Source organism: Xenopus tropicalis, chromosome 7 (genome assembly GCF_000004195.4).
Source record: "Xenopus tropicalis strain Nigerian chromosome 7, UCB_Xtro_10.0, whole genome shotgun sequence".
NCBI lineage: Eukaryota > Metazoa > Chordata > Amphibia > Anura > Pipidae > Xenopus > Xenopus tropicalis.
This window is the reverse complement of record NC_030683.2, coordinates 123,267,901-123,399,945: the sequence shown is the minus strand read 5'-3', so window position 1 is coordinate 123,399,945 and position 132,045 is coordinate 123,267,901. Positions and strand designations below refer to the sequence as shown.

Sequence of the window (132,045 nt, the reverse complement as noted above, 5' to 3'; positions counted from 1 at the left end):
TAATCTCCCCGTGTGTCACAGCCCTAAAGAAAAATAAACAAATGTAACAGATATTCTTGTACAGTGCGGATGAAACGTACTCACAATAGCAACAGGGATTTTACATAGCCATTATACAGCAGGGGGAATACAGAGAGGTATAGGAATTAGTATATAACATATTATACTGTATCCTTATGATAAGGATAGTAGGGAGAGATGGTGCCTATAGTAGCAGTAGGGGGATAATAGCCTCTGGGAAGGGACTGGGGCTGTGGGATAGCAGGTATAGTAGGGAGAGATGGTGTCTATAGTAGCAGCAGGGGGGATAATAGCCTCTGGGAGGGGACTGGGGCTGTGAGATAGCAGGTATAGTAGGGAGAGATGGTGCCTATAGTAGCAGTGAGGGGATAATAGCCTCTGGAAAGGGACTATGGCTTTGGGATAGCAGGTATAGTAGGGAGAGATGGTGCCTATAGTAGCACTGGGGGGAAAATAGCCTCTGGGAAGGGACTGTGGCTGTGGGATAGCAGGTATAGTAGGGAGAGATGGTGCCTATAGTAGCAGTGGGGGGATAATAGCCTCTGGGAAGGGGCTGGGGCTGTGGGATAGCAGGTATAGTAGGGAGAGATTGTGCCTATAGTAGCAGTGGGGGGATAATAGCCTCTGGGAAGGGACTGGGGCTGTGGGATAGCAGGTATAGTAGGGAGAGATGGTGCCTATAGTAGCAGTGGGGGGATAATAGCCTCTGGGAAGGGACTGGGGCTGTGGGATAGCAGGTATAGTAGGGAGAGATTGTGCCTATAGTAGCAGTGGGGGGATAATAGCCTCTGGGAAGGGACTGGGGCTGTGGGATAGCAGGTATAGTAGGGAGAGATGGTGCCTATAGTAGCAGTGGGGGGATAATAGCCTCTGGGAAGGGACTGGGGCTGTGGGATAGCAGGTATAGTAGGGAGAGATTGTGCCTATAGTAGCAGTGGGGGGATAATAGCCTCTGGGAAGGGACTGGGGCTGTGGGATAGCAGGTATAGTAGGGAGAGATGGTGCCTATAGTAGCAGTGGGATAATAGCCTCTGGGAAGGGACTGGGGCTGTGGGATAGCAGGTATAGTAGGGAGAGATGGGGCCTATAGTAGCAGTGGGGGGATAATAGCCTCTGGGAAGGGACTGGGGCTGTGGGATAGCAGGTATAGTAGGGAGAGATGGTGCCTATAGTAGCAGTGGGGGGATAATAGCCTCTGGGAAGGGACTGGGGCTGTGGGATAGCAGGTATAGTAGGGAGAGATGGTGCCTATAGTAGCAGTGGGGGGATAATAGCCTCTGGGAAGGGACTGGGGCTGTGGGATAGCAGGTATAGTAGGGAGAGATGGGGCCTATAGTAGCAGTGGGGGGATAATAGCCTCTGGGAAGGGACTGGGGCTGTGTGATAGCAGGTATAGTAGGGAGAGATGGTGCCTATAGTAGCTGTGGGGGGATAATAGCCTCTGGGAGGGGACTGGGGCTGTGGGATAGCAGGTATAGTAGGGAGAGATGGTGCCTATAGTAGCAGTGGGGGGATAATAGCCTCTGGGAAGGGACTGTGGCTGTGGGATAGCAGGTATAGTAGGGAGAGATGGTGTCTATAGTAGCAGTGGGGGGATAATAGCCTCTGGGAAGGGACTGGGGCTGTGGGATAGCAGGTATAGTAGGGAGAGATGGTGCCTACAGTAGCAGTGGGGGGAGATAATAGCCTCTGGGAAGGGACTGTGGCTGTAGGATAGCAGGTATAGTAGTTACAAATGGTGCTTAGTGATGTCATTTCAGTCACATGAGTCACTGAAATGTGTGTATTATAATAAATAATGTACCCATTGTAAAATATGAGGATATAAAAAGTCACCTTGGAGCTCCATGACTTGTATAAAAGCACTCATGCTTTTATATGGTCATGGAACTTCTCAGTGACTTATAATATCCCCATATTGTATAACAGGGGGCTCATTAATTACAATATACAGTACATTTCATTGCCATGAGTATAATAAGACATATTTTTGGCCACAAGCATCTGGACATTTCATCTAAAATGTTATGTCCTCAGTTGGAACACTCACTTCACGAGTTCCATACTGTTTTTGATAGTAAATGTTGGAACAAGATTACTCTTTGGAAAAATGGGGTGTTGTGGCTGAACAGCTGAACAAAAGCCTGATATCACCATGCACGATTCCAGGTTGTAATGGTTTAAAAGTCAGGACCTTGTATAAGGTTCAACACATTGAATGGCACCCCTCCATCTGGTAATGTGACCGATAAGTCTGAGTTTGGCCAATGCCAGGAGAACACTAGCTGCTTAAATGGATAATGCTAACTGTACATTCAGGTACAGGAGAAACAAGGGATTGAGACTGTCAGTGTTTGAGCTAGGACCCTCCTGGGTCCACTGAAAGCAAACATTAACCCTACAGTATACAATGCCATTCTTGACAATAGCAAACTTTCTACTTTGTGGCAACAGATTATAGAAGGCCCTTTGCTGTTTAACCCCAACAATGCCCCAATGTACCACAAAAGGTCTGTTTATGGGGTGAAAGAATCTTAGTGGCCTGCACAGAACCCTGACCTTAATGCTAATAAACCCCTGTGGGATGAACTGGAAGCCAGTCCTGTCCTGTTCATCATTGGTGCCCAATCTCACTAATGCTTTTTGAGGCTCTATGGAAACAAATCCCACCAACAATATTTCAGTGGCTAGTGAAAAGACTTCCCAAGAGTCCAGAGGCTGTTATAGCAGAAAAGAGTAGACTAAGTCCATATTAATAGTGATGGGCGAAATATTTCGCCAGGCATGGATTCGCGGCGAATTTCCACGTTTCGCCATTGGCGGATTTTTTCGCAAAACGGATGGAAAAATTCGCCGCAGAAAAATTCGCCGCACGTCAAAAAATTGTCGCGGGTGTCAAAAAAGAATAGTCGCGGGCGTCAAAATAATAGCCGCAGGTGACGAAACAATAGCCGCGGGCGACAAAACAATAGCCGCGGGCGACAAAACAATAGCCACGGGCGACAAAACAATAGCCGCGTGACAAAACAATAGCCGCGGGCGACGAAACAATAGCCGCGCAACAAAATAATAGCCGCGGGCGACAAATTTTTTTTGTTGCACGACATTTTCGCCGTTTCGTGAATTTTTCGCCATTTCGCGGATCTTTTGAAAGATTCGCAAATTTTTCGGCAAAGCGAAATGGAACAGATTCTCTCATCACTACATATTAATCATCTTGGTTTGGAAATGAGATGTTAGAAAGGCAGTTGTCCCAATACTTTTGTCTATATAGTAGGATTTTGGTCTAGCTGTTGCTCGTAGTTACCCCCTGTGACTGGCACTATAATAGCCAAGGCCTTTTGGGCAGATGAAAAGGAATACATAGTTTGCTCTGTTGTAAAATATGCATCTGCAGCCCTTCAGCTGTTGTTAAACTGCAACACCCATTGTCATGAGACACCAAACACCTTCAATTGAATAACAATGGAGGTACAGATCGCTAATCACTTTCCTGTGTTGAGTGCACATGTATCATCATTCAGTTACTCCTTAAGGCTTCACCTATCCCCTTTACTAAGCAAAATTTCCGCAGGAACAGCCCTTATGTAAAGTGAGTGACTTAAAAGCATAACCAGCATAGGTTTAGTATAGTTAAACAGGAAAACAATAAGATTTGATGAGCTTTCATTCCACAATCTCTCATTTACACTAGAAAATACTAGCGCTCTACCTAAATACAAACCTGTATAGTGAGTTCTATTTCATGTATGAGGTAGTCTTAGCATAATTGCCACAGTACATACCAGTCTTTATCTCATGCCCAGCCTCAATCTATGACTTAGATAACAACTCGGAAGCCTTATATGACATAATGTTTACTTTAGGGAAGTGGCTCATTACATGCTACTTCTATCCCTCCTACATGGGTGGATGCGCTGTATTTTATAGACAGTAAGAACAATTAAAGGAACAGTAACAGTAAACTGTAAGTGTTTTAAAAGAATTGCAATATAATGTACTGTTGTCATTGAAGTAGAGGATACACAGTAGATAACAAATAAGCTATGCAGAATCCCAGAGTTTATCTGCTATGTAACTTGTGCTGTTTCTCCTTTTTCACCTTTGAATGGCTGCCCGCGGGGCTACATGGGGAAGTGGTTGACTTGCTATCCATGTTAGCCACAATGTGGGTTACTCTGATATCTGTTTCCCAATACCTGTATAGATTGCATGTATCAGTGTATGGCTTCCCATAGCTTTGTGTTTAAAAGGGCTGGCCAAGATCTGGTGTGTATTTCTGGATGAGAAGGTACACAAACATTTGGGGAAACAATTAAAAAAAATCATATTCTATCCACAAGCAAATCTCTACCTCAAACTACAAACTTCTTAAGCCCCCTGCTAGGGTGAACCTTTTGATCTTATACTGCTACTGCCTCTGCGATCTCCCAATATCTCTTGTCATCCACCCTCAAAACTCACTCTTTTGATAATTAGCAATGTGTTAATATCAAGGAGATTCCACAACACTTAGGGACTCATTTCCTAACCATCAAGTTTTTTTTTTCTCAAATTGGATTTTAAGTCGCCAAAAAAAGTTGTGATTTTTTTTTTTGTCCTATTCATTTCCTTTTTTATGTATAATAATAAAATAGTACCTTGTACTTCATTCATGTAGGGAATCTATTATCTGGAATGCTTGGGACCTGGGGTTCCGGGCTGGACTGGGCGACCCAGACCTGAGCCCTGTGGTACCCTCCCCTCTGTCTGATCTCTTACCCCTGATATGCCAAATATATGCACACTCATTGGAAGGACTGTGCAGTGGGGGCCCCTAGAGGGCTTATGCGGGCCATGGCAGAGGCCCCTTTGGGGGGTGTGGGGGCCCCTGGGGTGGTAGGCCCAGTGGGCCCTGCACAGGTCAGTCCGACCCTGCTGGGGTTTCCCAGGTAGTCGATAAAAAGCAGATGAGATGGCAAAAATACGGCAGCAGCACATCTTCCCATAGATCGTGTTTGAGAAGCAAAGGCAGTTGAAGTTGATCTGGACATGACTTCAGATATAATATACATATATAACATATATTAAATGTAATCAGTTAACATCTTATGGTTAACTGCTTGTAACTCTCTGGTGTAATCCCACCATTCAATCCTGGGATTTATTCTCTTTGCCCATCCTACCAAAATTGACCAATTCTTTGAGGGCCATGTTCCATCAGTTTAGCTCTGGTCTAAGTCCTCAGGCCTGAAAACCATTGTCTTACCCATGTCAGCAGCTACCCCCAAGGCACTTCCAATACCTGTCAGCCTCATCTAAGTGAAAGGTTTGGGGGAGTAGGTACTGCTTAGGTAAAATGGCTGCCTATTCCTGACCCCTGTGGTTAGTACCTGTCATCATTAGGCCAGAGCTGGAATTAGTGGGAAGCTGCAGATGCACCTGGCTAGGGTACAACTAGTTTTGGATGGGGGGGTGCAATGTTCAATGTTTCAGTGGCGCGAGTAATCAGGGCAAGCAGTGGAGATAAATCAAAATGGAGAATGGCTACAATGAAGATACTATATATAGCCTCTTCTTCCATACAGTGTATTTATTCATTGAGGCAGTGCCCTCTTCTTCATGCCCTCTCTCATGGAGACAGTTCTGGGGGTTCCATGGCCCTCTCATCCCTGCCCCCTAAACTGACCCTGCCAATTCTCCACATTAAAAGCCACATATCATAAAGCAAATCCAGACACTGCTTCTTCAGTATGGTACAGTGAATGAGAGAGTTTTTATGACATCAAATATTCATGTAAAACAAAAATACAAAAATGAAACCAACTGACCTAAAATAACCCTAGCTTCTCATTAGAAAATCCTAGAAACAGTTCATTCAATGTATTTCAGTGGGAAGACAGAAGAATGCGTTTCTTGTTTCTGCATTGACTGGACAGAAATAACTGACTATTTGCCTATTTACTAAATGAGAATGTACTTATTACTTATTACATTACATATGACAGTAACAAATTACAAATGTAAATACTTCAGAACCCCCAAAAATAAACAAAAGAAGTCTTACAATACTGCAGTGGAGAGTGCCTGTTTGTGCTCCAGAATGTGGCAGAACAACCTTCACTTTCTCCATGAATACAGTGCTGCCTGGGATTGGTACCACTGTATAAGTAAATCTGGAGCAACAGGACTTGTGAGTAATCATTGAAGATGTTTCACTACTCATTCATGAATGGATGTGTGAAGTGTTCTGAAACTGCCAGGGTACAGATGTTAGAACAGCATTGTATGTAGCAGACAGATGGTGTCGAAGGCCTCCGCCTCTGTGTTTTTGATATGTCATAGGAGCACATAAAGCTTGTGGCTACCCAGACTGGGCCTTTGTGAAAACAACAGCAACTAAGCCCAACAGGAACACTAAAAGAAACAACCATCCTGAGACACAGAGTACGCGCAATATAGTCATCCCATATGTAGCAGGAGTGTCACAGAAACTCAGGAGGATTTTCAACAAACACCACATCCCTATGTTTGTCAAACCTAGCAACACACTGAGACAAAAACTGGTAAACACGAAGGATCCAACACCAAAAGAAAAACAAAGCAATGTGGTATACAGTCCAGTATAGCGAGGAGTGCACAGACCTATAGATTTGAGGGAGAAGAAGCAACTACTCGTTAAGTGAATGGCTCAGCTGTATTTCTACACCTAAAAGACAAGGAACACTCCTTTGAGGATAGCAATGTCCAAATTTTGGATAAAAAACAAGGTGAAAAGAGCCTATTCATGTTAAGGTGGATAAACCATCCCTAAACCTAGACGGGGGCCTTCAACACCACCTATTTGATACACACAATGCTTTTCTAACATTCGTACCCTGGCAGTTTAAGAACTCTTCACACATCCATTCAAGCAACTCTTATAGCATTTACACCTCTGTGAGTTTGAGGTGTCACCTCTAGTTACAATATGCCATTGTGATTGGATTAGCGGAAGAGTTTATATGCTGATGGATTCCCATACCAGTCAGTTGAACTGAAGAAGCTGCTCAGATGAGTAGTGAAAGGTCTTCATAGATAACTCAGCAAGTCCAGTTGCTTTAGATGCACTTATACTAGACATACCATTTAGTAAATCTGCCTCCATGATAGACTGTTGGGATTGATTGCATAAATATTATTTATTTTTGGGATTTATTGTATAAATATGAATCTGTATCCATACTATCTAATAACAATAATAATTTCTTAAGTGAGAGTTACTGTCTCTAATGTTTTGATTTATGCAATGCTGGTTTGGCTTCTGCTATTTTTATTTTCCTGTTTTTTAGATCAGTTACCAGAGAAGTCTTAATATAACATCCAGTCAATTATATGTTCCTCTTTCTGCAGGACACACTCATATATATCGGCATGTCATAAGCTGCAATATATATATTGTGAAATGCTGACTGCCTGTACATGTAATTTTGGGGGGAATTAGCTATGGTAGGCTGGTATGCAGAGGATCAGAAGCATAGGAGACAGGGACACCACATGTGACATCATGTTTTTTTCTCAAAACATAAGTTCACTTGGGGTAAACTCCTCCCAACATAAACATAACAGTCAGTTCATGAATAGTTCATCAAACATGGTTATGATTTGTCCTTGCTTTGGGCTCTCACCTTCCAGGGTAAGTTCCCGAGGCTTCTCACCATCCCCAATGGCTTTCACACATCCATGGTGACTCTCAAACTCGTGAACACTCTGGGCTACTCACTCAGCTGTCTCTCCCCTCCTGGGATACCGGCTCACCAGCTTCTGGCATACATAGGGGCATATTTATTATGCTGTGTAAAAAATGGGGAGAAAATTTGCCACACATCACCAGGCTTCGCCGTGTAAAAACAGCATAGTTTTTTTATGCGTTTTTTCTTCCACCGGAACCTACGGAAAATAACAGCGTAATATCCGGCGTTCAGATGGCAATCTTTTCCATTTATTTTACACAGATTTTTACTCCGTTTTTTTTTTGCGAATTAGTTTTACACAGCATAATACTGTAAATATGCCCCTAAGGCTTCTCACCAAGCCTCAACATTCCGGCACTCCCTCTGCTCCTTGCAATGGCAGGCAGCACCCCCGGCCCCTCTGGGAGTTCCTCACACAGACAGGCAGCACCCCCAGCCCCTCTGGGAGTTCCTCACACAGACAGGCAGCACCCCCAGCCCCTCTGGGAGTTCCTCACACAGACAGGCAGCACCCCCAGCCCCTCTGGGAGTTCCTCACACAGACAGACAGCACCCCCAGCCCCTCTGGGAGTTCCTCACACAGACAGGCAGCCCCCCCAGCCCCTCTGGGAGTTCCTCACACAGACAGGCAGCCCCCCCAGCCCCTCTGGGAGTTCCTCACACAGACAGACAGCACCCCCAGCCCCTCTGGGAGTTCCTCACACAGACAGGCAGCACCCCCGGCCCCTCTGGGAGTTCCTCACACAGACAGACAGCACCCCCAGCCCCTCTGGGAGTTCCTCACACAGACAGGCAGCCCCCCCAGCCCCTCTGGGAGTTCCTCACACAGACAGGCAGCCCCCCCAGCCCCTCTGGGAGTTCCTCACACAGACAGGCAGCCCCCCCAGCCCCTCTGGGAGTTCCTCACACAGACAGGCAGCCTCCCCCGGCCCCTCTGGGAGTTCCTCACACAGACAGGCAGCCCCCCCAGCCCCTCTGGGAGTTCCTCACACAGACAGGCAGCCCCCCCAGCCCCTCTGGGAGTTCCTCACACAGACAGGCAGCACCCCCAGCCCCTCTGGGAGTTCCTCACACAGACAGGCAGCCCCCCCAGCCCCTCTGGGAGTTCCTCACACAGACAGGCAGCCCCCCAGCCCCTCTGGGAGTTCCTCACACAGACAGGCAGCCCCCCCAGCCCCTCTGGGAGTTCCTCACACAGACAGGCTGCACCCCCAGTCCCTCTGGGAGTTCCTCACACAGACAGGCAGCCCCCCCAGCCCCTCTGGGAGTTCCTCACACAGGCAGGCAGCCCCCCCAGCCCCTCTGGGAGTTCCTGACACAGGCAGGCAGCCCCCCCAGCCCCTCTGGGAGTTCCTGACACAGACAGGCAGCCCCCCAGCCCCTCTGGGAGTTCCTCACACAGGCAGGCAGCCCCCACAGCCCCTCTGGGAGTTCCTGACACAGACAGGCAGCCCCCCCAGCCCCTCTGGGAGTTCCTCACACAGACAGGAAGCACCCCCAGCCCCTCTGGGAGTTCCTCACACAGGCAGGCAGCCCCCCCAGCCCCTCTGGGAGTTCCTCACACAGACAGGCAGCCCCCCCAGCCCCTCTGGGAGTTCCTCACACAGACAGGAAGCACCCCCAGCCCCTCTGGGAGTTCCTCACACAGACAGGCAGCCCCCCAGCCCCTCTGGGAGTTCCTCACACAGACAGGCAGCCCCCCAGCCCCTCTGGGAGTTCCTCACACAGGCAGGCAGCCCCCCCAGCCCCTCTGGGAGTTCCTCACACAGACAGGCAGCCCCCCCAGCCCCTCTGGGAGTTCCTCACACAGACAGGCAGCCCCCCCAGCCCCTCTGGGAGTTCCTTACACAGTCAGGCAACCTTCCCTCCCTGTGCCCTGCTTTGAGAGTGGACCCCTCTTAGTCCCTGTGCTGCCCCAGCAGTTAATAATGTATATCATGTTTTAAAGTTAATGGGTTATATGTGTTTTCATTGTTATGCTGCCACCTAGTGACCAAGGTAGCATTACAACTTGTTTACTTCTAAGCCTGTATACCCTCCCATCCCCTTCCTTATGTGTGATGTCAGTTCCTCCCATCATGCCATTCATGTTCCTGCTTTCTATGTGTGAGGAGCTACTCCAGGGGTTGGGAAAGCATATTTCTTTTGACCTCCAGCATTTGTCCATCCACCCCCAACGTTTGTTAACCCACAACAAATAAACAACCTTTTGTGGATCCCAAGTGTCTGGTGAGTTCTGCTATCTGGCAAAGATTGCCTACAGTGACTGTGCCCAGCTCCATACAGGCCCAGGGAGAGGGGTCTCAGGAGAAACTCAGCCATTATCACAGCAATTGGAGTCAGAATAGTCCCCAATCTCAGTCACCAGTCACCTCCAACTCAATACCCTTTTATGTGCTGCTCACCTGCAGCCTAATCAGGCAGCTACTTACAGCTGAGCTAAATCAAAATGCTAAACTGGAGTATGGAATGGAGGACCTACCCTATTAACCCTCCGTTTACTACAGGGACTCACCTATTCGGCTTTTCCTGAGCTGCTTCCGTGGTTAACAGCTTTAGCTGCTGCACAACCAGGCATTTTACCTGGTGCTACATGTATCTTACCTTTAACACTGGTGGAAAAGACACCAAACAGTGTTCTTACTGCTTGTATCTCTCACAATATATAATACACAAATAACTTGTAAATTACATCTTTATGTGCTTAGTGATGTCATTTCTGCAAAACAAATACAGTAACAATTACAATTAAATACAATTACTGTAAATTTCAATTTTAGAGAAAATTCCTTTTTCTCTTAAAAAAAACCTTTGATGAAATTGACTTGCTACATTGCAGAACTTTCTGGACATCAGATTTCCGGGTAAGAGATCCCATATCTGCATATATAAAACATTCAGAACTTATTTGAAGGGGTTAGTATGTTTAGTATGTTACAGAATGTCCTATTCATAGCAATTTTTTAATTGGTCTTCCTTTTATTTTTAATTAATAGTTTTTTTTTTAATTATTTGCCTTCCTCCTCTGACTCTTTCCAGCTTTCAAATAGGGGGGTCACTACCTCATTGTATTGTTGTATTGTTATTGTTACCTTTTATTATTATCTTTCTATGTAGGCCATCCTCTATTCATATTCCAGTCTCTCATTCAAACCACTACCTGGTTGCTAGTTGAATTTGGACCCTATCAACCAGATAGCTGCTAAAATCTCAAACTGGTGAGCTGCCGAACAGAAAATGAAATAATTCAAAAACCACAAAGGAAAAACAAAGTATTGTGGTATATGCAGTCCAGTATAGTGAGGAGTGTACAGACCAATACATTGGGGAGATGAAGCAACTACTCACTAATGGAATGTATCAGTATAGGAGGGTGAGTGCTATAGGGCAAGACTATACTCCTAAAATACAAGAGACACTTCTTTGAAAATAGCAATGTCCAAATTTTGGACAAAGAAGACCGTTGGTTTGAACAAGGTATAAAGGAAGCTATTCATGTTAAGGTTGAGAAACCATCCCTAAACCTAGAGGCGGGGGCCTTCGACACCATCTGTCTGCTACATACAATGTTGGTCTAACATCTGTACCCCAGCAGTTTCAAACTCTTCACACATCCATTCATGCAGCTCTTACAAGTTACACTTGTCTCAATGAGTTGCATGATACCTATCATGGTAATCCTATAAAACTAACGCCACAGCATTCACATCTCTGTGAGTTTTAGGTGTCACCTCTAGTTACAAAGTGCCATTGTGATTGGATTAGTGGTAGAGTTTATATGGTGAGAATTTCCCATACCAGTCAGTTGAACTGAAGAAGCTGCTCGAATGAGTAGTGAATGGGCTTCATAGATTACTCTGCAAGTCCAGTTGCTTTAGATTTATTTATACTAGATATACCATGACCTGGATGAATGAAAATCTTCATAGTCATAGAGTTTATTCAAAGTTTCAAATAAAAGTGAGAAAAATTCAAATTTAGGTAAATCTGCCTCCACGAGAGACTGTTGGGGTTAATTGCATACATATTTTTTATTGTTGGGATTTATTGCATAAATATGAATCTGTATCCATACTATCTAATAATAATATTTCCTTAAGTGAGAGTTACTGTCTCTAATGTTTTGATTATGCAATGCTGGTTTGGCTTCTGCTATTTTTATTTTCCTGTTATTTAGAACAGTTGCCAGAGAAGTCTTAATATAACATCCAGTCAATTATATGTTCCTCTTTCTGCAGGACACACTCACATATATCTGCATGTCATAAGCTGCAATATACTGTGTATATATATACAGTGGTGTGAAAAACTATTTGCCCCCTTCCTGATTTCTTATTCTTTTGCATGTTTGTCACACTTAAATGTTTCTGCTCATCAAACACATTTAACTATTAGTCAAAGATAACACAAGTAAACACAAAATGCAGTTTTTAAATGAGGGTTTTTATTATTTAGGGAGAAAAAAAATCCAAACCTACATGGCCCTGTGTGAAAAAGTAATTGCCCCCTGAACCTAATAACTGGTTGGGCCACCCTTAGCAGCAATAACTGCAATCAAGCATTTGCGATAACTTGCAACGAGTCCTTTACAGCGCTCTGGAGGAATTTTGGCCCACTCATCTTTGCAGAATTGTTGTAATTCAGCTTTATTCGAGGGTTTTCTAGCATGAACCGCCTTTTTAAGGTCATGCCACAACATCTCAATAGGATTCAGGTCAGGACTTTGACTAGGCCACTCCAAAGTCTTCATTTTGTTTTTCTTCAGCCATTCAGAGGTGGATTTGCTGGTGTGTTTTGGGTCATTGTCCTGCTGCAGCACCCAAGATCGCTTCAGCTTGAGTTGACGAACAGATGGCCGGACATTCTCCTTCAGGATTTTTTGGTAGACAGTAGAATTCATGGTTCCATCTATCACAGCAAGCCTTCCAGGTCCTGAAGCAGCAAAACAACCCCAGACCATCACACTACCACCACCATATTTTACTGTTGGTATGATGTTCTTTTTCTGAAATGCTGTGTTACTTTTACGCCAGATGTAACAGGACACGCACCTTCCAAAAAGTTCAACTTTTGTCTCGTCGGTCCACAAGGTATTTTCTCAAAAGTCTTGGCAATCATTGAGATGTTTTTTAGCAAAATTGAGACGAGCCATAATGTTCTTTTTGCTTAAAAGTGGTTTGCGCCTTGGAAATCTGCCATGCAGGCCGTTTTTGCCCAGTCTCTTTCTTATGGTGGAGTCGTGAACACTGACCTTAATTGAGGCAAGTGAGGCCTGCAGTTCTTTAGATGTTGTCCTGGGGTCTTTTGTGGCCTCTCGGATGAGTTGTCTCTGCGCTCTTGGGGTAATTTTGGTCGGCCGGCCACTCCTGGGAAGGTTCACCACTGTTCCATGTTTTTGCCATTTGTGGATAATGGCTCTCACTGTGGTTCGCTGGAGTCCCAAAGCTTTAGAAATGGCTTTATAACCTTTACCAGACTGATAGATCTCAATTACTTTTGTTCTCATTTGTTCCTGAATTTCTTTGGATCTTGGCATGATGTCTAGCTTTTGAGGTGCTTTTGGGCTACTTCTCTGTGTCAGGTAGCTCCTATTTAAGTGATTTCTTGATTGAAAAATGTGTGGCAGTAATCAGGCCTGGGGGTGACTACACAAATTGATATTGAAATTGAAAATTGAAATTGATAAACCACAGTTAAGTTATTTTTTAGCAAGGGGGCAATAACTTTTTCACACAGGGCCATGTAGATTTGGAGTTTTTTTTCTCCCTTAATAACGTAAACCTTCATTTTAAAACTGCATTTTGTATTCAATTATGTTATCTTTGACTAATAGTTAACGGTTTTTGATGAGCAGAAACATTTAAGTGTGACAAACATGCAAAAGAATAAGAAATCAGGAAGGGGGCAAATAGTTTTTCACACCACTGTATATATATATATATATATATATATATATATATATATATGTAACACCTATTTGACCTATTTAAGGACAAATCCAGGCTAGTAGTATAATGGAGAGCATGGGTTACATGCAACACTTAATACAAAGGAGTGAGCCTCTGCTGAATGGGAGAATTAATATGGAGCGAGGGTGTAGTTGTACTACAACTAGCTGAGGTGTGTGGTGCAAATAGTAAAAGATGAAAGCCAGAGGATTCTTCTGATGCAATAATAACTGGTTTATTTAACAAAGCACAGCTTGAATTGTGCAGCAGGGTATATACTCAGTCACAGCAGTATAGGATTTGGTCACAATGGAAAGTAACAGATGTGACACTCAAGGAACAGTATAACCCACTTGAAGGAGGTGCAGGGTATTAGCTGGATACCTGAGATGAAGACCTTTCAGTAGGGAGTGTTCCAGCCGACTATGGTCCAGTGGCGAGCACCTAACCTGGATCCTGCGTCTAAACCGGTCCCTAAAGAACGACAACAGAGCCGGGGTAGGCTAAACCCTTTACAAACTCCTGGATGGGGCTATTAACTGCCCTTGCTAAATAAGCTGACTATGCTCACCACTCCTAGAGGGTGCTATTAATAAGACTGACTGTGCTGACTTATCCTCGTTCACGGGGCCCTGTCCCCGACTTATCACTAGGGTATGAGGTCAGAAATAGAAGTAGGACATCAAGCACTCCGGACTTCCAGGGTCTGTTAAAACTTGGTCTTTATTTCATCACATTAAAACAAACAAGTGCCTGACGCGTTTCGTGCGTTAGTGCACTTAATCATGGCCTATGATTAAGTGCACTAACGCACAAAATGCGTCGGGCGCTTGTTTGTTTTAATGTGATGAAATAAAGACCAAGTTTTAACAAACCCTGGAAGTCCGGAGTGCTTGATGTCCTACTTCTATTTCTGATGATATTCACCCTTCAGCTGCGGGTTTGGGGCCTTGAGCACCCGGACCACTTTACGATATCGGTGAGCATACTGTCTTCCTGCTTCCATTCAAACTAAGAGGGACATAGGAACTGTGAATTTTGAGCGGCAGGCTGGGGGTTTAGACACCCGAGCTTATCAAGCACATTGGGTATTTACCTTGGAGATTGATTTATTTATATTTACTTAATTTATTCCTGTTCGTTTGTTCACACGTTATTTTGGTTTTTTGGTTACCTATTCACGCAGGCCTGGTTCTAAGAGTATGAGGTCCCCTAGGGTACAAAATGGCTTCTGGGCCTAGGTCCAGGCTCAGTTGGGGCTCTGCCTAGGACACAGCATGCAGCCAAAAGAGGAAGACACTCCCTCCTGCCAGACACTATATCAGCCTGTAGGGGGAGTGGTCAACCTGGCTAAACCTATTAGGGATAGTGTTTCAACTGTAACCTGAGTGTAGAGGGTTCTGCCCAATAACAGCACAGATAAGGAAAGGTAGGGATATGAAGCTATAGGGCACTTAACCCTATGGGTCCCTACATATATATATATATAATACACAAGAGACACAAATAACTTGTAAATTACATCCTTATAATTGGTGCTTAGTGATTTCTGTCACTTGACTCAATGAAACATGTGAATTATCATAAGGACTGTTCTCCCCTTGTTGCACTCATTTGGATTCTGCTGATACATTTAGGGCTGCAAAACAAAATAAATACAGTAACAATTACAACTAGAAAGGGAAGTTTGAGAACAAACTTCATGTTGGGTTGAAAGTCACTGAATGGGCTCTGCCCACTTTCTCTGACCATGGACCACAGTTATATAGTAAAAACCACTGTGGAAAGTTTAGGGACCTTGGTTTTAATAGTGTCTGAATGGCAGCAACTTAAATTTCCCCACCGAAAGTCAACGAGTGACAACAGTGATTGGCGGTTGGTGGCTCCAACCCCCTTTTCTAACCTGGAACTGCAGTTACCCAGTGACTAACTCTGCAAAGTTTAGGGGCCCTAGGATTAATAGTTAAAGAACGGCAGCAGTTTACATTTAAACCAATAAAAGTCAATAGGTGAATTGTGATTGGTGGTTGTGGGTGTGTCCACTTTTTCTAACCTTGAGTTGAAGTCGCCCAGTAACAAACAGTGGGCACCCTGGCATAAATAGTGTGAGAACGGCAGCATTTTACATTTAAACCAATAAAATTCAATGGATGAAATCTGATTGGCTGTTAGTGGCCCAACCCACTTTTCCTATTTTTGAACTGCAGTACCCCAGTGACCAACTTTGCAACATTTGGGGACTCAGGCAAAAAAAATTGTGAGGCTGACAGCATTTTACACTTCCCCATTGTACCATTACCATAGTGAATAGGTGAAATGTTATTGGCTGTTTATTGGCTCCGCCCACTTTTTTTCTAACTTGAAACGGCAAATACCCAGTGATTAACTATGGAAACTTTAACAACCCTGGAATTAATATTTAAATAATGGCAACAGTTTAAATATAAACCAATGAAATCTAATGGGTGGAAATGGATTTGCTGTTGGTGGCTCCTCCCACTTGTTCTAACCCTGAATATGTAGTCATCCAGTCACTGACTGTGCAAAGTTTGGGAACCCTGACATAAATAGTGTGATAAAAGCAGAATTTTAAATTTAAACAAAAAAAAATTCAATAGGTGAAGTCTGATTGGCTGTTGGTGGCTCCACCCACTTTTTAAAACCTAAAAATACAGTCCCCTAGTGACCCTGGTGTTAATACTGTGAGAATGCCAGCAGGTTGAATTTCCCCATGTAAAGTCAATAGGTAAAATCTGATTGGCTGTTGGTGGCTCCACCCACTTACAAAAATACAAAAAACCTTGCGTAGTCACCCAGTGACTGACTATGCAAAGTTTGGAAACCCTGGCAACAAACCAATAAAAATCAATAGGTGAAATCTGATTGGCTGTTGGTGGCTCCACCCATGTTTTCTTACCTTGAACCACAGTTACCTGGTGCCTAACTCTGCAAAGTTTGGGGGCCCCGGTGTTATTACTGTGAGAATGGCAGCAGGTTGGATTTCCACCAAGTCAATAGGTAAAATCTGATTTCTCCTCCCACTTTTGGGCATCCAACAATCATCATATTTTCATTCAGGCTGATCCCATGACTATGTGATTCAAGTTTGGGGAGTGTAGCCTCAAAGCTGTAAGTTTGGCAGCAGTTTCAATTTTCCCATAAAAGTCAAGGGGTGAAATTTGATTGGCTGTTGGTGACTCCGCCCACTTTTCAAATCTATAACTGCAGTGCCCTAGTGACCAAATGTAAAAAGTTTGGGGACCCCGGTGTTATTACTGTGAGAATGGCAGCAGGTTGAATTTCCGCCAAATCAATAGGTAAAATCTGATTGGCTGTTCACAGCTCCGCCCACTTTTGGGCATCCAGCAATCATCATATTATCATTCAGGCTGATCCCATGACTGTGTGATTCAAGTTTGGGGAGTGTAGCCTCAAAGCTGTAAGATTGGCAGCAGTTTCAATTTCCCCATTAAAGTCAACAGGTGAAATTTGATTGGCTGTTGTTGGCCCCTCCCACTTTGGGTCATCCAACAAATGTCGCTGTTTCATTCGAGGTGACCCCATTATTATGTTATTCAAGTTTGGGGGGTTCAGCTTCAAAGCTGTAATTGCGGCAGCAGTTTGAAAATCTTCCCTGTCAAAGTCAATGGGAAAATTGGGGGGTTCGGAGCGGCGCCACAAAAAGACCGGGGGCGGGATCGCTTAGAAAAGCACAAGCAGCCTGCTCTGCTATAGGGCGAAGAAGTGTGGGGAGTTTGGGTGTTGTACCCCTAAACCTGTAGGAGGAGTAGCGTTTAGAAAATGGGGGGCGCTAAGAAGAAGAAGAATAAGCCAAAGTCGAAGAACAGTCTGTGGGGTTTTCAACCCAACATAATAATTAAACCCAATAGGGCTGTTCTGCCCCCAATAAGGGGTAATTATATCTTAGTTGGGATCAAGTACAGGTACTGTTTTATTATTACAGAGAAAAGGGAATCATTTAACCATGAAATAAACCCAATAGGGCTGTTCTGCCCCAATAAGGGGTAATTATATCTTAGTTGGGATCAAGTACAGGTACTGTTTTATTATTACAGAGAAAAGGGAATCATTTAACCATTAAATAAACCCAATAGGGCTGTTCTGCCCCAATAAGGGGTAATTATATCTTAGTTGGGATCAAGTACAGGTACTGTTTTATTATTACAGAGAAAATGGAATCATTTAACCATGAAATAAACCCAATAGGGCTGTTCTGCCCCCAATAAGGGGTAATTATATCTTAGTTGGGATCAAGTACAGGTACTGTTTTATTATTACAGAGAAAAGGGAATCATTTAACCATTAAATAAACCCAATAGGGCTGTTCTGCCCCCAATAAGGGGTAATTAGATCTTAGTTGGGATCAAGTACAGGTACTGTTTTATTATTACAGAGAAAAGGGAATCATTTAACCATGAAATAAACCCAATAGAACTGTTCTGCCCCCAGTCCTATTATTATTACAGAAAAAAGCGAAATAATTTTTAAAAATAGTAACTTTTGATAGAGCTTTCTGGATAAAGGGTTTCTAGATAAGGGATCCCATACCTGTACACACTAGTTATGCCAGTGAGTGTGAGCAACTAGTCTGAGCTCTAAACTCCCTAAGGCCATAGCAGGCAGCAGATGTGCTGTTCCTCTGCTCATTACTTGAATAAAGCTATTGATGGAGGGTGAAGGTTTTATTATGCAGAAATATTTGCAAATGTGTTTTTAGCCTAATAATCAGCAGGAAGCTAATGGGTTGGTAGCTCAGAGCTTTGTGTTTTCCATGCGCTCAGCTCAATGGTCGGCCTCCCCTTGTTGCGCTCATTTGGATCTGTTCTGCTGATGGATTTGTGGCTGAAAAACAAAAGAAATACAGTAATGTACAAAACTAAATGTACAAACACTGAGGTGCAAAATTCTGTGTAACTGAAAGAGTAATACTAATACAAGTATGGGATCTATTATCCATAATGCTTTTAAAATGTTTTACATGATTCTATTCTCATCTCATGATTCTTACGCTGTCCCACTGCGCCCCCTAGTTTTGCTATAGAAGTTGTCGAATAACATAATTATGTTATTTTTCCCTTCATTATATGGCACAGGAATCAGACATGGGGATAAAGGGACAGACTTGTTCAGTGCTGGGAAACTGTGCTTATTGCTCCAAGGTCGTGCAATTCCTTTGTCACTTACCCTTTATATTTTACAACAGGGGGGGACAGATTTCCATTTATAATGAAAGTAAAGGACAAGTTATATCTCAATCAGTATACCTGCCCCTTTAGCCCATTATCAAACAGAATTGTACAGTTTGTGTTGGATACTTTTTTTCCTATATATATTTGATTATCAATAACCGTATCCTTCTCACCATGCAGTCAGGTGACCAACCAGGAAAACCAGTTAAAAGGCACCTTGGTCAGTCCCAGTGCTTCCCATACAATTCCTATTCATAGGATAGAAAAATATAAAATATGCCCAAGGTGTTTCACCTTCCTTTCTTTGAACACATGTGTGTCTCTTGTCTGTAGGTTAATGTAGGGACTCTCAGAGGCCTGGGGATTCTGCAGAAACATATTGACTACATTATAGGTGTTTTTTCACAAAATTGTTGGCACAACATTATTTATATATATAATTATTCGTGTTCACACTTACAAAAGCCCAAATAATATCTAAGAAGGTTGTTCACATGAATTCATTACTGACTTAATGTTGATCCCTAATAATTTAGAAGTTAACAGTTAAACAATACAGATCAGATTCAGGATATTCCTAATACATAACACCCTCTATCCTGTAGCCCATTAGTTCCACACATAAAGGCCAGGTCTCCCAGCTACAGGCAAATACATGATAAAGAGGCTACACTAGATGGTGTGGCTAAAATAATAACTTAGTAACCCATAAAATTCCAAAACAATAAAAGGAGAAGGAACCAGTAAAGACAAAAATGCGACAGACCCTAACTGTCCCACTGCCAACCCAGTGGATTTATATACCCACGTCTGATCTGCCCATCTTACCAATGGGGCAGGCATGAGAAGGCAGAAGTGGGCCATAATGGCACCATGGGTGGGGTGAGGGCACCCAGCCTGCAGGGGATGTGTTTTTCTGGCCCAGACCCACCTGCCCCTTATCATCAGGGAGATCTGGATTCCACTCATCTAATGTATGTTTTGTATATTTACTGTATGTGTCAGTAACTGTCTATAAGCATTTCTTCTCTTTAACATCCCTTTTATAATTCTATATAGGTGACCCATCAGTGAAATCAGCTGAAAGACCCATATTCATACTTGGGATAAAATAATATCATATCTCCCCAGTTTACTTTACCTTGATTATATAATACACGGCCGTGTCTCTTGTCTGTAGGGCAGTGTAGGGACTCTCAGTGGGCTGGGAATTCTGTAGAAATATATCAACAAAATACAGGTATAAGGAACATTATCCAGAATGCTCACAGACCTGGGGTTTTCCTGATAAGGGTTCTTTCCATAATTTGGATCTCCATACTACTAAGACATCATTTTTTACCTCCAATAAGGAGTAATTATAGAGAGAAAAGGGAATCATTTAACCATAAAATAAACCCAATAGGGCTGTTCTGCCCCCAATAAGGGGTAATTATATCTTAGTTGGGATCAAGTACAGGTACTGTTTTATTATTACAGAGAAAAGGGAATCATTTAACCATTAAATAAACCCAATAGGGCTGTTCTGCCCCAATAAGGGGTAATTATATCTTAGTTGGGATCAAGTACAGGTACTGTTTTATTATTACAGAGAAAAGGGAATCATTTAACCATTAAATAAACCCAATAGGGCTGTTCTGTCCCAATAAGGGGTAATTATATCTTAGTTGGGATCAAGTACAGGTACTGTTTTATTATTACAGAGAAAAGGGAATCATTTAACCATAAAATAAACCCAATAGGACTGTTCTGCCTCCAATAAGGATTCATTATATCTTAGTTGGGATCAAGTACAGGTACTGTTTTATTATTACAGAGAAAAGGGAATCATTTAACCATTAATTAAACCCAATAGGGCTGTTCTACCCCCAATAAGGGGTAATTATATCTTAGTTGGGATCAAGTACAGGTAATGTTTTATTATCACAGAGAAAAGGGAATCATTTAAAAATGAAATAAACCCAACAGGATTGTTCTGCCCCCAATAAGGGGTAATTATACTGTATCTTAGTTGGGATCAACAGAGGAAAAGGAAATTTATTTTAAAAACTATTTGATTAAAATGGAGTCTATGGAAGATGGCCTTCCCATAATTTAGATTCTGGATTACAGATCCCATATCTGCAATTGAATTATAATATTTTTTATTTTATTCACAAAACTGTTGTCAAACCTTGTACAGGTATATATTTTATTCATATTAACACTTACTGTAGATGTAATAAGTCTGTACAAAATATATAAGGCATCATTTTGTATATGAAAGGATTCAGAAAACTTTTATTGTGCAATATTGCTTTTAGAATACAACCCTGATGTTGCTGGACTACAGCTCCCAGCATGCCTCACCCTACATTGTTCTGGGATTTGTAATCCAGCAACAGCTGAGTAAAGTTTGGTTGAGCAGCGCTGTGCAGCTAAAGTCTACTTCAAAGCTCAAAGTGTCCCATTTTTAATAAGCAGCCAGACAGGACTGTGATTGGTTGGCCTGTATGCATGTTTAATAGTGACCAGGCAGTGACTAGAGCAAGCTGGCAGTGGAAAGAAGAATTGAGTCGATCCCTAAGCTCAGGTCACTGACATCAGCCAAGAGCAGACTGAGCATGTGCAGTAGTTGGGCAAGGCAAAAGATGGAGAGCTACTGTGGGCATCTTCAGGGGCATGGGGCTTTATTTCTATAGCGTGTTGGTGGCTTTGGGCTGGTACAGGGGCTCAAAACTCATAGCTAAACATTTCTAGCCATATTCTTTTTTAGGGTTTACTGTCCCTTTAATCAGACACATGTAACTGTTATGGTCTCACCTGAACATTGGCCTCCGCTCCCCGGCCTCCTGACTCTCCCCCTTTCTGATACTTTCTGTGTCTGTTTGGGGAGAAAAGTCGTCTATTAATTCTATAATTAGGCTGAAAATAAGACAGAGCACTGGTCAGTTTAATAAGAATCACAGTACAATAAATGTATTTTTTAACAAATTCACAAAAGAACAATACACTTTGCTGCTGGTTGGTTTCTGTTTTGTCCCAGGCCCATGTTATCCATATCCATGGCTTTCTGTATAATCCCTTACAAAGATAGTCGAATCACATACCTTAGGAATAAATATAGACTCAGAGCCAATAGTATGACCAATACAGCACCAGCTCCGCCCCCGAGTATAATCCTCATGGGCAGTCCCTCTCCTGTCTGTGCAGCTGCAAGAAAAGAAACAAAGGTTTTATTGAAGGTAACACTGTTATTCCATTATTCCTTCACAGCAGAAATGAACCTGCGCACATGTTCTGTCCTGATATCCATGGAACTTTATCAAAAATTAATTTACTGTGGGGATCTTTATTAAACAGGATGTAAACCCTGCTACACAGTGCTGCTCAACCAAACTTTACTCAGCTGTTACTGGACTACAAATCCCAAAATAATGTAACATATAATGAAGGGTGAGGCATGCTGGGAGCTGTAGTCCAGCAACATCAGGGTTGTATTCTTAAAGCAATATTGCACATAAAACTTTCCCCCAAATCCCCATTAAAATGCAAGAAATCCCCCAATGAGAATCCCAGCTGATGTGAGTAAATCCGGCTCCCTGTTCTCTGTTCCTGCAATTGGAGTTGGGAGCAATAAGCACAGTTTCCCAGCACTGAACAAGTCTGTCCCTTTATCCCCATGTCTGATTCCTGTGCCATATAATGAGGGGAAAAATGCCATCATTATCTCTATATGTAAGGTACCAGCAAGGGGCCTGACACAGTGCTGGGAATCAGCATTCTTATTGGTCACTTCTCCTGCACTTATAATGAGAGTTTTGGTCAGTAAAATGCTCAGTGGGGAATTTTTGTATCATCTATAATTGCTGTTTTTGACAACTTCAATAGCAAAATGATGGTACAAAGTGGGACAGGATTATGGTTGGGTTTACAACCCCTTTCAAACCCAACTGCTGTTAAACAGGGCCATATTTCCAAGGCCACCCTTTTCGCTTCCAACCCCAATTGCAGGAACAGAGAACAGGGAGCCAGATTTACTCACATCAGCTGGGATTCTCATTGGGGGATTTCTTGCATTTTAATGCAGCCACTGGCCCTGGGGGAAAGTTTTGTAAAAGTTTTAATGTGCAATATTGCTTTAAGAATTCAACCCTGATGTTGCTGGACTACAGCTCCCAGAATGACTCATCCTTCATTATATGTTACATTGTAGTCCAGCAACAACTGAATAAAGTTTGGTTGCACAGTGCAGTACAGCAGGGTTTAGTTCCCCTTTAATGTTCACACAGACTGTAATACTTACACATGACTGTAACAGCAAAGCCTGGGGAATAGGAAGGTCCCGCTCTGTTCTGCACATTTGAGCTGTAGTTGCCAGAATGGGACTCTGTAATGTTATTTATCTGTAATCATACCCCCCAACTGTCCCGCTTTTTATATCGCATCCCGCTGTCCCGGATAGTTCCCTGAATGTCCCGCATTTCCGTAACAGATTACGGAAATGCGGGACATTCATAGAACGATCCACAATAGCAGGATGAGAGGGCTTTAGCTGAGCGCTCCGACTCCTTGCGCTGCTTCTCTCCTTATGTGGCTCCTTCTCCGGCGGTCCCAGGCCCTTTTATAAGGTTGCGCCCGTGCGTAATGACATCACACGTACACACGGGGTGCAACATTATAAAAGGGTCTGGGACAGCCGGAGAAGGAGCCACATAAGGAGAGAAGCAGCGCAAGGAGTCGGAGCGTGTATGGGGGGTTCTGTGTATAAAGGGTACTGTGTATGGGGGGCTCTGTGTATAAAGGGTTCTGTGTATGGGGGGCTCTGTGTATGAAGGGTACTGTGTATGGGGGGTTCTGTGTATAAAGGGTACTGTGTATGGGGGGCTCTGTGTATGGGGGCTCTGTGTATAAAGGGTACTGTGTATGGGGGGGCTCTGTGTATAAAGGGTACTGTGTATGGGGGGGCTCTGTGTATGGGGGGCTCTGTGTATAAAGGGTACTGTGTATGGGGGGCTCTGTGTATGAAGGGCACTGTGTATGGGGGGCTCTGTGTATGAAGGGTACTGTGTATGGGGGCTCTGTGTATGAAGGGCACTGTGTATGGGGGGCTATTTGTATGAAGGGTACTGTGTATGGGGGGGCTCTGTGTATGAAGGGTACTGTGCATGGGGGGCTCTGTGTATGAAGGGTACTGTGTATGGGGGGCTCTGTGTATGAAGGGTACTGTGTATGGGGGCATTGTGTTTGAAGGGTACTGTGTATGGGGGGCATTGTGTATGAAGGGTACTGTGTATGGGGGGCTCTGTGTATGAAGGGTACTGTGTATGGGGGTTCTGTGTATGAAGGGTACTGTGTATGGGGGCTCTGTGTATGAAGGGTACTGTGTATGGGGGGCTCTGTGTATGAAGGGTACTGTGTATGGGGGGCTCTGTGTATGAAGGGTACTGTGTATGGGGGGGCTCTGTGTATGAAGGGTACTGTGTATGGGGGGCTCTGTGTATGAAGAGTACTGTGTATGGGGGGCTCTGTGTATGAAGGGTACTGTGTATGGGGGGCTCTGTGTATGGGGGGCTCTGTGTATGAAGGGTACTGTGTATGGGGGGCTCTGTGTATGAAGGGTACTGTGTATGGGGGGCTCTGTGTATGAAGGGCACTGTGTATGGGGAGCACTGTGTATAAAGGGTACTGTGTATAGGGTCACTGTGTATGGGGGGCTCTGTGTATGGGGGGTACTGTGAATGGGGTCACTGTATGGGGGGCTCTGTGTATGGGGAGCACTGTGTATAAAGGGTACTGTGTATGGGGTCACTGTGTATGGGGGCTCTGTGTATGAAGGGCACTGTGTATGAAGGGCACTGTGTATGGGGGGTATTTTTAGAAAAAAATGGGGTGTGTTAATTGGGGCGTGGCCACAAAAGTGTGCGTGGTCAAAAAAATTGTCTTTTTGTCCCTCTTTTCATTTTTCAAATGTTGGGAGGTATCTGTAATATTCTGCCAGTCTCCTCATTCACAGGATTCCCATTTAGATACCAGCTGTAGCTGTACTGAGTTGTTGGTGGGTTATAGTCTGAGAAATGGCATTCAAGCTCCAGGGCTGCTCCTTCCTTCACTTCATCTTTTCCTTTAATTTTGACGTCTTTGGCTTTATCTGAAGAAACGTTAATGAATTCAATCACGTCAACTTTCTGGTATTGGTACGGTCCGACTTCTCATAATGCACAGATGTATAAATCACATTTTGATTTAGAATTCTGCTGTTGGGAGCCTTATATTGATTTTTATGGGGCCATATTTATATGTAGCAGAAACAATATCTCTCCCATAAACCTGTATAATACTTACATAAAACCTGCAGCTCAGAGAGAGTGGAATTCCCAGTTCCCAGTGGGTTCCTTGCAGTGCAGGAGAATGTCTCTCTGCCCCGCCCCACAGTCACAGTTATGCTCCGCCCCTGCTCCTCCCTCAGCTCTACAGTTCCATCTCTCTTATTGTTGTACCAGGTAAAGGCATTGGCAGCAGGGTTGGCATCACTGGCACAGGTTAAACTCACTGCATCGCCTTCTTTCCTTTCCTTCTTCCCATCAGATATAACAACTGTTACATTTTTGGGAGAATCTGGTAAAAGAGAAATGAAGTTTAGCAGAGGGGGCGCCATTGGGGTGGGGGCAGTTGTACAATTACTGGATCCTGTTATCTCTCTGTTTAGCACCTCTCACATTCAGCTTTCATCCTGGCAATTACATCACAGGTAGAGAGACATTTAATTAGAGTTGTTTTAATTAACCTGCCTCCATATTAGAGTGTTTACTAACAGATTTTGTCTGTAGCTGGACACCATTAACCCCAGCCAGAACGGGATAATAATTATTATTATTGATACTGCAGCTTTAATTAAATACAGTATGAAAAAGCAACATTTTATTCTGTCAGTACTTACATGTTATGTTTAAAGTGACCCGGCGTTGGGATCTGAGCCCATTTGGATACGTAGCTTCACATTCAAGTTCAGCCCCATGATCCCGGTAGGAGGGGAGATATCCCATTACAGTCTCAGCTTTCCATACTCCATCCTTAAGGCTCTGCTGCCTGTCAGTGAGTTTATACCCAGCTCTGTTCCACTGTAGAGTAGGGGGGCTGGGGGGGCACGTGTGTTCTACAGAGCAGGAGATGGGGGCACGTTCCCCCTCAGTTAGATCTGTGGGTATCTGTATTGCTGGCTCATTGGGAACATCTAAAAGAAATCATCCAATTAGTTACTCCTGACAGAGTTAATATGGGCTCCTTTACCTGACTATGGCATTGCCAGCCTTCCCTCATATCTTCTACTTCACCGCTTTGCCTTTTTGCCCCCCCAGCATTACAGTCCCCACACCTGATGCCCTGGTCCCCTTTGGCAGGAAACAGGGGGCAACCCTACCCTCACCCCTGGAACATTGGTTTAACAAGTGGCACAATGCAATTTTTAACATAAAAAAACCCACACACATGTTCAACTTAAGGGCTTTGACAGACGGGGGAGTTTAGTTGCGGGCAACCAATATCCCTGAAATGCCATCCCACCGGCTAGAATGTAAATCGCTGGTGGGATGGCATACGCAGTGCCGCAATTTGCCCAAGTTGTGGAAGTTTTCTCTCAAGGCAACTTCTGTGGCTTCGACAAATCGCGGCACTGCGTATGCCATCCCAGTGATTTACATTCTAGCCGGTGGGATGGCATTTCAGGGATATTGGTCGCCCGCAACTAAACTCCCCCGTCTGTCAAAGCCCTTAGCCAACAAATGTGTAACAAGATGAATGTTGTGCATGTTATTTGGTCTAAATACAATAGATAAACAATGCAGAGCGTTTCCGTTACATTTCACACCATTTCCTTGGTTCTACAGAGCTATTGAGGCAGGAAGAGAAGATATTTATTGAGACTGAGCCGGGCAATATGATAATTCCCTGGGAAGGGGCACAATACAAAGCCAAAGCAGTACTGATATATAATCACTGTATCATGGTGTGTGTGATACTGTATAAGGCTAATGCAGGCATTGTGAGCTTCCCTGGTTAACCAGTGCCCCCAGTGGCAGAAATTGTGATTGCATGCAATTTGTCTTCAAAGACCAGGTCCCATTCCTAGCAACTTTAATATTGGTTTTAATTTTTTTTTTATAGTTTTTAAATTATTTGCCTTTATCTTCTATTTCCAGCTTTCAAATGGGGGTCAGTGACCCCCAGACGCCAAACATCAGTTGCTCTGTGAGCTTATTAATATTGTTACTTTTTATTTCTTATCTTTGTATTCAGGCCCTCTCCTATTTATATTCCAGCCTCTCATTCCAACCAATGCCTGGTTGCAAGGTTAAATTGGACCCTAGCAACCAGTTTATTGCTGAAATTCTAAACTGAAGAGCAGCTGAACAAAGCACTAAATAACTGATAAAATACAACAAATAAAAAATGAAAACCAATTGCAAATAATCTCATAATATCATTCTCTATGACATACTAAAAGTTAATTCAGAGGGGAACAAACCTTTTAACAAATGCCTGGTGTAGCGCTACATTCTGCGTCACGGCTCAGGCACTGGGGTTTTAGTTTTTTTAAGAGGAATCAGATCCTATAAGCCAGGGATCCCCAACCTTTTATACCTGTGAGCCACATTCAAATGGAAAAAGTGTTGGGGAGCAACACAAGCATGGAATTCAAAAATAAGCACCTACTTTAAAGGAACAGTAACACCAAAAAATGAAAGAGCTTTAAAGTAATAAAAATATAATGCACTGTTGTTGTTGGTGTGTTTGCTACAGTAACACTACTATAATTTATATAATAAGCTGCTGTGTAGCCCCGGGGGAAGCCATTCAAGCTGGAAAAAAGGAGAAAAGGCACAGGTTACATAGCAGATAACGGATAAGCTCTGTAGAATACAATAGTGTTTTATCTGTTATCTGCTATGTGCCTGTGCCTTTTCTCCTTTGAATGGCTGCCTCCATGGCTACATAGCAGCTTATTTATATAAATTATAGTAGACTTTCTGAAGTAAACACACAACTTTTACCAGTGCAGGGCAGCAGCACATTATATTTTAGTTAGTTTTATACTGTTCCTTTAAGGCCACTGAGAGCAACATCCAAGGTTGGGGAGCAACATGTTACCCCCGAGCCACTGGTTGAGGATCACTGCTGTAAGCTGTTTTAGAAATGCTTACCAGAGACTGTAAGCTGCACTGTCTGACACTGGTCATTATTAGCGATAGAGACATGACAGTTCCCATTTATATAGGGATAATAAGTCTCACTCTCTCGCACATCATTAATCCTCAGGGAGCAGCTGTTTGGCTCATTGCCGACCAGGGAAGTGCGGCGTCTGTAATCCTTATTCACATCAGAGGGATTCTGTTGGCTGAATATTATATTGTTAAGAAGAAGATTGTTTTTCTTGTACCAAACCAGACTGAAGTCCTTGTTGCCCCTGGGGAGGGTGAATGTGCAGGGAATCTCCACACAGGATCCTCTCAATGCTCTGATGGATTCAGGGAGGGTAATGGCCCAATCCTGACTGTACGAACCTGGGAACCCCCCTGAGAAACAGACACATTAGTGCAACACAAACAGCACATAGAGACTGTAGCACAAGCCTGTGGCCAGCTCTACAGTGTGGGCAATTAAAGTAATAATTAAAGTAATAAACTGCGAAACGCATATTTTTTTTTTTTACACATTTATGGACATTTTTTCCCTTTATGTTTCTGGGGCCATATTGTGGCAGCTAAAATGTAATATGCCAGTATGTAAATGCCCCACTCCAAGGTGGGACAACAAAATTATGTTTTGTAACATTGGATTATGTGTAGGTTATGGGGAGGGTTGGATTTACCTTGCAGAACAACCATGAGAATGATCCTGTGTAAGTGCCTGTAGCGCTCCATCATGTCTCCCCCACAACTCTCCTTCTTCCTGCATTAAACAGCACACAGAAATAATTGCTTCAATAAATACACACAAAAAGCAGCTACGGGAATGTGAATGCTGATCAGTGATGTTCTTGCACAATGCACCCCTGCCCGCACATATGATATGTAGGGACCCATAGGGTTAATACTCTGATGGAGCATTTACTCTCTCTGCTGTTTTGCTTCTGTCTAATCCTGACATTACCCTTCTGTCAAGTCTCCCTATTGGTACAGCTAAAGGAGGAGCTGTAACACCCAGTGTCATGAGACCCATCAAACCCTCACAGTTAAAATCTGTAATTGGATAAAAATGGAGGCTGTAGACTGCCCAACATTGTTCTCTATTGATTGCAAATGGGTTACCATTCATTTAGTCATTTACTAAGCAGGAACAGTCCCTGGGGAATATGCAGGGAGTGACTAAAAAGCAGGAAAACATATAAAGAGCTTTCAAATAAAATGATGTTAATTCTCACTTGAAAATGCTGGAGCTCCGCTTAGACACAAAGTAAGTCCTAAAGTTTTTCTATTTTATGTTTCATATCCTCTCATTTTAATATAATAACCACAGTACATACCAGTGTTCATCCTATGCTCAGCCTCGACCTGTGGGAAAGGATACACCAGTGTGGGTGCCTGGGTACTGTATGTAGCACATAGTGTTCATTATAGGGAAGTAGCTGATCATGTGACTTCTTCTTAACGCCATTGGTTGTCGTGATGCCCAGTATTCTCACCAATTTGGAAATAAAAACTGAGCTTATAGATAGGAAGAAGAAGAAGTAAGGATTGCTCATAGAAAGCAGTTTTCCTGTTTGGAATTTATTTTTGTCACAGTAATTGACTTACTAACCATATTAGCGTTGTTCTTTCTATTCCTGTAGTATCTGGTGTACGTGTGTGTGGGCTGCTCATACTTTGGTTTCTGTTTGGTTTCTGTTTGAGTGGGGGCACAGGCTATCTATCCACAAGCAGACCTCCCACCTCTACAGGCACAGTGAGATTTAAGGCGGCCATACACAGGCCGATTCTAGCTGCCGATATGGGTCCCTTAGACTGGCAGCTTATCGGCCCGTGAATGGGCACTAACGACGGGCCTGCCCGACCGATATCTGGCCTGAAATCAGACATATCTCGAGCGGCCAGGTTTGAAAATCAGTCAGATCTGACGGGCGCCTATACCCGTTGTTCTAATTTAATCTGAATTAGCCCAATATCACCCACCCGTAGGTGGGGATATCAGAAAAAGGTCCGCTCACTTGGCGACCTCATGTTTGGATGTAAAGCAGTGCTGTGTATAGGCAGGGGGTATAAACGGAATACATTCTCTGCTAAGGGACATGTTTAGTGGTCAGTGCACCAGAGGCCCCCCTTTAGATCTTGGCAGTGAGGTTGGGGAATGCCCTGCAGGGGGATGTGGGGTAGGGGGTTCCTCACGGTGAGGGCAGTGAGGTTGGGGAATGCCCTGCAGGGGGATGTTGGGTAGGGGGTTCCTCACGGTGAGGGCAGTGAGGGGGTTAGGGAATGCCCTGCCGGGGGATGTTGGGTAGGGGGTTCCTCACGGTGAGGGCAGTGAGGTTGGGGAATGCCCTGCCGGGGGATGTTGGGTAGGGGGTTCCTCACGGTGAGGGCAGTGAGGTTGGGGAATGCCCTGCCAGGGGATGTTGGGTAGGGGGTTCCTCACGGTGAGGGCAGTGAGGTTGGGGAATGCCCTGCCGGGGGATGTTGGGTAGGGGGTTTCTCATGGTGAGGGCAGTGAGGTTGGGGAATGCCCTGCAGGGGGATGTTGGGTAGGGGGTTCCTCACGGTGAGGGCAGTGAGGGGGTTGGGGAATGCCCTGCCGGGGGATGTTGGGTAGGGGGTTCCTCATGGTGAGGGCAGTGAGGGGGTTGGGGAATGCCCTGCCGGGGGATGTTGGGTAGGGGGTTCCTCACGGTGAGGGCAGTGAGGTTGGGGAATGCCCTGCCGGGGGATGTTGGGTAGGGGGTTCCTCACGGTGAGGGCAGTGAGGGGGTTGGGGAATGCCCTGCAGGGGGATGTTGGGTAGGGGGTTCCTCATGGTGAGGGCAGTGAGGTTGGGGAATGCCCTGCCGGGGGATGTTGGTTAGGGGGTTCCTCAAGGTGAGGGCGGTGAGGGGGTTGGGGAATGCCCTGCCGGGGGATGTTGGGTAGGGGGTTCCTTACGGTGAGGGCAGTGAGGTTGGGGAATGCCCTCTCGGGTTGGGCCATTGTGCCCACAACATCTTCTGGTCATGGTAGGTTGGGGCCGAGCCTTTCCTGCTGTTCTCCCCACCCATGACCTTACTGTGCCCCGCTTCCACATCCAGCAGCGTCTATTTATTTACAGGCACCTGCCCCGCCCCCTCTGTGATACAGCCAGAGACAATGACAATGACATTGAGAGAAGCCAGAAGGATGTTCTAAACAGGGAAATCTACTTTCACAAAATGCATTGTTTTTAGATAGTATCCCTCAATTACTTCACTCACTTCTATTTTTACTTTTTTTATATAATCATTCGAATAATGATAATAGCACTTACCAGAAGTCCTATTATAACATACAGCCAATGATATCACAAGCTGCTGCATTCCCTTACCATGGAACGGACCTGACTGGCTCTAAAGCGGAACAAAACCCCCATCTACTACTTTACACTGAAAACTGTACAAGTTTATTAACCAACTAAACTCACTGTGTCAAAAGAGGGTCGGTGCCAGGGATCCAGTTCCAATTTTTATAATATAAAATTTTTTAAATTTTAAATGTTCTTCTGGGCAGCCTTTCTGGTTTTAAATATATAGAAAGGGACATGATGGAGCAGTATAGGGGTTCATGAAATAAAGTGGGGTGGGGGTCGATATAATGAAACTGGGAGCAGATGGGAGTACAGAAAGGGAAAGTAGAAATATGAATTAAAGGGGAACTAAACCCTGCTGCACAGCGCAGCTCAACCAAACCTTACTCAGCTGTTACTGGACTACAAATCCCAGAACAATGTAACATATAATGAAGGATGAGGCATGCTGGGAGCTGTAGTCCAGCAACATTAGGGTTGTATTCTTAAAGCAATATTGCCCAATAAAACTTTCCCCCAAATCCCCATTAAAATGCAAGAAATCCCCCAATGAGAATCCCAGCTGATGTGAGTAAATCCGGCTCCCTGTTCTCTGTTCCTGCAATTGGAGTTGGGAGCAATAAGCACAGTTTCCCAGCACTGAACAAGTCTGTCCCTTTATCCCCATGTCTGATTCCTGTGCCATATAATGACGGGAAAAATGCCATCATTATCTCTATATGTAAGGTACCAGCAAGGGGCCTGACACAGTGCTGGGAATTAGCACTGCCCTTAGTGAATTGCCTGCCTGTCTGTCAGCTGCCTTATGGGTACAGAATTCCAGGGGGTGCAATTGCATTCCCTTGCCCCTATTTGCGGATGTCCATGCCTCCGGGGGTTGGTGTGAATATATCTGACACATATTTGGATACACAAACTGTCATTCTGGCAGCTAGCAATAGAAGCACTATTTAATAAAATGTAAAAAAAATATCCGATATTTGTATAACATAAAGCACCTGCATTTTTATTACTGTACCTTGTAATATTTTGCTATTTTTGTGCCATGTGGGTTGCAGAGTATACAAAACAACATTTTGTGTGTAATGTATATTTTTCACCAATAGTTGGCAGTAGGGAGTTGAGATGTTAATATTAAAGGGTGTAAGTGCAAATCACCAAAAAGGAACCTCCCTGTGAAGATTCTCAAAAAGTGGCACAAAAGTGTTAGAAAGGAAGGAAGGGATGGGCGTGGTCCTCTTAGGCCAATGGAAACATCTAAAACAATAAAAAAAATGTATAATATAACATACAGCCAATTATCTCTTCTTCCTACTGCGGCACTCACACATATCTGAGTCTCACCAGACTTGCCTACAGGACTCCTGTGAGCTCAGATTTGGGCAGTTTTCTAATATTCATGCAACTTTATGGGGGGAAAGAACCAGCCATTTTTCATTTGTTCCCCTTAATGATCATTTGCCTTTCAGAGAGAACTGAATCAGGTGTTTTTCAGAATAAGATCAGGGAAAGGGACCCTGTTGGGATATGATTATACGGCACAGCTAAGCCTCCTGTTACATAGAGAAGACTGACGCTTGCCATATACATATTGACCTGCACGTGGCCCAAACGTTGGCCTCACTGACTTGTTAGGGGTTCTATGTTCATCATTCAACCCATAGCAACCAATAAGATGTTTGCTTTAAAACAGGTTATAAGTAAATTCTTCATGCTGATTGGTTGCTATGGGTTACTGCTCCTGGGCAAACTTAGTGCCTTTTACTACATAACCCCTTAAATGCTTTAATCCAGCAGCACCAGAACATAACATTACTTTATAGCAGGTAAATTGATCCAGAACTGTGAGATGACTTGGGATTTCCATTGAAGTCAGAGATCTCATCATCTCTCAGGTACCTGCCCTGCACTCTAGTGTCATGTGTGGCCCTTCCCTGTCTTCAACTAAGACATTAATAAAATGTTTTTAAAGTCTGTTATGCAGGTTTAAGTAGGAGACCCATGGTTGCCACGTTGCTATGAATTTTTGTGGTGTTGAGGTTAAGGAAGATGTAATCTCTTCCATAAAATAGATTTCATTCACGCTTGCTATCCATTCCTCTATTGTGGGGGGATTGATATCCCTCCATTTTCAGCAATGGTTGTATGAGGAGGCATCTTTTAAATGTTTTTTCAGATTTATCTGTATGGTACTTTAGGGACCCATAGGGTTAAGCTCCCTATGGCTTTATCCCCTATCTCTTCACATCTTTATTATTATTGGGCAGAAGCCCTTGTACTCAGTTACAGTGTAAAGCTATCCCTTATAGGTTTAGCCTGGTTGTACACGCCCCCTGCAGACTGATATAGTGTCTAGCCGGAAGGAGTGGCTTCCTCTTTGGCTGCCGGTCTGCTACCTGATGCACCTCTCCATTGAGCCTGGGTGCAGAACCGGCCCAGTAGCCATATTCATCCAAATTAAAGTCGGGGATAGGGCCCGTGAATGAGGAAAAGACAGCATAGCAACATTTGTAATAGCACCCTCTAGGAGGTGTGAGATCAGTCAGACTTATTTAGTAAGGGCAGCCTTCGCCCCATCCAGAATACTAGGAAAGGAGTAGTCTTCCTACTAGGCCTTTATTGCCTTATTGTAGGGACACAGAAGTGCTAGGGAATCAGGTTAGCAAATATGCCTTGCCCTACCTCTTGAAGAGAAGGGACTACGCCGGTGAGCTGCCTCTACCTATCACTCTGTTGGTGCTTTACCTACCCAACCTCTTGATGAGAAGGGATCACTAGGGAAGTATCATATTCCACCTGTTGATCATTTGCAATACCTATTGTACTTCTGTATGCTGGTCTACTTAACATCTGAGTGAGTATATTGTGTAACCCTGAAGCTACAACTTGTCTTGGACAATAAAGCATTATCTAGTTAACCTGCAAGAGCTCCTGGCGTCCATTATCTATTCTATATTCAGCAATTACACCTATTACACTACACAGTGGCAGTGGGAGGTAGAGTTCAACAACATCCTCCATTACAAGCTCCCACTTAGCGGAGGCCCATCCTGATGTATGAGAGTCCAATGTGCCCCATGCTCTAACCATAGCCTGGGCTTAAAATTGCTTTTTAGCCAAAAAGGGGTTACAGTACAATAGAATTAGTTGTGGATTAAGTTCTACTTGGCATCCAAGCATCTCCTTACTTATCTTTTCTGCTTGTTCCCAAAACAGTTTTAGGCTAGTGCAAGAGTACCAAATATGTGACATCGCCATTACATCTCCAGCATTTATCAGTGGGTATAAAATGCATTCTGTATAACGGTGTTGGTGTTCTATACCAATATGATAGGATTTTATAAGAGTTCTCCTGAAATCTGTTACTTATAGAGCATTTTGCCATGAGTCTGAAAGATTTTTCCCAATCTTCTTCCTCTTGGTTGATCTGCAGTTCCTGAGACCAAGTTCGCACAAAATAAGGTACCGTATATACTCGAGTATAAGCTGATCCGAATATAAGCCGAGGTGCCTAATTTTACCTCAGAAAACTTATTGACTCGAGTATAAGCCTAGGGTGGGAAATGCAGCAGCTACTGCTAAGTTTTAATAATCAAAATAAATACCAATAAAATTACATTAATTGAGGCATCAGTGGGGTATATATTTTTCAATATTTATTTCAAAGAAAAACAGTAAACTAGCTCTGTAAGTGGAGAAGAGGGTCAACAAAAACAATATGAGTACTACCCCACGCTCATTGCAGATTGGCAAACTGGCAGCAGACCCAGTCCCGGAGGAGATGTAAGGGGGAATAAGTATTGCTAGTGGGAGCCTAGGCCAGGGCACTGGAGGGTCCGGTTGTGGGGGGGCCTAATTTGCACACAAAGGAGAGAGGGTGCTAGTCTAGAGGGACCCATGGCACCCGACTCGAGTATAAGCCGAGGGTGACTTTTTCAGCACAGTTTGGGTGCTGAAAAACTAGGCTTATACTTGAGTATATGCAGTAAGTCAACATATTTTTTGTGAATGATAATTTTGTATACCAAGGATACTAGATGCTTTGGTATGTTTTCCATATCACATAATAATTCAAGGTCTGTAAGTGGCTGAGGAGGTTGTCGTAGGGTAGGTATGTTTTTGAGAAATTCCTGTAATTGTAGGTATCTCCATGAGTCACTATTATACCAGTTATTTTTGTTGGTAGTGATTGCTGATTGCATTGAGGTTGTTATTAGGGTGTGTTTTAATTGTAGATTTTGTAATCCAAAGGCATTGGTCATTCCTTTATCTAGTACTCCAGGGATAAAGTCCAGGTTGTCGCCTAGTGGTAGCAGTGGTGATGAAAAGGGTGAGAGGTTGTATTTGTTGTTAAGAGATGACCATGTGTCTATCATTGCTGGTATTTGAGAATTATATCCTATAAATAGTTCTTTCCTTTTTGCCTTGTTCCAAACTATATTCACCAGTGAGTAGCCTTACCATTGATCTTCCAGTACTATCCATTGCTTTTTGTATGCAAGCTTGATAGTATGAGAATAGATCTGGGAGGCCTAGACCCCCTTTCTCTTTAGGCTTGTACAATATAGATTTTCTTAATTGAGATTTTTTCCGGGCCCAGATAAATTTGGTTACGGTCTGTTCTAGTGTCAGGAAAAAGGATTTGGGCAGGGTAATGGGTTAAGTTTGGAAGAAATATAATACTGTACTTTAGAGAGTATCACCATTTTGATGATGTTAATCCTCCCCATCCAAGTAAAATGCTTGAGATCCCAGTTCTGTAGTTGGTTAGATATAGTGGAGAGTAGTGGTTTATAGTTGTATTCATATGTATTATTTAGGTCTGTAGGGATGTATACCCCCAAATATTGGATTTTTTTCTTTTTGCCACTGGAATTTAAAGTTGGCTTTTAATTGGTTTATCATTTTCTCCATCATGAACACTGGAAGGGTTTCTGATTTTGTCATGTTGATTTTATAGTTCAATAATTCTCCATATTCCTTACATTCTTTCAGCACAATTGGTAGGGAGGTATACGATTTTGTCAGGAATAATAGTAAATCATAGGCAAATGCCGCCGTTTTATATTCCGTCTTTTTAATAGTTATCCCCGCTACACCTGGGTTTTGCCTTAGTGCAATTAGCAAGTGTTCCATGCACAGTACATATAGAAGTGGTGAAAGAGGGCAACCTTGTCTGGTACCATTTCTGATCTTAAATACATCTGAGACTATACCATTCACTTTTATTTTAGCCATAGGTATAGTATATAGAGTCATTATTTTATTTACAAAAATCGGTCCCATCCCTGACCTTTCTAACACTTACTTAAGGAAAGTCCAGTGGACTCTGTCAAACGCCTTCTCTGCGTCCATGGAAAGGAGAAGGGAAGGCGTTCTGTGATATTTAGCCCAGGTCATCATATTTAAAATTTTCTTTGTATTTTCTTTACCTTCTCTTCCCTTTACAAATCCTGTTTGGTCTCTGTGGATCCAACCTGGTAGGATAGGGTTTAATCTAGTGGTCAAAATTTTTGTATACAGTTTAAGGTCTATATTAAGCAAATAAATGGGCCTGTAGCTGCCACAATTAGCTAGGTCTTTCCCTGGTACGGGAATGACTGAAATATGTGCTAGTAAAAATTCTTCATTCAGAGGATTGGATGGGCTGATCTCGTTAAAGCAGTTTACTAATTGGGGTGCTAAGTATATTGAAAGGGACTTATAGAAGCAGTGAGGTTGGGGAATGCCCTGCCGGGGGATGTTGGGTAGAGGGTTCCTCACGGTGAGGTTAGTGAGGGGGTTGGGGAATGCCCTGCCGGGGGATTTTGGGTAGGGGGGTTCCTCACGGTGAGGGCAGTGAGGGGGTTGGGGATTGCCCTGCCGGGGGATGTTGGTTAGGGGGTTCCTCACGGTGAGGGCAGTGAGGGGGTTGGGGAATGCCCTGCCAGGGGATGTTGGGTAGGGGGTTCCTCACGGTGAGGGGAGTGAGGGGGGGTTGGGGAATACCCTGCCGGGGGATGTTGGGTAGGGGGTTCCTCACGGTGAGGGCAGTGAGGTTGGAGAATGCCCTGCCGGGGGATGTTGGGTAGGGGGTTCCTCACGGTGAGAGCAGTGAGGTTGGGGAATGCCCTGCCGGGGGATGTTGGGTAGGGAGTTCCTCACGGGGAGGGCAGTGGGGTTGGGGAATGACCTGCCGGGGGATGTTGGGTAGGGGGTTCCTCACGGTGAGGGCAGTGAGGGGGTTGGGGAATTCCCTGCCGGGGGATGTTGGGTAGGGGGTTCCTCATGGTCAGGGCAGTGAGGTTGGGGAATGCCCTGCCGGGGGATGTTGGGTAGGGAGTTCCTCACGGGGAGGGCAGTGAGGGGGTTGGGGAATGCCCTGCCGGGGGATGTTGGGTAGGGGGTTCCTCACGGTGAGGGCAGTGAGGGGGTTGGGGAAAGCCCTGCCGGGGGATGTTGGGTAGGGGGTTCCTCACAGTGAGAGCAGTGAGGTTGGGGAATGCCCTGCCGGGGGATGTTGGGTAGGGGGTTCCTCACTGTGAGGGCAGTGAGGGGGTTGGGGAATGCCCTGCCGGGGGATGTTGGGTAGGGGGTTCCTCATGGTGAGGGCAGTGAGGGGGTTGGGGAATGCCCTGCTGGGGGATGTTGGGTAGGGGGTTCCTCACGGTGGGGGCAGTGAGGGGGTTGGGGAATGCCCTGCCGGGGGATGTTGGGTAGGGGGTTCCTCACGGTGGGGGCAGTGAGGTTGGGGAATGCCCTGCCGGGGGATGTTGGGTAGGGGGTTCCTCACGGTGAGGGCAGTGAGGTTGGGGAATGCCCTGCCGGGGGATGTTGGGTAGGGGGTTCCTCACGGTGAGGGGAGTGAGGTTGGGGAATGCCCTGCCGGGGGATATCCAAGGCTATTGTGATACTAATATCTACAGTTAGTATTAGTGGTTGTATATATAGTTTATGTGTGTGTTGGTATAGATTGGTAGGTGTGGGTTGTGTGTGCTGGGTTTACTTGGAAGGGTTGAACTTGATGGACTCTGGTCTTTTTTCAACCCTATGTAACTATGTAACTATGTAATGTAGGTGGTATTGCGGGATAAAAATATAATCAATCCGGGAGTAACTAGTTTGTGGGACCGAATATGTGTGTATTGTTTTGAGATAGGGTTGCGAAATCTCCAAGTATCTATTAACCTTAGTGATTGTAGAGCTTTTGTGGCGAGTCCTAGCTTGGGAGGAGAGAGAGTAGTATGGCCTTTAGAAGTGTCTTTTTGGGGGTCTAGAGGGAAGTTTAAGTCTATAATAAGGAAACCTTTGGTAAATTCAGTTATTTTACTTGCCAGTTTACTTAGGAAAAGGGTTTGATTTGTATTGGGCAGGTATATACTTCCTATAGTGCAGGGTGTATGATATAGAAGCCCTTTAATAAATAAGTACCTTCCATTTGGGTCACACAGGGTACTTTCCAATTTAAAGTCTAGGTTTTTGCATAGTGCTGTTACTACACCTTTAGTTTTTTGGTCTGGGTTATTGCTAAAATACCATTGGGAGTAAGTGCCTAGATTATGCATTGGTTGTGGATTGCCCTTAAAGTCAGTTTCTTGCAATAAGATTGGTCGGCCTCCCCTTGTTGCGCTCATTTGGATCTGTTCTGCTGATGGATTTGTGGCTGAAAAACAAAAGAAATACAGTAATGTACAAACCTAAATGTACAAACACTGAGGTGCAACATTCTGTATAACTGAGTAATGCTAATACAGGTATGGGATCTATTATCCACAATGCTTTTAGACTGTCCCACTGCGCCCCCTAGTTTTGCTATAGAAGTTGTCGAAAAACATTGTGTCATTTTTCCCGTCATTATATGGCACAGGAATCAGACATGGGGATAAAGGGACAGACTTGTTCAGTGCTGGGAAACTGTGCTTATTGCTCCCAACTCCAATTGCAGGAACAGAGAACAGGGAGCCGGATTTACTCACATCAGCTGGGATTCTCATTGGAGGATTTCTTGACCAACCAGGAAAACCAGTTAAAAGGCTCCTTGGTCAGTCCCAGTGCTCCCCATACAATTCCTATTCATAGGATAGAAAAATATAAAATATGCCCAATGTTTTTTACCTTCATTTCTTCATACACGGCTGTGCCACTTCTCTGTAGGTTAGTGTGGGGACTGTCAGTGGCCTGGGGATTCTGCAGAAACATATTCACTGCATTATAGCTTTTTTTTGTTACAAAATTGTTGGCATAACATTATTTTATATATATATATATATATATATAAAACAACCACCCAAATGTGGGGGCATCAGGAGAGGATCAACTCGCTTGGCGACCTCGCCAAGCGAGCAGATCTTAACGTGGATGGCCACTTTAAGTGTCCCACTGCCAACCAGAAGTGGGCCATAATGACACCATCGGTGGTATGTGTTTTTCTGGCCCGGACCCACCTGCCCCTTATCATCAGGGAGATCTGGATTCCACCCATCTAATGTATGTTCTGTATATTTACTGTATGTGTCAGTAACTGTCTATAAGCATTTCTTCTCTTTAACATCCCTGTTATATTTCCAGTCAGGTGACCCATCAGGGAAATCAGCTGAAAGACCCATATTCATACTTGGGATGAAATAATATCATATCTCCCCAGTTTACTTTACCTTGATTACATTATGCACATCTCTCTTCTGTAGGGCAGTGTAGGGACTCTCAGTGGGCTGGAAGTTCTGTAAAAATACATCAACAAAATACAGGTATAAGGAACATTATCCAGAATGCTCACAGACCTGGGGTTTCCCTGGTAAGAGATCTTTCCAAAATTTGGATCTTCATACTACTAAGAAATCATTTAAACTTCAATTAACCCATTTGGATTGTTCTGCCCTTAATAAGGGGTGATTATATCTTAGTTGGGATCAAGTACAGGTACTGTTTTATTATTACAGAGAAACGGGAATCATTTAGCCATTAAATAAACCCAATAGGGCTGTTCTGCCCCCAATAAGAGGTAATTATATCTTAGTTGGGATCAAGTACAGGTACTGTTTTATTATTACAGAGAAAAGGGAATCATTTAACCATGAAATAAACCCTATAGGGCTGTTCTGCCCCCAATAAGGGGTAATTATATCTTAGTTGGGATCAAGTACAGGTACTGTTTTATTATTACAGAGAAAAGGGAATCATTTAACCATGAAATAAACCCAATAGGGCTGTTCTGCCCCAATAAGGGGTAATTATATCTTAGTTGGGATCAAGTACAGGTACTGTTTTATTATTACAGAGAAAAGGGAATCATTTAACCATTAAATAAACCCAATAGGACTGTTCTGCCCCCAATAAGGGGTAATTATATCTTAGTTGGTATCAAGTACAGGTACTGTTTTATTATTACAGAGAAAAGGGAATCATTTAACCATTAAATAAACCCAATAGGGCTGTTCTGCCCCCAATAAGGGGTAATTATATCTTAGTTGGGATCAAGTACACGTACTGTTTTATTATTACAGAGAAAAGGGAATCATTTAACCATTAAATTAACCCAATAGGACTGTTCTGCCCCCAATAAGGGGTAATTATATCTTCGTTGGGATCAAGTACAGGTACTGTTTTATTATTACAGAGAAAAGGGAATCATTTAACCATTAAATAAACCCAATAGGGCTGTTCTGCCCCAATAAGGGGTAATTATATCTTAGTTGGGATCAAGTACAGGTACTGTTTTATTATTACAGAGAAAAGGGAATCATTTAACCATGAAATAAACCCAATAGGGCTGTTCTGCCCCCAATAAGGGGTAATTATATCTTAGTTGGGATTCCCTTTTCTCTGTAATAATAAAACAGTACCTTTACTTGATCCCAACTAAGATATAATTACCCCTTATTGGGGGCAGAACAGCCCTATTGGGTTTATTTAATGGTTAAATGATTCCCTTTTCTCTGTAATAATAAAACAGTACCTGTACTTGATCCCAACTAAGATATAATTACCCCTTATTGGGGGCAGAACAGCCCTATTGGGTTTATTTCATGGTTAAATGATTCCCTTTTCTCTGTAATAATAAAACAGTACCTGTACTTGATCCCAACTAAGATATAATTTCTCCTTATTGGGGGCAAAACAATCCTTTTGGGTTTATTTAATATTTAAACGATTTTTAGCAGACTTCAGTTGTGAGGATCCAAATTATGGACAAACCCCTTATCTGGATAAACCCAGGTCCCGAGCATTCTGAATGATATGTCCCATACCTGTATATATTTTATTCATATGAACAATTACTGTAGATGTAATAGGTCTGTACATAATATATAAGTCATTATTTTATATATTAAAAGGAATTTGGAAAGTTTTATTGGGCAATATTGCTCTAAGAATACAGCCCTGATGTTGCTGGACTACAGCTCCCAGCATGCCTCACCCTTCATTATATGTTACAGTATTCTGGGATTTGAAGTCCAGTAACAGCTGAGTAACGTTTGGTTGAGCCGCGCTGTGCAGCAGGGTTTACATTTATTTCCAAGGTCGTGCAATTCCTTTGTCACTTACCCTTTATATTTTAAAACAGGGGGGTACAGATTTCCATTTATAATGTAAGTAAAGGACAAGTTATATCTCAATCATTATACCTGCACCTTTAACCCATTATGAAACAGAATTGTACAGTTTGTGTTGAATGCTTTTTTCCCTATATATATTTGATTATCAATAACCGTATCCTTCTCACCATGCAGTCAGGTGACCAACCAGGAAAACCAGTTAAAAGGCTCCTTGGTCAGTCCCAGCGCTTCCCATACAATTCCTATTCATAGGATAGAAAAATATAAAATATGCCCAATATGTTTTACCTTCATTTCTTCATACACGGCTGTGTCTCTTTTCTGTAAGTTAGTGTGGGGACTCTCAGTGGCCTGGGGATTCTGCAGAAAAAGTTTGGTTGAGCAGTGCGGTGCAGCAGGGTTTACATCCCCTTTAAGCATTCAGCTAAAGTCTAGTTCTAAGCTCAAAGTGCCCGGTTTTTAATGAGCAGCCAGACAGGACTGTGATTGGTTGGCTTGTATGCATGTATGAACAGGCAGTGACTTGAGCAATCAGTGGAAAGAAAAAAATAGTTGATCCCTAAGCTCAGGTCACTGACATCAGCCAAGAGCAGACTGAGCATGTGCAGTAGTTGGGCAGGGCAAAAGATGGAAAGCTACTGTGGGCATCTTCAGGGGCATGGGGCTTTATTTCTATAGAGCGTTGGTGGCTTTGGGCTGGTACAAGAAACACATAGCTAAACATTTCTAGCCATATTCTTTTTCAAGCTTTACTGTCCCTTTAATCAGACACATGTAACTGTTATGGTCTCACCTGAACATTGGCCCCCGCTCCCCGGCCTCCTGACTCTCCCCCTTTCTGTGACTTTCTGTGTCTGTTTGGGGAGAAAAGTCGTCTATTAATTCTATAATTAGGCTGAAAATAAGACAGAGCACTGGTCAGTTTAATAAGAATCACAGTACGATAAATGTATTTTTTAACAAATTCACAAAAGAACAATACACTTTGCTGCTGACTGGTTTCTGTTTTGTCCCAGGCCCATGTTATCCATATCCATGGCTTTCTGTATAATCCCTTATAAAGAATCACATACCTAAGGAATAAATAAAGACCCAGAGCCAATAGTATGACCAATACAGCACCAGCTCCGCCCCCGAGTATAATCCTCATGGGCAGTCCCTCTCTAGTCTGTGCAGCTGCAAGAAAAGAAACAAAAGTTTTATTGACAGTAACACTGTTATTCCATTATTCCTTCATAGCAGAAATGAACCTGCGCACAAAACTATGTTTTGTCCTTATATCCATGGAACTTTATCTAAAATTAATTTACTGTGGGGATCTTTATTAAAGAGGATGTAAACCCTGCTGTACTGCGCTGCTCAACCAAACGTTACTCAGCTGTTACTGGACTACAAATCCCAGAATAATGTAACATATAATGAAGGTTGAGGTATGCTGGGAGCTGTAGTCCAGCAACATCAGGGCTGTATTCTTAAAGCAATATTGCACAATAAAACTTTCTCCCAAATCCCCATTAAAATGCAAGAAATCCCCCAATGAGAATCCCAGCTGATGTGAGTAAATCCGGCTCCCTGTTCTCTGTTGGACTTGGAAGTGAAAAGGGCGGCCTTGGGGCACCCTATTCTGAAATATGGCCCTGTTTAACTGTAGTTGGGTTTATAGGGGATGTAAACCTTACCATAAGACTATCCCACTTTGCCCCCTCGTTTTGCTATAGATGTTGTAAAAAAATGGATTTATAAAATATTAAATCCCCCACTGAGAATTCTACTGAGCAAACATCTGATTATAAGTGTAAGTGAAGTGACCAATGAGAATGCTGATTCCCAGCACTGTGTCAGGCCCCTTGCTGGTACCTTACATATAGAGATAATGATGGCATTTTTCCCGTCATTATATGGCACAGGAATCAGACATGGGCAGGGTTGGACTGGGGGGTGCAGGGCCCACCGGGGCTCCCGCCCCAGGGGCCCTGCAAGTGCCCCAGCTGCGTCCCCTAACCCCCCCGGGGCCCCCCTAACCCCCCCGCAGTGCCCTCGCCTGACGTCCTCCCCAAGCGCGTATAAATTGAACGCGTCGGGGAGGAACAGTCAGTAGGGGGGAGCACCGGCAAGGGTCGGACTGGGCCGCTGGGGCCCACCGGGATTTTTCCCGGTGTCCCGGCGGCCCAGTCCGACCCTGGACATGGGGATAAAGGGACAGACTTGTTCAGTGCTGGGAAACTGTGCTTATTGCTCCCAACTCCAATTGCAGGAACAGAGAACAGGGAGCCGGATTTACTCACATCAGCTGGGATTCTCATTGGGGGATTTCTTGCATTTTAATGGGGATTTGGGGGAAAGTTTTATTGGGCAATATTGCTTTAAGAATACAACCCTGATGTTGCTGGACTACAGCTCCCAGCATGCCTCACCCTTCATTATATGTTACATTATAGTCCAGCAACAACTGATTAAAGTTGCTGTGCAGCAGGGTTTAGTTCCCCTTTAATGTAACACACACACTGTAATACTTACACATCAGTGTAACAGCAAAGCCTGGGGAATAGGAAGGTCCCGCTCCGTTCTGCACATTGCAGCTGTAGTTGCCAGAATGGGACTCTGTAATGTTATTTATCTGTAATATTCTGCCAGTCTCCCCATTCACAGGATTCCCATTTAGATACCAGCTGTAGCTGTACTGAGTTGTTGGTGGGTTATAGTCTGAGAAATGGCATTCAAGCTCCAGGGCTGCTCCTTCCTTCACCTCATCTTTTCCTTTTATTGTGACATCTTTGGCTTTATCTGAAGAAACAGGGATAAATACAGTTACATCAACTTTCTGGTATTGGTTCGGTCCAACTTCTCATAATGCACCGATGTATGAATCACATACAATTGATTTAGAATTCTGCTGTTGGGAGCCTTATATTGATTTTATGGGGCCATATTTACAAAAATGTATTATATATATGTAGGGATCCCAAGATTTGGGCTCCTTAGGTTTGGTTCCCCTTTAGACAGGCACCAGAGGGTGGCTTTGTGGGGTATGGACACCTAAAGGTGGTCCTAGCTGTTTGTGTGTTGAAAGGGAGTTTCCCTGTAGTTCTAATAGCAACCACAAGGTGGTGGTGTGCTGCAGTATAAAAAGGGATGACACACACACACTATAAGGTCTTTTGTCCTGGGACCCCAGGACCCCAGAGGTTAGCTACAGGATCCAGTTAGAGAGTTCAGATAGATTTTTTATAGTCACTCTAGGAGTGAAAGAACAGGCAGAGTATCTAGAAATGGCAGTCTGAAGCCCCAGCAGGAGATTAATAAGGTTAAGACCTCCCGGCATTACTGGCCGGAGTTCAGGTACACTAAGTAGCCAGCTCAGGTGGTAGCTAGGGACCACAGAGAGGAGATTGCTTAAGCAAAGGGTATTCTTGGCCTGAGTACCGGGGACAGTCCTGAGTGTGTGTCTCTTGGTGGGAGTAGTGGGAGAACTCTAAGAAAGGATCTCTTGGCGGAAGTACCAGGGAGAACTCTAAGAAAGGATCTCTTGGCGGGAGTACCAGGGAAAACTCTAAGAAAGGATCTCTTGGCGGGAGTACCAGGGAAAACTCTAAGAAAGGATCTCTTGGCGGGAGTACCAGGGAGAACTCTAAGAAAGGATCTCTTGGCGGGAGTACCAGGGAGAACTCTAAGAAAGGATCTCTTGGCGGGAGTACCAGGGAGAACTCTAAGAAAGGATCTCTTGGCGGGAGTACCAGGGAGAACTCTAAGAAAGGATCTCTTGGCGGGAGTACCAGGGAGAACTCTAAGAAAGGATCTCTTGGTGGGAGTACCAGGGAGAACTCTAAGAAAGGATCTCTTGGCCGGAGTACCAGGGAGAACTCTAAGAAAGGATCTCTTGGCGGGAGTACCGGGGAATAGGCCTAAGTGAGGGGGTCTCCTAAGGGAAGTAAGGAGCAAAGTACCTGAACCTGCATGTCATGATACTGGATACTGGGTGGACACAATAAAGAAGTTACTTGGCTAATCAGCACTTCCAGTGTCCTGGTCAATTCCTCAAAGAGTGGATCCTCAACTGCCTGGTAAGCCCCCACCGCAAGGGAGGGGCAATGTACCGGGAGTTGCAGGGAGTCCCTACGTAAGGAGGACATTACAGAGTTTCCCAGGGAGGGGTGTTACAGTTCAACCTGTCCCACCCCTGGGTGGAGGCATGCCAGCATATAGTGTACCTGCTCCCCCAATAGTAAGCGGGGGCACAGGGCTCCTGTTAGCGCCACACGCATACATTTGCGTGTCAGAAGTACAGACTCAGCCAAAAGTGGGCTACATAGAAATAAATATAATTCAATAAAACATTTCCGCTACGTTTCACAGCCAACACTCCATTACAGTGCAATGGAATCCATGGAGTTAGTAAGCACCATTCTCATTGGTGAATTCTCTTGCATCTGTAATTTAGGCTTTTGGTTGGTTCAGATCATACCATCTGTAGCAGAAACAATAATTCTCCCATAAACTTGTATAATACTTACATAAAACCTGCAGCTCAGAGAGAGTGGAATTCCCAGTTCCCAGTGGGTTCCTTGCAGTGCAGGAGAATGTCTCTCTGCCCCACCCCACAGTCACAGTTATGCTCCGCCCCTGCTCCTCCCTCAGCTCTACAGTTCCATCTCTCTTATTGTTGTACCAGGTAAAGGCATTGGCAGCAGGGTTGGCATCACTGGCGCAGGTTAAACTCACGGCATCACCTTCTTTCCTTTCCTTCTTCCCATCAGATATAACAACTGTTACATTTTTTGGAGAATCTGGTAAAAGAGAAATGAAGTTTAGCAGAGGGGGCGCCATTGGGGTGGGGGCAGTTGTACAATTACTGGATCCTGTTATCTCTCTGTTTAGCGCCTCTCACATTCAGCTTTCATCCTGGCAATTACATCACAGGTAGAGAGGCATTTAATTAAGAGTTGTTTTAATTAACCTGCCTCCATATTAGAGTGTTTATAATAGATTGTTTCCACTCTGTAGCTGGACACCATTAACCCCAGCCAGAACGTTATTATAATTATTATTATTGATACTGCAGCTTTAAATAAATACAGTATGAAAAAGCAACATTTTATTCAGTCAGTACTTACATGTTATGTTTAAAGTGACCGAGTGACTTTTGGATCTGAGCCCATTTGGATACGTAGCTTTACATTCAAGTTCAGCCCCATGATCCCGGTAGGAGGGGAGATATTCCATTACAGTCTCAGCTTTCCATACTCCATCCTTAAGGCTCTGCTGCCTGTCAGTGAGTTTATACCCAGCTCTGTTCCACTGTAGAGTAGGGGGGCTGGGGGGGCACGTGTGTTCTACAGAGCAGGAGATGTTGGCACGTACCCCCTCAGTTAGATCTGTGGGTATCTGTATTGCTGGCTTATTGGGAACATCTAAAAGAAATTATCCAAGTAGTTATTCCTGACAGAGTTAATATGGGCTCCTGTACCTACTATGGCATTGCCAGCCTTCCCTCATATCTTCTACTTCACCACGTTGCCTTTTTGCCCCCCCAGCATTACAGCCCCCACACGTGATGTCCTGATCCCCTTTGGCAGGAAACAGGGGGCAACCCTACCCTCCCCCCTGGAACATTGGTTTAACAAGTGGCACAATAAACATAACAACATAAATAACCCACACACATGTTCAACTTGAGCCAATTAATGTGTAACAAGATGAATGTTTGTTCCGCATGTTATTTGGTCTAAATACAATAGATAAACAATGCAGAGCGTTTCCGTTACATTTCACACCATTTCCTTGGTTCTACAGAGCTATTGAGGCAGGAAGAGAAGATATTTATTGAGACTGAGCCGGGCAATATGATAATTCCCTGGGAAGGGGCACAATACAAAGCCAAAGTAGTACTGATATATAATCACTGTATCATGGTGTGTGTGATACTGTATAAGGCTAATGCAGGCATTGTGAGCTTCCCTGGTTAACCAGTGCCCCCAGTGGCAGAAATTGTGATTGCATGCAATTTGTCTTCAAAGACCGTGTCCCATTCCTAGCAACTTTGAAATTGGCTTTAATTTTTTATTTTAGTTTTTAAATTATTTGTCTTCATCTTCTGACTCTTTGCAGCTTTCAAATGGGGGTCAGTGACCCCAGGCGCCAAACCTCTGTTGCTCTGGGAGCTTACAAGGTTATTATTATTGTTACTTTTTATTTCTTATCTTTGTATTCAGGCCCTCTTCTATTTATATTCCAGCCTCTCATTCCAAACCAATGCCTGGTTGCAAGGTTGAATTGGACCCTAGCAACCAGTTTTCAGTTTTAAACTGAAGAGCAGCTGAACAAAGAGCTAAATAACTCATAAAACACAACAAATAAAAAATGAAAACCAATTGCAAATTGTCTCAGAATATCACTGTCTAATTCAGAGGGGAACATGCCCTGTGCCTTGCGTAGCGCTACATTCTGCGTCACGGCTCAGGCACTGGGGTTTTAGTTTTGTTAAGAGGAATCAGATCCTATAAGCTGTTGAGTTTTCCTCGGCCTGTCTGTGTATCATTTGGCAAATATGCACCAATATCATATTATTTCACTAGCCAAAAAGCTAAGCGCCAGAGGATTTTTGCATCTTTTCGCCAGTCGAATTTTCGCCCAGAATGATTATAAATAAATAATATTCTCTTAACCTGTTAGGGTGAAGACACACAGAGCTACTAGTAGCAGCTACTTTATTATGACTACTAAACCCCAGAAAATCCCCTGCCATAGACAATACTGAGAATTGCCTCTGCTAAAACACATGTAGAGACAATTATCAGTAAATGATCAGCATTGTCTGTTTTAGTAGCCACAACAAGTAGCTGCTACTAGTAGCTCCGTGTGTCTTCACCCTTAATTGTTGCGGTTTGTGGTTCATTAAAGTCATTGGCAGATCTATACTGTTTGTCCAGGTATTAATGCACTCCAAAATTTCAACCCCTGCGTTGCAATCATTAGAAATAGCTTGTTAATGTTGTTGTTGTTGTTGAACTGTAACAATAATATTTTATTTTTTTCTGTGTCTGACTTTCTTCTCACTGTAGCTGACAAGAGAGTGAGTCTTCCATTTGGTTCCAAGTTCAGCAACATCATTAATAAATACACACATCTGTCCTGTATATAGCCACTAATTTCAATTAATACCAGCTCATATACGCTAGCGCTCTCTTGCTGCAACGAAAAATTGCATTTTAGTGAATAAGCGCATTCCGCACGAGTTACGGCCTGACGTAGTTGCTCGCAGTGTGCCGAAGCTTCCCGGGGTGAAACTTCCCTTGTTAGTATATGTGTCCCTCTGTGTGAGGTGCTTAATGTGAGTGTGTGGGTGCCGTTATATTTCCCATACAAATACTTACCTGAGACTGTAACCTGCACTTTCTGACACTCACTGATGACATGACAGTTCCCATGTATATAGGGATAATAAGTCTCACTCTCTCGCACATCATTAATCCTCAGGGAGCAGCTGTTTGGCTCATTGCCGACCAGGGAAGTGCGGCCTCTGTAACCCTCACTCACATCAGAGGGATTCTGTTGGCTGAATATTATTTTGTCAAGACCATAATCGATTTGCTTGTACCAAACCAGATTGAAGTCCTTGTTGCCCCTGGGGAGGGTGAATGTGCAGGGAATCACCACACAGGATCCTCTCAATGCTCTGATGGATTCAGGGAGGGTAATGGCCCGATCCTGACTGTACGAACCTGGGAACCCCCCTGAGAAACAGACACATTAGTGCAACACAAACGGCACATAGAGCCCCAAAGGGTCATTTCCGACCACAATTGCAGTGTGCAAAGTGCCATTTTACATGAAATAAGCCATTTAGTTTTTAGCCAAAATGCAGCATTGCCCCCACTAATTGTAGACACGGGGAGGAATTTGCTTCCAACCCAATTGCATCCAATAATGGTGAGACAAACGCTGTTGAATTCTGGTGTGATTTTGATGTAGTTGCACGGAAAGAAATCTAATTTCAGATTCTGTCATTTCTGTCGATCTGTATCCATATGATGCCTGTGTCTCATTCCCGCACAAATGCGCCGTGTGTATCGCTCACAAATAGTGACGGGCAAAATGTTTCGCCAGGCATTGATTCGCCATAGACAAATTGGGCACCAAAATGTTTGAGTTCATCCATGGCAAAGTTTTTCACAAATTTGCTGTGAATATTTGCAAAAAGTATTTGCCTAGAGATCACATCAGGATCACAATTCCAGTTTGCGCTGCCTGTCATTTCTGCCTACAAAGCCTATTTGTCCTGAGATTCGCTCATAGCAACCTGTTAGCTATTAATGTACAGTGTAATGTGAATAATGGAAATAAAATCTTTTTTGTTTTTGTAAAATTGGGGTAAACATTTCCCATTTTAATACCTGCCTGTGCTTTTATTTACCATAAGCATTTCATGTTCAACTTTATTGTCTGGGTCAGGGTGTTTCTGGGTGGCTGAGCCATCGTATTAGTCACAGAGGTACTGTGGGCGGGGCATGCTTGCTGGGGTGGGATGGGCCTATTATTCCACAGCTCAGCAGACTGCAGCTTGGTATCTGCATGGGTACTGACCCAATTATACTGTGGTTCTGAGTGAGGCTTTCTCCCCCTACTGGGATCGTTCCCTTGCCCATGTGGGTGCAGCTTGGCGGCTGTGGGGGTTTCAACAAGCGTTACAGTGGTGCTACAGTATTGCTGATTACTACTCACGTATCACATTATTTTAACCCTGTATTTTAGTTTTATTCTCAACGTCAATAAAGCTGAAGCTTTTCACAGCCATCCTGGGCAGCAGATGTATTTCCTTCTTGGGTATGTGCCTGGGGTGAAGGTGTATGGTAGCCTGGGGGTGCCAAAGCCATTGCCATTTAGTATTACATTCATTCAAAGATACCAATATGCCTCTCTTGTATTTTATAACAATCAATGATACCAGCAGCACAAGGTGAAAAGTCAAAAATGTGTCACTATCTGTCATTTTATTGGTAGGGGAAATGAAAAGATTAACTCTTTTTTAAAATCAATGATATAGTTTTATCACGTACAGTTATGAAGCTATAACCCTTTACTCACTGTTGGATATGTTTGTTTCAGGGGCCAATCAGGGCCAGCTGTAATATTCCAAGGAAGAAGTCTCTCTGTATTCTAACCCTGGATAATGTGTAGGTTATGGGGAGGGTTGGATTTACCTTGAAGAACAACCATGAGAATGATCCTGTGTAAGTGCCTGTAGCGCTCCATCATGTCTCCCCCACAATTCTCCTTCTTCCTGCATTAAACAGCACACAGAAATAATTGCTTTAACAAACAAAAAAAGCAGCTACGGGAATGTGAATGCTGATCAGTGATGTTCTTGCACAATGCACCCCTGCCCCCACTTAAGATATTTTTAAAAAGCAGATGCAATGTGCTCACAGTAGCAACATAGTGGTCAGAGGCAGGCCAAGCAAGTCAGGCGCCCTAGGCATCCCGGTCAGCCCCCACACCCCCCCCCCTCCCACGTGTTTGGTAATGAGTGTGCCCATGTCCGGTGTTGTTGCTTGGAAGTGTGATGCGACAAACGGCTGCGGGGGCAAGACAGCCTGGACTAGGGTTAGACAGAGGAGGTATCTGCCTAGCACCCCCCACACTACTAGGCAGCTGCTTCCTCTGCCTACCCCTAGGTCCATCCCTGAAAGTGATACTACATGGGTTGGGTGTGCGTGCAGAAGTAGCATATAGAGCTGAAAGACACGGGTATGGGTTGGGTGTGTGTAGAAGTAGCATATAGAGCTGAAAGACATGGGTATGGGTTGGGTGTGTGTGTAGAAGTAGCATATAGAGCTGAAAGACATGGGTATGGGTTGGGTGTGTGTGTAGAAGTAGCATATAGAGCTGAAAGACATGGGTATGGGTTGGGTGTGTGTGTAGAAGTAGCACATAGAGCTGAAAGACACGGGTATGGGTTGGGTGTGTGTGTAGAAGTAGCACATAGAGCTGAAAGACACGGGTATGGGTTGGGTGTGTGCATAAGTAGCATATAGAGCTGAAAGACACGGGTATGGGTTGGGTGTGTGTAGAAGTAGCATATAGAGCTGAAAGACACGGGTATGGGTTGGGTGTGTGTAGAAGTAGCATATAGAGCTGAAAGACATGGGTATGGGTTGGGTGTGTGTAGAAGTAGCATATAGAGCTGAAAGACCTTGGTATGGGTTGGGTGTGTGCAGAAGTAGCATATAGAGCTGAAAGACATGGGTATGGGTTGGGTGTGTGCAGAAGTAGCATATAGAGCTGAAAGACACGGGTATGGGTTGGGTGTGTGTAGAAGTAGCATATAGAGCTGAAAGACACGGGTATGGGTTGGGTGTGTGTAGAAGTAGCATATAGAGCTGAAAGACACGGGTATGGGTTGGGTGTGTGTAGAAGTAGCATATAGAGCTGAAAGACACGGGTATGGGTTGGGTGTGTGTAGAAGTAGCATATAGAGCTGAAAGACATGGGTATGGGTTGGGTGTGTGTAGAAGTAGCATATAGAGCTGAAAGACATGGGTATGGGTTGGGTGTGTGTAGAAGTAGCATATAGAGCTGAAAGACCTTGGTATGGGTTGGGTGTGTGCAGAAGTAGCATATAGAGCTGAAAGACACGGGTATGGGTTGGGTGTGTGTGTAGAAGTAGCACATAGAGCTGAAAGACACGGGTATGGGTTGGGTGTGTGCATAAGTAGCATATAGAGCTGAAAGACACGGGTATGGGTTGGGTGTGTGCAGAAGTAGCATATAGAGCTGAAAGACACGGGTATGGGTTGGGTGTGCGTGCAGAAGTAGCATATAGAGCTGAAAGACACGGGTATGGGTTGGGTGTGTGCAGAAGTAGCATATAGAGCTGAAAGACACGGGTATGGGTTGGGTGTGTGTAGAAGTAGCATATAGAGCTGAAAGACACGGGTATGGGTTGGGTGTGTGTAGAAGTAGCATATAGAGCTGAAAGACATGGGTATGGGTTGGGTGTGTGTAGAAGTAGCATATAGAGCTGAAAGACACAGGTATGGGTTGGGTGTGTGTAGAAGTAGCATATAGAGCTGAAAGACACGGGTATGGGTTGGGTGTGTGTAGAAGTAGCATATAGAGCTGAAAGACACGGGTATGGGTTGGGTGTGTGTAGAAGTAGCATATAGAGCTGAAAGACACGGGTATGGGTTGGGTGTGTGTAGAAGTAGCATATAGAGCTGAAAGACACGGGTATGGGTTGGGTGTGTGTAGAAGTAGCATATAGAGCTGAAAGACCTTGGTATGGGTTGGGTGTGTGTAGAAGTAGCATATAGAGCTGAAAGACCTTGGTATGGGTTGGGTGTGTGCAGAAGTAGCATATAGAGCTGAAAGACACGGGTATGGGTTGGGTGTGTGCAGAAGTAGCATATAGAGCTGAAAGACACGGGTATGGGTTGGGTGTGTGTAGAAGTAGCATATAGAGCTGAAAGACACGGGTATGGGTTGGGTGTGTGTGCAGAAGTAGCATATAGAGCTGAAAGACATGGGTATGGGTTGGGTGTGTGTAGAAGTAGCATATAGAGCTGAAAGACACGGGTATGGGTTGGGTGTGTGTAGAAGTAGCATATAGAGCTGAAAGACACGGGTATGGGTTGGGTGTGTGTAGAAGTAGCATATAGAGCTGAAAGACACGGGTATGGGTTGGGTGTGTGTAGAAGTAGCATATAGAGCTGAAAGACACGGGTATGGGTTGGGTGTGTGTAGAAGTAGCATATAGAGCTGAAAGACACGGGTATGGGTTGGGTGTGTGTGCAGAAGTAGCATATAGAGCTGAAAGACACGGGTATGGGTTGGGTGTGTGTAGAAGTAGCATATAGAGCTGAAAGACACGGGTATGGGTTGGGTGTGTGTAGAAGTAGCATATAGAGCTGAAAGACATGGGTATGGGTTGGGTGTGTGTGCAGAAGTAGCATATAGAGCTGAAAGACACGGGTATGGGTTGGGTGTGTGTAGAAGTAGCATATAGAGCTGAAAGACACGGGTATGGGTTGGGTGTGTGTAGAAGTAGCATATAGAGCTGAAAGACACGGGTATGGGTTGGGTGTGTGTAGAAGTAGCATATAGAGCTGAAAGACATGGGTATGGGTTGGGTGTGTGTAGAAGTAGCATATAGAGCTGAAAGACATGGGTATGGGTTGGGTGTGGGTCCTACAATGGTAACACTTTGTGGGTTAGAGTCAGGTGGGGGTTAAGGCTTTGGGGGTTAGGGCTGGGTGCCAGTTGAGTTTTTCCTGACCCGCACACCCCTACTGCACAGGCTTGGCAAGGCAAAGATAACCCAGTAATATGAATTGAGGGATCTATAAAGAATCAGGTGTAACCCTTTCCTGGCACACTCACTTCTGTTGGGCTGTATATTTGCTTAAACAGGAGATCTGGTCCGGTTTTGTAGATAAAAGGTACTGGGAACTGGAATTTTAGCGCAGTGCCGCCACCTAGTGGACACTGAGGAGCACACCTCAAGGGGATTTCCACTAGGAAATAATCACACATGGTTTGCAGCAAATATCAACTTTATATAACTGGGTGTAAAGGTAAAATAGTTATAACATGTAAACATTAATATCTCTGCTTTGGGAACCTGTGGGGTTTAGTCACTACTGGCTCAGTCTCTCTGGGGATACAGTCCCACACTCCCCTCCTGGAGGAAATACCCTTCCCCAGTTCAGTCCTGGCAAAGTCCCTTCCCCAGAGCTCTTTCCCCAGGTAGCACTACCTGCCCCAAAGTCCCTTCCCCAGAGCTCTTTCCCCAGGTAGCACTACCTGCCCCAAAGTCCCTTCCCCAGAGCTCTTTCCCCAGGTAGCGCTACCTGCCCCAAATTCCCTTCCCCAGAGCTCTTTCCCCAGGTAGCGCTACCTGCCCCAAAGTCCCTTCCCCAGAGCTCTTTCCCCAGGTAGCGCTACCTGCCCCAAAGTCCCTTCCCCAGAGCTCTTTCCCCAGGTAGCGCTACCTGCCCCAAAGTCCCTTCCCCAGAGCTCTTTCCCCAGGTAGCGCTACCTGCCCCAAATTCCCTTCCCCAGAGCTCTTTCCCCAGGTAGCGCTACCTGCCCCAAAGTCCCTTCCCCAGAGCTCTTTCCCCAGGTAGCGCTACCTGCCCCAAAGTCCCTTCCCCAGAGCTCTTTCCCCAGGTAGCGCTACCTGCCCCAAAGTCCCTTCCCCAGAGCTCTTTCCCCAGGTAGCACTACCTGCCCCAAAGTCCCTTCCCCAGAGCTCTTTCCCCAGGTAGCGCTACCTGCCCCAAAGTCCCTTCCCCAGAGCTCTTTCCCCAGGTAGCGCTACCTGCCCCAAAGTCCCTCCCCCAGAGCTCTTTCAGTTCCCCCAGGTAGTGCTACCTGCCCCAAAGTCCCTTCCCCAGAGCTCTTTCCCCAGGTAGCACTACCTGCCCCAAAGTCCCTTCCCCAGAGCTCTTTCCCCAGGTAGCGCTACCTGCCCCAAAGTCCCTTCCCCAGAGCTCTTTCCCCAGGTAGCGCTACCTGCCCCAAAGTCCCTTCCCCAGAGCTCTTTCCCCAGGTAGCGCTACCTGCCCCAAAGTCCCTTCCCCAGAGCTCTTTCCCCAGGTAGCGCTACCTGCCCCAAAGTCCCTCCCCCAGAGCTCTTTCAGTTCCCCCAGGTAGTGCTACCTGCCCCAAAGTACCGCTCCCTTTGGAATAGGCAGTTACTCCCACATAGCCCCGAGAAACTATGACACATAGGGATTCTCCTGTACTAAGCACAATTCAGCAGGAACAGCCCCCTAAGTTTGCCCATAGCCTGTACAGAGAGATACCATAAAACTATGGCACATAGGGATTCCCCTGTACGAAGCACAATTCAGCAGGAACAGCCCCCTAAGTTTGCTCATAGCCTGTACAAAGAGATACCATAAAACTATGGCACATAGGGATTCCCCTGTTCTAAGCACAATTCAGCAGGAACAGCCCCCTAAGTTTGCTCATAGCCTGTACAGAGAGATACCATAAAACTATGGCACATAGGGATTCCCCTGTACTAAGCACAATTCAGCAGGAACAGCCCCCTAAGTTTGCTCATAGCCTGTACAGAGAGATACCATAAAACTATGGCACATAGGGATTCCCCTGTACTAAGCACAATTCAGCAGGAACAGCCCCCTAAGTTTGCTCATAGCCTGTACAGAGAGATACCATAAAACTATGGCACATAGGGATTCCCCTGTACTAAGCACAATTCAGCAGGAACAGCCCCCTAAGTTTGCTCATAGCCTGTACAGAGAGATACCATAAAACTATGGCACATAGGGATTCCCCTGTACTAAGCACAATTCAGCAGGAACAGCCCCCTAAGTTTGCTCATAGCCTGTACAGAGAGATACCATAAAACTATGGCACATAGGGATTCCCCTGTACTAAGCACAATTCAGCAGGAACAGCCCCCTAAGTTTGCTCATAGCCTATACAGAGAGATACCATAACACTATGGCAGCATAGGGAAAGAAAAACCATAAAACTATGGCAGCATAGAAATATATAAAGATATAATGAGTTTCAAGGAAAAGCTCATTTTTAATTTCACAATTAAAATTGTAATGCAAGCCCCATTTTCATTACACTCGTTGTGCCGGTCAATTGTTTTTTTCTAATTTCACAATCTCTCATTCACACTAGAGAATACCAGAGCTTATATATAAACCTGCATAACAAGTTCTAAATTAATTTTTCATTTTACTTGTTTCTGTGTGTAATTATTCTATATGAGTGTAACAGCCACAGTACATACCAGTGTTCATCTCATGCCCAGCCTGGGTGTGTGGGAAAGGATATAACAGCGCGGGGGCCTGGGTACTGTATGTAGCACATACTGTGTATTTTATCACTTGCTACTTCCCTTCCAGGCACAGGCGGCTGCAGAATATTTCACGCGGGGGGGGGGCAAATTCATTAATCAAAAATAACCTTGTTCTCATAGACCAGTGCTGTCCAACTGGCAGCCCAACTGACCCCCTCTGCTTTGATGGCTTACCTCTGTGTAAGATTTAAATGGTATCAGTACTGAGATTAACTGCCCCCCTGCATGGTTCTCACCTCAGATTCAGGCTGTAATCCCCCTGTATTGTTTAAACATGTAATCCCATGTGTTGTTCACACCTCTTAATCTCTGCATTGTTCACACCCTGAATTGTTCACACCTCAGGCTATAATCACCCACATTGTTCACCTGCTCACACCTCAGACATTGTATGTACTGCCTGGCCTATGCTGCCTGTGTGTAGGCAGGAAGGGTATGGCGCACACACAGGCAGGGTAGGGCAGGCAGAGTATGGCACACACAGGCAGGGTAGGGCAGGAAGGGTATTGCACACCCAGGCAGGGTAGGGCAAGAAGGGTATGGCACACACAGGCAGGGTAGGGCAGGCAGAGTATGGCACACACAGGCAGGGTAGGGCAGGAAGGGTATGGCACACCCAGGCAGGGTAGGGCAGGAAGGGTATGGCACACACAGGCAGGGTAGGGCAGGCAGAGTATGGCACACACAGGCAGGGTAGGGCAGGAAGGGTATGGCACACACAGGCAGGGTAGGGCAGGCAGAGTATGACACACACAGGCAGCATAGGGCAGGCAGTGTATGGCACACACAGGCAGCATAGGGCAGGCAGAGTATGGCACACACAGGCAGCATAGGGCAGGCAGGGTATGGCGCACACAGGCAGCATAGGGCAGGCAGAGTATGACGCACACAGGCAGCATAGGGCAGGCAGAGTATGGCACACACAGGCAGGGTAGGGCATGCAGAGTATGGCACACAAAGGCAGCATAGGGCAGGCAGAGTATGGCACACAAGGCAGCATAGGGCAGGCAGAGTATGGCACACACAGGCAGCATAGGGCAGGCAGAGTATGGCACACACAAGCAGCATAGGGCAGGCAGAGTATGGCACACACAGGAAGCATAGGGCAGGCAGAGTGCTGCCTGTGTGTGCCATACTCTGCCTACCCTATGCTGCCTGTGTGTGCCATACTCCGCTTGCGCTATGCTGCCTGTGTGTGCAATACTCTGCCTTCCCTATGCTGCCTGTGTGTGCCATACTCTGCCTATCCTATGCTGCCTGTGTGTGCCATACTCTGCCTGTCCTATGCTGCCACTGTGTGCCATACTCTGCCTGCCCTTTGCTGCCTGTGGGAGGTGAACCTGGCAGGGGTTTGTTCTGGGAGTTTGTTAGCAGTTGGAAATAGCAATTGAATGGTCCCTAAAGTGTGTAATTATGTGCTGGGGGTTGCTGTGCTATCCAAAGGGGAGGAGGAGGCATATGGATTTAAGGGTGTGTCTTAATATGAAATAATATAATTCTTTCATATATGAATAATGGTTGATATCCCCGCAGTGAGGACCAAGCATTTGGGTTTTTGCTGCACTACCACCATTGTGATAAAATGGGTGTGGTTTGAAGTAGGTGTGGTTTAAAGGGGGAGTGTTCAAAACTGGCTTCCATTAGCGGCCCTACACCATGTATGCTAGAGAATTTCCGGCCCTCGGCACCGCAGAAGTTGGACAGCACTGCCCTAGACTAAACCTGTGTACAATAACTAGGTGCCCAGATTGTAGGAAATCAATTGATTGGCAAAGCCCATAGAGCTGCTCACAGCTTCCATAACTGTATTACTATGGGGGCTGCACTGCATATAGCACAATAATAGGTACAAATCTATTTAAAAAACATTTGACCTGAAGAAGTTTAGCATTCCCAAGTAGCAAAAAAACAAAAAGCATATTTATTAGGAGGCACAATAGCAATAAATATCACCTGAGCAGTAAGTTGTAGTTCCACCACACCGAGCAATATAATGTACATGTCCCAGTGAGTGCAGAATTAGGCAGCCATACCGATCCAATGTACAATACCAATATAGAGGTTGTTCACCTTTGAGTTAACTTTTAAAATGATGTAGCGAGTGATATTATGAGACAATTTGCAATTGGTCTTAATTTTTTTTTTGTAGTTTTTTTTAATTATTTCAATAATTGTTCAGCAGCTGGTTACTAGGGTTGAAAATTACCTTAGCAACCAGGGATTGATTTTGATGAGAGACCATTATATAAATAGAAGAGGGACCGAATAGAAATAAAAGTTATAGAAAGTAACAATAACAATAAAACTGGAGCCTCACAGAGCAACAGAGTTGGAAAAAGAAGACAAATAATTCAAAAACTATAACATAAATAATGAAGACCAATTGAAAAGTATAGAATTGGCCACTCTATAACATACTAAAAGATAAATTAAATGTGAACTTCCCCTTTAAGACTCGCAGTTTTTTCTCTGTGTCTATAAAATTTAATAGCCTAGAAAAAGATTTATTTTGTTTCCCCTTTAAACAATTAAGCAGAATGGGTGCAGGGGAGGCACAGACAAGATCCCTGTTAGCTGCAGTCAGACCGTGACAGATACACTGTCCACCATTAGTGAAAAAGCCAGATACCCCACCCCGTGTCCAGAGTCTAAACACAAAGCGTTGCAGGCTGCAGCAGTCACAGCAATGCAACTCTCTCTCCCTGCAAACACAGGGGCCTATTCTAACGTTTCCTATAGGTCAGACTCAGAGTAAGTGAGTCATAACTGGCCCCTCATCCCACCTATAGGAAGAGTTATTGGCTGCTTTAATTACTGGCTATAGTGGCTCCTATTTAATGATCCCAATCAGGGGCCCAGAGATCTGCCCTTAGTGAATTGCCTGCCTATCTGTCAGCTGCCTTATGGGTACAGGATTCCAGGGGGGGCAATTGCATTCCCTTGCCCCTATTCGCGGGTGTCCATGCCTCCAGGGGTTGTCATTCTACCTAGCAGGCAGCTAGCAATAGAACCCAAACGGCTTATGAATAAAATGTAAAAAAAAATCCCATATTTGTATAACATAAAGCACCTGCATTTTTCTTACTGTACCTTGTAATATTTTGCTATTTTTGTACCGTGCAGGTTGCCAGAGTACACAAATAGCCAGGATGGTGACAAAAAATTTGTGTGTAATGTATATTTTTTACCAATAGTTGGCAGCAGAGAGTTGAGATGTTAATATTAACCAGTGTAAGTATTATGTCACCAAAAAGGAACCTCTCTGTTAAGATGGAGTGGGCCAAAAGTGTATAAAAGCAAGGCAGGGATGGGCGTGGTGTTCTTTGGCCAAAGGAAACATCTAAGGTAGCACTTGGGAGCCCGAGGTGCCAATACACAGCCACCCTGGGGTCCCCTGCCCCCCCCCCCCCCCGACTGCAGGGTCTGCTTCTTCTATAGTTACTCCCCTGTATTATTGGGACAAAACTGAAAGAAGGTTGGCAAGTTGGGATTTATAGCTATTGATATGAAGCTGTATCCATACTATCCAACCAGTGGAACTATTACAGTCTCTCATGTCTGGGTGTAATCTCCGTGAGAGAAACCAGTCAGACGTTCTAAATGGGGAATTTACAAATAGTCACTCCCCTCACATTTTATTTCACTTGATTTCATATTTTTACTGTGGTTTTTTTTTAAGTATATTAAAAAAAAATGAGTTTCCCTCTTTGCCTGTGTTGGTTTGTTCCTTCCCATTTCCCTGTTATTTGGAACAGTTACCAGAGAAGTCTGTACAACTTTATGGAGCGACAGTAGCGGCCATTTTCCATTTGTTCCCCTTAATGATCATTTGCCTTTCAGAGAGAACTGAATCAGGTGTTTCTCAGAATCAGATCAGGGAAAGGGACCCTGTTGGGATATGATAATACGGCACAGCTAAGCCTTGTGTTCAGTGTCGGACTGGCCCATAGGGATACCAGGAAAACTCCCGGTGGGCCCAGGCGTCAGTGGGCCCTCCTGCTCCTGCTTCTAGCCATTTGGTCTAATTTATAGTCATTCCCTATTTCTCTATGGGAACAAAATAACTTAATATACAGAAGAATAGATTATAGTATATAAAGATAAAAAAATAGGAAAATATAAAGACTGAGTAAGAAGTCGATGAAAAATAGTTTGGAGAGTGGGCCCATGGTCTAAGGTTTTCTGGTGGGCCCCTGGGGTCCTAGTCCGACACTGCTTGTGTTACATAGAGAAGACCAACGCTTGCCATATACATATTGGCCTGCACGTGGCCCAAACGTTGGCCTCACTGACTATGTTCATCATTCAACCCATAGCAACCAATAAGATGTTTGCTTTAAAACAGGAAAAGGTGATGTACCGTGGTAGCCAGTCAAAAATGTTTACATGGTAACCCTTTTGAAATAAAAAATAACAAAAGTGGTATAAAGGTGATACCTTATTGGCTAACTAAGATAATCATAGCAAGCTTTCAGAACATTTTAGTTCCTTTTTCAAGCTGATTACAATGAAGCTGTGGTGCTCTCTGATATATATATTCAGCTCATAGATCAAATAACCAGAAAAAAAGAATATCTGTGTGGAAGGTGTTAACAAAGTCATAAAAACAGGGGGGGCTGCAAGGGACAAACAGATACAAACAGATAAGTTACAGAATAATGTGGATCAAAGTGACTTGATATAAATTAGGGTAAGTTACTGAAGTGTGAAGTGAATGGAATTCCATGTGATTAACTGGCCCGGTGCAAAAAACAATGCATAACCTGCCCACACGTCTGTAATTCAGACAAAATACAGATTCCGGACACATTAGAGGGATACAGCATCCATGGCCAGTATAACTGTTCTGCCCCAATAAGGGGTAATTATATCTTAGTTGGGATCAAGTACAGGTACTGTTTTATTATTACAGAGAAAAGGGAATCATTTAACCATTAAATAAACCCAATAGGGCTGTTCTGCCCCCAATAAGGGGTAATTATATCTTAGTTGGGATCAAGTACAGGTACTGTTTTATTATTACAGAGAAAAGGGAATCATTTAACCATTAAATAAACCCAATAGGGCTGTTCTGCCCCAATAAGGGGTAATTATATCTTAGTTGGGATCAAGTACAGGTACTGTTTTATTATTACAGAGAAAAGGGAATCATTTAACCATTAAATAAACCCAATAGGGCTGTTCTGCCCCCAATAAGGGGTAATTATATCTTAGTTGGGATCAAGTACAGGTACTGTTTTATTATTACAGAGAAAAGGGAATCATTTAACCATTAAATAAACCCAATAGGGCTGTTCTGCCCCAATAAGGGGTAATTATATCTTAGTTGGGATCAAGTACAGGTACTGTTTTATTATTACAGAGAAAAGGGAATCATTTAACCATTAAATAAACCCAATAGGACTGTTCTGCCCCCAATAAGGGGTAATTATATCTTAGTTGGGATCAAGTACAGGTACTGTTTTATTATTACAGAGAAAAAGGGATTCATTTTTAAAAATAGAATTATTTTTGCATATAAGGTTTCTAGATAAGGGATCCCCTACCTGTGCCAGTTCCAAAAACTAATAGTATAATGGATTAGAGAAGTGAGATAAAACCTGAATAAAGAAGGGCAGGGTGCTCAGGTGGCGTAACTATAAAACATACTCTGCGATTAAGGGGGGCCCGGGGCGGTGGGGCTGCTTCCTCTCTCTATAGTTGTAAATCTTTCCTCTCTGCTCGACAGTAGTAGGGCGGCTGGGGAGGGAAGACTCGGGCAGGCAGAAGATGCTGATGTGGGGGCTGGGTATGGAACTCCGGGCCCCTCTGAAGATTTTTTTGTGGGGGGGGCCCAGTGCACACTAGTTATGCCAGTGAGTGTGAGCAACTAGTCTGAGCTCTAAACTCCCTAAGGCCATAGCAGGCAGCAGATGTGCTGTTCCTCTGCTCATTACTTGAATAAAGCTATTGATGGAGGGTGAAGGTTTTATTATGCAGAAATATTACCAAATGTGTTTTTAGCCTAATAATCAGCAGGAGGCTAATGGGTTGGTAGCTCAGAGCTTTGTGTTTTCCATGCGCTCAGCTCAATGGTCGGCCTCCCCTTGTTGCGCTCATTTGGATCTGTTCTGCTGATGGATTTGTGGCTGAAAAACAAAAGAAATACAGTAATGTACAAACCTAAATGTACAAACACTGAGGTGCAACATTCTGTATAACTGAGTAATGCTAATACAGGTATGGGATCTATTATCCATAATGCTTTTAGACTGTTTTAGATGATTTTATTCTCCCACTGTCTAATGCTGTCCCACAGCGCCCCCTAGTTTTGCTATAGAAGTTGTCAAAAAACGTCATTATAGATGCAAGGAAATTCCCCAATGAGAATTCTACTGAGCAACAATCTGACTGTAAGTGCAAGAGAAGTGACCAATGAGAATGCTGATTCCCAGCACTGTGTCAGGCCCCTTGCTGGTACCTTACATATAGAGATAATTATGGCATTTTCCCGTCATTATATGGCACAGGAATCAGACATGGGGATAAAGGGACAGACTTGTTCAGTGCTGGGAAACTGTGCTTATTGCTCCCAACTCCAATTGCAGGAACAGAGAACAGGGAGCCGGATTTACTCACATCAGCTGGGATTCTCATTGGGGGCTTTCTTGCATTTTAATGGGGATTTGGGGGAAAGTTTTATTGAGCAATATTGCTTTAAGAATACAACCCTGATGTTGCTGGACTACAGCTCCCAGCATGCCTCACCCTTCATTATATGTTACATAGTTCTGGGATTTGTAGTCCAGTAACAGCTGAGTAAGGTTTGGTTGAGCCGCGCTGTGCAGCAGGGTTTACATCCCCTTTAAGTCTTGACATGCCGAGAAATTTATTTCCAAGGTCGTGCAATTCCTTTGTCACTTACCCTTTATATTTTACAACAGGGGGGTACAGATTTCCATTTATAATGTAAGTAAAGGACAAGTTAAATTTCAATCAGTATACCTGCCCCTTTAACCCATTATCAACAGTTTGTGTTGGATGCTTTTTTCCTATATATATTTGATTATCAATAACCGTATCCTTCTCACCATGCAGTCAGGTGACCAACCAGGAAAACCAGTTAAAAGGCTCCTCGGTCAGTCCCAGTGCTCCCCATACAATTCCTATTCATAGGATAGAAAAATATAAAATATGCCCAATGTGTTTTACCTTCATATCTTCATACATGGTTGTATCTCTTGTCTGTAGGTTAGTGTGGGGACTCTCAGTGGTCTGAAAGATATTCACTACATTATAGGTGGGGTTTTTTTTGGTTTTTATAAATGCTGGCACAACATTATCTTATCATATATATATAACAAAAAGGTCTAAAAAAACATGAAAAATGGTATGTACCCATGTGGTAGATGCAATCTTAGGTTTGATTACCTTATACTGTGAATGGATTAATACTCACTTTTATGACTAATAATTGAAGGGGAACCCTGGTTTATGCATATTCTATAAGGCAAACTTTGTAATGTTCCTTTTTGCATCCAGTACTTAGTTGGGGGAGTGGCTTATGGGCTTGCGCCTATTTATACCTTGTGTGCTTTATGTTCATTATCTTATCACTTGACAAAGTGAAATGTTGTAACTTTTCTGCATGGCGCAGTAAAGAATTTTCTTTTTTTCATTATTTTATGTGTCTGGACCTTTTTGTTTTTGCTATATGTATTGTCCGTTACGTCAGACTAGGGGGCTGATTTACTAAGACACGATTTCGAATCCGAATTGGAAAAATTCCGATTGGAAACGAACATTTTGCAACTTTTTCGTATTTTTTGCGATTTTTTCGGCGTCTTTACGATTTTTGCGTAAAAACGCGAGTTTTTTCGGCGTCTTTACGATTTTTGCGTAAAAACGCGAGTTTTTCGTAGCCATTACGAAAGTTGCGCAAAGTCGCGATTTTTTCGTAGCGTTAAAACTTGCGCAAAACGTCGTGCCTTTTAAGTTTTAACGCTACGAAAAAGGCGCGACTTTGCGCGCAAGTGTTAACGCTACGAAAAAATCGCGACTTTGCACAACTTTCGTAATAGCTACGAAAAACTCGCGTTTTTACGCAAAAATCGTAAAGACGCCGAAAAACTCGCGTTTTTACGTAAAAATCGTAAAGACGCCGAAAAACTTGCGTTTTTACGCAAAAATCGTAAAGACGCCGAAAAAATCGCAAAATTACCGATCATTACGAAAAAAAACGCAATCGGACGCATTCGGCCCGTTCGTGGGTTAGTAAATGTGCCCCTAGGTCTTAAGACTAGTAAGCTGCTCCATTCTGGTTTGTACAATTATATATATATATAAAATTATTCATGTTCACACTTACAATAGCCCAAATAATATATAAGAAGGTTGTTCACATAAATTCATTACTGAATTAACGTTGTTGCCTAATAAGTCAACAGTTAAACAATACAGATCAGATTCAGGATATTCCTAATACATAACTATCGTCTATCCTGTAGCCCATTAGCCCCACACATAAAGGCCTGGTCTCCCAGCTACAGGCAAATGCATTATAAAGAGGCTACATTAGATGGTGTGGCTAAAATAATAACTCGGTAACCAAAAAATGTCAAGACAATAAAATGATAAGGAACCAGTAATGACAAAAAAGCGACCCACGAAGGGCCCTAACTGTCCCACTGCCAACCCAGTGTATTTATATACCCACGTCTGATCTGCCCATCTCACCAATGGGGCAGGCATAAGAAGGCAGAAGTGGGCCATAATGGCACCATGGGTGGGGTGAGGGCACCCAACCTGCAGAGGATGTGTTCTTCTGGCCCAGACCCACCTGCCCCTTATCATCAGGGAGATCTGGATTCCACCCATCTAATGTATGTTCTGTATATTTACTGTATGTGTCAGTAACTGTCTATAAGCATTTCTTCTCTTAAACATCCCTATTTCCACATAGGTGACCCATCAGGGAAATCAGCTGAAAGACCCATATTCATACTTGGGATAAAATAATATCATATCTCCCCAGTTGACTTTACCTTGATTCCATAATACACGGCCGTGTCTCTTGTCTGTAGGGCAGTGTAGGGACTCTCAGCAGGCTGAAAAAAATACATCAACAAAATACAGGTATAATGCATGTTATCCAGAATGCTCAGAGACCTGGAGTTTTCCTGGTAAGAGATCTTTCAAAAAATTTGATCTCCATACTAAACTTGAATTAACCCAATAGGATTATTCTGCCCCCAATAAGGGGTAATTATATTTTAGTTGGGATCAAGTACAGGTACTGTTTTATTATTACAGAGAAAAGGGAATCATTTAACCATTAAATAAACCCAATAGGGCTGTTCTGCCCCAATAAGGGGTAATTATATCTTAGTTGGGATCAAGTACAGGTACTGTTTTATTATTACAGAGAAAAGGGAATCATTTAACCATTAAATAAACCCAATAGGGCTGTTCTGCCCCAATAAGGGGTAATTATATCTTAGTTGGGACTGACGCTTGCCATATACATATTGGCCTGTACGTGGCCCAAACGTTGGCCTCACTGACAGGGTTCTATGTTCATCATTCAACCCATAGCAACTAATAAGATGTTTGCTTTAAAACAGGTGACCAGTAAATTCTACCAGCTGATTGGTTGCTATGTACTGCTCCTGGGCAAACTTTTACTACAGAACCCCTTAAATGCTTTAATCCAGCAGCACCAGAACATAACATTACTTTATAGCAGGTAAATTGATCCAGAACTGGGAAATGACTTGGGATTTCCATTGAAGTCAGAGATCTCATCATCTCTCAGGTACCTGCCCTGCGCTCTAGTGTCATGTGTGGCCCTTCCCTGTCTTCCATAGGGAACCGGGATCTCTAGTGACCAGCAAGCAGCAGCTTTATTAGTTATATTCAGCATATTATTATTATTATTATTATTAATAACAGGTGTGTAATATAAAGCACTGTATTCAGCTGCACTGTATGGGCAATGTATGAGGCAAACCTACTGACTGTATACTAATACTGACCTATGAAAGGGGTAAAGAGGCCCTGCTCATTACAAAAGGGAATAATTTAACCATTAAATAAACCCAATAGGGCTGTTCTGCCCCAATAAGGGGTAATTATATCTTAGTTGGGATCAAGTACAGGTACTGTTTTATTATTACAGAGAAAAGGGAATCATTTAACCATTAAATAAACCCAATAGGGCTGTTCTGCCCCCAATAAGGGGTAATTATATCTTAGTTGGGATCAAGTACAGGTACTGTTTTATTATTATGGAGAAAAAGGAAATCATTTTTAAAAAAGTGAATTATTTGATTAAAATGGAGTCTAGGGGAGATCGCCTTTCCATAATTTGGAACTTTCTGGATAATGGGTATCCGGATAAGGGGTCCGATACCTGTATAGGACAAGTTATATCTCAATCTGTATACCTGCCCCTTAGCCCATTATCAAACAGAATTGTACAGTTTGTGTTGGATGCTTTTTTCCTATATATATATTTGATTATCAATAACCGTATCCATCTCACGATGCAGTCAGGTGACCAACCAGGAAAACCAGTTAAAAGGCTCCTTGGTCACTCCCAGTGCTTCCCATACAATTCATAGGATAGAAAAATATGAAATATTTCCAATGGGTTTTACCTTCATATCTTCATACATGGCTGTGTCTTTTATCTGTACATTAATGTAGGGACTCTCCGTGGCCTGGGGATTCTGCAGAAAAAGTTTGGTTGAGCAGTGCGGTGCAGCAGGGTTTATATCCCCTTTTAAGCATTCAGCTAAAGTCTAGTTCTAAGCTCAAAGTGCCCGGTTTTTAATGAGCAGCCAGACAGGACTGTGATTGGTTGGCTTGTATGCATGTTAAATAGTGACCAGGCAGAGACTAGAGCAAGCCGGCATAGGAAAGAAGAATATTGTGAGTCGATCCCTAAGCTCAGGTCACTGACATCAGCCAAGAGCAGACTGAGCATGTGCAGTAGTTGGGCAAAAGATGGAGAGCTACTGTGGGCATCTTCAGGGGCATGGGGCTTTATTTCTATAGAGCGTTGGTGGCTTTGGGCTGGTACAGGGGCTCAAAACACATAGCTAAACATTTCTAGCCATATTCTTTTTTTTTTTTAAGCTTTACTGTCCCTTTAATCAGACACCTGTAACTGTTATGGTCTCACCTGAACATTGGCCTCCGCTCCCCGGCCTCCTGACTCTCCCCCTTTCTGTGACTTTCTGTGTCTGTTTGGGGAGAAAAGTTGTCTATTAATTCTATAATTAGGCTGAAAATAAGACAGAGCACTGGTCAGTTTAATAAGAATCACAGTACAATAAATGTATTTTTTAACAAATTCACAAAAGAACAATACACTTTGCTGCTGGTTGGTTTCTGTTTTGTCCCAGGCCCATGTTATCCATATCCATGGCTTTCTGTATAATCCCTTACAAAGATAGTCAAATCACATACCTTAGGAATAAATAAAGAGCCAGAGCCAATAGTATGACCAATACAGCAACAGCTCCGCCCCCGCGTAAAGTCCTCGTGGGCAGTCCCTCTCCTGTCGGTGCAGCTGCAAGAAAAGAAACAAAGGTTTTAATGACGGTAACACTGTTATTTTATTATTCCTTCACAGCAGAAATGAACCTGCGCACAATACTATGTTCTGTCCTTATATCCATGGAACTTTATCTAAAATTAATTTATTGTGGGGATCTTTATTAAAGGGGAACTAAACCCTGCTGCACAGCGCTGCTCAACCAAACCTTACTCAGCTGTTACTGGACTACAGATCCCAGAATAATGTAACATATAATGACAGGTGAGGCATGCTGGGAGCTGTAGTCCAGCAACATCAGGGTTGTATTCTGAAAGGAACAGTAACACACAAAAAATAACAAGAGTATAAATGTAATGAATATATTATGTTCTATTGCCCTGTGCTGGTAAAAGTTGTGTGTTTGCTTCAAATCCTAACTATAGTTTATATAAATAAGCTGTAGCCACAGGGCGGCCATTCCTTCTAAAAAAAAAAAAAGGAGAAAAGGCACAGTGTATGTAGCAGATAACAGATCAGCTCTATAGATTTTTTATAAAACATTTCCGCTTCTTTTCACATTCAACAACCCATTACAGTGCAATGGAATCCATGGAGTTAGTAAGCACCATTCTCATTGGTGAATTCTCATGTATCTGTAATTAGGCTTTTTGTTAGTTCAGATCACATAATTCTCCCATAAACCTGTATAATACTTACACAAAACCTGCAGCTCAGAGAGAGTGGAATTCCCAGTTCCCAGTGGGTTCCTTGCAGTGCAGGAGAATGTCTCTCTGCCCCGCCCCACAGTCACAGTTATGCTCCGCCCCTGCTCCTCCCTCAGCTCTACAGTTCCATCTCTCTTATTGTTGTACCAGGTAAAGGCATTGGCAGCAGGGTTGGCATCACTGGCACAGGTTAAACTCACTGCATCACCTTCTTTCCTTTCCTTCTTCCCATCAGATATAACAACTGCTACATTTTTGGGAGAATCCGGTAACAGAGAAATGAAGTTTAGCAGAGGGGGCGCCATTGGGGTGGGGGCAGTTGTACAATTACTGGATCCTGTTATCTCTCTGTTTAGCGCCTCTCACATTCAGCTTTCATCCTGGCAATTACATCACAGGTAGAGAGGCATTTCATTAGAGTTGTTTTAATTAACCTGCCTCCATATTAGAGTGTTTTAGAGCTGTTTTCCACTCTGTAGCTGGATACCATTAACCCCAGCCAGAACGTGATTATAATTATTATTGATACTGCAGCTTTAATTAAATGCATTATGAAAAAGAAACTTTTTATTCCGACAGTACTTACATCTTATGTTTAAAGTGACCCAGCGTTGGGATCTGAGCCCATTTGGATACGTAGCTTCACATATAAGTTCAGCCCCATGATCCCGGTAGGAGGGGAGATATTCCATTACAGTCTCAGCTTTCCATACTCCATCCTTAAGTCTTTTCTGATTGTATGTAGTATTATACCCAGCTCTGTTCCACTGTAGAGTAGGGGGCCTGGGGGGGCACGTGTGTTCTACAGAGCAGGAGATGGGGGTACGTTCCCCCTCAGTTAGATCTGTGGGTATCTGTATTGCTGGCTCATTGGGAACATCTAAAGAAATCATCCAATTAGTTACTCCTGACAGAGTTAATATGGGCTTCAGCCTTCCCTCATATCTTCTACTTCACCACATTGCCTTTATGCCCCCCCCCCCCAGCATTACAGCCCCCACACCTGATGTCCTGGTCCCCTTTGGCAGGAAACAGGGGGCAACCCTACCCTCCCCCCTGGAACATTGGTTTAACAAGTGGCACAATAAACATAACAACATAAATAACCCACACACATGTTGAACTTGAGCCAATTAATGTGTAGCAAGATGAATGTTTGTTCCGCATGTTATTGGGTCTAAATACAATAGATAAACAATGCAGAGCGTTTCCGTTACATTTCACACCATTTCCTTGGTTCTACAGAGCTATTGAGGCAGGAAGAGAAGATATTTATTGAGACTGAGCCGGGCAATATGATAATTCCCTGGGAAGGGGCACAATACAAAGCCAAAGCAGTACTGATATATAATCACTGTATCATGGTGTGTGTGATACTGTATAAGGCTAATGCAGGCATTGTGAGCTTCCCTGGTTAACCAGTGCCCCCAGTGGCAGAAATTGTGATTGCATGCAATTTGTCTTCAAATACCAGGTCCCATTCCTAGCAATTTTGAAATTGGTTTTAATTTTTTTTTTATTTTTTATTTTAGTTTTAAATTATTTGCCTTCTTCTTCTGACTCTTTGCAGCTTTCAAATGGGGGTCAGTGACCCCGGCAGCCAAATATCTGTTGCTCTGGGAGCTTACAACTTTATTAATATTGTTACTTTTTATTTCTTATCTTTGTATTCAGGCCCTCTCCTATTTATATTACAGCCTCTCATTCCAACCAATGCCTGGTTGCTAAGGTAAACAAGACCACTGCAACCAGATAGATGCTGAAATTCCAGACTGGAGAGTTGCTAAACAAAAAGCTAAATAACTGAAAACCCACAACAAATAAAAAATGAAAACCAAATGCAAATTTTCTCAGAATATCACTGTCTATGACATATTAAAAGTTTTGTTAAGGGGAATCAGATCCTATAAGCTGTTGAGTGTTCCTCGGCCTGTCTGTGTATCATTTGGCAAATATGCACCAATGGGAGAGCACATAGGAGGCAGTGGGAGGATTTATTTAGTAAAAACACTGATCCTTCTTGTCACAGGCGCTTTGTTGGGTTTGGGCTGATACCTGCCCCCTTGCAGACTCACTGTGAGGTGCTTAATGTGAGTGTGTGGGTGCCGTTATATTTCCCATATAAATACTTACCTGAGACTGTAACCTGCACTGTCTGACATGGAGGATTAGTAGTGAGAGAGAAATAACAGTTCCCATGTATATAGGGAAAATAAATCCTACTTTCTTGCACACCAATAATCCTCAGGGAGCAGTTGTTTGGCTCATTGCCGACCAGGGAAGTGCGGCCTCTGTAACCCTCACTCACATCAGAGGGATCCCATTGGCTGAATATTATATTGTCAAAGAGAAGTTTTTCCTTGTACCAAACCAGACGGAAGTCCTTGTTGCCCCTGGGGCGGGTGAATGTGCAGGGAATCTCCACACAGGATCCTCTCAATGCTCTGATGGATTCAGGGAGGGTAATGGCCCAATCCTGACTGTACGAACCTGGGAACCCCCCTGAGAAACAGACACATTAGTGCAACACAAACAGCACATAGAGCCCCAAAGGGTCATTTACATCCACAAGTGCAAAGTGCCATTTTGGAGGCAATTAGCTATTTTGTTTAAAGCCAAAATGCAGCATTTCCCCCACTAATTGTAGACACGGGGGGAGTTGTTATCAACACAATTGCGTCTGATATGTTGAAATGTGTGAGTTGGATGTAGCTGTACAGAAAAAAATCTAATTTCAGTTTCAGTTTTCATGGATTTTATAATCCATGTCAGACTTAACAGAAGGCCAGGGAGGACAGGGTTTAGCCAGGAAGGTAAATAGGGGTTCTGTTCCATTCCATCCCACCCTCCTGCCCTGTTATTTAGTAATAGAGTTTGGGTCAGGGTGTTTCTGGGTGGTTGAGCCATAGTAATAGTCACAGAGGTACTGTGGGCGGGGCATGCTTTCTGGTTGGGATGGGCCTATTATTCCCCGGCTCAGCAGACTGCAGTTTGGTATCTGCATGGGTACTGATCCCAGTAGTGATGAGTGAATTTTTTTGCCAGGCATGGATTCGCAGCAAATTTCTGCATTTCGCCATTGGCTAATTGTTTCGTGAAACGTCCGTGAAAATTCACAGCAAAATAATTTGTCGCACGGAATTCTTTTTGACGCACGTCAAATTGGGTGCGGTCGCGGCAAAATGGGCACGGTCACGTACAAAAACCTGCGGGCGACAAAAAAATAGCCGCAGACACAAAAAATAGATGTGGGCGACAAAAAAATTGCACAACAAATGCGTTTCGCAAATTTTATGGCGAAGTGAAATGGGACAGATTCGCTCATCACTAGATCCCAGTATACTGTGGCTTTCTCCCCCTACTGGGATCTTTCCCTTACCCATCTGGGTGCACCATGGGGGCTGTGGGGGCTTTACAGTATTTCTGATTACTAGTCATGTGTCACATTATGTTAAGCCTGTATTTTAGTTTTATTCTCGATGTTAACTAGAAAGGGAAGTTTGAGAACAAAATTAAGCGGTGTGAGATTTTCACCCACATCTGTTACACAACTTCCAGGCCTGACTTTCGAAATGATAATTAATGGGGCTCTAAACCCAACCATAACGCTCTCCCATTGCGCTCCCTAGTTTTCTATAGGAGCTGCTGATAAAGTAAAAATAGATGTAAGAACATTCTCCAATACCAAAACCTTCATTATAAATGCAAAAGAATTAACCAATGAGAATGCTGATTAAAAAGCACCTTGCTTATTTCTTATATATAGAGATAATGATGGCATTTTTCCCTTCATTATATGGCACAGGAATCAGACATGGGGATAAAGGGACAGACTTGTTCAGTGCTGGGAAACTGTGCTTATTGCTCCCAACTCCAATTGCAGGAACAGAGAACAGGGAGCCGGATTTACTCACATCAGCTGGGATTCTCATTGGGGGATTTCTTGCATTTTAATGGGGATTTGGGGGAAAGTTTTATTGTGCAATATTGCTTTAAGAATACAACCCTGATGTTGCTGGACTACTACCTTTACTCACTGTTGGATATGTTTGTTTCAGGGGCCAATCAGTGCCAGCTGTAATATTCCAAGAAAGAAAATCAGCCAAAAGCTGTCCATATACACAGCGATAATATCGTACGAAACCTCGTTTCGTACGATATTTGGTGCGTGTATGGCAAGTTGGCGAGTCGACCGATATCGCAGGAAGCTGCTGATATCGGTCGACTCGCCGATCGGCCAGGTTAAAAGATTTTGATCGGGCGCCATAGAAGGCGCCTGACCAAAATCTGCCTTCAGCGCTGAATCAGCAGAAGGAGGTAGAAATCCTATTGTTTCTACCTCCTTATCTGCAGTTTCAGCCCTGAAGGTTAGTGGCGGATCTGACGATCTTTCGTACGACCATCGGTCGCACGAAAGATCGTCAGATCGCCACGTGTGTGGACACCTTAAGTCTCTCTGTATTCTAACCCTGGATTATGTGTAGGTTATGGGGAGGGTTGGATTTACCTTGCAGAACAACCATGAGAATGATCCTGTGTAAGTGCCTGTAGCGCTCCATCATGTCTCCCCCACAACTCTCCTTCTTCCTGCATTAAACAGCACACAGAAATAATTGCTTTAACAAACATAGAAAGCAGCTACGGGAATGTTAATGCTGATCAGTGATGTTCTTGCACAATGCACCCCTGCCCCCACTTAAGATATTTTTCAAAAGCAGATGCAATGTGCTCACAGTGGCAACAGGCTACTAGGCATTCTGGTTGGCTCCCTTGCCCCCCCCTCCCCCCGTATGTTTGGTAACTAGTGTGCCCATATCCGGTGTTGTTGCTTGGAAGCGCGTGTCGACAAGCGGCTGCGGGGGCAAGAGAGTCTAGACTAGGGTTAGACAGAAGTGGTATCTGCCAAGCAACCCCCCACCCCCACATTACTAGGCAGCTGCTTCCTCTGCCTACCCCTAGTTCCATCCCTGAAAGTGATACTACATAGACATTACACAGCAGGGAAGATACAGAGAGGGAGAAGATGTAGCACAGAAGCAGTATAGGAATTACTGTATAACATGCATTGTACTGCATCTGGCCAGTAATGATTTGCAGCCACAACCCACGGGACTTGCGGGTTTATGCTTTGGTTTGGTAGGTTAGGGTTGAACCATAGCAACCATTGCAGTTCAGGTTGGGTGTGGGTAGGACTGGGAGAGTAAGCTCTTCCTCCCCTCCTGAAGTTCCCTGTCTTGGAATGTAAGTGGTGCGCAGAAGTAGCATATAGAGCTGAAAGATACGGGTATGGGATGGGTGTGTGTAGAAGTAGCATATAGAGCTGAAAGACACGGGTATGGGTTGGGTGTGTGTAGAAGTAGCATATAGAGCTGAAAGACATGGGTATGGGTTGGGTGTGTGTAGAAGTAGCATATAGAGCTGAAAGACACGGGTATGGGTTGGGTGTGTGTAGAAGTAGCATATAGAGCTGAAAGACATGGGTATGGGTTGGGTGTGTGTAGAAGTAGCATATAGAGCTGAAAGACATGGGTATGGGTTGGGTGTGTGTAGAAGTAGCATATAGAGCTGAAAGACATGGGTATGGGTTGGGTGTGTGTAGAAGTAGCATATAGAGCTGAAAGACATGGGTATGGGTTGGGTGTGTGTAGAAGTAGCATATAGAGCTGAAAGACACGGGTATGTGTTGGGTGTGTGTAGAAGTAGCATATAGAGCTGAAAGACACGGGTATGGGTTGGGGGTGTGTAGAAGTAGCATATAGAGCTGAAAGACACGGGTATGGGTTGGGTGTGTGTAGAAGTAGCATATAGAGCTGAAAGACATGGGTATGGGTTGGGTGTGTGTAGAAGTAGCATATAGAGCTGAAAGACACGGGTATGGGTTGGGTGTGTGTAGAAGTAGCATATAGAGCTGAAAGACATGGGTGTGGGTTGGGTGTGTGCAGAAGTAGCATATAGAGCTGAAAGACACGGGTATGGGTTGGGTGTGTGTGTAGAAGTAGCATATAGAGCTGAAAGACACGGGTATGGGTTGGGTGTGTGTAGAAGTAGCATATAGAGCTGAAAGACACGGGTATGGGTTGGGTGTGTGTAGAAGTAACATATAGAGCTGAAAGACACGGGTATGGGTTGGGTGTGTGCAGAAGTAGCATATAGAGCTGAAAAACACGGGTATGGGTTGGGTGTGTGCAGAAGTAGCATATAGAGCTGAAAGACACGGGTATGGGTTGGGTGTGTGTAGAAGTAACATATAGAGCTGAAAGACACGGGTATGGGTTGGGTGTGTGCAGAAGTAGCATATAGAGCTGAAAAACACGGGTATGGGTTGGGTGTGTGCAGAAGTAGCATATAGAGCTGAAAGACACAGGTATGGGTTGGGTGTGTGTAGAAGTAGCATATAGAGCTGAAAGACATGGGTATGGGTTGGGTGTGTGTAAAAGTAGCATATAGAGCTGAAAGACACGGGTATGGGTTGGGTGTGTGTGTAGAAGTAGCATATAGAGCTGAAAGACACGGGTATGGGTTGGGTGTGTGTGTAGAAGTCGAATATAGAGCTGAAAGACACGGGTATGGGTTGGGTGTGTGTAGAAGTAGCAGAACTGAAAGACACGGGTATGGGTTGGGTGTGTGCAGAAGTAGCATATAGAGCTGAAAGACACAGGTATGGGTTGGGTGTTTGTGTAGAAGTAGCATATAGAGCTGAAAGACATGGGTATGGGTTGGGTGTGTGTAGAAGTAGTATATAGAGCTGAAAGACACGGGTATGGGTTGGGTGTGTGTAGAAGTAGCATATAGAGCTGAAAGACACGGGTATGGGTTGGGTGTGTGTGTGTGTAGAAGTAGCATATAGAGCTGAAAGACACGGGTATGGGTTGGGTGTGTGTGTAGAAGTAGCATATAGAGCTGAAAGACACGGGTATGGGTTGGGTGTGGGTGTAGAAGTAGCATATAGAGCTGAAAGACACGGGTATGGGTTGGGTGTGTGTGTAGAAGTAGCATATAGAGCTGAAAGACACGGGTATGGGTTGGGTGTGTGTAGAAGTAGCATATAGAGCTGAAAGACACGGGTATGGGTTGGGTGTGTGTAGAAGTAGCATATAGAGCTGAAAGACACGGGTATGGGTTGGGTGTGTGTAGAAGTAGCATATAGAGCTGAAAGACATGGTTATGGGTTGGGTGTGTGTGTAGAAGTAGCATATAGAGCTGAAAGACACGGGTATGGGTTGGGGGTGTGTGTAGAAGTAGCATATAGAGCTGAAAGACATGGTTATGGGTTGGGTGTGTGTAGAAGTAGCATATAGAGCTGAAAGACACAGGTATGGGTTGGGTGTGTGTGTAGAAGTAGCATATAAAGCTGAAAGACATGGGTATGGGTTGGGTGTGTGTAGAAGTAGTATATAGAGCTGAAAGACACGGGTATGGGTTGGGTGTGTGTGTAGAAGTAGCATTTAGAGCTGAAAGACACGGGTATGGGTTGGGTGTGTGTAGAAGTAGCATATAGAGCTGAAAGACATGGTTATGGGTTGGGTGTGTGTGTAGAAGTAGCATTTAGAGCTGAAAGACACGGGTATGGGTTGGGTGTGTGTAGAAGTAGCATATAGAGCTGAAAGACATGGTTATGGGTTGGGTGTGTGTGTAGAAGTAGCATATAGAGCTGAAAGACACGGGTATGGGTTGAGTGTGTGTGTAGAAGTAGCATATAGAGCTGAAAGACACGGGTATGGGTATGGGTTGGGTGTAGAAGTAGCATATAGAGCTGAAAGACACGGGTATGGGTATGGGTTGGGTGTAGAAGTAGCATATAGAGCTGAAAGACACGGGTATGGGATGGGGGTGTGTGTAGAAGTAGCATATAGAGCTGAAAGACACGGGTATGGGTTGGGTGTGTGTGTAGAAGTAGCATATAGAGCTGAAAGACACGGGTATGGGTTGGGTGTGTGTAGAAGTAGCATATAGAGCTGAAAGACATGGTTATGGGTTGGGTGTGTGTAGAAGTAGCATATAGAGCTGAAAGACATGGTTATGGGTTGGGTGTGTGTAGAAGTAGCATATAGAGCTGAAAGACATGGTTATGGGTTGGGTGTGTGTAGAAGTAGCATATAGAGCTGAAAGACATGGGTATGGGTTGGGTGTGTGCAGATGTAGCATATAGAGCTGAAAGACACGGGTATGGGTTGGGTGTGTGTAGAAGTAGCATATAGAGCTTAAAGACTCGGGTATGGGTTGGGTGTGTGTGTAGAAGTAGCAAATAGAGCTGAAAGACATGGGTATGGGTTGGGTGTGTGTAGAAGTAGAATATAGAGCTGAAAGACATGGTTATGGGTTGGGTGTGTGTAGAAGTAGCATATAGAGCTGAAAGACACGGGTATGGGTTGGGTGTGTGTAGAAGTAGCATATAGAGCTGAAAGACACGGGTATGGGTTGGGTGTGTGTAGAAGTAGCATATAGAGCTGAAAGACATGGTTATGGGTTGGGTGTATGTGTAGAAGTAGCATATAGAGCTGAAAGACACGGGTATGGGTTGGGGGTGTGTGTAGAAGTAGCATATAGAGCTGAAAGACATGGTTATGGGTTGGGTGTGTGTAGAAGTAGCATATAGAGCTGAAAGACACAGGTATGGGTTGGGTGTGTGTGTAGAAGTAGCATATAAAGCTGAAAGACATGGGTATGGGTTGGGTGTGTGTAGAAGTAGTATATAGAGCTGAAAGACACGGGTATGGGTTGGGTGTGTGTGTAGAAGTAGCATTTAGAGCTGAAAGACACGGGTATGGGTTGGGTGTGTGTAGAAGTAGCATATAGAGCTGAAAGACATGGTTATGGGTTGGGTGTGTGTGTAGAAGTAGCATTTAGAGCTGAAAGACACGGGTATGGGTTGGGTGTGTGTAGAAGTAGCATATAGAGCTGAAAGACATGGTTATGGGTTGGGTGTGTGTGTAGAAGTAGCATATAGAGCTGAAAGACACGGGTATGGGTTGAGTGTGTGTGTAGAAGTAGCATATAGAGCTGAAAGACACGGGTATGGGTATGGGTTGGGTGTAGAAGTAGCATATAGAGCTGAAAGACACGGGTATGGGTATGGGTTGGGTGTAGAAGTAGCATATAGAGCTGAAAGACACGGGTATGGGATGGGGGTGTGTGTAGAAGTAGCATATAGAGCTGAAAGACACGGGTATGGGTTGGGTGTGTGTGTAGAAGTAGCATATAGAGCTGAAAGACACGGGTATGGGTTGGGTGTGTGTAGAAGTAGCATATAGAGCTGAAAGACATGGTTATGGGTTGGGTGTGTGTAGAAGTAGCATATAGAGCTGAAAGACATGGTTATGGGTTGGGTGTGTGTAGAAGTAGCATATAGAGCTGAAAGACATGGTTATGGGTTGGGTGTGTGTAGAAGTAGCATATAGAGCTGAAAGACATGGGTATGGGTTGGGTGTGTGCAGATGTAGCATATAGAGCTGAAAGACACGGGTATGGGTTGGGTGTGTGTAGAAGTAGCATATAGAGCTTAAAGACTCGGGTATGGGTTGGGTGTGTGTGTAGAAGTAGCAAATAGAGCTGAAAGACATGGGTATGGGTTGGGTGTGTGTAGAAGTAGAATATAGAGCTGAAAGACATGGTTATGGGTTGGGTGTGTGTAGAAGTAGCATATAGAGCTGAAAGACACGGGTATGGGTTGGGTGTGTGTGCAGAAGTAGCACATAGAGCTGAAAGACATGGGTATGGGTTGGGTGTGTGTAGAAGTAGCATATAGAGCTGAAAGACATGGGTATGGGTTGGGTGTGTGTAGAAGTAGCATATAGAGCTGAAAGACACGGGTATGGGTTGGGTGTGTGTAGAAGTAGCATATAGAGCTGAAAGACACGGGTATGGGTTGGGTGTGTGTGCAGAAGTAGCATATAGAGCTGAAAGACACGGGTATGGGTTGGGTGTGTGTGCAGAAGTAGCATATAGAGCTGAAAGACATGGGTATGGGTTGGGTGTGTGTAGAAGTAGCATATAGAGCTGAAAGACACGGGTATGGGTTGGGTGTGTGTAGAAGTAGCATATAGAGCTGAAAGACATGGGTATGGGTTGGGTGTGTGTAGAAGTAGCATATAGAGCTGAAAGACACGGGTATGGGTTGGGTGTGTGTAGAAGTAGCATATAGAGCTGAAAGACACGGGTATGGGTTGGGTGTGTGTAGAAGTAGCATATAGAGCTGAAAGACACGGGTATGGGTTGGGTGTGTGTAGAAGTAGCATATAGAGCTGAAAGACACGGGTATGGGTTGGGTGTGTGTAGAAGTAGCATATAGAGCTGAAAGACACGGGTATGGGTTGGGTGTGTGTAGAAGTAGCATATAGAGCTGAAAGACATGGTTATGGGTTGGGTGTGTGTAGAAGTAGCATATAGAGCTGAAAGACATGGTTATGGGTTGGGTGTGTGTAGAAGTAGCATATAGAGCTGAAAGACATGGTTATGGGTTGGGTGTGTGTAGAAGTAGCATATAGAGCTGAAAGACATGGGTATGGGTTGGGTGTGTGCAGATGTAGCATATAGAGCTGAAAGACACGGGTATGGGTTGGGTGTGTGTAGAAGTAGCATATAGAGCTTAAAGACTCGGGTATGGGTTGGGTGTGTGTGTAGAAGTAGCAAATAGAGCTGAAAGACATGGGTATGGGTTGGGTGTGTGTAGAAGTAGAATATAGAGCTGAAAGACATGGTTATGGGTTGGGTGTGTGTAGAAGTAGCATATAGAGCTGAAAGACACGGGTATGGGTTGGGTGTGTGTAGAAGTAGCATATAGAGCTGAAAGACACGGGTATGGGTTGGGTGTGTGTAGAAGTAGCATATAGAGCTGAAAGACATGGTTATGGGTTGGGTGTGTGTGTAGAAGTAGCATATAGAGCTGAAAGACACGGGTATGGGTTGGGGGTGTGTGTAGAAGTAGCATATAGAGCTGAAAGACATGGTTATGGGTTGGGTGTGTGTAGAAGTAGCATATAGAGCTGAAAGACACAGGTATGGGTTGGGTGTGTGTGTAGAAGTAGCATATAAAGCTGAAAGACATGGGTATGGGTTGGGTGTGTGTAGAAGTAGTATATAGAGCTGAAAGACACGGGTATGGGTTGGGTGTGTGTGTAGAAGTAGCATTTAGAGCTGAAAGACACGGGTATGGGTTGGGTGTGTGTAGAAGTAGCATATAGAGCTGAAAGACATGGTTATGGGTTGGGTGTGTGTGTAGAAGTAGCATTTAGAGCTGAAAGACACGGGTATGGGTTGGGTGTGTGTAGAAGTAGCATATAGAGCTGAAAGACATGGTTATGGGTTGGGTGTGTGTGTAGAAGTAGCATATAGAGCTGAAAGACACGGGTATGGGTTGAGTGTGTGTGTAGAAGTAGCATATAGAGCTGAAAGACACGGGTATGGGTATGGGTTGGGTGTAGAAGTAGCATATAGAGCTGAAAGACACGGGTATGGGTATGGGTTGGGTGTAGAAGTAGCATATAGAGCTGAAAGACACGGGTATGGGATGGGGGTGTGTGTAGAAGTAGCATATAGAGCTGAAAGACACGGGTATGGGTTGGGTGTGTGTGTAGAAGTAGCATATAGAGCTGAAAGACACGGGTATGGGTTGGGTGTGTGTAGAAGTAGCATATAGAGCTGAAAGACATGGTTATGGGTTGGGTGTGTGTAGAAGTAGCATATAGAGCTGAAAGACATGGTTATGGGTTGGGTGTGTGTAGAAGTAGCATATAGAGCTGAAAGACATGGTTATGGGTTGGGTGTGTGTAGAAGTAGCATATAGAGCTGAAAGACATGGGTATGGGTTGGGTGTGTGCAGATGTAGCATATAGAGCTGAAAGACACGGGTATGGGTTGGGTGTGTGTAGAAGTAGCATATAGAGCTTAAAGACTCGGGTATGGGTTGGGTGTGTGTGTAGAAGTAGCAAATAGAGCTGAAAGACATGGGTATGGGTTGGGTGTGTGTAGAAGTAGAATATAGAGCTGAAAGACATGGTTATGGGTTGGGTGTGTGTAGAAGTAGCATATAGAGCTGAAAGACACGGGTATGGGTTGGGTGTGTGTGCAGAAGTAGCACATAGAGCTGAAAGACATGGGTATGGGTTGGGTGTGTGTAGAAGTAGCATATAGAGCTGAAAGACATGGGTATGGGTTGGGTGTGTGTAGAAGTAGCATATAGAGCTGAAAGACACGGGTATGGGTTGGGTGTGTGTAGAAGTAGCATATAGAGCTGAAAGACACGGGTATGGGTTGGGTGTGTGTGCAGAAGTAGCATATAGAGCTGAAAGACACGGGTATGGGTTGGGTGTGTGTGCAGAAGTAGCATATAGAGCTGAAAGACATGGGTATGGGTTGGGTGTGTGTAGAAGTAGCATATAGAGCTGAAAGACACGGGTATGGGTTGGGTGTGTGTAGAAGTAGCATATAGAGCTGAAAGACATGGGTATGGGTTGGGTGTGTGTAGAAGTAGCATATAGAGCTGAAAGACACGGGTATGGGTTGGGTGTGTGTAGAAGTAGCATATAGAGCTGAAAGACACGGGTATGGGTTGGGTGTGTGTAGAAGTAGCATATAGAGCTGAAAGACACGGGTATGGGTTGGGTGTGTGTAGAAGTAGCATATAGAGCTGAAAGACACGGGTATGGGTTGGGTGTGTGTAGAAGTAGCATATAGAGCTGAAAGACACGGGTATGGGTTGGGTGTGTGTGCAGAAGTAGCATATAGAGCTGAAAGACACGGGTATGGGTTGGGTGTGTGTGCAGAAGTAGCATATAGAGCTGAAAGACACGGGTATGGGTTGGGTGTGGGTCCTACAATGGCAACACTTTGTGGATTAGAGTCAGGTGGGGGTTAAGGCTTTGGGGGTTAGGGCTGGGTGCCAGTTGAGTTTTTCCTGACCCGCACACCCCTACTGCACAGGCAAGACAATGATAACCCAATAATATGATCAGCCAAGGACGGCAGTCACTATAAGATGAGAGAAACGATCTAAGAACACCAAGCAGCACCTACACAGGGATCAGACAGTGTACAACATAGAGCGAAAGGTTTATACTTTGTATGAGTGAGAATCCTATAAAGAATCAGGTAAAATAAATTCATTTTTATCACTTCCCCATAAACACAGGGGCTCATACATCACTGCAGTGCATTTATTGCCGAGATGCTCTGAATACAGTAACACAATACTGTCTGTGCATGCCAATAATGAATGGGTTCTATCCCCATAGCCTAACTAGGGCTGTATTTAGGTGCCACCCTAGGCACTGGGCCCAATTGTTGGAGAGTTTTGGTGCCCATAGATGTTGCAGGGGTGCCTGGTGGAGCATTAACTCTCTGCTGTTTCACTTCTGTCTATTCTTTTTAGGTGCAGCCGTCTCATCTGTCTCATAAGACACCCATCAAACTGTTACAGTTAACATTTGTAATTGAATATCAATGGAGGCTGTAGACTGCCCATCATTTTTCTCTATTATTATTATTTATATAGCGCCATCAATTTACACAGCACTTAACAGAATAGAGGTAGTGATGGGCGAAATGTTTCACCAGGCATGGATTTGCAGCAAATTTCCGCGCTTCACCATTGGCTGATTGTTTCGCGAAACGGATGAAAAAATTCACCGTGCGTCCAAAAATTGTTGACTGCGACAAAAGAATAGCCGTGGGCGACAAAAGGATAGCCGTGGGCAACAAAAGGATAGCCGTGGGCGACAAAAGGATAGCCGTGGGCGACAAAAGGATAGCCGTGGGCGACAAAAGAATAGCTGTGGGCGACAAAAGGATAGCCGTGGGCGACAAAAGGATAGCCGTGGGCGACAAAAGAATAGCTGCAGGCGACAAAAGGATAGCCGCGGGCGACAAAAGAATAGCCGCGGGCGACAAAAGGATAGCCGTGGGCGACAAAAGAATAGTCGCAGGTGAAAAAAGAATAACAGCGCGGCAAAATAATAGCTGTGGGTGACAAAATAATAACCATGCGACAAAATAATAGCCGCGGGCGACAATTTTGTTTTTAACGCGCAAAATTTTGAAAGATTCACAAATTTTTCGGCAAAGTGAAATGGGACAGATTTGCTCATCACTAAATTGAAGGGTACAAAAGACAGAACAGTTAACATGTATATTATAAACAATACACAAAAATGGTTTGCAGTTACACTGGATGAGGATCGGAGGCACTAGGGGGAGGGCCCTGCTCGCAAGAGCTTGCATTCTATTGATTGCACATGGATTCATTTAGTCATTTACTAAGCAGGAACAGCCCCTGGGGAACATACAGTGACTAAACAGTTATCCCCTTAGTGCAATCCAGCAGGAAAACATATAAAGAGCTTTCAAATTAAACAATGTTAATTCTCACTTGAAAATGCTGGAGCTCTGCTTAAATATAAGGCAAGTCCTTCAGTTTATTCTCTTTTATGTTTCATATCCTCTCATTTTAGTATAATAACCCCAGTACGTACCAGTGTTCATCTCATGTCCTCAGTCTGTAACAAGGAATACAGCAGTGTGGGTGCCCGGGACTGTATGTGGCACCTAGTGTTCCCTGTAGGGAAGTAGCTGATCATGTGACTTCTGTCTCCCCTCCATTGGTTGGTGTGATGCGCTGTATTCTCTCCAGTTTGGAAATACAAACTGAGCTTATAGATAAGAAGAAGTGAGAATTGCTCATAGAAAGCAGTTTTCCTTTTTGAAACGTGCCCATTTTTGGGTTGAAAAACCCACAGAGAGTTCTTCGACTTCAGCTGATTCTTCCGCTTCTTCTTCCGCTTCTTCTCCTTCTTATTCTTAGCGCCCCCCATTTTCTAAACGCTACTCCTCCTACAGTTTTAGGGGTACAACACCCAAACTCCCCACACTTCTTCGCCCTATAGCGGAGCAGGTTGCTTGTGCTTTTCTAAGCGATCCCGCCCCTCGTCTTTTTGTGGCGCCGCCCCGAACCCCCCAATTTTCCCATTGACTTTGACAGGGAAGATTTTAAACTGCTGCCACTCTTACAGCTTCAAAGCTGCACCCCCCAAACTTGAATAACATGATCATCAGGTGAACCCAGAATGAAACAGCAACATTTATTGGATGATCCATAGTGGGAGGGGCCAACAACAGCCAATCAAATTTTACCAATTGACTTTTATGGGGAAATTGAAACTTCTGCCAATCTTACAGCTTTGAGGCTACACTCCCCTTGAATCACATAGTCATGGGCTCAGCCTGAATGAATGAAAATATGATGATTGTTGGATGCCCAAAAGTGAACAGCCAATCAGATTTTACCTATTGACTTTTACCTATTCAACCTGCTGCCATTCTCACAGTAATAACACAGTTGGTCACAGTCACTAGGGGACTGCAGTTTAGTTATGAAAAGTTGGCGGAGCCACCAACAGCCAATCAGGATTTAATTTTATTGGTTTGATGCTAGGGTTCCCAAACTTTTTTTGTTTGTTTTTGTCAAGTGGGTGGAGCCACCAACAGCCAATCAGATTTTACCTACTGACTTTTATTGGTTTAAATTTAAAGTGCTGCCGTTCTGTAACTATTAATCCTAGGATCCCTAAACTTTGCAGAGTTAGTCACTGGGTAACTGCAGTTCTTGGTTAGAAAAAGTGGGCAGAGCCACCAACTGCCAATCAGATGTCACTCATTGACTGTCACTCAGTGGGGAAATTTAAATTGAAATGCACCTGCCCCGCCCCCTCTGTGACATCAGCAATGGGGCGGGCATTGTGTCTCAATCTCTTGATACAGCCAGAGACAATGACTGACAGAAAGAATCTCATTGAGAAAAGCCGGTTGGATGTTCTAAACAGGGAAATTCACTTTCACAAAATGTATTATTTCCAAATAGTATCCCTCAATTACTTCACTCACTTCTATTTTTACTTTTTTTCGATATAATTATTTGAATAAAATATTTAATAATATATTACATGTTTAAAAATGTGTTTCTCTCTGCTTCTGTGTTGGCTCTTTCCATTTCTATTTCCTATTATAACATCCAGCCAATGATATCACAAGCTGCTGCACTTCCTTTCCATGGAACGGACCCGGCTGGCTCTAAAGAAGAACAAAACCCCCATCTACTCCTTTACACTGCAAAACTGTACAAGTTTATTTTTTTTAAACTTACTATTTATGAGTTTTTACAATAACGCATGTAAACCCAGACACATTCAACACAACTACAAATTATCAAGACCAGAAATCCATATTTTTTGAGCTTTCTGTATTAATCTTCTTTGAGAAATATTTCTTCTAATTGCCATTTCATATACTATATTACAGGTATGGGATACCTTATCCGGAACCCGTTATCCAGAAAGCTCCAAATTACAGAAACCCCGTCTCCCTTAGACTCCATTATAAGCAAATAATTCACAATTTGGAAACTGATTTCCTTTTTCTCTGTAATAATAAAACAGTACCTGTACTTGATCCCAACTAAGATATAATTACCCCTTATTGGGGGCAGAACAGCCCTATTGGGTTTATTTCATGGTTAAATAATTCCCTTTTCTCTGTAATAATAAAACAGTACCTGTACTTGATCCCAACTAAGATATAATTACCCCTTACTGGGGCAGAACAGCCCTATTGGGTTTATTTAATGGTTAAATGATTCCCTTTTCTCTGTAATAATAAAACAGTACCTGTACTTGATCCCAACTAAGATATAATTACCCCTTATTGGGGCAGAACAGCCCTATTGGGTTTATTTCATGGTTAAATGATTCCCTTTTCTCTGTAATAATAAAACAGTACCTGTACTTGATCCCAACTAAGATATAATTACCCCTTATTGGGGCAGAACAGCCCTATTGGGTTTATTTAATGTTTAAATGATTCCCTTTTCTCTGTAATAATAAAACAGTACCTGTACTTGATCCCAACTAAGATATAATTACCCCTTATTGGGGGCAGAACAGCCCTATTGGGTTTATTTAATGGTTAAATGATTCCCTTTTCTCTGTAATAATAAAACAGTACCTGTACTTGATCCCAACTAAGATATAATTACCCCTTATTGGGGCAGAACAGCCCTATTGGGTTTATTTAATGGTTAAATGATTCCCTTTTCTCTGTAATAATAAAACAGTACCTGTACTTGATCCCAACTAAGATATAATTACCCCTTATTGGGGGCAGAACAGCCCTATTGGGTTTATTTCATGGTTAAATGATTCCCTTTTCTCTGTAATAATAAAACAGTACCTGTACTTGATCCCAACTAAGAAATAAATAATCCTTATTGGATGCAAAACAAGCCTATTGGGTTTAATTCATATTTTATTGATTTTTTAGTAGACTTAAGGTATGGAGATCCAAATTACAGAAAGACCCCTTATCCGGAATACCCTTGGTCCCGAGCATTCTGGATAATGGATCCTATACCTGTATATTAAACATCATAGCTTGTGATTTATTCTGATTTTATTTTATTTTATAGTAAGAAATGTCTCCAAATTCTTGTAATATTTGTTTAAGTTTGGATCCACTCTCTTTAGGTTTAGATACAGGTATCGGACCCCTTATCTAGAAACCCATTATCCAAAAAGTTCTGAATTACAGAAAGGCCATCTCCCATAGACTCCATTGTTTTTAAATATTTCACATTTTTAAAAATGGTTTCCTGTTTCTCTGTAATAATAAAATAGTTATGTTAAGATTTTCCAGACAACAGTTTCTAAGAATAAATATATAAAGAAATAGAAGAAGCCAGAAGACAGCTGATCCTCCCACTCACAGTCAGTGGTACGGAGATGACTGGTTTGTCAGGAAAGTTACCCCTACGCCACAACATGGACATTTACGGCTGAATGTTTGCACAGAGAGATGAACGGCACACATGGACCTGTGAAATGCTTGGTTTGTAGCTGTAATTCTGGGAGGCAGTGATCTTTCAATGACCAGAAAATAAACTCAAGATTCCAAGGGATGTACTTAAGAAAACTTCTCGGTTCACTTACTACATGACTAATATTAAAATGGAAGAACAAAAAGAATGCTAAGATGGTCCTATTGTTAAATAGTAACTCACTAATTTTCTTTTTAAAGAAATACCGTATTTTTCGCCGTATAAGACGCACTTTTTCTTCTCCAAAACTGGGGGGGAATGTTGGTGCATGTTATACGGCAAACTGCGTCTTCCTCTCTATGCCGCGGCTCTCTGCCGCATCCTCGCTTTTATAAAATATTTCCTACAATCAGCAATTTTTACATCTAGTACATAAGCCCTTTTACGTAAATCTAGCCCAGATCAAAATAGCTTCTGGGAAGAGCAATGGTATTTTATAGAATTGTATAACTTCTCACAGCATCCGACTGGGCCGCCAGGACACTGGGAAAATACGCGGTGGGCCCCAGTGGCCCAGACCCGACCCTGTTGCCGATTCCCTTGCCGCTATGTCCTCCCCTGATGCGTTCACAAACGTGCATTCAGGGAAGGACGTCCGGCGGGGGCCCCTGGGAGGGGGTTAGGGGTGCACAGTGGGGGCCCCTGCAGGGGACACGTACCTTGGGGGCCCAGTGGGCCCTGCACTCCCCAGTCTGACTCTGATTTCTCATATACAAATATGTTAAAAGATGTATTCACTTTGTAGATAAAAACAATGCCTACAATGAGCCAATTCCCTAAAATGGACGTTATTGTGGTAGATTCAGTATCAAGGCATTTCCATTTTAAACAGTTTGTGGCCGGACAAGGTATGAAGATTGGTACGTACTATAATTATTATGTTTACTTATAGGGATCTGAAACACACGGACGTGTACCGAAAAACAACTTTAGAACTCACATTACAGGTTTGTATGGGAGGAAGTCTCCAGCATTCAGTAGTGGAATGATCAGAGCGATTGTAGAATGAATCCCTCACTTTTACATTGAAAGCTAACTGTGTCTCAAAATTATCTTACTGGATTGGGTATGTTAGGGGGGAATACCTAGGCTTGTATAGTTTGATGGTATCTCTTCTTCTACAGCAGGGGTCCCCAACCACCGGGCCGGTGGGCTGTGCTGTACTGGGCCACCTCTGGACCCAATTACCTGTGATCCCAACTCCATGACAACAGCTATGCGAAGCTCAGGAAGCTTTCTACTAACTGCAAAAAGGATCAAAGTACTTAAAGCTCCATACTAAGGGGCTGATTTACTAATCCACGAATCCGAATCCGAATGGGAAAAATTCGTATTGGAAAACGAACATTTTGCGACTTTTTTGTATTTTTTGCGACTTTTTCGTAGCCGTTAAGACTTGCGCAAATTGTCGCAACTTTTTCATAGCCATTATGACTTTGGTGAATTGTCGCGACTTTATCATTGTCATTACAAATTTCGTGAATTGTCGCGACTTTCGTATTGAGCACTCAAAAAAGTCGCAAAATACCGATCATTACGAAAAAAATGCATTCAGACGCTTTTCGGAGGTTCGTGGATTAGTAAATGTGCCCCTAAGCGTCAGGGGATGTCAGCACTTAGGTGGGAGTAAAAAAAAGCAAGGGGGTTGGGGGCATTAAGTTGCAGGGAAACAAGGTCAGGTCTCCCACTGATTTTGTATTATAATGAGTATTATACCTACCACTTCTGGTCCTCAGAAGAACTGTCTTGCTTGAAACTGGTCTGTGGTACAAAAAAGGTTGGAGACCACTGCTCTACAGGCTATGGGCAAACTTACAGGCCCTGGGGTCAAACGATCGAATTAGAATGACAGGTACAGGCGTTCATCAGTTCGGGGGGCCGCATCCCCGCCTCCCCCATCTGAGTGATTTTCAAACATGCCCGATCGAGATATGGCTGATCTCAGGCCAGATATCGGTCGGGCAGGCCCATTGTTAGTGCCCATACAGGGGCTGATTAGCTGCCGAATTGGTCTAAGGGGCAGCTAGAATCGGCCTGTGTATGGCCACCTTCACCCTCACTGTGCCTGTAGATGTGGGGGTCTGCTTGTAGGTAGAATCTGCAGTACTTTCTTCTGAATTCCCCCCCAAATGCCGGTGCCCCCTCTCAAACAGAAACCAAAGTATGAGCAGCCCACACACACGTACACCAGATACTACAGGAATAGAAAGATCAAAGCTAATATGGTTAGTAAGTCAATTACTGTTCCAAAAATAAATTCCAAACAGGAAAACTGCTTTCTATGAGCAATTCTTACTTCTTCTTCTTCTTTCTATCTATAAGCTCCGTTTGTAGTTCCAAATTGGTGAGAATACTGGGCATCACGACAACCAATGGCGTTAAGAAGAAGTCACATGGTCAGGTACTTCCCTATAATGAACACTATGTGCTACATACAGTACCCAGGCACCCACACTGGTGTATCCTTTCCCACAGGTCGAGGCTGAGCATAGGATGAACACTGGTACGTACTGTGGTTATTATATTAAAATATGAGGATATGAAACATAAAATAGCTTTATATTTAAGGAGAGCTCCAGCATTTTCAAGTGAGAATTAATATAATTTTATTTGAAAGCTTTATATGTTTTCCTGCTTTTTAATCACTCACTGTATATTCCAAAGGGGCTGTCCTTGCCGGCTCCTCTCCACTTCTCCCCCGGATATAGCAATTAATAGGTTGTAGTATACAAAGCCAGCGCTCAAAGTACAGGAAAAATAAAAATCACAATATGGTGCAGTATTCTTTATAAGGCTATTCCACCTTTTTGTGCTACTATGGATAAAGGAAAGAATGTGTTCCTACACCTTTTGTTATACCCAGATAGAAAGTGGTGTAATTGATCTTTGGTGCACTCTATATGGTAGAAGTGGGTACTCACAGACTTCAAAAACTTTCTTGCCTTAAATAAATCCCATTTTTCTTCAAACTGCAGACTTGAAATTCTATAAAACAGGAGGGCTATATAGCATAAAAACTTTTTATTAATATATAGATTTAAAAATTGCCACACTCACTAAATACTTTAGCTTACTGGACTTTTCTGAGTTTTCCTTGAAAATGTTTCACCCCTCATCCGAGTGGCTTCTTCAGTTCAAATGACTGGTAGGGAATTTAAACCCTTGATGGTAGTAGAGTCACAGACATCCAATCACAATGGTTCCATTGAACTTGTTCAGTTAGGTGTTAGCTGAAACTGACAGGTGTAAGAAGGTATGATCCAATCACAATGGTACCAAGATTCTCATTGATGCAGGTGTTAATCCTTCAAAGTACATGACTGGAAGTGTGAAATGTTGTGAAACCGCCGGGATAAGGATGTCAAATCGGCATTGTACGTAGGTGACAAGCGGTGTCGCAGGCCCCCTCCTCTGTTCAGGGATGGTTTTTCCAACCATTTGTCCTCTTGGTCCAAAATATGCACATTACTGTTCCTTGACATGTAGATAGACTGCTGAGTCTTGAGGAGTTCGGCCCCCTATGTTGTGCCATTCTCTTACAGAGAGGTTGCTTTGTCTCCCCAATGTATAAGTCTGAGCACTCTTCACTACACTGGGGGGCACAGACCACATTACTTTTCATGTGCTTGGGTGTAGGGTCTTTAGGGTGCACCAGGTTTTGTCTCAGGGTGTTGCTGGGTTTGAAGAACACAGGAATGCGATGTTTGTTGAAAGTTGATGTTTTTCTGATGTTCCAGCCACATATGGAATGACTATGTTGCTTCGCCTGCTGTGTTCCTCCCTTCTGTTTGTAGGTCTGGTCTTTCTGTTGGTCTTTATTTTGGTTTTGATAAAGGCCCAGTCTGGGTACCCACAAGTTCAGAGCTCCTTTTAGATGTTTGTATTCCTTCTCTTTAGCCTCTGCATTGGATGCCACAGTTTCAGCCCGATGATGTAGAGTGCTAATGACACCCAGTTTATGTTCCAAAGGGGGGTGGGAGTCAAACAGCAAGTACTTATCACTGTGTGGGTAGGTTTCCTATATACTTCAATATCCAGGCCCCCTCCCCTCTTTGATAACTATAGCACAGTCCAAAAAAGCCAGTTTGCTGTCTTTCACATCTTCCCTTGTGAACGTTATGTTTTTGTCCACCAAGTTTATGTGTTCAGTAAAGGCTGGAACCTCTCGTGCTTTAATTTTGACCCAGGTGTCATCCACATATCTGAACCAATGACTTAGGGGTCTATTCATCAAATCACGAGTTTGAATCCCGAATGGGAAAAATTCGGATTGGATACAATAATTTCTGAAGATCGCAAATATCACAAAAATGCTTACGAAAAAATCGTATTAGTCACGATAATATCGTATTGGTGATCCAAAATTTTTGTATTGAACGATCGGAAACTGCGGGAAAACCTTTCTGACTTTGATCCTTCAGTGCATGATTTTGGAAGCCTCCCATAGGGCTCAATGGCACTCTGCAGCTCCAACCCGGCCCAAGGAAAGTCTCCCATAGGGCTCAATGGCACTCTGCAGCTCCAACCCGGCCCAAGGAAAGCCTCCCATAGGGCTCAATGGCACTCTGCAGCTCCAACCCGGCCCAAGGAAAGCCTCCCATAGGGCTCAATGGCACTCTGCAGCTCCAACCCGGCCCAAGGAAAGTCTCCCATAGGGCTCAATGGCACTCTGCAGCTCCAACCTGGCCCAAGGAAAGCCTCCCATAGGGCTCAATGGCACTCTGCAGCTCCAACCCGGCCCAAGGAAAGTCTCCCATAGGGCTCAATGGCACTCTGCAGCTCCAACCTGGCCCAAGGAAAGTCTCCCATAGGGCTCAATGGCACTCTGCAGCTCCAACCTGGCCCAAGGAAAGTCTCCCATAGGGCTCAATGGCACTCTGCAGCTCCAACCTGGCCCAAGGAAAGTCTCCCATAGGGCTCAATGGCACTCTGCAGCTCCAACCCGGCCCAAGGAAAGTCTCCCATAGGGCTCAATGGCACTCTGCAGCTCCAACCTGGCCCAAGGAAAGTCTCCCATAGGACTCAATGGCACTCTGCAGCTCCAACCCGGTCCAAGGAAAGTCTCCCATAGGGCTCAATGGCACTCTGCAGCTCCAACCCGGTCCAAGGAAAGTCTCCCATAGGGCTCAATGGCACTCTGCAGCACCAACCCGGCCCAAGGAAAGCCTCCCATAGGGCTCAATGGCACTCTGCAGCTCCAACCCGGCCCAAGGAAAGTCTCCCATAGGGCTCAATGGCACTCTGCAGCTCCAACCCGGCCCAAGGAAAGTCTCCCATAGGGCTCAATGGCACTCTGCAGCTCCAACCCGGCCCAAGGAAAGTCTCCCATAGGGCTCAATGGCACTCTGCAGCTCCAACCCGGCCCAAGGAAAGTCTCCCATAGGGCTCAATGTGACTGTACTACCCTCAAGTATTTAAATGCCGGGGAATTCCCTACCAGTCATTTGAACTGAAGGAGCCACTCGGATGAGTGGTGAAAAGTTTTCAAGAAAAAGTCCAGTTGTTTTAGACTTAATTCTACTAGATACTGTATATCATGACCTGGATGAATGAGAATCTTCATAGACACTTTAGCTTATATGCGTGTTGAATTCTTTCTATGAGTTACCAGTGACATATCCATACTTTTTTTTATGCGGCTGTATAAAATCTAAAGATAATAACATGGATATGGAGATAGGAACCTAATCAAACATGCATTGGAATCATGTATATACAGAGAACTATATATATAGATGTAGAACATAATTAGGAATAGTTCCTTACCTCTAGATATAAACTTAAGAGCATTTCTATAAGCATTCACATTCCCGTAGCTGCTTTTTTGTTTGTTAAAGCAATTATATCTGTGTGCTGTTTAATGCAGGAAGAAGGAGAGTTGTGGGGGAGACATGATGGAGCGCTACAGGCACTTACACAGGATCATTCTCATGGTTGTTCTGCAAGGTAAATCCAACCCTCCCCATAACCTACACATAATCCAGGGTTAGAATACAGAGAGATTGATTTTTTTTACATCTGAGTCCCCAAAACGTTGCAGAGTTGGTCCCTGGGTGACTGCAGTTGAAAAATAGGAAAAGTGGGTTGGACCACAAACAGCCAATCAGATTTCGTCCTTTGAATTGCATTGGTTTAAATACAAAATGCTGGAAGCCTTCCACTATTTATGCCCAAGCTTTGCAGTTTGTCACTGGGTGACTTCGGCTCAAGGAAAGAAAAAGTACACACCCACCAATCACCAACCACCAATCACAATTCACCTATTGGCTTTTTTTTGTTTAGATTTAAACTGCTGCCATTCTGTAACTATTAATCCTAGGGTCCCTAAACTTTGCAGAGTTAGTCACTGGGTAACTGCAGTTCCAGGTTAGAAAAAGTGGGCGGAGCCACCAACCGCCAATCAGATGTCACTCGGAAATTTAAGTTGCTGCCATTCAGACACTATTAAAACCAGGGTCCCCAAACTTTGCACAGTGGTTTTTACTATGTAACTGTGGTCCTAGGTTATAAAAAGTGGGTGGAGCCAAGCTCCAACCTGGCCAAAGTTAATCCCCTAATTTTTTTCAGTTTCACCCAGTTTCAACTGAAACTTAAACACATTATTGTTTTCTAAGAATGAGCGCCGTTGCTCCTAAAATGGCTGCTGGAGCACTTCCTGTTTGGGAAAAATAAAAATGGATTCATGGAAATGAACGTCTGTTTAAACTCGGTTTCAAGTTTTAACAATGATTTCGGGAGGTAAACTCAAAATTTTCGTACAAATGATTTAAGCATTATTGGGACATTTTAGAACATCAGACATTATCGTGGTTACTCCAAATTTTTACCATATTGTGTTTTAAGACCCCCCAAAAATCAGATTTTTGTAAATTTGCCCCTAAGTGCTGTTTGTGTTGCACTAATGTGTCTGTTTCTCAGGGGGGTTCCCAGGTTCGTACAGTCAGGATTGGGCCATTACCCTCCCTAAATCCATCAGAGCATTGAGAGGATCCTGTGTGGTGATTCCCTGCACATTCACCCTCCCCAGGGGCAACAAGGACTTCAGTCTGGATTGGTACAAGGAAAAATTTCTTTTTGACAAAATAATATTCAGCCAATGGGATCCCTCTGATGTGAGTGAGGGTTACAGAGGCCGCACTTCCCTGGTCGGCAATGAGCCAAACAGCTGCTCCCTGAGGATTAATGATGTGCAAGAAAATGGCACTTATTATCCCTATATACATGGGAACTGTGATGTCTCTCTCACTGCTAATTACCAGTGTCACAAAGTGCAGGTTACAGTCTCAGGTAAGTATTTATATGGAAAATATAACGGCACCCACAAACTCACATTAAGCACCTCACACTGAGTCTGAGTCCCAAAAAGCACCTGTGACAAGAAGGATCAGTGTTTTTACTAAATAAATCCTCCCACTGCCTCCTATGTGCTCTCCCATTGGTGCATATTTGCCAAATGATACACAGACAGGCCGAGGAAAACTCAACAGCTTATAGGATCTGATTCCTCTTAACAAAACTATAAACCCCAGTGCCTGAGCCGTGACGCAGAATGTAGCGCTACGCAAGGCACAGGGCATATTCCCCTCTGAATTTGCAATTGTTTATCAATTTTTATTTGTTGTGGGTTTTTAGTTATTTAGCTTTTTGTTCAGCAGCTCTCCAGTCTGGATTTTCAGCAGCTATCTGGTTGCAGGGGTCTTGTTTACCTTAGCAACCGGGTAGTGGTTGGAATGAGAGGCTGGACTATAAATAGGAATACAAAGATAATAAATAAAAAGTAACAATATTAATAAACTTGTAAGCTCCCAGAGCAACAGATGTTTGGCTGTCGGGGTCACTGACCCCCATTTGAAAGCTGCAAAGAGTCAGAAGATGAAGGCAAATAATTTAAAAACGATCAAAATTTCAAAGTTGCTAGGAATGGGACCTGGTCAGTGAAGACAAATTGCATGCAATCACAATTTCTGCCACTGGGGGCACTGGTTAACCAGGGAAGCTCACAATACATGCATTAGCCTTATACAGTATCACACACACCATGATACAGTGATTATATATCAGTACTGCTTTGGCTTTGTATTGTGCCCCTTCCCAGGGAATTATCATATTGCCCGGCTCAGTCTCAATAAATATCTTCTCTTCCTGCCTCAATAGCTCTGTAGAACCAAGGAAATGGTGTGAAATGTAACGGAAACGCTCTGCATTGTTTATCTATTGTATTTAGACCCAATAACATGCGGAACAAACATTCATCTTGTTGCACATTAATTGGCTCAAGTTGAACATGTGTGTGGGTTATTTATGTTGTTATGTTTATTGTGCCACTTGTTAAACCAATGTTCCAGGGGGGAGGGTAGGGTTGCCCCCTGTTTCCTGCCGAAGGGGACCAGGACATCAGGTGTGGGGGCTGTAATGCTGGGGGGGCAAAAAGGCAACGTGGTGAAGTATAAGATATGAGGGAAGGCTGGCAATGCCATAGTCAGGTAAAGGAGCCCATATTAACTCTGTCAGGAGGAACTAATTGGATGATTTCTTTTAGATGTTCCCAATGAGCCAGCAATACAGATACCCACAGATCTAACTGAGGGGGAACGTACCCCCATCTCCTGCTCTGTAGAACACACGTGCCCCCCCAGCCCCCCTACTCTACAGTGGAACAGAGCTGGGTATAAACTCACTGACAGGCAGCAGAGCCTTAAGGATGGAGTATGGAAAGCTGAGACTGTAATGGAATATCTCCCCTCCTACCGGGATCATGGGGCTGAACTTGAATGTGAAGCTACGTATCCAAATGGGCTCAGATCCCAACGCCGGGTCACTTTAAACATAACCTGTAAGTACTGACAGAATAAAAAGTTTCTTTTTCATACTATATTTAATTAAAGCTGCAGTATCAATAATAATAATTATTATGCCGTTCTGGCTGGGGTTAATGGTGTCCAGCTACAGAGTGGAAATCTATTATAAACACTCTAATATGGAGGCAGGTTAATTAAAACAACTCTTAATTAAATGCCTCTCTACCTGTGATGTAATTGCCAGGATGAAAGCTGAATGTGAGAGGCGCTAAACAGAGAGATAACAGGATCCAGTAATTGTACAACTGCCCCCACCCCAATGGCGCCCCCTCTGCTAAACTTCATTTCTCTTTTACCAGATTCTCCCAAAAATGTATCAGTTGTTATATCTGATGGGAAGAAGGAAAGGAAAGAGGGCGATGCAGTGAGTTTAACCTGTGCCAGTGATGCCAACCCTGCTGCCAATGCCTTTACCTGGTACAACAATAAGAGAGATGGAACTGTAGAGCTGAGGGAGGAGCAGGGGCGGAGCATAACTGTGACTGTGGGGCGGGGCAGAGAGACATTCTCCTGCACTGCAAGGAACCCACTGGGAACTGGGAATTCCACTCTCTCTGAGCTGCAGGTTTTATGTAAGTATTATACAAGTTTATGGGAGAGATATTGTTTCTGCTACAGATGGTGTGATCTGAACAACCCAAAAGCCTAATTACAGATGCAAGAGAATTCACCAATGAGAATGGTGCTTACTAACTCCATGGATTCCATTGCACTGTAATGGGCTGTTGGCTGTGAAAAGTAGCGGAAATGTTTTATTGAATTATATTTATTTATATATGATACAACTTTGTAAATATGGCCCCATAAAATCAATATAAGGCTCCCAACAGCAGAATTCTAAATCAGTTGTATGTGATTTATACATCGGTGCATTATGAGAAGTCGGACCGAACCAATACCAGAAAGTTGATGTGACTGTAATTACCAATGTTTCTTCAGATAAAGCCAAAAATGTCACAATAAAAAGAAAAGATGAAGTGAAGGAAGGAGCAGCCCTGGAGCTTGAATGCCATTTCTCAGACTATAACCCACCAACAACTCAGTACAGCTACAGCTGGTATCTAAATGGGAATCCTGTGAATGGGGAGACTGGCAGAATATTACAGATAAATAACATTACAGAGTCCCATTCTGGCACCTACAGCTGCAATGTGCAGAACGGAGCGGGACCTTCCTATTCCCCAGGCTTTGCTGTTACACTGATGTGTAAGTATTATAGTCTTACACAGGGCCGCTGGCCCTGGAGATTTAGGGGGAAGTCTTGGAAAAGTTTTATTGTGCAATATTGCTTTAAAGGAGAAGGAAAGGTAAAAACTAAGTAAGCTTTATCAGAAAGGTCTATGTAAATACAGCCATAAGCACTCACAGAAACGCTGCACTGTGTTCTCTGTCAAAAGATTAGTTGTGTCTGTTTTCCTCTGCCAGAGACACACAGCTTTCAGCTTTCTCCTCTCTCCTGCTCCCCCCTCCCTCAAGAATGCTAAGAGCTCACTCCCCCCCCCCTTAGCAATGTGGATCTGAGCCAATCAGCAGGAAGCTTCCTCATAGTCTAACTAACTGAGCATGTTCACTTGGTCCCAGTGTCTGTGCAGGAGTGAGGCATTATGGGAACATTCTTTACACAGCTCAGCATTTTTTCTTCCTGTTTGGCGTCTGAACTTCTGAACGGGAGAAATATGGGGAGACTTAAGGGCACTATTGAGAGAACTGAAGGTATGCCTGCAGCTTGAGATTAACTCTTTACTAGCCTTTCCTTCTCCTTTAAAGGTAAACACCAAAAAATGATAGAGTATAAAACTACCATATATTCTCAAGTATAAGCCGAGTTTTTCAGCACTAAAAATGTGCTGAAAAAGTAACCCTCTGCTTATACTCGAGTATATGGATTTGCTGACTCTCCCTGCCTCCCTCCCTCCTGTGCGTCCGTGCATACCTGGTGACTCTGGCTCATTGTGCAGATCGATCTGCAGATGTAATGCGCCCCCTCTTGCTTTGTGTCATTTTTACTGCTTTGGGCACGCTCGTGCAACGCCCCCCCCCCCCCCGTGGACGGACATGAGTGTGCCCGCACGCGCAGGTATGCACGGGGGGAGGAGGGGTGCTCGCAACGAGTGCGCTCAAAGTTTTCTACTAAGCTCTGTAGGGGTCCTGAACCTCACAACAACAACAAGTGAGGCAAAGCCACCACCGTGCCCCTATTCAGGTCCATTGTGTGTGCAGGCTGAACACAAAGTAGGCTTAGCAGGGATGATGTGGGTCACTCTGAAGTAACAAAGCCATATAAATAGGGGGTACAGGCCTTGGATCAACATGAGAGCAATGAATAGGGTACAGGGAACTTGCTGTTTAATTAGGAAATAAAAAATCGAAATAAAAATGACTTATTTACCTTTCTGATCTATCAGATCTATTATGGGAGTTGGAGAAGCCTGGGCAAACCCCCAGTAATATGAACCCCTCCTTACATGGAAACCTGACACACAGGTGGGAAGTGGTCTGTTTACAATGACCTTGTATCTCTGCTTAACCCTTCCACTGCCACAGATCTTAGAATCTGAATAAAGGAAAGTGCCACACAAAGTGTACAAGCTCAAGCATCTCCAGCCTGGGTATGGAGCCACTTCTTTATTCCCCTTATCCTAGGCCACCAGCAAAAGGGAAAATGCCTGACCTCTTGGCCCACTTTCTCCCCATGTGATCCAGACAAGCCAGGTATGCACGGACACACGGAAGGGAGGCAGGCAGGCAGGGAGGGTGTGCGCAACGAGCGCGTTACATCTGCGCATCCATCTGCACAACGAGCCAGAGTAAGTAAGTGGTACAATAACTTGTTATTTGTAACTACTATTGTAGTACTGTGGTGAGAACTGGGGTTCAAATACTTAATAAATAGTATGGGAGCTTCCTTAGCCTTCCCAAACTTGCTTTTGTCTGCTGCTGTAGCATTTTTCTTTCCCTAAAGTTATCTATTATTTATTTGATTATTGAAACTTGGCAGTAGCGGTTGCATTTCCCACCCTAGGCTTATACTCGAGTCAATAAGTTTTTCCAGTTTTCTTAGGTAAAATTAGGTACCTCGGCTTATATTCGGATCGGCTTATACTCGAGTATATACGGTAATTAATATACAGGTATAGGACCCATTATCCAGAATGCTCGGGACCAAGGGTATTCCGAATAAGGGGTCTTTCCGTAATTTGGATCTCAATACCTTAAGTCTACTAAAAAATCAATAAAAAGTTAATTAAACCCAATAGGATTGTTTTGCATCCAATAAGGATTAATTATATCTTAGTTGGAATCAATTACAAGGTTCTGTTTTATTTCTACATAGAAAAAGGAAATCAGTTTTAAAATTCTGAATTATTTGATTAAAATGGAGTCTATGGGAGACGGGCATTCCGTAATTCGGAGCTTTCTGGATAACGGGTTTCCGGATAAGGGGTCCGATACCTGTATTATGTTCTGTTGCCCTGTGCTGGTAAAAGTCGTGTGTTTGCTTCTAATCTTTACTATAGTTTATATAAACAAAGCTGCTGTGTAGCCATGGGGGCAGCCATTCAAAGGAAAAAAGGCACAGGGTACGTAGCAGATAACAGATAAAACCCCATAAAAATTCTATAGAGCTGATCTGTTATCTGCTACATACCCTGTGCCTTTTCTCCTTTTTTTCAGCAGGAATGGCCGCCCTGTGGCTACAGCTTATTTATATAAACTATAGTTAAGATTTGAGGCAAACACACAACTTTTACCAGCACAGGGCAATAGAACACAATATATTCATTACTTTTATACTCTTATTATTTTTTGTGTGTTACTGTTCCTTTAAGAATACAACCCTGATGTTGCTGGACTACAGCTCCCAGCATGCCTCACCCTTCATTATTTTGGGATTTGTAGTCCAGTAACAGCTGAGTAAAGTTTGATTGAGCCGCGCTGTGCAGCAGGGTTTAGTTCCCTAGATAAAGTATAGATAAAGTTCCATGGATATCAGGACAAAATATAGTTTTGTGCGCAGGTTCATTTCTGCTATGAAGGAATAATGGAATAACAGTGTTACTGTCAATAAAACCTTTGTTTCTTTTCTTGCAGCTGCACAGACAGGAGAGGAACTTCCCACGAGCATTATACTCGGGGGCGGAGCTGGTCCTGTATTGGTCATATTATTGCCTCTGGGTCTTTGTTTATGCCTTAGGTATGTGATTTGACTATCTTTGTAAGGGATTATACAGAAAGCCATGGATATGGATAACATGGGCCTGGGACAAAACAGAAACCAACCAGCAGCAAAGTGTATTGTTCTTTTGTGAATTTGTTAAAAAATACATTTATCGTACTGTGATTCTTATTAAACTGACCAGTGCTCTGTCTTATTTTCAGCCAAATTATAGAATTAATAGATGACTTTTCTCCCCAAACAGAAACAGAAAGTCACAGAAAGGGGGAGAGTCAGGAGGCCGGGGAGCGGGGGCCAATGTTCAGGTGAGACCATAACAGTTACATGTGTCTGATTAAAGGGACAGTAAAGATTAAAAAAGCCCCTGTACCAGCCCAAAGCCACCAAAGCTCTATAGAAATAAAGCCCCATGCCCCTGAAGATGCCCACAGTAGCTCTCCATCTTTTGCCCAACTACTGCACATGCTCAGTCTGCTCTTGGCTGATGTCAGTGACCTGAGCTTAGGGATCGACTCACAATATTCTTCTTTCCTATGCCGGCTTGCTCTAGTCACTGCCTGGTCACTATTAGACATGCATAGAAGCCAACCAATCACAGTCCTGTCTGGCTGCTCATTAAAAACTGAGCAAGGGGCACTAAACCCTGCTGCACAGCGCGGCTCAACCAAACTTTACTCAGCTGTTGCTGGACTACAAATCCAAGAACAATGTAACATATAATCAAGGGTGAGGCATGCTGGGAGCTGTAGTCCAGCAACATCAGGGTTGTATTCTTAAAGCAATATTGCACAATAAAACTTTTCTGAAATCTTTCCTATACAAAATAATGCCTTAAATATTGTGTACAGACTTATTACATTTACAGTAAGTGTTGATATGAATAAAATATATACCTGTACAAGGTTTGACAACAGTTTCGTGAATAAAATAAAAAAATATATAATTCAATTACAGATATGGGATCTGTAATCCAGAATCTAAACTATGGGAAGGCCATCTACCATAGACTCCATTTTAATAAAATAGTTTTTAAAAATAATTTCCTTTTTCTCTGTAATAATAAAACAGTACCTGTACTTGATCCCAACTAAGATATAATTACCCCTTATTGGGGGCAGAGCAGCCCTATTGGGTTTATTTAATGGTTAAATGATTCCCTTTTCTCTGTAATAATAAAACAGTACCTGTACTTGATCCCAACTAAGATATAATTACCCCTTATTGGGGGCAGAACAGCCCTATTGGGTTTATTTAATGGTTAAATGATTCCCTTTTCTCTGTAATAATAAAACAGTACCTGTACTTGATCCCAACTAAGATATAATTACCCCTTATTGGGGCAGAACAGCCCTATTGGGTTTATTTAATGGTTAAATGATTCCCTTTTCTCTGTAATAATAAAACAGTACCTGTACTTGATCCCAACTAAGATATAATTACCCCTTATTGGGGGCAGAACAGCCCTATTGGGTTTATTTAATGGTTAAATGATTCCCTTTTCTCTGTAATAATAAAACAGTACCTGTACTTGATCCCAACTAAGATATAATTACCCCTTATTGGGGCAGAACAGCCCTATTGGGTTTATTTAATGGTTAAATGATTCCCTTTTCTCTGTAATAATAAAACAGTACCTGTACTTGATCCCAACTAAGATATAATTACCCCTTATTGGGGGCAGAACAGCCCTATTGGGTTAATTCAAGTTTATATGAGATCAAAATTTTGAAAAGATCTCTTACGAGGAAAACCCCAGGTCTGTGAGCATTCTGGATAACGTTCTTTATACCTGTATTTTGTTAATGTATTTTTACAGAATTCCCAGCCCACTGAGAGTCCCTACACTGCCCTACAGACAAGAGACACGGCCGTGTATTATATAATCAAGGTAAAGTAAACTGGGGAGATAGGATATAATTTCATCCCAAGTATGAATATGGGTCTTTCAGCTGATTTCCCTGATGGGTCACCTATATAGAAATATAACAGGGATGTTAAAGAGAAGAAATGCTTATAGACAGTTACTGACACATACAGTAAATATACAGAACATACATTAGATGGGTGGAATCCAGATCTCCCTGATGATAAGGGGCAGGTGGGTCTGGGCCAGAAAAACACATCCTCTGCAGGTTGGGTGCCCTCACCCCACCCATGGTGCCATTATGCCCCACTTCTGCCTTCTTATGCCTGCCCCATTGGTGAGATGGGCAGATCAGTCGTGGGTATATAAATACACTGGGTTGGCAGTGGGATGGCCATGGTTACCCTCAGTGTTAGGACAAGCATTGTCCCCTAGTCTGCTCTGCAGCTGATCAACATGGGTTAAACAGGGCCTGACTACTGGAAGGGAAAAATTACATGATTATGTTTTTCAACAACTTCTAGAGGGGCGCAGTGGGACAGTGTTAGACAGTGGGAGAATAAAATCATCTAAAACAGTCTAAAAGCATTATGGATAATAGATCCCATACCTGTATTAGCATTACTCAGTTATACAGAATGTTGCACCTCAGTGTTTGTACATTTAGTTTTGTACATTACTGTATTTCTTTTGTTTTTCAGCCACAAATCCATCAGCAGAACAGATCCAAATGAGCGCAACAAGGGGAGGCCGACCATTGAGCTGAGCGCATGGAAAACACAAAGCTCTGAGCTACCAACCCATTAGCTTCCTGCTGATTATTAGGCTAAAAACACATTTGGTAATATTTCTGCATAATAAAACCTTCACCCTCCATCAATAGCTTTATTCAAGTAATGAGCAGAGGAACAGCACATCTGCTGCCTGCTATGGCCTTAGGGAGTTTAGAGCTCAGACTAGTTGCTCACACTCACTGGCATAACTAGTGTGTACTGGGCCCCCCCACAAACAATCTTTTGTACCCAGCTGCCACATCAGCATCTTCTGCCTGCCTGAGTCTTCCCTCCCCAGCCACCCTACTACTGTCGAGCAGAGAGTAAAGACTTACAACTATAGAGAGAGGAAGCAGACTTCACCGCCCGGGCCGCCATTTTCCCCGAGGCCCCCCCAATCACATCTACTTCCTTTATAGTTATGCCACTGATTGCCCTGAGCACCCTGCCCTTCTTTAATCAGGTTTTCTCTCACTTCTCTGATCCATTATACTATTAGTTGTTGGAATTTACATAATTACCCCTTATTGGGGGCAGAACAGCCCTATTGGGTTTATTTAATGGTTAAATGATTCCCTTTTCTCTGTAATAATAAAACAGTACCTGTACTTGATCCCAACTAATATATAATTACCCCTTATTGGGGGCAGAACAGCCCTATTGGGTTTATTTCATGGTTAAATGATTCCCTTTTCTCTGTAATAACAAAACAGTACCTGTACTTGGTCCCAACTAAGATATAATTACCCCTTATTGGGGAAAGAACAGCCCTATTGGGTTTATTTAATGGTTAAATGATTCCCTTTTCTCTGTAATAATAAAACAGTACCTGTACTTGATCCCAACTAAGATATAATTACCCCTTATTGGGGGCAGAACAGCCCTATTGGGTTTATTTAATGGTTAAATGATTCCCTTTTCTCTGTAATAATAAAACAGTACCTGTACTTGATCCCAACTAAGATATAATTACCCCTTATTGGAGGCAGAACAGTCCTATTGGGTTTATTTAATGGTTTATTTGGCTGATTTCTCAATCGGCTACAGGCTCTTTGCCAGGGATGGGCTGCACCTCAATGATGATGGGGCAGCTGCTTTGGGGGAAAAGATGGCTAGAGGGTTGGAGGAGATTTTAAACTAGGAGTGGGGGGGGAGGGTGCAGCGGGAAATTCTGTGGTAGACAGGATAGATGAGGTAGTGGGCATAGTAAGGGAAAATGGGGGAGGAGACTTGCTTCGGGATACTGATAATGGCAGGGAGGCCCATAAGTTGTTTACACGTCATTCTCACGCCGGAACCAGTATTAAATGTATGTTTACCAATGCAAGGAGTCTGACTGGTAAAATGGGAGAGCTGGAGGTACTGGCGTTGGAGCGGAAATATGATGTGATTGGTGTTGCTGAAACTTGGTTGAATGAGTCTCATGACTGGGCTGTTAATATTGGGGGGTATACATTGTTTCGGAGGGACAGGGGCAATAGGAAAGGAGGAGGAGTGTGTCTGTTCATTAAGCACGACTTAAAAGCAAATATTAAGGAGGAAGTGATGGGGGTAACAGAGGGAGCTGAATCCTTATGGGTTGAGCTTCTCACAGATAGTAAAGAATCTACCAAGCTAATTGTAGGGGTATGCTATAGACCCCCTAATGTAAGCGAAGAGGAGGAGGCCCAGCTCCTGTTGCAAATAGAAAAGGCTGCTAGTTTGGGGCAAGTGATAATAATGGGGGATTTTAATTACCCTGATATTGACTGGGGCAATAGTACTGCCAGGACAGTAAATGGGAACAAGTTTATAAACTTGCTGCACGACAACTTTATGTCACAGGTTGTTGAGGAGCCAACCAGGAACAATGCTATACTAGATCTAGTGATCTCTAATGACCCAGAACGTATAGCAAATGTGCAAGTGGTTGAACCCCTGGGTAATAGTGACCATAATGTTATTTCATTTGATGTTTGGTGCAGGAAACAAATTTACACGGGGGCAACAAAGACACTGAATTTTAGGAAGGCAAATTTTAGCTCCTTAAGGGCAGCGCTTCAGGGCATAGATTGGGGCATTATGTTTTCTGATAAAAATACAGAGCAGAAATGGTTGTCATTTAAAATGATATTAAATCATTACTGTTCTCAATTCATTCCATTAATAAGAAAAAGTAGAAGTGTTAAGAATCACCCTATGTGGCTTAACTCTGAGGTAAAGAAGTTAATAGGGAAAAAAAGGAAAGCTTTTAAGAAATATAAGTCAGAGGGGACAGTAGCTGCGTTTAATGAATATAAACACTATAACAAGTGTTGTAAAACAGCAATCCGGAAGGCAAAGATAGAAAATGAGGAGCGCATCGCGGCCGAGGCCAAGACTAACCCCAAAAAGTTTTTTAAGTATATTAATAGTAAAAAGATGCAGGTTGAGGGTGTGGCCCCATTGAGTTATAATAACAATATGGTTACAGCGGATACAGAAAAGGCAGATGTGCTTAACCAGTTCTTTTCTTCTGTGTATACAGTAGAGGAGCCAGTGGGCCAAGTCTCACCCAATAGCTTCACTGTTGCCTCAGCTCCAACTACACAGTGGTTGGCACAGGATATGGTGCTTAAAGGGTTACACACGATAAATGTAAACAAGGCACCTGGGCCAGATGGAATACACCCTCGGGTACTGAGAGAGCTAGGGGCAGAATTGCAGTGGCCCTTGTTTCTGATATTCTCAGACTCTCTTTCATCAGGTATGGTACCTAGTGATTGGAAGAAGGCGAATGTCACTCCCATATTTAAAAAGGGAATAAGATCTCAGCCTGGCAATTATAGGCCTGTAAGTTTGACATCCGTGGTGGGCAAGTTATTTGAAGGCTTGTTAAGGGATCACATTCAAAATTATGTAGTGGAGAATGCCATTATGAGCAGTAATCAGCATGGCTTTATGAAGGACAGGTCATGTCAGACCAATTTAATTGCTTTTTATGATGAGGTAAGTAAGAAGCTGGACAGTGGGGATGCAGTAGATATAATCTATTTGGATTTTGCCAAAGCATTTGATACCGTTCCCCACAAACGACTGCTTTCTAAGCTAAGGTCTATTGGTCTTAGTGAAGTCGTTTGCACATGGATAGAAAACTGGCTACAGGATCGGGTACAGAGGGTGGTTGTTAATGGCACATTCTCTACTTGGAGTAAGGTTCTCAGTGGGGTCCCTCAGGGTTCTGTACTGGGTCCACTTTTGTTTAATTTGTTCATAAATGACTTAGGGGAGGGTATTATGAGTAATGTATCAGTGTTTGCAGATGACACAAAACTCTGCAGACCAGTCAATTCTATCCAGGATGTGACATCCCTGCAGCAGGATCTTGACCAACTGGCAATCTGGGCAGCTAAGTGGCAGATGAGATTTAATGTGGATAAATGTAAGGTCATGCACCTGGGATGTAAAAATATGCAAGCCCCGTATAACCTTAATGGGACTGCACTAGGCAAATCCATAATGGAGAAGGATCTTGGAGTCCTTGTAGATAATAAACTTGGCTGTAGCAAGCAATGCCAGGCAGCAGCTGCAAGGGCAAACAAGGTTCTGAGCTGTATTAAAAGGGGTATAGATTCACGGGAGGAGGGGGTTATTCTTCCCCTTTACAGAGCGCTGGTAAGGCCCCATCTAGAATATGCTGTTCAGTTTTGGTCTCCAGTGCTCAAACGGGACATTATTGAGCTAGAGAGGGTCCAGAGAAGGGCAACTAAGCTGGTAAAGGGTATGGAAAGTCTCGGTTATGAAGAAAGACTGGCCAAGTTGGGTCTGTTTACACTGGAGAAGAGGCGCTTAAGAGGTGACATGATAACTATGTATAAATATATAAGGGGATCATATAATAACCTCTCTAATGTTTTATTTACCAGTAGGTCCTTCCAACGGACACGAGGGCACCCACTCCGTTTAGAAGAAGGGAGGTTCCATTTAAATATTCGGAAAGGATTTTTTACAGTGAGAGCTGTGAAGTTGTGGAATTCCCTCCCCGAATCAGTCGTACTGGCTGATACATTATATAGCTTTAAGAAGGGGCTGGATGGATTCTTAGCAAGTGAGGGAATACACGGTTATGGGAGATAGCTCTTAGTACAAGTTGATACAGGGACTGGTCCGATTGCCATCTTGGAGTCAGGAAGGAATTTTTTCCCCTCTGAGGCAAATTAGAGAGGCTTCAGATGGGGTTTTTTGCCTTCCTCTGGATCAACTTGTAGTTGGGCAGGTTAGGTATGGGCATTGTGGTTGAACTTGATGGACGTGTGTCTTTTTTCAACCCAACTTACTATGTTAAATGATTCCCTTTTCTCTGTAATAATAAAACAGTACCTGTACTTGATCCCAACTAAGATATAATTACCCCTTATTGGGGGCAGAACAGCCCTATTGGGTTTATTTCATGGTTAAATGATTCCCTTTTCTCTGTAATAATAAAACAGTACCTGTACTTGATCCCAACTAAGATATAATTAAAACTTATTGGTAAATGACTACATGACTTTTTTAATTGATTTTTTTAGCATACTTATACCCCTTATCTGGAAAACCCCAGGTCCTAAGTATTCTGGATAGCAGGTCCGATACTGTATGTAAAGTATAATGAGCAGGGCCTCTTTACCCCTTTCATAGGTCAGTATTAGTATACAGTCAGTAGGTTTGCCTCATACATTGCCCGTACAGTGCAGCTGAATACAGTGCTTTATATTATACACCTGTTATTAATAATAATAATAATATTCTGAATATAAGTAATAAAGCTGCTGCTTGCTGGTCACTGGAGATCCCGGTTCCCTATGGAAGACAGGGAAGGGCCACACATGACACTAGAGCGCAGGGCAGGTACCTGAGAGATGATGAGATCTCTGACTTCAATGGAAATCCCAAGTCATTTCCCAGTTCTGGATCAATTTACCTGCTATAAAGTAATGTTATGTTCTGGTGCTGCTGGATTAAAGCATTTAAGGGGTTATGTAGTAAAAGGCACTGTTTGCCCAGGAGCAGTAACCCATAGCAACCAATCAGCAGGTAGAATTTACTGGTCACCTGTTTCAAAGCAAACATATTATTGGTTGCTATGGGTTACTGCTCCTGGGCAAACTTAGTGCCTTTTACTAAGTATGGGGGTTAGTGCCATGCAGTGTATTGTACAGAGTTAGAGGCTCAATTAAACACCACAACGTTATTGCTGTATTATTGTGTCCAATACATTTATTTATTTGCAGTTTTATCTTCTTGTTTGGTAATATTGTATCCCCCCCAGTCAACATTAGTTCATGTGGGGAGTATGCAGCTTACTTGAGGGAAGACCATGGCCCTATGGGTTGAATGATGAACATAGAGACTGTTATATTCTGGACTCAGTATTATAAAAGAGGTTCACAGCAGCTGGTAGTGGAACAAGCTTTACATAAAATAAACATGGCTGAACTGCCAACAAGTTGGGAGGAAGGAAAGGATAGACAGGCAATGCTAGGGGAAACAAGTACCAGTGAAACTGATTATTCCAAAGGGAGAGGTACTTTGGGGCAGGTAGCGCTACCTGGGGAAAGAGCTCTGGGGAAGGGACTTTGGGGCAGGTAGCGCTACCTGGGGAAAGAGCTCTGGGGAAGGGACTTTGGGGCAGGTAGCGCTACCTGGGGAAAGAGCTCTGGGGGAGGGACTTTGGGGCAGGTAGCGCTACCTGGGGAAAGAGCTCTGGGGAAGGGACTTTGGGGCAGGTAGCGCTACCTGGGGAAAGAGCTCTGGGGAAGGGACTTTGGGGCAGGTAGCGCTACCTGGGGAAAGAGCTCTGGGGGAGGGACTTTGGGGCAGGTAGCGCTACCTGGGGAAAGAGCTCTGGGGAAGGGACTTTGGGGCAGGTAGCGCTACCTGGGGAAAGAGCTCTGGGGAAGGGACTTTGGGGCAGGTAGCGCTACCTGGGGAAAGAGCTCTGGGGAAGGGACTTTGGGGCAGGTAGCGCTACCTGGGGAAAGAGCTCTGGGGGAGGGACTTTGGGGCAGGTAGCGCTACCTGGGGAAAGAGCTCTGGGGAAGGGACTTTGGGGCAGGTAGCGCTACCTGGGGAAAGAGCTCTGGGGGAGGGACTTTGGGGCAGGTAGCGCTACCTGGGGAAAGAGCTCTGGGGGAGGGACTTTGGGGCAGGTAGCGCTACCTGGGGAAAGAGCTCTGGGGAAGGGACTTTGGGGCAGGTAGCGCTACCTGGGGAAGGGACTTTGGGGCAGGTAGCGCTACCTGGGGAAGGGACTTTGGGGCAGGTAGCGCTACCTGGGGAAGGGACTTTGGGGCAGGTAGCGCTACCTGGGGAAGGGACTTTGGGGCAGGTAGCGCTACCTGGGGAAGGGACTTTGGGGCAGGTAGTGCTACCTGGGGAAAGAGCTCTGGGGAAGGGACTTTGGGGCAGGTAGCGCTACCTGGGGAAGGGACTTTGGGGCAGGTAGCGCTACCTGGGGAAAGAGCTCTGGGGAAGGGACTTTGGGGCAGGTAGCGCTACCTGGGGAAAGAGCTCTGGGGGAGGGACTTTGGGGCAGGTAGCGCTACCTGGGGAAAGAGCTCTGGGGAAGGGACTTTGGGGCAGGTAGCGCTACCTGGGGAAAGAGCTCTGGGGAAGGGACTTTGGGGCAGGTAGCGCTACCTGGGGAAAGAGCTCTGGGGAAGGGACTTTGGGGCAGGTAGCGCTACCTGGGGAAAGAGCTCTGGGGGAGGGACTTTGGGGCAGGTAGCGCTACCTGGGGAAAGAGCTCTGGGGAAGGGACTTTGGGGCAGGTAGCGCTACCTGGGGAAAGAGCTCAGGGGAAGGGACTTTGGGGCAGGTAGCGCTACCTGGGGAAAGAGCTATGGGGAAGGGACTTTGGGGCAGGTAGCGCTACCTGGGGAAAGAGTTCTGTGGGAGGGACTTTGCCAGGACTGAACTGGGGAAGGGTATTTCCTCCATGAGGGGAGTGTGGGACTGTATCCCCAGAGAGACTGAGCCAGTAGTGACTAAATCCACAGGTTCCCAAAGCAGGTTTATTACTGTTGCATGTTATTCCATTTTCTCTCTGATATACATACAGTTGATATTTGCTGCAAACTGTGTGTGATTATTCCCTAGTGGAAATCCCCTTGAGGTGTGCTTTTCAGTGTCCACTAGGTGGCGGCACTGCGCTATAATCCAAGTTCCCAGTACCTTTTATCTGCATTAGGGAACTAAATCTCCTGCACTAAGCAAGTAATACAGCCCAAAATAAGTGAGTGTGCCAAGAAAGGGTTACACAAGGCAAACAATTGTATCATATAGTGATAAAAGTTTATAAACAATACCAATTCCCTATTGGGATAATTCAGGTAGCTACTACTCCACGGTCTACTCTGATGCGGGTTTCGCCACTGCTTTCTCAGAGGGCAAACGCTTGGTTACTTACTCATTCCCTCATTCTTTTAAAGTTAGTTCCCCAACTGCCATTCTATTTTCCTGCCATTGCACCTCACTCCCCTCTTCCTGCTACTCAGACCTATGTCATCAGGCAGCACTGCCGGCCAGTATAATTAAAGCAGCCCAGCCAATAACTCTTCCTATAGGTGGGATGAGGGGCCAGTTATGACTCACTTACTCTGAGTCTGACCTATAGGAAACCTTAGAATAGGCCCCTGTGTTTGCAGGGAGAGAGAGTTGCATTGCTGTGACTGTGACTGCTGCAGCCTGCAACGCTTTGTATTTAGGCTCCGGACACAGGGTGGGGTATCTGACTTTTTCACTAGCGGTGAGTGTATCTGTCACGGTCTGACTGCTGCGGGGAAACAAAAGAAATCTTTTTAGACCCAAAACAATAACTGTGAGTGATCTGTTAAAAGTTTAAAGGGGAAGTTCACATTTAATTTAACTTTTAGTACGTTATACTAGTATTCTATACTTTTCAATTGGTCTTCATTATTTATTTGTTATAGTTTTTGAATTGTTTGTCGTCTTTTTCCAACTCTGTTGCTCTGTGAGGCTCCAGTTTTATTGTTTTTATAACTTTTATTTCTATTCAGTCCCTCCCCCATTTATATAACGGTCTCTCATCCAAACCACTCCAGGGTTGCTAAGGTAATTTTCAACCCTAGCAACCAGCTGCTGAACAATTATTGAAATGATTAAAAAAAACTACAACAGACCAATTGCAAATTGTCTCAGAATATCACTCCATACATCATTTTAAAAGTTAACTCAAAGGTGAACAACCTCTATATTGGTATTGTACATTGGATCAGTATGGCTGCCTAATCCTGCACTCACTGGGACATGTACATTATATTGCTCGGTGTGGTGGAACTACAACTTACTGCTCAGGTGATATTTATTGCTATTGTGCCTCCTAATAAATATGCTTTTTTCCAGCTACTTAGTAATGGTAAACTAGTAAATATAAATCCATGTACTGTAACCTGTATATCAGGGAGCCCCCTGTATTTATTCTGTGTGTATTTCCCTTCCCATAAAGTCTCTTATGTTCTGGCGCTTCCCACTCACTGGCAGCTTTGTTCCTGCTTCTAAACCATCTACCGATATGTCAGTATAACACCTTTATTAACCATAAGCTTTATATAATACAATCATGGCTGGTCAGCCTTCTTTATTAACATGAGATGTACTGTGGTTATTATACTCATATAGAATTATTACACACATAAACAAATAAAATGAAAAATGAATTTAGAACTCGTTATGCAGGTTTGTATTTAAGCTCTGGTATTATCTAGTGTAAATGAGAGATTGTGGAATTAAAAATGATAGCCCCAAACTGTCAGTATTTATTCAGGAAGATGTTCTCCTGGTATTTGCCCAAACCAGACACAAACTGCCAGCTGGAGGAGGGCCATTCACTGCCCCACAGAACGTGTTACCACTGCCCCAGAGGAAAGTGACAGTAACAATTACACCGGGCACGGCATTGCCAATAGTGATTATAGGCTTTGGGGCAATCGTTCATCCATATGTCATTTGAGACGGAACATCTAGATACATTTGGCCAAATCTGTATCTGGATACTATCGGCAATAATTTTATAAAGTGGTTTTGTGTGTATGGGTCACTCACAAAAAATATGGGAGGTTTGATATGTCTGCAGCTTCTGAATCAATGTATCTCTCTCGTGCCGGTAACAATCTTATTTTATATATATTTTTTTAAATATATTTTAGACCAGTGCTGTTCAACTTCTGTGGTGCAGAGGGATGGAATTTGGCACTGCTCCTACAGTCTGTACAATAGCTATATATTAAAAAAAAACTTTTTAATTGCAGTACCTCCTCAGTATATGTTCTTTTTATAGTGTGCATGGTTTATTTGTGGGTTTCTACTGCTCCTACAGTCTGAGGTGTGAACAGGGGAACAATGTGGGTGATTACAGTCTGAACCTGAGGTGTGAACATTGCAGGGGGGGGGAACAATGGAGGGATTAAAAGGTGTAAACAACACAGGGGATTACATTATAAAACAATACAGGAGGATTACAGCCTGAAACTGGGGTGTGAGCAATGCAGGGGGGGCAGTTAATTTCAGTATTGATACCATTTAAAGCTTACACAAAGGTAAGCCATCAAAGCAACCTGGTTTTTTCAGCACCAGGTCAGGTTCCTTATCCAGTACATTTTGTTATGTATATTTGGTGTTTGTTCTCAAACCAGTTGCAGGTTATTTTTTTTTTCACATGTTTAACACGTTCAGAGCAGGGGACTGTTAGCCCCCACTGCCGTGTCACTTTTAGCCCCCGCTAACTCCGGTTTGGGAGGGTGGCTTCCTGCAGCTAGAGTGTGGTCAGGAACATATACAGGTACAATATCTATACTCTGCTCAGCAGGATATTTTGACCAAAGTGTGACTTGTGCCAGATCTGTTATCTATACAGGATGAGCTCTCAGTACTCACACTAGACTTGCACACAAGGGGGGGCACAGGGGGCGCTATAGTCAGGGCCCCTATGGTAGAGTTGAGTTAAAGCTTGGCTCTCAGGTTGCAAAAGGGAATAGGCTTGTGATCACACACAGATGGCAAATTTCAGCACAACTGCATCAAAGTGCAAGTACAATTGTGCACATGTGGACACCCAAATCCAAAAATAGGTAACACCAAGCGCACCGGACTGGGATATATTCTTTAAAAATTGATCTTTATTGATCCTATTTTTGGATTTTCGTGATCTCCCCTTGGCCCTGAGCACCCGGACCACATTCGGACCACGGTGAGCAGTTCTTCCTTATGCTTGATAGCTTCACGTTGATTTGGTTGCCTCAGTTTGGGTGATAGACCCGGGGTTTAAACACCCGGGTCTCTATTCAATACACGGTACGATTGTACTCCTTTTGTTGCATACAGGCAACTAACTAATTTTGTATAATGGCATGTGCTGACTGACTATATCAATATAAACGTAAATTGTCCTATCAGTTTTTCTTTATTTTAGTTCTTTTCACATGTGGACACCCATACATGCATCAGCTGTCTCCCCCTTGTCTACCCCATTGCATTAGGAACAGTTCAGTGTAAAAATGATAGGATAACAGTAACCACAGGCAAAGATATAAGTTTAACAAAGAATTATCTGGTCGGAGCCCTTGCCTTAATACGGATGGACCCTGAGGGATGAATTAGATTGCCAACTGTGAGCCTAATCCACCAACAGCGCCCAACCTCACCAGTTATCTTGTAGCTGAACAGAAATAAATCCCAGCAACAATGTTCCAACATCTAGTGAGAACCTTTTCAGAGGAGATGGGGCTGTTATAGCAGCAAAGGGAAAATCAACTTCAAATAAATCCCCTTGGTTTGGGGAATGAGATGTTGGACAGGCAGGGGCCAGTAGCCTTTTCACTGTAAAGCCCAATCTGCTGCTGTTGGGTGTTCTTCAGCTTCCTCTGTGGTTAGCGGCTTTAGGAAAGCTTTTTATAATCCCTGTTGCACTTATTGCTGTAGAGAGTGCATAAGGGAAAAGATTTAAGGATCGGCAAGCAGCCCATGGGCCACACCCGTAAGGCCTAGAGACAGGGCAGGCGATATATGATTGACATCTGGGATTCTTAAATGCCTTTATAATTGGGATAGATTTGTCTAAAAAAATGGACTTGGGTTTTATGTTTAATTTGAAAAGAACTTTTATGATACAGCTTATTATGTGGGGGTGACAGGTCTACTTTAACAGAGGTATGAGGTGGAGAAACCCAGATGACGCTAACGCACATAGACTTAACCTTAACCATGCAGGGCCTCCTAACTAAGGTCTAACTAAGGTCTTATCCATAGAATATCTCCCAAGGGAAAGGTCAGATCATGCTCTATTGCTTCTAATGCTCCCCAAAAATGAGTGCAAACAATGTAGATTTCCCCCCTTCTGTATCAGATGAAACCATTTCTAACTGAGGCTTTAAGAGACTATTGGAAATTAAATGCTGAGATGGTCTCCCCCCAACCCTTTGGGTGCAAGGCCACAATGCCTGGCTGCCTCATCGGCACAATAGCCGGGGTGAGAAGTAGGGCCTCGGAAGAATAAGCCCAAAACATTTTAACCCAAACTGAAACTGCCTTTGCTGAAAACCCCAGCCGGGATACCCTGCAAGCCTGCAACAAGCAGCTCTAGAAACAGCCAGGACCCAAACAGTCAGGACAATATTGTTATACAATATGCAACACACCTTTGACAGGGGCAAAAAGAATGGCAAGCTACTTGCATACTTAGCCTCCTCTCAAAGTAACCCCACAGCTGTTCCCAGGATACAAATAGACAGCGGAGAGGTGCCTACAAAACCCTCTGAAATTAAACATTTCTTTGCTAGCTTCTACAAGTCCCTGTACACAACCAGGGCTAACTACACCCCCACCCAGTTAAGCAGTTTCACCGCACCTGGAATTTATCTGCTAGGAGTGGTTGTGAAAACCAACTCACAGAGAGATATCTGGAGAACTCTACTTATTATGGCCAGAAAATCTATAGTCACCAACTGGATGTCTACTAGTGCTCCACCGCTAGGGTGCTGGTTAGACTCAATTAGATCTAGACTCCCACTAATCCGCTTAACATATATGTCTAAAGAAGTGATCCCCAACCAGAGGCTCAGGGGCAACATGTTGCTCCCCAACCCCTTGGGTGTTGCTCTCAGTGCCCCCAAACCAGGGAGTTATTTTTGAATTCCTGACTTGGGGGCAAGTTTTGGTTGAATAAAAACAAGATTTCCTACCAAATAAAGCCCCTGTAAGCTGATAGGGTGCATAGAGGCACCTAATAGCCAATCACAGCCCTTATTTGGCTCCTCCATGAACTTTTATGGTGCTTGTGTTGCTCCCCAAGTCTTTTTACTTTTGACTATGGCTCACGAGTAAGAAAGGTTGGGGACCCCTGGTCGGAAGGATGTCCGGGGAAGTATGAGAACATGTGGGAGAACTGGACACACTTTGATATGTGTGTAACACCTCGCTGACTTTTAACTACTGTTATACAGTATATGTATGTATTGTACCTGACCTGCTGTTTCTTGTTGTTTCTTTTCTAATGCAGGAAGAAGCCCAATACTGTTACATGATGGAGCACTACAGGCACTTACACAGGATCATTCTCATGGTTGTTCTGCAAGGTAAATCCAACCCTCCCCCATAACCTACACATAATCCAGTTAGAAAACATTAAGTTATTGAACTGCATATCTCCTCTTATTGAGTAAAACGGTATTAAAACAAGTATTAACTGATGGCTCAGGGGCCCTTTTCTTTACCGGTATAATTCAGCACAAAACACCTGAAAATAAACATATCCCACAGTGAATGATCAGTAACATGATGATAAACGTCTCTATTAGTCCCCTGCTCATAAGAACATATGCAGTTACACTGCCTGCCATAATAACAGATACTGGCAGTTTCAGACATCTAAAGTACATTGGTTATCTTGAGGGCATTACTAACTAACAATGATCAGGCTCTTAAAGGAACAGTAACATCAAAAAATGAAAGTGTTTTAAAAGAATGGCAATATAATGTACTGATGCCCTGCAGCTGTGTAGCCATGGGGGCAGCCATTCAAGCACAGGATACACAGTTGATAGCAGATAAGCTGTGCTGAATCCCATTGTATACTACAGAGTTTATCTGCTGTGTAACCTGTGACTATTTTAGCTTTGAATGGCTGCCCCCATTGCTACACAGCAGCTTGTTTATAGCAAAGGCACCAGTTGTACCAGTGCGGGGCAGCAGTAAATTATATTTAATTACTTTAAAACTCTTTCATGTTTTTGGTGTTACTGTTCCTTTAATGCCATACGGCTAACACACGCGATATACTTATGCCACTGCAAGCAATGTAACTGCTCATACTCTTGTCGGCAGGTGAATTGTCGCTCATTGTGTGTAAAATTGAAGTATGAGCTTCAGTTTTCAAGTATACAAATGGCTAAAGCGACTTTATTTATTATTATTAACATTTATTTACAGTATATACGCTTTTGCCAATATTTTTTTGTCTGTGCAATAGACTAAATATACAATATTTATACAAAATCTGCCTAAAACAGAGTCTATTGTAGCCATACAGTAATGATATTGCACATTAATTGATTAAACCATGGGTATTGGTGGACTCAATAAGCCATGGAATATATTAAAACCAAATGAAAATAAATGTATTAGGCCAACGGTGCAACCAAAGCTTTAGAGAGATGCAATACATGTGAATCAGTTCCGAATGCGTCCGATTGCGTTTTTTTCGTAATGATCGGTATTTTGCGATTTTTTCGGAAATTATCGCGACTTTTTCGTTACCAATACGATTTGCGCGAAAAAAACGTGAGTTTTTCGTAGCCATTCCGAAAGTTGCGCAAAATCTGGCGATTTTTTCGTAGCGTTAAAACTTGCGCGAAAAGTCGCGCCTTTTTCGTAGCGTTAAAACTGAAAAGGCGCGACGTTTCGCGCAAGTTTTAACTCTACGAAAAAATCGCGACTTTTCGCGCAAGTTTTAACGCTACGAAAAAATCGCCAGATTTTGCGCAACTTTCGGAATGGCTACGAAAAACTCGCGTTTTTTTCGCGCAAGTCGTAATGGCTACGAAAAACTCGCGTTTTTTCGCGAAAATCGTATTGGTAACGAAAAAGTCGCGATAATTTCCGAAAAGTCGTAAAGGCGCCGAAAAAATCGCAAAAAATACGAAAAAGTCGCAAAATGTTCGTTTTCCAATCGGAATTTTTCCAATTCGGATTCGAATTCGTGTCTTAGTAAATCAGCCCCCTAGTGTTGTTTTCTACCATTCACTGAAGCTTAAATCACATTTCCACCTTCCCACTGCTGCCGATACAGCCTCGTGCTATAAGCAAGTCTGACATTTTAATGGGGGGCTCCGTTACGGGCATTTATGAACCCAAGTGCAGTACAGTATTTGGATGCCAATCTCCATGTTTTTTACCCAGAATGGAGTGTTTTCCCATAATTCTGATTGGCACAATTTCTACATTTTCTCAAATCTGGATTTGATTGTTTCTGGTGCTTGGTGCCAAAGTGACGTCTGTATCATATAAGAATGAAGCTCACCACAACTGCGGTTGTAGTTATAAATGGCCCCTCATTCATTATCACTGTGCCTGTTTAATCCCTCCTGTGCCAATTCTAATTTATATAATATCTCCTGATATATGCCCTGGTTCCCTTTGACTCTTTAATATGAACTTTTTACTTTTTATAGAATGACCACATTTTCAATAAATCTTGATATTGTGTAATGTGTCACTCCGGCTGGTCATAGGCTTGTGCTACAGTCTCTATGTGCTGTTTGTGTTGCACTAATGTGTCTGTTTCTCAGGGGGGTTCCCAGGTTCGTACAGTCAGGATTGGGCCATTACCCTCCCTGAATCCATCAGAGTATTGAGAGGATCCTGTGTGGTGATTCCCTGCGCATTTACCCGCCCCAGGGGCAACAAGGACTTCAGTCTGGTTTGGTACAAGGAAAACTCTTATTATGACAAAATAATATTCAGCCAACAGAATCCCTCTGATGTGAGTGAGGGTTACAGAGGCCGCACTTCCCTGGTCGGCAATGAGCCAAACAGCTGCTCCCTGAGGATTAATGATGTGCAAGAGAGTGAAACATATTATCCCTATATACATGGGAACTGTCATGTCTTTGTTGCATGTCAGAGTGTGAGGGTTGAAGTCTCAGGTAAATGTCTCCATGGGAAATACTGTATAAAGCTTCTGTAACCAGGGCTAGCTCAATGGCAGGGCTACTGAGTCACTGAGTCACTTTATGCCCATAGGGTGAGAGATCCCCTCAGTTTGATGAGAAGCTTTTTTTATGTGAGGTCTGAGCCCCTGAAATACTCAGCATACACAATATGTGCCATATTCCATTGTTCATGTATTAATGTGGAGAACTGAGGAATCAAATCAGGATGAGAATTTTGTCAGTTTTTGCTGTGTGTTTTGTTTTACCCCCCCCCAAAAAACCGAATCCATGCCTGGCGGAACATTTCGCCCATCACTAATCTGAATTAAACAATCATTTTCCTCTTTTTTTGCTTTCTGTCTGACCCAAGCCATGAATATGTATTATACAGTAACATAACTATAGTAGGAGCACACCTACGGCTGTGGGGGAGCACAGTTAGAGAAATGGGTTTCTTCCCTTCCCTTCCCTTTGTTAAAAAAGTCCAAAGAACCAGAAATAGAGAAAGGTAAAACAGACACTGCTTTCAATAGCAATTATATTTACATGTAACTTAAACCCCACTGGCCATTTCTAATGAATGTATATTGGGAATATTTTCTTTCATTAGGCAACATTTTATTTTTAGGTTTACACCTAGTGATGAGCACATTTTTTTTCCCGCATTGGCAAATTGTTTCGCCAAACTTCAGCGAAAATCCACCATGGAAAAATTGCAAAATAGGCACAGTCACGTCCAAAAAAAGACGCAGGCGACAAAAAAAAGTGGGCGAAAAAAATGACGTGGGCGACAACAAAGTTGCACATCAAACACGTATTGTGGATTTTTCGCCATTTTGTGAATTCTCTGGTTGTTTCGCGAATTTTACGGCAAACCGAAACGGGACAGATTTGCTCATCACTATTTACACCCCCTACAACAATGCTATTGCTTTTTATTTTAGTAAAAATATATTAAAAAGGTGACAAATAAGTCCTGGGCAATTACACAGGGGCTTTCACTGGTGGTAGAATCTTTAAAAATATCATGTACAGCCGCAGTTGCTCCGAGGAGCTGGGGTTACATGTAAATGAAACAGTTTTCTGTATTGTTTATGAATTTTGAAATGGAAATGATGTGTATTCAACAGTATCCCTATTTATTGGGCTCAGGTTAAGCACAAGTTTGTTTTTGCAAGTGATGGGAATGAGGGATGAGGGGCAAAGTGGTTAAGTGGTAGATATGAGGGAAGGCTGGCAATGCCATAGTCTTACTAACAGTATTAACTATTATTATTATTCTTTTAGCTCTTCCCCGTAAGCCAGCAATACAGATACCCACAGATCTAACTGAGGGGAAACGTACCCCCATCTCCTGCTCTGTAGAACACACGTGCCCCCCCAGCCCCCCTACTCTACAGTGGAACAGAGCTGGGTATAAACTCACTGACAGGCAGCAGAGCCTTAAGGATGGAGTATGGAAAGCTGAGACTGTAATGGAATATCTCCCCTCCTACCGGGATCATGGGGCTGAACTTGAATGTGAAGCTACGTATCCAAATGGGCTCAGATCAAAAAGTCGCTCAGCCGCTTTAAACATAACATGTAAGTACTGACTATCAGAATAAATTCATATTCATTATACATTATTCAATGGAAGCTGTAATTAAGGGTGCCCAGCAACAGACTAAAGCAAATATATGTTTTCACCCTAAATAATATTTAACTTGTGAACTGTCTCTTATAGAGGTGGGCTTATTGAGATGCCTGATTGAATGCTTGGCCACCAATCTCATCACTCAAAAATCACATAGTCACAGGCTGGGGTCTTACAATGTATGTGTTCGAAGTGTGAAGAAGGCTCTTTTATAGAGCACAGAGACCGACAGCCTGCTTCTTGAGTTACGTGCTACCTGTGTTATTCAGCTCTCTAGCCAAGAGGGGCAAGGGGAAGCGCATAGGTGTTTCCTTCCCCACCCGTCATTCAGACATGCAAGTTAGGGAGCCTGTGGAGGCACAGTTCATATTTGGGCACTGTCCTTACTGTCTGCTCACCCCCCCCACCCCCCCTAGTGCCTCAACAGGTCCCACCAGCCCAATAAATAGTGACTGTCTATGGCATTTTACAGCAGCCCCCCTGGCATTTGCCAAAATTTACAGATTGCCATTCGGGCCTGGATCCCAAGTTGAGTAAATGACTCCTGTTATCTTTCAATACAAGCATTCTTCCTTCATATCTTGCTGCTAGCTCTTTTGTGTTCGTCATCTGTCTGGATGAACCTGCCATGATATACAGTATCTAGTAGAATTAAGAGTTTTTCTTGAAAACGTTTCACCACTCATCCGAGTGGCTTCTTCAGTTCAAATCACTGGTAGGGAATTCCCCGGTATTGAATGTTTGTACCTTTCCAAGTGTTTCACCTATTCCTTGGGAACCTCATTCCCAGTCAACATATTACTGCTGGGATGGGCTCCTACTGGTGGGTCTACAGACTCTCTGACTATTGAGTATAATTCCTGTAGGGTTCCCTGGTGTTTCTCAGTAATGCATGATACCAAATAGCTTCGCTCATTGTACCCTATCACCAATGGTAGATGGCTAGACCTTTTCCACTACCCTCTGTGTAGTACTTGTACTCTGACTAAACCTAGGACATATGTTATAACGTTAGTAATGGCCACACCACGCCCCACAGCTGTACAGCCACTTTCACCCCCCCCAACCCCTATGGCACCCCTGATAATGAATAGAATTTCTTTTTTACCAGATTCTCCTAAAAATGTAGCAGTTGTTATATCTGATGGGAAGAAGGAAAGGAAAGAAGGTGATGCCGTGAGTTTAACCTGTGCCAGTGATGCCAACCCTGCTGCCAATGCCTTTACCTGGTACAACAATAAGAGAGATGGAACTGTAGAGCTGAGGGAGGAGCAGGGGCGGAGCATAACTGTGACTGTGGGGCGGGGCAGAGAGACATTCTCCTGCACTGCAAGGAACCCACTGGGAACTGGGAATTCCACTCTCTCTGAGCTGCAGGTTTTGTGTAAGTAGTAACTATAGTTTTGCTATTTAATCCATTAAAAATGGTCTTGTTTTTTCCGATGAGCTGAAATGATCTGATTTACTTAGAAAACCAGAGCATAAACTATTCTGCTGGCTGCAGTACTTACCTGGCTTTAGGTCACCATATCACTTGCTTGTTATCTCATACTAACACAAATGTGCTAATTATAATTATTTGTATAGGAATAGAAATAACTCTCAAACAAGAGATGACTAAAATTTTGGAATCAGCTTCACAGCACTGTGTCCTATTGCAACAATACAATGCTGTTTAAAGGAGAAGGAAAGGCATTTTGGCATTCTGCAGAATGCTTTACCATACCTGAGAAACCAGCCCTAGAAGCTCCCTCTGTTTGTTTAAGATAGTAGCTGCCATTTTAGCTTGGTCTCAGTAGCTTCCTGCTGCAGCTCTGGCTGCTAGTAGCTCAGATTACACATTCTGATGGGAGGGGGAGTGAATTCTGCTGGGAGGGGGAATGAATTCTGATGGGAGGGGGAGTGAATTCTGATGAGAGGGGGAGTGAATTCTGATGAGAGGGGGAGCACATTCTGATGGGAAGGGGAATGAATTCTGATAGGAGGGGGAGGAGGAAAAGGGTAGGGGAGAGGGAGAGTGGAGTAAACTGAGCAGACTCATACCCCTACCCTGAAGGATTTTTCTGAGAGAACATAGAAGAACATGTGTACACAAAATGAGACAAGAAATCCTGTGTTTCTTTTGATAGAGGACCTTACTTAATTTTTTACCTTTCCTTCTACTTTAAAAATTATTTGTGTAGTTTTACATGTCTGTTTATATCTATAAGTCTGTTACACTTAGAAACAAGGAAATACAATACCAAGAGCCTATATCCCCAAGGAGCATGGGGCAAGAGAAAGCTCAGAGGGGGGTGTTTGACATAGGGTGACCAGATCAGAGACACGTCTAAAAAATGCAGCCAGCAGGGCTGAAATGATTGCACTTCAATTAAAATGCAATCAGTGCTGCCCTGCAACATGTATTCATTAGATCTGCTCCCCCCTAGCCTGACAGGAAAAATAAATCTGCAAGGGCAGCTCCAATTAAAATATCACTAAGGATATACCCTTCAGTCTGGAGTTCCCTACATCCTAATATAAGGGGAGATACTTGTATATACATGGTTATTGGCAAGCACAAGAAATGGTAATACCTACCATCTATATTCCTCCGCCATATCATGATCATTGTATAGTAACAACAGTGATATCCCATAGTGTTAATGCACCTTGCTGAATGTCACCGCTTCTTTTAAAGCACCTTCATAAATAAGAACCATATTAATTGTAGGGACCCATAGGGTTTAGCCTCCCTATGGCTTTAATCCCCTACTTTCTTTCTCCTATTACTGGGCAGAGTCCCATGTATCTAGTTTGCACTATGTCTTTGTCAGGCCGCAGAGGGGTAACAGGCCGAGGAGAGGAGTCAAGCCGGAGGACGAGTTGTAGCGAGCAAGCCCACAAACGTCTCACACTAACCGGAGGCTTGCCTGAGGATGTGGACAGGAAGCACGGTAGTGGAGAGAGGCCGGAGAGCCAATAGCAAAGTACCAGGGATCAGGCGAAGGAGTAGTCAGACGGGTCAGAGTCGGGGCAGGCAGAACAGGTTCAAGAGCGAGAATCCGGGCAGAAGTTCAATCAGAGAGTCAGGGTATACGGAAGTGCCAGGCACCAGAATAAACTTAATAACCAAGCAATGATGGCTTGGAAATGGCGACTATTTACAGGCATCATTGCGTATGGCGTCAAGACGCACGCCGCAGCGTGTGATTTTGCGTGCGCGCCCTTTAGTTGTGCGCGCGATTTTCCGCGTGCACCTTTTTGACGTGCGCGAGATTTTCCGCGCGCGACTTGGCGCACGCAAGCGTCTGAGCGCCATTCCTTTGGGCGCATGCGCTAAAAGACACGCATCCTTACAGTCTTATACCTTATTGGTTATTATGGTTGTCCACACCCCCTGCAGACTGACATAGTGTCTAGCAAGGAGGTGTGACTTCCTCTGTGGCTGCCTCTGTCTTCCAAGCAAAGCTCCACTGAGCCTGGGAGCAGACCTTAGGCCCCAGAAGCCATTATACCCCAGAAGATATCATCCCTATGGAGAAAGTCGGGGACAGGGCCCCGTGAATGAGGTTTAGAAAGCACAGCAGGTCTGTTATAGCGCTTTCTAGGAAAGTGACATAGTTAGCACCTAGTAAGCAAGGGCAGTTTAATAGCCCCAACAAAGGAGAGTTCGTTTTCTGGGAGTCTCCTATCCGGCAATGTTGCCTCAGTGTAGGGCCACGGAGAGATAGTGACAGGTTAGAATAAACCCTGATCGCTACTCACCCAGAGGACTCATGTACTAGAGGTTATTAACCTGAAGAAGCAGATATCTACCCAGACTACCCCCACAGGGGTATTGGCTGACAGGTGTATTAACCCTGCCCAGACTCTACCAAGAGTTGGGATATACCGGTGTAGGCCCTTTCTTCCCATGGTCTCTTCCACATAGCGAAGGCCCATCCAGTCTAAGAGAATCGCTTGTACCCCGTGCTCTAAACCACACTAGCCTGGGATTTAACTATTTCATAGCCAAATAGGGGTTACATGATATTAATATTGTGTTTCCAAGAGCGACTTTTTGTATCAATGTGAAGATGGCCCTTAAAAATAACAGAAAGTTGATGTAACTGTATTAATCGCTATTTTTTTCAGATAAAGCCCAAAATGTCACAATAGAAGGAAAAGATGAAGTGAAGGAAGGAGCAGCCCTGGAGCTTGAATGCCATTTCTCAGACTATAACCCACCAACAACTCAGTACAGCTACAGCTGGTATCTAAATGGGAATCCTGTGACTGGGGAGACTGGCAGAATATTACAGATAAATAACATTACAGAGTCCCATTCTGGCACCTACAGCTGCAATGTGCAGAACCGAGCGGGACCTTCCTATTCCCCAGGCTTTGCTGTCACAGTCATGTGTAAGTATTACATTGTGTAGGTTACATTAAAGGATAAGTACACCTTGAAAAATGCAAAATTGCGCAATGCGCTTTTCTAAGCACTTTTGCATTTACATTATTTTTTTTTTCTCAGTTTCAGAGCTATTTAAGTTTTCAATAACTGCCAATATAATGAATTTTCTACCAACTGCGCCACCTGCTGGTCAGTTCCTGTAATTGTACAGACAGAGATATCCCTTGAGAAGGAAAACAGAGAAGGGTTCTGATGTTGCTCTGCTCAGGAAAGAGCCTCAGATGCCCATTTCCATCTCCTTCCTGAGCAGAACAGTTTTACTTATCCTTTATTGTCCTGTGTACAGAAAGTGTGTGCTATAAAGTGTCCATATCAGGAGATCTAGCCACTAACTTCAGCCTTGAAAAACTAAAAACTGAATTATATCTTAGTTAATTCTAATCCTGATATCTGATCCAGATACATGAGATGAAGATCTAAATTCCATGTATGTTTTCTAGGGCAATCTATTTTGTACCCCCCCCCCCCCCCCATGGTTCTGCTCTGCTCAGGGAGGAGATGGGAAAGGGCATCTTTGGTTTCTGATCTCTTTCCTCAGCAGAGCAACATCAGAACCCTTCTCTGGATATCAAAAGTCATTTTATTGTAGCTTTTACTTAGCAAAGGACATAAAAATAAATGCATTATAATTATGCCTCAGTTTGTTTTGTTTTTCATTATGTATTAATACATTTGTAGACTTCTACCGCACTTGTATACATTGTTCTTTTCTTCTATTGCAGCTGCACAGACAGGAGAGAAACTGCCCATGAGGATTATACTCGGGGGTGGAGCTGGTTCTGTATTGGTCAAACTATTGGTTCTGGCTCTGTATTTATTTCTTAGGTATGTGATTAAAATCTTTGCTAGTGATAATACATACATTTATATTTATGGATAATATGGACAGGCCAACAGGAGTGCAGGGGTCAGTCCTTGGTCCTTTGCTGTTTAACTTGTTTATTAATGACCTGGAGGTGGGCATAGACAGTACTGTGTCTATTTTTGCTGATGACACAAAATTGTGCAAAACTATAAGTTCCATGCAGGATGTGCCGCTTTGCAGAGAGATGGGAAATGAGGTTCAATGTTGATAAGTGCAAAGTTATGCGATTTGGTAGAAATAATATAAACGCAAACTATCTACTGAATGGTAGTGTGTTGGGGGTATCCTTAATGGAGAAGGATCTGGGGGTTTTGTAGATCACAAGTTGTCTAATTCCAGGCAGTGTCATTCTGTGGCTACTAAAGCAAATAAAGTGCTGTCTTGTATAAAAAAGGGCATTGACTCAAGGGATGAGAACATAATTTTGCCCCTTTATAGGTCCCTGGTAAGGCCTCACCTTGAGTATGGGGGGCAGTTTTGGGCTCCAGCCCTTAAAGGAACAGTTCAGTGTAATAAGGAATCTGGGTAAATAGACAGCCTATTGTGATACTAATATCTACGTATTGATGTTGGTATATATGGTTTATATATGTGAGTGGATAGATTGGTCAGTATGGGTTTATGTGTGTGTGAGTTGGGACAACTGGAAGGGTTGAACTTTATGGACTTTGGTCTTTATTCAAACCAACTTTACTATGGAACTATGTAACATATTTTATTTTTGTAGTTCCTGTTGAAAATGTAATATACACTGCATCGCTGTATTATACAGTGATATTTATCAAAATGAAGAGTGGTTTATCTTTCTATCTTATCTTTCTTACACAAACTCTTTTCTCCCAAAAACATCCAGAAAGTCACAGAAAGTAGAGGCCTCAGGAGGCAGGAGAACAGAGACCAACATGCAGGTAAGGCCATAACAATGAGATGTGTCTATGAATGTGCCTATAAGCGCACCAGTAGTACTATAATAAGGATTATTTAACTTGATTTGACAACCTTTCGTTATGGCTTTATAGGATAACTAAACCTTAATACAAAAAAAATGTCAATTTGCTCAGCTGCTTTCCTAAGCAATTTTCAGAGCTTTTTCATAGTTTTTATTAACAACTAATATAATAACTTTTGTAACAACAGCGCCACCTGCTGGTCAGTTCATGTAACTGTACAGACAAAGAGATATCCCCTGAGAAGGAAAACAGAGAAGGGTTCTGATGTTGCTCTGCTCAGGAAAGAGCCTCAGATGCCCATTTCCATCTCCTTCCTGAGCAGAACAGTTTTACTTATCCTTTATTGTCCTGTGTACAGAAAGTGTGTGCTATAAAGTGTCCATATCTGGACATTTAGCCACTATCTTCAGCCTTACACTGAAAACTGAATTAAATCTTAGTTGATTCTGATCCTGTCATCTCATCTTGATACCCGAGATGAAGATCTAATTTCTATCTATGATGCCCTAGGGCAATCTGCAGTGTGGCTGTATGTTTTCCCCATATTTAAGTTGGTTGACTAGAATGTTATGTGGTTGGGACCATAGAGTAGAGTGATATGAACGATGTAAATTCACTATGTGGAACATTTTGGTACTAGACAATTGATGGTATCTTGATCACTGGCTGAGTACAGGTACTGTTTTATTATTACAGAGAAAAGGGAATCATTTAACCATGAAATAAACCCAATAGGGCTGTTCTGCCCCCAATAAGGGGTAATTATATCTTAGTTGGGATCAAGTACAGGTACTGTTTTATTATTACAGAGAAAAGGGAATCATTTAACCATTAAATAAACCCAATAGGGCTGTTCTGCCCCCAATAAGGGGTAATTATATCTTAGTTGGGATCAAGTACAGGTACTGTTTTATTATTACAGAGAAAAGGGAATCATTTAACCATTAAATAAACCCAATAGGGCTGTTCTGCCCCAATAAGGGGTAATTATATCTTAGTTGGGATCAAGTACAGGTACTGTTTTATTATTACAGAGAAAAGGGAATCATTTAACCATGAAATAAACCCAATAGGGCTGTTCTGCCCCCAATAAGGGATAATTATATCTTAGTTGGGATCAAGTACAGGTACTGTTTTATTATTACAGAGAAAAGGGAATCATTTAACCATTAAATAAACCCAATAAGGCTGTTCTGCCCCCAATAAGGATTAATTATATCTTAGTTGGGATCAAGTACAGGTACTGTTTTATTATTACAGAGAAAAGGGAATCATTTAACCATTAAATAAACCCAATAGGGCTGTTCTGCCCCCAATAAGGGGTAATTATATCTTAGTTGGGATCAAGTACAGGTACTGTTTTATTATTACAGAGAAAAGGGAATCATTTAACCATTAAATAAACCCAATAGGGCTGTTCTGCCCCCAATAAGGGGTAATTATATCTTAGTTGGGATCAAGTACAGGTACTGTTTTATTATTACAGAGAAAAGGGAATCATTTAACCATTAAATAAACCCAATAGGGCTGTTCTGCCCCCAATAAGGGGTAATTATATCTTAGTTGGGATCAAGTACAGGTACTGTTTTATTATTACAGAGAAAAGGGAATCATTTAACCATTAAATAAACCCAATAAGGGGTAATTATATCTTAGTTGGGATCAAGTACAAGATAATATTTTATTTTTACAGAGAAAAAAGGAAATCAATTAAAAAAAATCTGATTTGATTAAAATGGAGTCTATGGAGACAGGCTTTTCATAATTCAGAGCTTTCTTTGATAACGGGTCTCCAGATAACGGATCCCATACCTGTACTGAACTGAATTGACTTCTAATTCAAACACTTTCCAACAAACCAACAGGGGCGCGGACCAAACGAAGGACCAGAGAACTATTACTGCAACGTCTCAGCCATTGCAGGGTAAATATGGGAGCACCTAAATGAAGAAGCAGATACAATTTGCTTTTAAAGTGTTATTCTGTGTAAAAGGCAGTTTTTGTATTGAATTGTTTAGATACGGGCAGGGACCATACCTGGTGCCTCTTACCTTCCAGTTTGTGCCTGTATGTTACCCAACCACTTAGACTGTAAGCTCTACGGGGCAGGGACCATACCTGGTGCCTCTTACCTTCCAGTTTGTGCCTGTATGTTACCCAACCACTTAGATTGTAAGCTCTACGGGGCAGGGACCATACCTGGTGCCTCTTACCTTCCAGTTTGTGCCTGTATGTTACCCACCCACTTAGATTGTAAGCTCTACGGGGCAGGGACCATACCTGGTGCCTCTTACCTTCCAGTTTGTGCCTGTATGTTACCCACCCACTTAGATTGTAAGCTTTACGGGGCAGGGACCATACCTGGTGCCTCTTACCTTCCAGTTTGTGCCTGTATGTTACCCACCCACTTAGACTGTAAGCTCTACGGGGCAGGGACCATACCTGGTGCCTCTTACCTTCCAGTTTGTGCCTGTATGTTACCCAACCACTTAGATTGTAAGCTCTACGGGGCAGGGACCATACCTGGTGCCTCTTACCTTCCAGTTTGTGCCTGTATGTTACCCACCCACTTAGATTGTAAGCTTTACGGGGCAGGGACCATACCTGGTGCCTCTTACCTTCCAGTTTGTGCCTGTATGTTACCCACCCACTTAGACTGTAAGCTCTACGGGGCAGGGACCATACCTGGTGCCTCTTACCTTCCAGTTTGTGCCTGTATGTTACCCAACCACTTAGATTGTAAGCTCTACGGGGCAGGGACCATACCTGGTGCCTCTTACCTTCCAGTTTGTGCCTGTATGTTACCCAACCACTTAGATTGTAAGCTCTACGGGGCAGGGACCATACCTGGTGCCTCTTACCTTCCAGTTTGTGCCTGTATGTTACCCAACCACTTAGACTGTAAGCTCTACGGGGCAGGGACCTCCTTCCTACTGTGTCTCATACCACATGGCACTTACTCCCTGTGTATTTATACTTATTTATTGTATTTATTATAACACTTGCCCTCCCTGTGTGTAATTGTGTATATTGTAAGATTGTACAGCGCTGCGTACCCTTGTAGCCTTTCATAAACAAAATTATACATACATACATAAAAGGGGTTGGTCACCACGTACATGAGCAGGAGATGCTGGGACCTTGCTATGACTGAATCACAAGTTAGTTATCTTGCAGGTGAAAATATTTAATGCATAAATATTACAATTACGGTTCCAAATATATTATTTAATACTTAGGAAAGTGTAAATAAAGGTGAACAACCCCTTTAAGATGCCAAGCTCAGACTTCACCAGGAGGGGGTGGCATCTCTTATATTGGGAAGCTTTATCCATTCTATCTATGCAGACTGTTCACCCTGACCTGAGAATGGAAGCTCAGTTAGTACGTTCCTATAGGAGTCCTTGGTGGAGCACAGGACTGCACATTAATATATATATGATGAAATGTGAAGACTCCTTCAGAACATGCTATCTGCTTGTCTTACCACAATGCCCACTACCAGTCTTACATTGTCTATGTCACAGGAACGGCACAGCAGCGACCCAGATGGGTGAGATTGAGTTAGAAGATCTTTACACCGAGCCAAAGGTAGGTATTATGGATGGAACATGTAAAGCTTCATGGAGCAGCAATGACCTGTGATAATGGATATAGAGACAAGCCACAGAGTAGCAATTCACAGGTATCATTTGAACCCTGCCAACCTTAATGTGGGCACCATAAGTAGAGAATAATGAGGATTTATGGAGCCTTAAATTTTGGAAATTGACACCAACGGCTTTATTGTATTCATCCAGTATATAATATAAGTTCTTCCATGGAAACCCTTCTATTAGAAGCCTCCCCAAACAGAAATGGGTAATCCCAGTGGGACAGATTCCATTTCCAATAATTAATTTTACAGATTGATATATTTTTATTTTCTGTTTCTATAAACACAATGAAGGAGCCAATGGAGGTTGAGTATGCTGTGGTGAATCGCGTGCCGAGTAAAGAAGCCCCTCAAATGCAGAACCCTATGGAGAAGACCAAAGAAAAGAAACACTTGTCTTCTAGTGGTTTTTATTCTGTTTACATAGCACTGCCATAACTGGCATTTATGAAACATGTCTTTTTCGCCCACCCCCAGGCCGAGAGTCTCATTTAGTGAAAGAAGCAAATAATGTGCACAAGATGTGCCAAGATGTTTTCAACTGTGATTAGGTGAGAAGGAAAGGGTTAAGACAGGAGAAAGCCGGCCTGGGGGACGGAGAAAGAGAGGGATGTGATGTCAGAAAAGAAGCACTTACTTCCTTATCTTCTGAGCAGGTAGAAACTTCCCCCCTCCCCCTTTTTACATATTTGGCAAAATGTTGGGAGTTTCTCTTCTTTTTGTTTTCATATTATCAATTAATAACTGAATGTGGATGTTTTCCTGAATGCATTGTTATATTGTGCTTTCTGTATCTTTATACAGTATACACTTGAGAGTCAGCATTGTATTTAATTCATGTTAACTATTGATCCAGGGAGTGTTTCCGATCGCCAAGGGGGTCAGGAAGGAATTTTTTCCCTCTTGAGGCATAATTGGCACAGGCTTCAGGTTGGGTTTTATTTTGCCTTACTCTGGATCAAAACAATGGATATATAATATATTTTAAGTTTTGTTTGTCACAGCAGCAGTAGGACCTTGCCAGAGAACTGCACATGTAATTTTAGCAGAGGGAGAAAAGAGGGTCTCTCCTGTGACTGCACGGTGGGTTGATATATACAGACACTACTACTGCTTGTGCTAGGTGACAGCCTGCTTGGATTTCTATCATCGAGACACTGCAGACCCAGCAGGGCTGCTAAACTTGTCTCATGGCTGGTAATGCAGCTCCTGCTGGTAGCAGAGTTTGGGGCCATCCTCTCTGTAGGTAGAGGCAGCCTAATACTCATTCAAGTCTTCAGCGAGGAACGGCAGAGCATAGTAGCGATCTCTTATGGAATTATGGCTTTAGAATATTGCCTTGGGTTAGGCTGGCAAGGCCGTATTTATTTGATATTATTAATCTTTGATTGTGCACATTGTCTGCCAAAGTCACGTAATGACCCACACTGACCTATCTATCCACTCACATACAGACCCACACTGACCTATCTATCCACTCACATACAGACCCACACTGACCTATCCACTCACATACAGACCCACACTGACCTATCCACTCACATACAGACCCACACTGACCTATCCACTCACATACAGACCCACACTGACCTATCCACTCACATACAGACCCACACTGACCTATCCACTCACATACAGACCCATACTGACCTATCCACTCACATACAGACCCATACTGACCTATCTATCCACTCACATACAGACCCACACTGACCTATCTATCCACTCACATACAGACCCACACTGACCTATCTATCCACTCACATACAGACCCATACTGACCTATCTATCCACTCACATACAGACCCACACTGACTTATCTATCCACTCACATACAGACCCATACTGACCTATCTATCCACTCACATACAGACCCACACTGACCTATCTATACACTCACATACAGACCCATACTGACCTATCTATCCACTCACATACAGACCCATACTGACCTATCCACTCACATACAGACCCACACTGACCTATCCACTCACATACCGACCCATACTGACCTATCCACTCACATACAGACCCACACTGACCTATCTATCCACTCACATACAGACCCACACTGACCTATCTATCCACTCACATACAGACCCACACTGACCTATCCACTCACATACAGACCCACACTGACCTATCTATCCACTCACATACAGACCCACACTGACCTATCTATCCACTCACATACAGACCCACACTGACCTATCTATCCACTCACATACAGACCCACACTGACCTATCCACTCACATACAGACCCACACTGACCTATCCACTCACATACAGACCCACACTAACCTATCCACTCACATACAGACCCACACTGACCTATCTATCCACTCACATACAGACCCACACTGACCTATCATAGCCTTGGATACTATGCTTGTTCAAGAACTCATCCAAGCCCCTCTTAAAGGCATTAACAGAATCTGGCATTACCACATCACTAGGAAGTGCATTCCCCAACCTCACTGCCCTCACTGTGAGGAACCCCCTGCGCTGCTTCATATGGAAGCTCCGTTCCTCTAATCTAAAGGGGGGCCTCTGGTGCATTGAACGTTTTTATGGGAAAAAAGAACCCTCCTATCTGCCTATAATCCCCTCTAATGTACTTGTACAGGGTAATCTTGTCCCCTCGCAAGCGTCTCTTTTCCAGAGAAAACAACCCCAACCTCGACAGACTAACCTCATAGTTTAACCCTTCCACCCCCTTTACCAGTTTAGTTGCAGTCTCTGCACTTTCTCCAGCTCATTAATATCCTTCTTAAGGACTGGAGCCCAAAACTGCC

At 43.5% G+C, this 132,045-nt stretch overlaps 3 protein-coding genes and 1 long non-coding RNA gene across 7 annotated transcripts; 2 read left to right on the top strand and 2 right to left on the bottom strand.

Annotated features, from left to right (window-relative positions):
• Positions 1-18,242: 18,242 nt before the first annotated feature.
• LOC108645198 (sialic acid-binding Ig-like lectin 12) lies at positions 18,243-83,635 on the bottom strand. 4 transcript variants are annotated; one of them, XM_031905671.1, is made up of 11 exons: positions 83,478-83,635; positions 73,520-73,599; positions 71,146-71,514; positions 69,599-69,892; positions 68,218-68,320; positions 67,931-67,991; positions 67,404-67,475; positions 65,790-65,852; positions 20,033-20,104; positions 19,186-19,257; positions 18,243-18,544 (listed from the first exon to the last, which is right to left on the bottom strand). In XM_031905671.1, the coding sequence occupies exons 2-11, from the start codon at positions 73,572-73,574 to the stop codon at positions 18,512-18,514; spliced, it is 1,194 nt and encodes a 397-aa protein (XP_031761531.1). In that variant the 5' UTR covers positions 73,575-73,599; positions 83,478-83,635; the 3' UTR covers positions 18,243-18,511. The 4 variants fall into 4 exon arrangements, with proteins under 4 accessions (XP_031761531.1, XP_031761532.1, XP_031761533.1 ...); XM_031905672.1 differs by lacking the exon at positions 19,186-19,257; XM_018090087.2 differs by lacking the exons at positions 18,243-18,544; positions 19,186-19,257; positions 20,033-20,104 and adding exons at positions 62,722-62,894; positions 63,958-64,020 and having other exon boundaries at positions 83,478-83,633.
• On the bottom strand, positions 28,099-29,453 carry LOC108645199. The gene is made up of 3 exons (XR_001923522.2): positions 29,393-29,453; positions 28,739-28,818; positions 28,099-28,442 (listed from the first exon to the last, which is right to left on the bottom strand). It is a non-coding gene; the product is annotated as an uncharacterized LOC108645199 (long non-coding RNA).
• Positions 83,636-89,311: 5,676 nt separating the features above from the next.
• LOC101731766 (B-cell receptor CD22-like) lies at positions 89,312-103,106 on the top strand. The gene is made up of 10 exons (XM_031906440.1): positions 89,312-89,372; positions 92,736-92,815; positions 93,788-94,156; positions 95,409-95,702; positions 96,027-96,299; positions 96,667-96,933; positions 99,820-99,922; positions 100,149-100,209; positions 101,721-101,792; positions 102,470-103,106. Exons 2-10 carry the CDS (start codon positions 92,761-92,763, stop codon positions 102,500-102,502), a joined length of 1,527 nt encoding a protein of 508 aa, XP_031762300.1. The 5' UTR covers positions 89,312-89,372; positions 92,736-92,760; the 3' UTR covers positions 102,503-103,106.
• A 16,102-nt stretch (positions 103,107-119,208) lies between these two features.
• LOC116412395 (B-cell receptor CD22-like) lies at positions 119,209-129,744 on the top strand. The gene is made up of 6 exons (XM_031906570.1): positions 119,209-119,236; positions 120,453-120,725; positions 123,458-123,724; positions 124,502-124,604; positions 129,122-129,185; positions 129,727-129,744. The coding sequence occupies exons 1-6, from the start codon at positions 119,209-119,211 to the stop codon at positions 129,742-129,744; spliced, it is 753 nt and encodes a 250-aa protein (XP_031762430.1).
• The last annotated feature ends 2,301 nt before the right edge of the window (positions 129,745-132,045 follow it).

What these genes read in the sequence shown, in the direction of transcription:
- LOC108645198 (XM_031905671.1), bottom strand. Translation starts at nt 73,574, where the DNA reads ATGATGGAGCGCTACAGGCACTTACACAGGATCATTCTCATGGTTGTT. An exon ending in GCTCTTTATTTATTCCTAAG is followed by an intron (nt 67,992 to 68,217) that starts GTATGTGATTTG and finishes CTCCCCAAACAG; the next exon opens with ACACAGAAAGTCACAGAAAG. An exon ending in ATGTGTTCAAAGAAAGGAAG is followed by an intron (nt 18,545 to 19,185) that starts GTGAAACACCTT and finishes TTTGTTTTTCAG; the next exon opens with CCACAAATCCATCAGCAGAA.
- LOC101731766 (XM_031906440.1), top strand. Translation starts at nt 92,761, where the DNA reads ATGATGGAGCGCTACAGGCACTTACACAGGATCATTCTCATGGTTGTT. An exon ending in CTTTGCTGTTACACTGATGT is followed by an intron (nt 96,934 to 99,819) that starts GTAAGTATTATA and finishes CTTTTCTTGCAG; the next exon opens with CTGCACAGACAGGAGAGGAA. An exon ending in GAGCGGGGGCCAATGTTCAG is followed by an intron (nt 100,210 to 101,720) that starts GTGAGACCATAA and finishes GTATTTTTACAG; the next exon opens with AATTCCCAGCCCACTGAGAG.
- LOC116412395 (XM_031906570.1), top strand. Translation starts at nt 119,209, where the DNA reads ATGGGGCTGAACTTGAATGTGAAGCTAC. An exon ending in GAACTTGAATGTGAAGCTAC is followed by an intron (nt 119,237 to 120,452) that starts GTATCCAAATGG and finishes CTTTTTTACCAG; the next exon opens with ATTCTCCTAAAAATGTAGCA. An exon ending in CTTTGCTGTCACAGTCATGT is followed by an intron (nt 123,725 to 124,501) that starts GTAAGTATTACA and finishes CTTCTATTGCAG; the next exon opens with CTGCACAGACAGGAGAGAAA.